Genomic DNA, 143,523 nt, shown 5'->3' with positions numbered 1-143,523 from the left:
ACGCGGGCTCCATTTTTTCTACTTCCCAGTCACCCATTCCCGGCTGGGGCACACCCCGTTTGGCCTCATATAACGAGGCCGCCTCACGGACTCGGAGGTCGAGGGGGAGTATCCCAGCAAGGATGAGGGCAGAGTTGAGGGAGACCGTGCGGTACGCTTTGCACAATTGTTGCGCTATTCCCCGTTGCACTGTTGCTAATTGCTTTTGAACTGTTATTTTTGTAGCCGCCGGGGCCCATACGCTTGCAGCGTATAAGATCACCGGTTCCACAGTTGCTAGGTATATTGTTCTGATGACTTCAGGATGCAGCCCCCAGCTCGTTTTTGCTGCTCTGGTCAGCTGTTTATGGATGCCTACCGCCTTTCTGCAAAAGTTAGAGACGTGTGTGTTAAATGTGAGCTTGTCGTCGACGGTAACACCGAGTATTTTTATTTCTTTTACCATTTCTATATTTGTTCCACCCATGCTCAGGCGTGGTGTGTCGTACTTTAATTTTCGGGTGATGACCATTGCGTTAGTCTTATGTGGTGCAAATTTCAATTTGTTCCTGACACCCCACTCCCGAGCATGTTCGAGGGCTAAATTGGCTCTGACTTCTATTTCCAGCGCGGTGTCCCCGTCGACCACAAGTACCACGTCGTCTGCGAACGCCTGACAGTAGTAACCCCTGCTCTGAAGGGACTTAAGGAGTGGATCCAGTAACAGATTCCACAGGGTGGGTCCAGCTATCGAGCCTTGGACGCAGCCCTTGTTGGTTGTTTTTTCATATTGCTCTCCTGCGTACCGCACGGTGACATTCCTGTCGCTCAAGTAGCTATCCATCATTTGTCTTAAGTCTATGGGACAGTTCTCTTCAGCCAGCCGGACCCTGATGGCAGGCCACCAAGCCCCGTCAAAGGCCCCCTCGATATCTAGCGAGATTAGTGTCACAGTTTTCTTTGCCTCTATCTTTTTGCGAATTTGCTTCATGAGGGTATATAGGGAGTCCTCTGTACTCCGCTGCGGCATAAATCCATATTGGCAGTTGCTAGTTCTTGGTATCAAGTGTGACTTGAGTCTGGAAACCAGCATTTTCTCTAGGATTTTGCCTAGTATTGGCAGCAGTCCGATTGGGCGGTAGGACTTGGGGTTTCTGTAACAGTCCTTTCCCGGTTTCCTAAGAACTACCACTGTTGCTTCTTTCCAACTCTTGGGAAAACAATGGTACTTTAAACATTGGTTCATGAGAGCCAGAACCAATTCTGGACTCCCACGAATGGCGTGACAGCATATGTCGGCCGTAAATCCTTCTGCGCCCGGAGCCTTCTTCGGGTTGAATGTATCACAGGACCACATAAGCTCGGCCATCGTAAAGGGTGGTTCACAAGGTTCATTTTGATCGCCATCGTTCACTTGGGTCGCTTTCATCCGGGTTCGCTGGTGATGTTCATTGTCGCTGTCCACCGAGTCCTCCGGGTAAAAGGTTTCCGCTAAAAGCTTCGCCGAATCCTTTGCACTTAAGATTTTACTATTTTTTTCCAGTGGTAGGTCTTCCGTTCTCTGTGTAACTCTTCCTATAACCCTATATATTCCATCCCAGAGCCCTTCTTTGTTCTGTTTCTTACAGAATTCTTTCCAGCTGTCTACTTGTGCTTTAGCAGCTTGTATTTCATAGATAGCTTTGGCCTCCAGGTATTCTTTCACGACTTTTTCCCGTCTTATTGGAGCTGCGCACCTAATTCTCCGCTTCTTGGTGGCGACTAGTTTCTTCTTTTCTTCGAGTTCGGGTGACCACCATGGAAGTATGAGACTCTCTTTAATCTTTTTTTTGGGCATTGTTGCGTTACAAGTTTCGGTTATTACCTGTGTTAATTTATTGACTACTTCCTCTATTTGGTATTTTGTGTTAACTGTTTCTATATATTCTTTTGTTAGCTCATTGTCTAGCAGTAATTGTCCAAGTTTTTCATAAAACTCGGCCCAATTTGCTTTTTTCGTGTTAAATATTCTAGTGGTTCTTTGTATTTTTATGCCCGAGGATTTTTTAATACGGATGTTAAAGAGAATCCCATTGTGGTCCGAGCTTGTTAGACCCTCTTCTATTTGCCAGTCGTCCACCAAGTCTAACATCTGCGTTGAACATGCTGTAATATCAACAAAGCTACTGTAGCGCTTTCCTCCTCTGATAGTGTCGAAAGTCGGAATTTTCCCTTTGTTTAGCACATTTAGATTGAGCTCATTGAGTGTCCCCATTAATTCTTCTCCCCTATGGTCTGTATGAGGGCTGCCCCACCATGAACTTTTTGCATTTGCATCCCCTCCTATAATCCACCTGTTTGAGTTTATTTCTTTTCTTATTTTATTCAGATGTTCTAGATAGGGTTCGATGGGTTTGTCCGGTTCGAAATAGATGGAGACGAGGGTGATCTTCCAGGCGACGGTACTGATGCTCACCACCGCGATGTTATTTGTGGTGAGATCTGGGTACTGTTCCACATTGAGGTCAAAGTCAAATACGGCTATTGCCGCCTTTATTACTCCCTCTTCGGCGCCGTCACCTCGGTGGCTTGCAAAGTCGGAGTTCTGGAAAATTCTTACTCCTTTATGTCCCCTCATCTCCCTAGCTGCCCCCACATAGGGTTCCTGGAGCAGGGCCACTGCGAGTCCGCGTTTTCCCGCTTCTATAAGCAGTTCATTGGTCGCCAGTTTACTTCGCTGTAAATTTGTCTGTGCTGCTTTGTATTTCCGTGTGTCCACTTGCGCGCCCTTAGCAGTACGCAACAGTCGACCTTGCTATCGCATCCCACTTCCTCCTTACTGGGCAGTTGTCACTAAATGCGCTGTGTTCAGTATTTTCCTGCTTCGCTCTTGTGCAGTTTTTACATGCGGGAGGCGCATTTGCGAGATAGTCCGGGCATTCGTCTCTAAGATGCGGGCCTCCGCAGTGGGCACACAGGTCCACTGCATCCGTGCAGAACCGTTTGCTGTGTCCGTAACCCAAGCAGCGGGTACATTGCACTAGTGGACTTTGATCTTCTGCTTTTATTCTCTGGAGGTCGATGTGGACCTTTCCGGTCTCCAGTATTCTTCGCCAGATGGTTGGCGAGACGCTGACTACCACGTTACTAGTGTGAGGATTTCTGGTTTTTCTTCGGAATTTGATTTCTAGGCGGTCGTCTCCAGTCTCGATGCCACGAAATACGTCCCGGTTCTGGTTCCTGAGAGCCTTAAGAATGTCCTCGTCGGTGTTTATTGAGAGGACGCTCCTAAGAACCAGAAGCGGGTCTTTGTTTTTCACTTCCTCAATTGTGAGGTCGGCTCCCTTCTTTTCCACCCTTTCTTTAAATTTATCCCTTTCCCCTATTGTCCCGAATCCCATAAGGACCTTCCTATCCTTCGCCTTCCTCACTTTTTCCACCATGATCCAGCCTTCCTTCGCGTCTACAGCTTTCCTGATCTTGTTGAGGACCTCGTCTCCCGTCTCGGTTTCATCCTTGGAGGTTACGACCACCGAGTGCAGGGTACCTCTTCTCAGGGTCGCTCCTGCACTCGGCGTCGGGCTTGGGGTCGCCGCCGCTACGCTCGCGTATGTCGCGGTTGTCGCCATCCTTCCAAGGGTCTCCCTTTGGGTCTCCATCGAGGTCCTCAGCTCGTCCATTTTCTTCCCGTTTTCCTCTATGAGGCGGGTTTGTTTTTCAATTTTCGCTAGAAACTCTTTCTGGAAGGTGTGGTCTGTCTCTGTGAAGGTTGTGTCTGTGGCTGTTGCTTCAGGCACGACCTTCCCAGAAGTCTCTTTCTGTGCTCCCGCCTCCATACGCTCATCTTCCGCACTTTTAACCAGCTGGTAGAGTCTTTCTAGGGCAGTGGTTACCTCCGCCTTGATCACGTTCGACGTGTTTCGCGAGTTCTTCAGGTGTTGTTTCGCTTTCGTGAGACATGCCCTCGCTTCACATGTCCTATCTTTGTAATACTTTTTTAGGGGGCTCACGGTAATTGGTGGCGGTTTGGTGGAGTCTTGCGATTTTTGCAGCTCGGCGGGACCTGCCTGCTTTATTGAAGTCGTTGTGACTGCTTTTGGTGCTGTTGCTGTTTTGTTTGACTGGCCGCCCGTTGTTTTAGCCGTGTTAGCTTCTGGGACCGGCGTCCGTGGGGCCGCCGGAGCAGCCGATGTTTTGTCACCTGCTCCGGAGGTCCCAGCCGACGGTGGGCTTGGTGACATGCGGAAGGTCTTACCGTGTTCCCACTCTCCGATGCTATTCCTCACTGAGGGTCGTGGGTTTATTTTCTCCGGCTTTTCGGGTGTCATTCTGGCAGTTACAGCTGCCGCGTCCTTTACGGGGGTTCTAAGCATGTGGATGGAGGTATATCTGTCCCTGTAAAGGGGGGATTAATTGGGATATTAACTATTTTTACAAGCAGAGGCACTTACACTTGAGAAGTTTCAGTTTATCTGTCTATCCCGTTTGTGAAAACATACATACATATAATCACGCCTGTATCCCATAAAGGGGTAGGCAAAGCACAAGCACTACTAAGTTTCAGTGCCACTCTTGGCAAAAAGGGGTTGAATGAAATCCAAATTGTGACATTGCAGTGACAGGTTGCCAGCCTCTCGCCTACGCCACAATTTAACCCATTATCCCACAACACTATCCCACAGCAGCATATAGTTTGTGAAAACATGTTGGTAAGTTTGTTGATGTAAAATCCTCCGTCTATTATATCAATTATATGTCTATGGCAGTGCTAGACTCACTAAATAGCCAACCTCTTTTGTGAGTCATGACCTGTTGTTAGGGTTCTGTAATCTATTAAGTAGACGGTAATTAAATACGTATCTTTTAGTATGTGGCTAACAGGAAATCGCGAAAAAAAAAATTTCCACATAGAAACTGCCAGATAGAATTTATGAAATTGCCAATTTTTTTGGGTTTGGGGTCCACGCCATTGTAAAAATTGTAGTACCCGTAAATCATTGTATGCGTGTCGTGTCGTGTGTATTTTTTTAGGATGAAGTAAAAATTTAGATTTACCCAACAGAATGAAATCATTAAAATCACATATTTATAAAATGTCACTTGGCCCTTTGCCTAGAATGCTGATAGCAGTTCCCCGTTATTATGTTTTAGGTTCATCAAAAAAACTTATTTTCCTTTTAGATAAGTGTATCGAGTAATTGTTCGACCTATGTGCATGACAAACTAACCGCTTATTTTCAGTCGACATGGTAATGCGTGTCAAGCCTCATTCGTCCATCATCCGTACTTGACGTACACTGCTCAATAGGGTTATTTATATGTAGTAAAAAGTGACTTGCATAGCTCACAGCCCTACTTTATTATATATGAAATGATACGTACTCTCAGTACTTAGTACGTTTTCGTAACCGGTCAGTGGCAACTGTTACCTTCTTTATTCTCGCATGTCTGTTCAGTTGGTGCTATGATAACTTGATGAGGGCTCGTTTGTAGTGACGCGCTTTTACGACATTGAACGACGGATATGTTAAATTCAATGCATGTAAGTGTTTTATTAAATTTTTTATTAGAAATTAAAGCAATACGAGTTATTTTATTTTATATATTTTATATTATTCACGATCAGACGGTGATCACATTTTAGATTTTTGTTGCGCTCCCGATATTTCGAAGCAGGGGGCCGATTTTTGATTTGAGTCTCACTGTCACTAAAATACCGGTTGAAAACGGTGAATTGCCTATTATTTTCAGTGACAATTTTCTGAATTCGAACGCCGTGAGACTCAAAAATCGGCCCCCAGGAGGGCGATTTTTGAATCTCGCATACGGGATTTTGTCACTAAAATACCGGTTGAAAACGGTGACTTGCCTATTATCTTCAGTGATAATTTTCTGAATTCGAACGCGTGAGACTCAAAAATCGGCCCGCATATCACGATTGGGGTTTCATTTTATTATTTTTAAGGGATGACAACAAACAACTATATATAAACATTTTATAAATAGACTCCTGACTTTAGAATTTCGTAGCAGGAATTTAGATTACCTAATTTTACAAATTTATTAGGGGGTGGTTTATATTCCCAAAAAAATTCACCATACAAAAATGTCAAAAGATTGACGGCTATGAGTATATTTTTAGTACTGATTCAATACAAACATTTGTATTTTAAATTATAACTTTCCCTGAATAATAAAGTGAGACGGTGATGACAACCACGGTATGATAATGACACTAATGACATTTTCAGTACAGATGGTGTTTTTTTTACGCACTACTGCGAGAAGTGGTTTATTATATGCCAGGTAGAAACTTCGGAGGCTCATCTGTACTGAAAAATGTCGTACGATACACGTGCGAAAAGGAAATTCGTAACTCGTGTCGATTTAGAACACTCCCTTCGGTCGTGTTTTAATTTATCGCCACTCGTTTCGAACTTCCTTTTTTACGCACTTGTATCGTAATGTACTATTAACTAATGAAGTATGTTGATGACACTGTACCCAACATAATGATATTCTCGATTACTTTAGAGAGCCGTGGCATGGGGCGGTTCAGTCTTGGTGTTAGCGACGCTGCTGCTATGGGTAATATGGCGCGTGCGCAACCGGCGGTTGCTGGCGCTGGCGGCGCGAGTGCCCGGCCCTCCGGCGCTGCCGTTACTAGGCAACGCTTTGATCTTCATGGCTAAACCTAATGGTAAGGTTCTTACTAACCTACTTTTTAATGATGGCATACAAGGGTCGCATACCCCTGTTTTGCGCCTGGCGTTTATTGCAAAAACTCGGATATTTTGACTTTAGTGACTAGAGGTAATACTTACACGTACAGTCAACCAATTGGAACCCTAGGCCACTCTACTACCATGTCAAAATGACAAGCAGTAAGAGATTTCTTACTATCTAATTTATAACGTCATTATGACATAGTTCTACAGTGGCCTAGAGCTCCTATTGGTTGACTGTACATCCGAAGTAGAGGCGATGCTGATGCTCGGCAAAGCCCTGCTCTGAATGGCATAGCCGAATGGTAGGATTTATGATTTGTTAGCTGTTCGTCCAATACGCAGTTCGTCCAAATGATTTTTCAATAACACTAACCCACTTTATAGTAGGTACTTAGTGGATATTCTCGGCGAACTGCTTTAAACTTAGCTCAAGGACCGGGATAAGGGGCATACGTGCATTACCTTGCATGGTTTTAGAACTTATATTGATGTATTGTCATTTAATAATGTTAATTTGTTTAACTCCATACGGCTCAAGCTTCATAGTATTCGTATATCGACGGTATCACCTTACTCTTCACGAAATGATACCTACCATCCTTACCTATATTAAATGTAATTATGCATATTTTTTCATAATTGCAGAACAATTAAAGTTGCTGGCAGACATGTTATCCAAATACGGCGAGTACGTAAGATTCTGGCTGGGGCCTGAGTTGAATATAGTTGTCTCAAATCCGGAAGATATAAAGGTAAAATGAGGTCGATTGGTCGCTGAAAGACAGGTCAACAACTCTTGACCCTCGGTCAACTGTACAGTCAACCAGACATGTTAACTATTTGAAATAAAAACATTTCAAATAGAAATAAAAAATACAAAATACCTATTTTGTATTTGGTATTTGAAATACTTTTTAGTACAAGTATTTTGCATTTTCTACCACTTCAAAATACAAAATGCTTTTTGTCACTTTTTGACGTAAGGTAGATGGTACCGAGCGCGTATTCTATTTTTTTTCTTTGTCTGCCTAAGTTCGGAAGCGCTTAATTTAATGTTTTATAAAAACGCACTTATTTTCAGTGCTGCCAACATAGTGTTTCATATAATAAATAAGGTTCAATAAATAGTAAGCCATTTGTTGCAAGATCACCCTGACCGTGAACATCGAAAAATCGGGAAAAATCCATATCGATTCGTATACCTAATGAGTGTAGGCATTTCTATTTAGTACAGCTGTAATGTATGAAATAAAACTATGGAAACGGATTAAATCGCGTATAATGAATTTAAAATACATCCCGACGTTTCGAACTCTTTACAGCGTTCGTGGTCAACGGGTGACTGAGGAAAAATTAAAATGTGCAAAAGCTACCCACTTACAAGAAATATTAACGAACCATGACCACAAATAATATAGATTTCTAAGGCAGGTTCACACACTATTAATAAAGCCAGTTATACAATATTCAAAAAATTTTTACCATTACTCTGTTAAAAAATAATTAACCAATTAATCTACACAAAACTGACAAAGAAACAAACTGCAAATGTCCAACACCATACAACACAAAAGCCTCACAGCCTTCGTCGTGCTTGTTCCATTATCAGATGTACTAATGGATCCCAAGCCGGTGGTAAAGTAAAGCCATCCTCTCTATTAAAGTTTGGATATTTCTTGATCTCAATGGCCTCTCGCAACATTCTGGGTATATATCGCTTCTCCTTGGCGAGAACCAGAGGCTTGTCAAACTTTATAGCATGATTGATTTCATTATACGCGATTTAATCCGTTTCCATAGTTTTATTTCATGAGTAACTATCGCGGTAACCGAAGACAATATTCTGTAATGTATGCTTAATTAATATTACTTGATATTACTATTATTTTAGGATTTTTTTTTTCATATTTCATACATATTGCAATATAACACTCATTCGATTTTTATAATATTAATGTAAAACATGACATGGAGACAGTCAATTTTTGGCTTCACTTTTTAACGTGTTAATTTTATAGAGCCAGGTTTCTGGGCTCTCTGGTGATTCTGTGTTTTAAACACATCTTTAAAATAAAAGTTTTACCTTATGTCAAAAAAGTATTTTATTTGAATAAAGGTATTTTGAAAATACCTATTTAGCATTTTGTATTTCAAATACCTCTTAGTAAAACTATTTTGTATTTTTATTTGAAATAGGTAAAAAACCAAAGTATTTGTAGTTTGTATTTAAATACGTTGCACTACCTATTTTTTAACATCTCTGGCTGCAATTGGAACCCTAGGCCTCTGTAGAATTATAAGTATGTCACAGTGACGTTATTAATCAGATTGTAAGAGATCTGAGATCTCTTACTGCTTGTCATTTTGACATGGTTGTAGAGTGGCCTAGGGTTCCAATTGGTTGACTATACCTAGCCAACGTTACAGTCGCTTATGTCCCATCATAAGCATGTCATACTACATATATTGCTGTCCTTATTGCTCTTCTGAGGTAACGCGACAGCAGACTGCGTTTCGTTAGCGTCAACGATTGTTACTTTTGCTAGGCCGGCAGATTCGGTATCGTACGGTCAACCGATTTGAATCCTTGGCTACTATATCAATTGGTGAAGTTTAAAAAAAAATGTATTTATTTTATATTGTAGACTCATATCAATTCGGTGTAATGTAGTTCATGAACATCATTCTTATATTACGCTTATTTTTTCAGTTAATTCTGACAAGTAACAAAGTAACCAAAAAAGGTCCTGTGTATAACTTCATGAAACCTATGATAGGCACTGGAATATTGACTGGAGGTAAGTAAAATACTCTCAAGCTTTACGTTAAAATAGCATGTTTTATCTTTTAATTAAGGCCCAGCGCCGAAGTGTACTTGGGAATGGCTGGCAAACCTTAGACGTTCTCAGGCATACCAAAGCACACCTAGGAAAACGGCGATCAAATATATGAAAGAGGCGCGTTCCTAAGCACAGTCTAAGCTCGTGTAGATGAACGTGTACCATGCTTGTATCCTAGTAGTAAATGTGCAAATGCCTGAAGTTACAGCGCATTCGCTTTGCTCAGAATCAAGGATACGATAGTACTCCTTATTATACTGTGACCAAAGTATCTTAGCTTATGGTATCAGCAGCAAAAGTGCATGGCAAATTTATAAATGAATTCATTCATAATTTCTCCATGCACTTTTGCAGCTTAGCGTTCTTAGCTACGAGAACGAAGACTTTGCCAAATTATACTTGCCGACAGTAAAGTTGGCCCGCGGCTATCGAAGTCCAGAGACTCTCTTGACTATCGCGCGTTCTACAGATAAGTGTTTATATCTTATACTTTAAAAGAGCAATTCTTGTATATTTATTTATTTATTTATTTATATATACCGACGATCTCGGAAAACGCGAAATTTCGAGTTTTCATTCGTTTTTCTTTCGCGTTATAGTAAACATAAAAATATGGTCGTTAATTTCACCGCGCGCGCATCGATTCCGCTTAGCTCAGTCGTACGAGGTCGGTCTAATGTACGCAGATAGATCGTAGGTGTCAGGGTTTCGAATCCCGGCCAGAAATTAAGTTTTTGTTTTTTGTCTTTTTTTGTTTTTGTATTTATAAGAGTTTTTTTTTATCTAAAGACGTGATATATTAAAATAGAACCGAACGAAGCTCGGTCGCCCAGATATTATAATAATTAACATAAACTGGTACTCCAGGTGAACATTGGCGTCACAGTCGAAAGACAGTCACGCCATCATACAACAAGAAAGCAGTGGCCGCCTTCGCGCGGGTTTTCAACGCAGAGGCGGCGGCACTAGCGCGGCGTTTATGCGCGCGTGATGCGAACACCTTCGATGTTTTCCATGATGTTGTTAACGCCACTACGCAGTGTGTTTGCCGTAAGTCTTCATAATTTCTGATATTTATTCAGTTCACCCTTGATGACTGTCTATCTGTGCGTTGATATGTCAGTCAGTCAGTCACTTTCGTCTTTTATATATTTGGATAAATTATCTTGTTTCTAATTGTGTATTTTATTCATTATGTGGTGCTTCTTTTATTACAGAAACACTAATGGGCCTCACAAAAAAAGAGTCATTGAATTTGGCGAATCTTGATTATGTGGTTTCAAACACTCGCAGGTAATTTTTACGCAAACTCACGGTTGTATACCCAATGAGCATGGATGGGCATATGAACAGACTGTCATTTTAAACTAGGCATACCAAATGAGGTCTTGAAAGAACACAAATCAGTGAGAATTTATTAGCCTGTTGCTGTTGCCTACATCACAATTGGATCCTTATCCTACAGTCGACTTTTACGACAACCGCGGGAGGAATGGGGGTGATGAAATTTTTAACCCGTCACCGTAGTGACATAGATTTTTGGGGTTCCGTAGTCAACTAGGAACCCTTATAATTTCGCTATATCTGTCTGTCCGTCCGTCCGTCCGCGGGTAATCGTAGTGTCGTTTTGCACTAGAAAGCTGGAATTTGGTGTCAATATGTATATCAATCAGGCTGACAAAGTGCAAAAATAAAAAGTGGAAAAATAGTTATTTGTTATACAAGGGGGCAAAGTTGTATTTTAACGCCGAGTGTGGAATTGAAAAACGAGCAAGTGAAAGGATTCTATAGTTGAACCACGAGCGAAGAGAGTGGTTCGAGAATAGAATCCTGAACTTGCGAGTTTTTTAACACACGAGAAGTAAAATACATTTGCACCCGAGTGTAACACAAAACTTTTCCCCTCACTATAGCGAGGAAACTACAACGCAAAAAATGCGTTTATCACTGCTTCCAGTAGTTCCACAGGTGGTAAATCATCTTTATTACTAGATTCACCTACTTTTATCAATTTTAAAGCATTTAATTTGACTTTATTCAAGGTCAAATTACTTTACCCACTAGTGGATAAAATTCGTTTTTACCCGCTGGTATTAAAGGACAAAACACGTGTTTCCGAGCTAGTGAGGGGAAGTTTTTTTTTTCATTTCAACCCTAACGTGTGACATATTGTTAGATAGGTTAAAGGTAAAAATGAATAGGGGTTTACTAAGATTACTTTTTGATATTTTGCTTTTTGTATTTTTACTGTTCTAAATTTTATGAACCTCCAGGTCTTTTTTAGAGTAAGTTTGCATGCGTATATTTATATGCACCCTTTTTAGGGTTCCATAGTCAACTAGGAACCCTTATAGTTTCGCCATGTCTGTCTGTACGTCCGTCCGTCCGTCCGTCCGTCCGTCCGTCCGTCCGTCCGTCCGTCCGTCCGTCCGCGGATAATCTCAGTAACCGTAAGCACTAGAAAGCTGAAATTTGGTACCAATATGTATATTAATCACGCCAACAAAGTGCAAAAATAAAAAGTGGAAAAATATGTTTCATTAGGGTACCCCCCCTACATGTAAAATGGGGGCTGATATTTTTTTTCATTCCAACCCCAACGTGTGACATATTGTTGGATAGGTATTTAAAAATGAATAAGGGTTTACTAAGATCATTTTTTGATAATATTAATATTGTCGGAAATAATCACTCCTAAAGGAAAAAAAGTGCGTCCCCCCCCTCTAACTTTTGAACCATATGTTTAAAAAATATGAAAAAAATCACAAAAGTAGAACTTTATAAAGACTTTCTAGGAAAATTGTTTTGAACTTGATAGGTTCAGTAGTTTTTGAGAAAAATACGAAAAACTACGGAACCCTACACTGAGCGTGGCCCGACACGCTCTTGGCCGGTTTTTTTTATATGTATAAATGACTGATGTGTTCTAAATAAAAAAAATTAAAAAAAATTGTAACGATAGGTTAAAATATATCAAGAAAATCACAAAAGTAGAACTTTACAAAGATTTTCTAGGAAAATTATTTTGAACAATTTGAACTTGATAGTTTGAACAGTTTTTGAAAAAATACGGGAAACTACGGAACCCTACACTGAGCGTGGCCCGACACGCTCTTGGCCGGTTTTAATTACCGTAATGTTTTTTTTTACAGACTGTACAGTTTATTTTTCTCTAAAATGACGAAATGGTGGCTACAGATCCCCCTTATTTATTGGATAATAGGAGCACAGAAGAGTGAAGATACATTCATTAAGGAATTTCACGTTTTGACCAAAGACATAGTGGATAAAAGAAAAAAGCTTTAGCGAGGATCGAGGGTATAAAGGAAGAGGTTCGAGGAATCGTTGACCGACTCATTTTAAGCGGAGACTTCACCGATCAAGAGATAAGGAACCAGACTTTCGCTCTGTTCACCACTGTAAGTATCACATATTTTATACCCGTGTTTTTATTGAATTCCGTTAACTTCGGCATAGAATTAGGTCCATTATACGAAACATAATGGCATGGTTCATCATCATCATCATCATATCAGCCGAAAGACGTCCACTGCTGGACATAGGCCTCCCCCAAAGATTGCCACAATGGCATGGTTAGTTTTCTTAAATTCATATTAATTTTTTTCTAAAAAAAAAACCATGCACCTGCGATAGATGCTAGTTTAATTAATGAATGAGAAACTGGTTTTACAATTAAGGGCCAGTAGCGCAACCACATTTGACAGATACTTCATCGTCTCGTCACTAAGCAGACTTCTATGGAACTTCTCATACAATAAAATTTAAGGAACGCTTTAACGGTGCCAGGTGGTTTGGTGCAGCTGGCACTTACTTACTAAGTAAGTGTCAAAACTATGACATGTCCATCGCATATCGAACACACAAATTCAGTTTCTTAACAGCAATTGATGTAAAATCTATCGCAGGTGTATGGTGTTTCTCAAAAAAAAGTAACGAATTAAAAAAACTAACTATGCTATGGTGTTTCCTATATTATAACTATATGCCGAAGTTAACGGAATTAAAAAAATACACGGTTTATATACCATAGATCAAGCAAACGCATCTACTTAGCATGTCGAATGAACTCAGTCGAAACGTACCTACGAGTATAACGTCAGTGAGGGCAAGACCGGCATACTTTTTTTGATATACAGTAAGAATGGATAAAACTTGACAATTAAAGTAGTATGGAATAATCCGCATGGTCCTATATGCTAACAAATATTATATTTTACAAATCTGTTACAATACTTTGGTGAATTAACGTAAACTTATGTGATAAAAATCACTTTTTTAAGGCTCGGCGCGTTGACCGCCCCTCCACGCTAAGGCAAGAAGACCGTCTAGAGCTCGTTGTCGCATAATTTCGTATGGGAATAAGTACAATTAAAATTAACCTACAACACTCGACTTATTTCCCATTAATCCTAAAAATGTGCCTTACTTTTATATTTCCGAGTAGGCACAATTTCGAAGTTAGGTACATTTATATTTCGGCCATCAATAGTTCACATAAGACAAACACTTACGTACTTCGTCACTACTTTAAAAAAAATTCCTATCTCACACTGTTCCTCAAAGTTAAAATGCAGTAAGTCTATATGCATTCCATACAAACTTACTACAATTTTCTTTTCATTGACAGACGAAGATACAAGTTTTTTTTTAAAGTAGTGACGATTTCTACTTAAGTACCTATCTGTACTACACAGATACATTAATTTGGCGGTGATTGAGAATGAAATAATAATTTACTTATTTTTTTTGTTACAGAGTCAAGAAGCCGGGGCAAAAATAGTGTCTGCTGTTCTTATGTACTTGGCACATCTACCAGAGTGGCAGGTAATCAAATACATAATAAAAAATATTTGATCCCGTACAAATCTTTATATACCTTTTAACCCCCTTAAGGGATGAATTTCCGAAAACACTGAATATTTTTTTATTTGTCTCAACTACCATTTTAGGAACTTTCAAGTTCCTTCATTTCAACTAACTTTAGTTTTCTTTTTAATCTATTTAGGGGATGAATTTCGAAATAAATATTCCGGCATTCTTCAAGCTATTCAAAAGTTAGTTGAAAGAAGTCCCCTAAACGGATAAATAAGTTCGCCTTTTTATCCTGTGTTATATATACATACATACATACATACATACAATCACGCCTGTTTCCCAGAGGGGTAGGCAGAGATCACGGATTTCCATTTACTACGATCCTGACAAATCACTTTCGCTTCACACACTTTCATAACGTTTCTCATACACGCTCGTCGGTTTCGAGTACTTCTGACCTGGCCTTTTTGCAATATTTCCCCGATTTGAACAAGAAAAGTTCGCCTAGGTCTTCCACTTCCAACTGACCCTTCCACTCTTTTTTCATATACTTTCTTCGTTACTCTCCTCTCATCCATCCTCATGCCCTCATCCTCTACATGCCCGAACCACCTTAACATACCCATCTCAATCTTTGTCACCACATCTACATCCACTCCACACTGTGTTATATATTTGTTTTATATTTATTTACAATAAAGAGCTTGTACACATACATAATATTCTTGTATTTACACAAAAAAAATATTTCACGAAGATAAAGTTTCTGGCTTAATATAGAACTTTCTAGAATGGTGCCGTGTCCGTGAACTCGTTGCTCATTTATACGTGTTTCGAAAATTCCTTAACAAGCAGTTAAGATCACGGTTAAATCAGCAACGTAAAAAGTGTCGTCTCCTCAAAATAGGAAATATGAGATAAATATTTATTAGGTTTTTGTCTGATGATAGTGATGATAGAAGCAGCTGTCGTTCTAATTAAGTAGGTATCCTGGGTGGCTAGCCGAATGGCACAATCGCTCACGAAACGCTCACGAAACGAAGCGCTAGTAGATATCTATCTCTATCGCGCTTGCGTATTGGCGCGACAGAGCCAGCGGCGTATCGCTTTCGTTTGGCGTCGGAGAAATGCCATTCGGCTACGGGGCCTGAATATTCAATGGCGTTATCCCGCAGAATAGGCTATAAAAAGCAAGTAGAAGTAAGATATTTGAGCCGAATCTAATGTGTGGCATATTTGTAAGAAGATATTAGGTAGGGTAAACTGACCAGTAACTGGCCACTTAAGCAATTTGGTAACTTTGAGTTTATTTTTTACCGAATTTTGACGAAAAGTCATTTTCTTTGTGACACTTACGTACAAATAGGATCATGGTCTTGTTTTCTCTGTAAGTTATTTTAAAATTAAACAAGGTTTTCATACATAAATTTAAGTTTAATAAAAAATTGACCTTTTTCTCCAGTAACTGGTCACAAAATTTAGTAACTGGCCGTTAGTATACCATTTATTGGCCATATACACTATGATTGGACAATTCGCTTGTAATTATTAAATTATTCATCTATAATCACAACATGCGTATGAACTGAACATTATATAAGTCACTCTTGGGTTATGATGATATAAATATAAAGAAAAACGTATTTAGCAATAGTAATAATGGCTCACTTGGACCACTTATACTACATTTACTTTAGCATCGTTACTTTGTCAAGGCCTAGCTAAAACCCATGTTCTTTGGCTTCTTTAATAAGCGATATAAACCGATCATTGTCATTAACGTCCGTCCGTCCGTTTCTGCTTCAATATCCCACAAAGAGCCTATGTCACTCCGTTTTTGAATGATCATAGCATTCTAATGCTCCACCGTCGCAAACTTCATCTGGCGTGTCTTCTTTTTGGTCGTGTTTTCTCTGTTTTTGGGCAAAGGTTAAAACCTGTTTCAACACTCTTCGAGTATCCTGAATCACTTGTACCTATTAGTTTTTCTTGTTTAAAATGTTGCCTAATTTCATTGAACCATTTCTCTAAAACACCGGCGCTATTATTCATCACTCCTTCGGAAGTTCGGGTTGATAAAATGGGATGACGTTATATAAAAGCCCTTAAACCATACTTCTCCCGGTTTACCATAACGAAATGGGTTTGATCTGGGATTCACTTTCAAAAAATCTTCGATACAAGTTTGTACGTCTCCCTTTTTTAGGGAAAACCCACGTCTGCGTGTCGCGTCGTATAATAAAATTACATATGTCTTAAATTAAATTTTAATGTAGGATTGCGAAGCCTAAACTGGATACTACTTCTTGGTACCCCAAATCGTTTAGCAGCTGCCAGACAAGAACCATCATTCTATTGCTTTATCATATTTTCTTCTTTTTGGCATAGCGTATATGATTATCGACATAATATAACCTCGAAACCTGTAAAACAAATAGTACCCGTTCAGTAACTGGCCACACAACTGGCCACCTATGCTAGTTACTGCATTTTATCACTGAATGATACCAGTATTTTTGTATTGAAAACTGCTCTTTATATTGAATATGAATATGGTCGATTTTTGAAAAAAGGAGAATATTACAAAAATTACTAGTTACTGGCATAGGTGGCCAATTTCTGATCTTATTACAAAACAAACATTTAGTAACTAACCACCCCCCAAAATTCAAATTGTAATTCATTTTAGGCAAAAAACTAATTATAGGCATGTTACTTACCTTTCAGACATCTGAAATAACACAATAGAAATAAGTACACTACCGACTTTTGTACAAAAACACAATTAAAAAAAAATCAAGTCCGTTAAGAAATCCTTAAGCTATGATGGTACTTTTCAAAATAAGTGCGCCGACTGTAAACAAAGATACAAAAATTTTAACGCTAGTGTCAATAGGATATTAAATGTGTACTAAAACGAAAGCTTATTGATGTAGTAATGTCTTTTAATATCGGTAGATGGCGTATAATGCATTGAAACCTTATTTCGAGAAAATGAAACCTATGGGTGCCAGTTACTAAAGGTGGCCAGTTACACCTTGGTTTACCCTATTATACCAAGTGTCAGAGCATAAGTTTTACTCGCAGCCTTAAGCCAATCATTTATCCATACCACTTTAATGGCGTAACGGTGAACAGAGTAGATGTAGTACGTGACCTGGGAGTAATCCTAGATTCCAAAATGACTATGAGAGATCATGTGGACTCCATTGTAAACAGGTCATATCGAAGCTTGGGATTTGTTATGAGAACCTGTAAACCTTTTCACAGCCTGTCATGTCTAAAAGTTGTATATTACGCATATGTGAGATCCATCCTTGAATATGCATCACCAATTTGGTCAGTTTGCTATGCTGTTCATAAAGAACGCATCGAAAGAATCCAAAAAAGATTTATAGCTCATTTAAATTATAAATTTAAGAAGACATCTGTTGGGTATAAAGGTAACTGCCGGGAATATGACCTTATTTCTCTTGAGGATAGGCGCAAAATGTCTGATATGAGCCTGCTTTTTGATATCATTAGAAATCGTTTAGACTGTCCTGAACTGTTATCTAGCCTTTCATTTCGAGTCCCAAGGCGGCGAACCCGACACACAAGTCTCTTTCATGTTCCCTTTCACACTACTAACTATGGTTCTAACTCCGTTCTATCTAGGATCCCTCACTTGTATAACACCGAATTTTCCTCTTCGGATCCTTTTATAGGGTCTAAACATAGATATAAAAAAGATATTTATGCAATTTTGCTCAGTGAAAACGAAAATTTTAATGAAACTGAAACTTAAATGAATAATAAAATCAAAAAATAAAATAAAATCATCGTAACTTTTACTGGGTACTAGGGGAATGCTATGCTGTTTATCGGCCATGGTCTGGTGGGTACTATTGTAAATTCTTGACGTAAGTTTTGTTGGTGTCTGACTTATGAGTAGTTATGGGTATTTATACTAGTATTCTAATGAATTAAGTAGGTGGATAGCTATTGAAGCCTTAAGTTACGAAATTATAAGAATACTTAATCAACAACCTGTATGTACTTTAGCCGTTGGAGCATTTGTGTGTATTGCACATTTTGATTGTTTATATAACATTTAGTTAATTTAATTCTTACAAAATGTAATTTAATGGATGACTGTTATTGGCCTTCTTATACGTAAGCAGTAGTATGTCTTAGTTATATTTACGGCTGTTGTTATCCTGAATACCAATAAAATAAAATAAAATTTGACTACTTTCAAAGGACATTTTTTTTTCATTTGATTTGTAACTAAATATTTGTTTTTTGTCATCATCATCCTCCTTCGTTATCCCGGTATTTGCCACGGCTCATGGGGGCCTTGGGTCCGCTTTGACAACTAATCCCAATATTTGGCGTGGGCACTAGTTTTTACGAGAGCGACTGCCATCTGACCTGACCTTCCAAACCGAAGGGTAAACTAGACCTTATTGGATGTTTTCCTTCACCGAAAAGCGACTGGCTTAATATAGAACTTTCTAGAATGGTGCCGTGTCCGTGAACTCGTTGCTCATTTATACGTGTTTCGAAAATTCCTTAACAAGCAGTTAAGATCACGGTTAAATCAGCAACGTGAAAAGTGTCGTCTCCTCAAAACAGGAAATATGAGATAAATATTTATTAGATTTTTGTCTGATGATAGAAGCAGCTGTCGTTCTAATTAAGTATTCTGAATATTCAATGGCGTTATCCCGCAAAATAGGCTATAAAAAGCAAGTAGAAGTAAGATATTTGTCACCAAGGGGAGTACACAACATGATTGAGCCGAATCTAATGTGTGGCATATTTGTAAGAAGATATTAGGTATTTCACTACTTTCATATGACATTTTTTTCATTTGATTTGTAACTAAATATTTGTTTTTTGTCATCATCATCCTCCTTCGTTATCCCGGTATTTGCCACGGCTCATGGGGGCCTTGGGTCCGCTTTGACAACTAATCCCAATATTTGGCGTGGGCACTAGTTTTTACGAGAGCGACTGCCATCTGACCTGACCTTCCAAACCGAAGGGTAAACTAGACCTTATTGGATGTTTTCCTTCACCGAAAAGCGACTGGCATACATCAATTAATAATATTTCGGATATAAATTCCGAAAAACTCATTGGTGCGAGCTGGGGTTCGAACCCGCGACCTCCGGAACGAAAGTCGCTTACCAGCGCGTCCCAGCGCTTTTCTACCTATTTGTTTTTTGTAATTCTTAATATATAATCCATTCCGTTCCGATTCCGTTTTTTTTCACCTACGGAACCTTATGAAAAAAAAACTAGTTTTTTTCTACAGGAATCGCCATAACGAATCGCCTTGCTCCATTCACATTACAAGTAAATGACGTCAGATTAATGATTTAATTGCCACCTACGTGGAACGAATTAAAACGATTAAATCCCCGCAAAGTAATGCAAGCCGTATGCTATTTTTTTTTAAATATTAGATGTAGGTACGAGAAAATGAATACATACGTGATAAATACTTGTATTTAGTACAAAAGTGAATTCATCTCATTAAGGGATCTCGTCTTGTTGATTTTAAGGCAGTCAGACAGTGTAGATATCCACACAGTACAAAATGGCGCAGAAAATGAAGAAAAAGTTATTTCTTTATGACTTAGGTCCAATTGCATCAACCACATTTGATAGACACATCATCGTCACGCAGCATATGTCTATGGAACTTCCCATACAATAAAAATTTAACGAACGCTTTAACGGTGAACGGTTGAATGCAACCGGCCCTTAGACTAAACACCCACCTAGTGTGTTGCTTGGAAAACTTGGAAATTATACGTGACATATTTTTATATATTTTTCAATAGTAATAATGTCTATCGCCATCTAGTATTTGAAGATTTCACACAAGAAAATATGGCATTAAGTTCGCCTATTGTACATTGTGTTTCTTTGGTCAATAAAGATTTATTTTTTTTTTTTATTTATTTAATCTTTATTGTACACAAAGGCGGACTTAATGCCAGACAGCATTCTCTACCAGTCAACCTTTAGGCAAAGCAGAGATATTGTGGGCGGTGATATTACTAAAACTTTACATAGTTACCTACATAAGAAGTTACATAATAAATATACATAAACCTAAATATATACATATTTCCAAAAATACATACATACATATATTATATAAAAACAACTAGGAATCCTTCATTCTACCAGCAAAGAAAGAACGTACAGATTTCTTAAAAGCGAACTTATTTGGAGCATTAAACAAATAAATAATAAATAGCTAGGAAGATTAAATAATTAAATAATAAAAGATTGGATAGTTTTCTCTCATCGTCGCAAAAACTTTGAAGACTCGATCGAGTCCGATTTAAATCCGAAATCTTATAAGACGCATATATAAGTCAGACTTTTTTCTTCATGGTTAAACATTATTTTTCAGGATAGAGTGTACAACGAGATCCTAGAGCGTCTAGGCCCAGACGATGAGTTCATAACAGATGAGCACATCAAGTCACTGCAGTACCTGGATATGGTGTACAAGGAGGTACTGCGATGTATGTCCATAGCGGCCATGATCCAGAGGACAGTGGAAGAGGAAATCACTATAAATTCTGGTATTCTTTAGAAATTGAAACAATTTATTCGAAAACACACACAGGAAAAGAAAACATGCAAACAAAATGACACAAAGGTGCCACGAAATGGTCTGATCTCAGCATATTGCTCTCGGCTTCCAGCGCTGACCTTCCTATTAGAGTGATTATTTGCTATTTATGTATTTACATCTTTTGTATCATGATTCATGAGCCTTATAAAAGTGCTCTCGACCGCGGAAAGAGCGTGCCAGTTTCGATCCGGAGATAGCTTGTTCAAGCCCAGTTTGTATCTAAGCAACTTTACACACATTATACATATTGTGCTGGCTACATTTTTCACTGTATCGCAACGCTCGTATGTTGTGCGAAGAAGTTGCCAGCTCTTAGGACACCAGTTGCGTTAACCAGACGCTTCGTGATTTCTGTCATAGAGGAAGAAGTGAGGGAAGAGTTGTAACTCCATACATCCATAAATGCGAGTTATTTGTATAGGCATAGTTACAGTGACATCTAGCGACAATCATGCGTCAATCACGCGTCAACTAGCGTAAATTATCAGTACTGCTACTTGTCAATAGATGTCGCGACGAACGAAGAATCTAATGCTCACCAATTTTTAGCTAATATTACAACAGTATTTTTATCTGTATTCTGTTTTCAAATCATTCTGCTTGTAATGTAAGTTGTAAACTGTTCTAATATTAAATTTTTGGCAGACGAGACAATATTGACAACTAGTATCGAGTAGTGGTACCTACTGATAATTCAGTTATTTGACGCGTGATTGACGCGTGATTGTGGATAGATGTCACTATAACTATGTCTATACAAATAACTCGCATTTACCATTATTCACTGATGTAAGAGTGGTACTGAAGCTTAAGTAGTTTCATGTGCTCTGCCTACCCCTTTATGGGATACAGGCATGATCGTATGTATGTATGTATGGAGTTACAACTCTTCCCTTGCTTATTCCTCTATGATTTCTGTAAAAACTGCCCATGCATAGAGTTCCAATGCCAACTGGCACAAAATGAAACTCTTTACCGAAGCCTCTTGTAATTACTACGCTTCAAAATTTCAGCAAGGCATTTTCCACTGCCTGTACCCGCTTTTACATTAGACCGCTGGTAATTAAATAATTATGTATTCTCTTGACAGGGAAAATCACATTACCAGTTGGGACCTCCCTAGCGATTCCCATTCACATGCTCCATCGAAACCCGAAATACTGGCCGGACCCGGACAAGGTGGACCCGGGAAGGTTCCTGCCGGAAAACGTGGCGATGCGGGACCCTAACGCCTTCGTGCCTTACAGCCTGGGCCCAATGGACTGTTTAGGTAATAAATAAATAAAATAGGACATTCTTTCACAAATTGACAGGGTGGGTAAGTAGTCGTGTGTTCCTGTTAATTGTAGGGATTTAAGACAAGACCTATGCCCATCGGCAGAGCCACTAGGCCTGACCGGTTAAGTATTATGAAATATAATTACTCGTATGCTTAAAACTACATGGCACACTATGGTTGCGATGGTTTTAGCAAACCCCGAACTGTACTGTCAGGCCGCGGAAATTCCAGAACTTGACGCCCTTCTACCAAAACTTGCTGAAATTAGGTAGACTTTGTTTCAACCATTGTAGCGACCTGTGACTGTACAAATATTTAGTTCCTAAATAATATGACCACAAAATTTACATTTTGGAAAACCCTCGACTTCCATGAAACATGGCTAAGAACACTCCCGATTAATTCAGCTTTCAAACAAAAAGAAACTAAAATGTAAATCGGGTCATCCGTTCGGGAGCTACGATGCCACAGACAGCCACCTACAGAGACAAACAGACAGACAGACGCGTCAAACTTATAACACCCGACGTTTGCGTCAGGGGTTAATAAAAAGAGAGGTATTATGTACATTGTACATACTTAGACAAAACCAAAATGATCATAAAAATCATGTGTTAACAGGTCGAGTATACGCCATCCAAATGGTGAAGACGATGGTAGTGTGCACACTACGGCACGTGCGGCTCGAAGCCGACGGCCGCCTCGAGGACCTGCCGCTAGATGTCGCCATCTCCGTGTCCTTCTCCGATGGGTACAACCTCAGGGTATCTCCGAGGAGGCAGAGGAATATGGATAGGAACCTTGCTTAAGTTTAGAGTAACTTTCTCACCCTCTCATTTTATTTTATTTTTTATTTTTATTATAAACGACACACCAACATAAACATTCACTAAGTTATCAAGCTGATAAAATCGTTTGTCCCTTTCCGACGTATTAATGTGATGGAAAGGAACAAACGACATTATCAAGGTGATAAGGCGTGTATACATATCTTTGCGCGCCCCGGCCGCTCAGATATATCTGATGGAGATTGTCTATTTTGTGATCCGGATTGCAACGGCATAAAGTCTAACAATGGTCACTTGAGGATAGCGCTGCTTATCCGCCAACTTTGCATTTGATGTGCAGTTCCCATACACGGTGTAACATGAAAAAAAAAAAACAGAAATATTTGAACTACGAGTAAACATTTCTGAGGGCAAAATAAAAATAAAATGTTAAGTATACGTCAAGCAAATTTAGCAAAAAATTTTTTTGTATTTTCTTTACACAAAAAGTAAATATTATTCGTAAAACTAGAAAAAATTTAGCTTTTTTTTCTAAAAAAATACTTATTTTCTATGAGTTACTAGTACTTACTAGTTACTTTTTAACGTCTATCAACGAGGATAGTATATTATGTCCGATAACGGCATCATCGCCATCAAAATAGCGTTTTCTTTTGAGAAATAATAAGTAATTGTCATTTTTTAATGCTTATAACTCTGAAAGTAGGCGAAATCCAGAAAAGTTTAAATATATGACATTTTACTCTTCTATTATTAAGAGGAATACGCTGTTAAAATTATTTGTTACACCGTGTATAAGTTACAGTTGGGTTTCGTTGCCGTCTATACCGGCTGTAAACAGGCAGGCTCAACAGCCTACAGTCCGATAAAAAATTAAAAAAATAATAGTTTAAAAGTGAGAACACTGTATTGAAACGGGACAGTACTGTGGCCACTTTTTAATTGCTTAGTCCATAAGCCCATGTAGTAGATAGATACTGTGGTGTATTGTATAGTAATTATGCATAGTATGTAAGATGAAATCAGGTACATTATGTTGCATTTTTATACTTTTGCATAATTTATTTGTAATATAAAAAATTTTGAGTTACAAAATAAATAGCAGTAGCTTGGCAGTAGGTAGGTATTACTTTTAAACAAAAATAGTACAGTACAGTACAGTACAGGTACAGATTATTGATTATTAAATAAGTTTTTCTATTAGTATTTCATTCTTAATAAGCGCTGGTAGCCTAGCGGTAAGTACGTGCGACTTTCGTTACGGAGCTGAGGTCGCGGGTTCGAACCCCGGCTCGCACCAATGAGTTTTTCGGAATTTATGTGCGAAATGTCATTTGATATTTGCCAGTCGCTTTTCGGTGAAGGAAAATATCGTGAGGAAACCGGACTAATTCCAATAAGGCCTAGTTTACACTTCGGGTTGGAAGGTCAAATGGCAGTCGCTTTCGTAAAAGCTAGTGCCTACGCCAAATCTTGGGATTAATTGTCAAAGCGGACCCCAGGCTCCAATGAGCCGTGGCAAATGCCGGGATAACGCAAGGAGTTTTTTTTATTCTGTTTCAGTCAATCTCGGTACACAAAGTACTGATTGAGGTTGATTGAAGTAGCATGACAAAATACCGTTTTTTCCGAGATAATACAATGACGTAACCATTAATCACTACACTTACATTTGTATTCAATCTACCAGCAGCGCTAGGACATGATGAGATGAGCGCAAGAGTATCTCGGCTGCCCTACGCAGAAATCAAGTATCTCAAAATTTTCCAAAAAATGTTTTTTTACATCTTTCGATTCAGTTTTTCAAAATACATCTTTTAGTATTTTTTTGAAATTTTTATAATGTATATTTTTCAAAATACAGAACTTTAAAAAATTCAAGTATCTTTTTTTAACGGGGTATTCTACGCTAAAGTCAAGTATCTACCCTATTTCTATCTTGAAATCGAGTATCTTGCGAAAGATACTTGCAATTCATATTAGATGGCTAAGTTACTTGACTTCAGTTGAAATATTGATATTGATTGCGAAGTTACTTGACTTCAGCGTAGAAATATTGATATTTATTGATAAGTTACTTGACTTCAGCGTAGAACTATTGATATTCATTGCGAAGTTACTTGACTTCGGCGTCTATCATTTTGTTATGATGTCAAAAGCTTGTAATTACTAATACATGTATTAATTTGGGTTTCGGGTAGAAATTGTCTTAGTATTAAAAAACAACCAGATGTAAACAGTAAAAGCACAAGGAACTTGTCTTATTTAATATGTAACTTCTTTTATACAAAATACGAAAATACATATAACGAACACACGTTTACATAATTATTGCATGTTGGTTAGTTGATAAATAGGCTACTAGCCTCGTAGTCAAATCAGCTTCTTTTTAAGAACTGTCAAAACGAATTTGAAAGACTTGCTAATATGGAATTTATATGACATTGAATTGAGTGACGTCACGGTCAACTCAGTAACTTTATACATATATTTCTACCCTGGCTTATTAAATAGAAATTGGATTTAAAAATAGCTGATGTCCATGTTTATCTCATAATTCTGATGCTTTATTTCGTGCATGGTATAAAATATTTTATTTTAACTACAATCAAGTTCCCTATTATTATAATTAAGGAAGACTTTCATTATTTTTTTTGTCTTCGAGTATTTAGGCACCTACCTACTGTACTTAATTAATATTGTGCGTTCCACGGGAAATCGCTTTCGAGGTTTTTTTATTATTTAAATAGTCTCCCACAACGTAAGTACTTGATTAAGTTTCAGGAGTATTTTTGAACTCTTCGTGACAGATAAACCTCTTAAACCTATAATCTTAAGACAACTTGCATTACTCCAATATTGCATTTATATTAAAACCTAATTTACACAAGCATGACATACACTACATTAAAGGCATCTATCTAAAATGTATACATTGTATACATATACCTATCTACTAGCGGCCCGCCCCGGCTGCGCACGGGGCTGTCATAAAAATGGTTATAGTTATTTATCCTTAAAAGATAGACATTATGCTATTACTGACTTTTTTGTATGTCTATGAAAGATACACAATTTCGCGATACATTGTTTTGATACAGCTCAAACAGTTTGGGCAGCGTTTTCGATTAAAGCTCTCAGCCAGCAGAATTTTGTCCGACTTGATTAGCGAAAATTGAGATATTTCAACCAATTCAAACAAGATCTCAACAAATTATATACCAAAATCTTTCCGCAGAATCATTTTATTTATTGGTGAAAACCGCATGAAAATCCGTTCTGTAGTTTTTGTTTTAGATACAGTTAAAAATAAGAAGCCTACCAAAGCTAAATGAAAACAGTTCAAGATACTTGCTTTCTTGTAGAAAAGCTTTAAAATTTTCTCATCGCATTCTACGCAGAAAGCTGTTTTTGTATTTTAAAATGATTGTGCTAATCATTTTGAAGAAAAAATTATAGTACACTATTAATGATATCTAGTATAATAAAGTTCGTCTGTTTAAAAGGCTATCAATTAATTAATAAGCATATAATCAGGAAAAATAAAACAAAATCGTTTTTTCGCTCTACTGTAAAATTTGGCAAAAAGCAGATACTTGATTTCTGCATAGGGCAGCCGATCTCTCCGCGACATATTGCATGTCTTTCCTAATATTCTATTTTTGTTAACCCCCGACGCAAAAACGAAGGGGTGTTATAAGTTTGACGTGTCTGTCTGTCTGTCTGTCTGTCTGTCCGTCTGTCTGTCTGTCTGTTTGTCTGTCTGTGTGTGTGTCTGTCTGTGGCATCGTAGCTCCCGAACGGGTGAACCGATTTAGATTTAGTTTTTTTTGTCTGAAAGCTGAGTTAGTCGGGAGTGTTCTTAGCCATGTTTCATGAAAATCGGTCCACTAGGTCGCGGTCGGGGGTTTTTTCAAAATTTTAATTTTGTGGTTAGGTTATTATGCCATAAATTAAGAACAGGTATGTTGCAGCGTGATCTAGTGTCCAATGTGCATGTGGACGTTTATTATTTACCTGATGTATTTTACTTCTACTGAATAAGGTGTGAAGATTAACAATAAATTAAAATGAAAAATTTACAAATGCTACTTCTTATTTAAAAATACCTAAACAAGCGATAGACTAGCTACAAACTGTAGCTTAAAAAAAACTCCTTTAGATCATGTAATTTACAGCGTAGCGCAGATTTGTGAATTGTAAGTAATCCTTAACAATGAAGAACATTTATTTCAAGTTTACATTTCCAATTTACCATGGGTCACCGCTCTAGGCTGGACTTATTGTCACGCGGAACCAATTACAATTTAATTCTGAGCTAGTTACAATTCACGTTCATAATTATGAGAGAAATAAAAGTACTTAAAATTAGAGAATTTCTACGAGATCTTGTCTCAGCAAATTTCTGTGAATACAAAAGATTCCAGATCAATATTTTTGCTTCCTCCTGAGTGCAGTCCTTAATGTTACATGATTTATTAATTGTACAGAGTGTAGACGCCTTGCCGGCCTATACTAGCCGAAATGTTAATCTGTGACGCTAGATGGCGAGCGAAACGCAATCCGGCTCTGTCGTGCCAATATGGAAGAGCGATAGAGGTAACTAGCTACGATAACGGTATTATCGTAAGCGTTTGTGCATTCGGCTATATACCATGGTGCGGTCCCCATAGCGTTTGCCATAAGCTGAATGACATCATGAATCAGAACACTAGTCTTTGTGAATGAAATGGCTTCTGTAGAGACCCCTTTCGCATAGGTATAGGTAACATCAGCCGAGTCGAAGTGAACCCGTAAGGGACCCTGCAGAAGATGAGATAACATCTGCCATGTTACTCTATCACACGTGATCTTGATTGTGTGGAGGGTTTAAATAAAATTGTAACTGCGCAGTTGCCCATGATCGGCGATAGTCCAACGTACTTTTCTGTAGGCGCTTTGGATATCAAGACGCTACAGGAGCGAAAATGCTATAATGGAAAAGAACTAGAAACTAAAATTGGGAATTTTAGTTAAATATACTAGTGTTATTAAGTAGATTTATCGAAAAAAAAATGTCCATTCAGAACAACTCAGTCAAAAGATATTGCGAAAAATCTTTAAAATCGAGGTGCCGCTCTCGACTGTTTCTTCCTTCGAAACTTAATCAATCGTAACGAAATTTGAGAATCTGAATAACACTAAAATTATCTGTGTCGGACCGTTTAGTTTTTTTGGCTAAATCTTACCAATTTTGAATACCACACCTTTTTTGAGTCATAATCAATGAGGCCGTTTTTGGAAATTTTGGATGGGCGACTTTAAAAATAAGAATATCAGAAAAAAAAAATTCCGACACAGATCAAAATAATAATAATCTGTGTTGAAAACATCAGTGCTCTATCTTCAAAAACCAGGAGGGAATAGTCGAGAGCGTCTGTATGGAGAATTGACCCCTGATGACTGAACTATTTCTATTTTATTCATACTACTACATTCACCGCACACATGAGAGTAACCACTCCTTCCTGACAATAGTCATAATATATTTCTGGTCAGGCTTTAGTTTTTTTTTTTTTTTTTTTTTTTTTGGGAATGGCAGCCTCGAGGGCCTTTGCCAAAGTCAGTTGAGGCGTTTTTAGTTATTCGGGTATTAACAGGAATGCCAACAGCAAGTTATAAATAAGAAATACGGAATTATGAAGAACTCTTATCTCCTGTTTTGTTATTAGGATATATATATATATATATATATGTATAATTATAATTTAATGTTATTATGACTGATAAAATGACATAAAATGGAAATGAACGGTGTAAAGACTAATCGAAGTAAAGATGTGATATTCGTCGGGCGAGGTATAAATGGAGGAGCAAATCGTACAAAGAAGAGGTTAATTTGTTACATTCAAAAAATATGTGATCTAGATTACCCTCATCCAATCCACATTCACACACCGACGTATCCTTAATACGACGTTTACATAATAATACCGGGTAACACGCATGACCCAAACGTAACCTGCAAATAGTAGAAGTAACTTTCTTATTAGCATTACGATATCGAAAAAACCAGGGTTTTACGGGGATTCTTTCTTGAATTTCGGGGTAATGTGATTTTATGGATTGGCTAGATCGAGACCACTCAACAAGCCATGCATCATTAAGACTATCTTTAGCTATCGAGAGTAAATCATGTGTATAAGACCTAAATGATGAAAGACATCCATTGATTATTGCATCCTTAGCGCTCCGATCGACCATTTCATTTCCTGGAATTCCAGCGTGACTAGGTATCCAAACTAATACAACCATGATACCTTTATGAAAAAGCGACAACAAGAGGCGTTTTATCTCTAAAATAACCGGGAATTTCATTTTAGATCTAAACTGATTGGCTAAAATAGCCTGCAAAGTGCTTTTAGAGTCAGTGAATATGACACATTTATTTAAATTATGAGATTCTATATATTTAAGAGATTCCAAGATAGCTACTGCTTCACCTGTGAAGATAGACGAGTAAGTAGGTAATTTAAAATTCAGGATAACATTAAACCTAGGAATCCACACAGCAGATCCTACATAACCATGAACCGACAATCGGGAAGCATCTGTGTAAATGGTGACCCAGTTGGGCCAATACTCAGCGATAGCTTTATTTAACTGTGAGAGTGGAGCCGTCGTATTTTTATCAATTCCAATGTCAAGTAATATAATGGGTTTAAATATGATTGCATTATAAGGGGTTTCAAAGATTGGATTACGAATACACTGAAAAACGGGACAAGGGAGGTGAGTAAATTTGAGATAACTTTTTATTAAACAAGGAGGATCTTTGTGAGACCAGAACTTAGATGATTTAATTAACTCAGAAAGAACATGCAGTTTTGAAAGGAGAGGATGAGCAGACGATTGCATTATTTTAAAGAGGAATCTATCTGAGAGGTACTGTCTTCTTAAATGAAGAGGTGGATCAACACATTCAACTTGAAGGGCTATAATAGGAGAAGATTGCATTGCACCAATAACAATACGAAGGCTTTTGGATTGAATTTTGTCCAAAGAGTTTAATGCAACTTTATTACAAGGTTCAAGGAGAAAAGACCCGTAATCAAGATTACTACGCACTAGCGCATTATAAACTAATTTTTGACAGTAAGGATGTGAACCCCACCAGACACCAGAAAGGGAGCGTATAATGTTAATACTCTTCTCACACTTTTTAACTGTATAATTAATATGATGGATTCCAGTAAGCTTTGTATCAAAAATTAAACCTAGAAATTTAACTTTATCTGACTGAGGAATTGGAATTCCGTTACAAGCGATTGTAAAATCTGGAATACGTAACTTACGGGTAAAAGGAACAACTGTACTCTTAGTAATAGAGAGGGATAACCCATGATCTTCTAGCCAAATATGTAGATAACTTAAAGCTGAATTAAGTAAAGGAACCACATCTAGGATATTGGGAGCTGAAGCATACAAACATATATCATCAGCATACTGTAACACATTACAAAACGAATTAACTGAGAGTTCTAAATCATAAGTATAAATACTGTACAACAGTGGACTTAAGACCGAACCCTGGGGAAGTCCCTTCCATACTAACCTAGGAGAAAGACATATATTTTTTGAACTAACAAGAATGGATCTACATAAAAGATAATTTATTGTAAAATTTACAAGCCTTTCTGGAAAGTGTAAATCATGTAGCTTTTGCCTAAGACGAGGGAGAAGTACATTATCATAGGCAGATGCTACATCCAAAAAGACCCCCACCACGGAATGGCATTCGGAAAATGCAATTCGAATGTCAGTTGAAAATATGGCAAGACTATCCAACGTGCCGAGACCTTTGCGGAAACCAAACTGACTTTTAGGCAACAATCCTCTGCTCTCCGCCAACCATTCCAATCGGTTTTTTATAAGATGCTCAAGAATTTTAGCCAACGTTGATGAAAGAGCAATAGGACGATACCCAGATGGATCGTTGCTTAACTTTCCTGGCTTAAGTATAGGAACTATAATCTGAGTCTTCCAATCATCTGGAGGAATGCCTGATAAGAATATTTTATTAAGAATTTCCAAAAAGAACTGTTTTGAATCTGGACTGGCATGCAAGATGAAGGAATAAGGAATTCCATCCACACCAGGAGAGGAGTCCTTAAGATGACTAATGGCCGTCAAAAATTCTTCATAAGAAAAAGGTTCATCAAATTGATTATTTGAAGTGGACTGTAGAGAAGGGAGAACAGGTGAAACTTCTTCCAGAATAGGAACCGAGGGAGGAGCAAGCTTATCTGCAAATGGTTCGACCCACTCCGAAGGATCGTTTGATTGCACTTTTGATTCGGATGCAAAAGCACCGCGAAATCGGTTCAACTTTCTCCATACTGAGGAAGACGAAGTAGACGGAGAAAGACTTTCACAGAACGATTGCCATCCTTTTTGTTTTTTAACTAAGAGAAATTTAGAACAATCATCAGCAATCTTTAAGTAATTATCGTAGTTCTCCCTAGAAAAATTTAATGTTAGTAATTGCTCTGCACTTTTCCGTTTTCCTACAGCTTCAGAACATTCCGAGTCCCACCACGGAGGATAAGGAGTTTTCCTAGGACACTGTCTCTTTTGTGGAATAGAGCCATTAGCTGCTAAGATAATCGCATTCTTAAATTTGTTGTATCTAGCAGCAGCGTCCTCGTTACCATGATCATAAATTCGAGCAATTTCATTATCCAACAATAAACTGTACATAGGCCAGTCAGCCTTTGCTGTTTGGTATTTAAATCTAGGAGAGAAAGAAATAGAAGGCACAGGATCAGGGAAAGATAACAGGACAGGAAAATGGTCACTTCCAAAAGAATATGGAAGAACACGCCACGAGAGTCTAGATGAAAGTGAAGAAGAAGAAACAGAAATATCCACAGCGCTACTAGGATTCTGTGAAAAAGACACACGTCTTGTAGGGGAGCCATCATTAAGAACACATAAATTCAGAGAGTCAAATAGATGTAGAAAATGATGAGAAACAGAGTCACAATGATGAGAACCCCAAGACGTATGGTGAACATTAAAGTCACCAAGTATTACTAAAGGGGAAGGAACTGATGATAAGATATGCAAAAGTTCAGGAATCATAGCAGGGTGTGGATCAGGAATATAAACTGAGAGAAATGAAATGTTATTCACCCTCACAGCCACCACATTCAAGTAGTTACTATGAGAGGGAATAAGAAGTTGAGAAAATTTTACAGACCGTGCAACTAAGATAGCTGCACCACCATGCCCATCATTCCTGTCATCACGAAGACATGCGAAGCCCGGAACTCTAAAAATAGAACCAGGCTTCAACCATGTCTCCTGAACAGCAAAAAGAAATGGGTTAAATTTATTAACAAGATAAGCTATATCAGATTTTTTATTACGGATGCTGCGACAGTTCCATTGAACTATCGTGGTTAGAGCCATTATCTGAGAAAAATAGAGATATGAGATTAAATAACTTTTGACGCATGATGTTCGGTTCAACAGAGTTCGAATTGTTAACGACAATATCAACGAGAGAAAATACGAATTTAATTAAATTATCGTTTTTATTAACATGTTCATTGTTTAATGCACATCCATTAGGTTGCGAAGATACAGGTTCCCTAACAATGTAGTCATGGGCCCTCCTGTCGAAACCAGGGCTGGGCACAGATGGAGGTTTACGCGGCAAAAAAACAGTTTTGCGGTAAGATTGAGATATATTTTGATTGGAAGACGCACCAGGAACAGAAGTCGAATGTTGAGATACAGAAATACCATCAGACTGAACAACAGGGGAAGGAGAAAGAGAAACATCAGCAAATGATTTTCGTACATTTGGGTAACGGGCAGCAGCTTCCAGATAGGGCAAATTTTCCTGAGACATGGCTAATTTTATGTTACGTTGTCTATGATGCTCTGGGCAAATTTGATTTGTAGCACAGTGGTCCCCTGAACAAAATAGGCAAGTAAAGGTAGATTTATTACACGTTGCTCCTTCATGGTCTCCTGCGCATTTAAAACAACGAGATTTTGAACGGCACTGGACCTGAACATGTCCAAAACGACAGCAATTATTGCATTGGATTGTAGGATACAAATAGCACTCAACTGGAAGGCTATTATAAAAACAGTATACATGTGGCGGCAATGAACGGCCAGAAAATGTTACCACCGCAGACTGAGTAGGAATCCACTGAGGGACATTATTTTCACCAATGACCTTCCTACTCAATCGGCGAGCCTTAATTACTCGCCCAAAACCAGTAGGCACTTGAATGTTATTCACTACCTCCTCCATTGTCCAATCTGTTGCCAAATTCCGAATAATACCCATCCTCGTAAGATAGAATGACGGTATAATAGCCGAATAATTTGCTCTCGCTAACGCCGGATGCAACAAGCAATCGTTTGCATGCTGAGCAGAATCGAATTCAACCGAGAATCGATTACGGCCAATTCGCTTGACTCCATCCTTCACTACCCCGGAAATATTATTTTTAAATAAAAAATGTCCGAAGTTAATCGCTTTTAAAACAACGCCTGAGGCAGGGTCATTAACATTTTTTGGATATGCAAAACAAATGGAGCAATATCAGTATCCGAGAATTTACTTCTTACAGTTTCAAAATCTGGGTGCGTGTATGTGGACTGGATAGAATCAGACGGTTGATTCATAGGGGCCTTTTTGATATTAGAATTTTCGACATTTAAAGTTATGTCAGCCCCACGTTTCAAAGAACGCGTTACACCACCATTATAAACGCCTGCATTATTTACTCCACCGCTTAAAGATACCGGCGAAGTATCCATGGCATCAACATCAAAAATGCCCCCGCCAGGGTCCGGCGGGTCGTTACTCATTTTTGAAAACTATAAAAACTTACCCTATATACAGGATCTAATAAATATATTATGATAACTAGATAGAATTAATGAAAAACTAAATAAATTATACAACAAAACAGGTCTGAAACAAAATAAAACAATTAATTAATTTAAATTTCCCGGACTTGCTACCAACAAAACCAAGATGGCGAACCCGAATCCCCAGGCTTTAGTTAAGATGGATGAACAAAAGATGTCGCTGTCAAGAGGAGCTGCGGAAACGAAATAAATGTCTATTTGACGCGTGATTGTCGCTAGATTCCTCTATGGTACAAGTGCATTTTTAGAACCGATGTCCCATACATCCAGATGTCGATTACAGGCGCCGTCTTGGATTTTTTCCATTGAAACCTTTCCGACATCCGATGTCGGATCAGATAATGTGAAAACGGACTAAGCAGTAAAGTCGTGTATACATATTTTTAGTACTTTGTTTGCATCTCTATTTAATACTTTGACTCTGTGCTCTATTATAGGACTGAAGTCGATTTAGATGCATCATAGTATCATTGCACCGACCAGAGGATAGCTGTGCACATAAAGTATAAATCTCATAGTGCTCAATAATAAAAGGTAAAATTTTATTATTTTCAACTTTATTCCACTTAAAAAGGTGTATGGGATTCTCAGCCATAGGGCAAATAGAAATAGGCAAATAGGTGGGTGATTGCTCGCAGAACGATATATTTTTAAGGCTCGTATTCATTTATTTCAGATATATTATTCATTATTTTATTTCACGTTATTCTCATTTTAATATTAGTTTTATATTTGAATAGTTTTTTTTTGCGATTTGCTCTATAATGGCCATTAATAATTTAATAAATTCATTTGACGAGTAAGTAGTGCAATTACCACGGTTACCATTGTATCCCTATGAAAGTGAATTTCATGTGGGGCAGTAATTTTTTTTTTCACATTATTCTCAGTTTAACATTAGTTTTATATTGGAATAGATTTTTTTTGTGATTTGCTCTATAATGGCCATAATTTAATAAATTCATTTAACGAGTAAGTAGTGCAATTACCACGGTTACCATTGTATCCCTATGAAAGTGAATTTCATGTGGGGCAGTAATTTTTTTTTCACATTATTCTCAGTTTAACATTAGTTTTATATTGGAATAGATTTTTTTTGTGATTTGCTCTATAAAGGCCATAATTTAATAAATTCATTTGACGAGTAAGTAGTACAATTACCACGGTTACCATTGTATCCCTATGAAAGTGAATTTCATGTGGGGCAGTATTTTTTTTTCACATTATTCTCAGTTTAACATTAGTTTTATATTGGAATAGTTTTTTTTTGTGATTTGCTCTATAATGGCCATAATTTAATAAATTCATTTAACGAGTAAGTAGTGCAATTACCACGGTTACCATTGTATTCCTATGAAAGTGAATTTCATGTGGGGCAGTAATTTTTTTTTCACATTATTCTCAGTTTAACATTAGTTTTATATTGGAATAGTTTTTTTTTGTGATTTGCTCTATAAAGGCCATAATTTAATAAATTCATTTGACGAGTAAGTTGTACAATTACCATGGTTACCACTGTATCCCTAATGAAAGTGAATTTGATGTGGGACAGTAATTTTTTTTTACATTATTCTCATTTTAATATTAGTTTTATATTGGAACAGATTTTTTTGTGATTTGCTCTATAATGGCCGTAATTTAATAATTTCAGTTGAGGAATAATTATTACAATTACCACGGTTACCATTGTATCCCAATGAAAGTGAATTTGATGTGGGGCAGTAATTTTTTTTTTTTTCACATTATTCTCATTTTAATATTAGTTTTATATTGGAACAGATTTTTTGTGATTTGCTCTATAATGGTCATAATTTAATAAATTCAGTTGAGGAATAAGTAGCACAATTACCACGGTTACCATTGTATCCCAATGAAAGTGAATTCAATGTGGGGCAGTAATTTTTTTTTCACGTTATTCTCATTTTAATATTAGTTTTATATTGGAACAGATTTTTTTGTGATTTGCTCTATAACGGCCATAATTTAAACTGTTTTTAAACATAACGTCGTTTTTTCAAAAACTTAAATATAGAAAATCTGAAATTTAATTTGTTGTACCTAAATAAGACTAATTAAAAATAATGTTACCCTACTCATAGTGTACTGTTGACCCTACTCATAGTGTTGTGTTCCTGCCGGTGAGTAAGGCTGCCAGAGCTCAACGAGTGTGCGGTGTGCTGATGACGGGAGGACTTACGGAACTAACTTGTTCCGTTTATTGTCCTTTGAACGTTAGAACGTGTGCATTACACAGCAAAAGGGAATGTACAAGTTTCTAATAGTTGTGACACTGTTTGAGTTGCAGGCATCCATAGGTTACGGTGACCGCTTTACATCAGGCGGGCCGTATGCTAAAATGCATCAGGCGGGACGTAGTATAAAAAAAATGTTAGGTAGGTACTTTCGGTTGTGTCTTTTTAATTTCATTTGAGCTAAGATTAGTTACAATAATTATTTTGCAAAATATTTTATAAATGATCCGGCCTAGGCCAATGGAGAGGCTAACAGCATTCGCGTTCTCACTTAGATCTACATTGTATCATACACGCAAATGTAAAATATTTATATAATTATAGTGTTTTCTCAAACATGCAATGAAATATTGTCTTTACGTTCCTTAAAATGGGCTGGGAAGTATCGCTTTTTGGAAGCAACAACTCGAGAGGACTGTAAAGGGATTTCATATTTTTTTTTTTTAGGCCTAGGCCTGCAAAGTAACTTTTTTTATAAAATATTGTCCTGTAGAGCATTTTTTTTTATTTCGTTGTATGTTTGAGAAAAGCACTATACATGCCTTGGCGTGAAAACGGATTCCCGGCCTCGTATTCCTATCCGGCCTCGCTCGCACGCTCGCTCGGCCGTATATACCCACTTGGCCGGAAATCCTCATTTTCCCGGCCTCTGATGTAATGTACTATTTATTTGAATAGCCTCCTAAGGACCAAGATCCTACCTGTAGTACTATTCAGTTCGATGAAATTTAAATAATATTCAATTGGAACAGAGTCGCATTTGTTTTGTTTCGTTAAATTTACAAACAAAACCAAAATTAACTCTATTCCCTGGACTAAAGGTTCATATTTCAGTGGCAAATTCTGGATTTTTCATTTGTATGGCTGGGCCTTAGGAGAATAGCAATCTGTCAATGAAACAGTTGGCAAAAAAAAAATTACTTTGTTTTACACGAATGTTTTTTTTTTCGGGATTAATTCCTACTATGAGATATAACTTCAAAAATCGTTGAGTATGGAACAAACCCTGATATCGCAAAAAAGATTATTGGCTGTACCAAACATTTCGATTGTCACGATGCCGGTCATTTCTATGGAACAGCCAATAGTTATTTGTTTTACAAGGGGGCAAAGTTGTTGTTTAACCGTACGTGCCAATATTGATACCCGAGCAAGCGAAAGAGTCCAACATGGTACGTAGGTTAAACAGACTTTGCCACCGAGTAAAACACAAAATTTTTCACCACACTAACACGAACAAATTGACTATTAAACATCAAACTAACTCAAATCTAGCAATCTATTAAATATTTACGATTCAAAATAATTATTTGCAAGTAAATTCTACCAGTCAGCTCAAGGCATCAAGTTAAACTTTGTATGAAATTACTTTGCGCTCTTGTGGTTAAAATGCAATTTTGCTATCCGTTTTCAAATAGCAAAATTGATATTTATTTACCAGTTGGTGTGGTGAAAAATTTTTTCTCGTTTTCAGCATTGGTCCCATAATAAAAGTTGTTCATTATGACCTCAAACGTCACTATGCTGTTTGAACGGTCCTTTTCATTTCACCCTGTAAATTAGATATGTAGAAAATGCGGAAATTTAAAGGGTGGGTTACATTTTCACATAATTCCGTCACATCTTCATGACGAAGCAGTCTGTTTACACAATTTATTCGTGACCTTAAATAACAATAATTTACCTACTTACTGATGTGATGTATCGCATGTCTACACAGTCCGAACGTTGATGTATTGTGTCCATCAAATAGGAAAAGTGTCCTACGCCTAGCACGCGTTAGTATGAACAATTGAACATGGTTGGTTTAGCGACGACGATGCGTATGTAAGTCAGTATAAAAGAGGAAAGTGTGCCTATCAAAATCGTTGTCAAATTATCTTTTTTTATACTACTTCGGTGACAAACAAGCATACGGTCCGCCTGATGGAAAGCGGTCACCGTCAACTATGGATGTCTTCAACTCAATGAGTGTCACGTGCGCGTTGCCAACCCATTAGAAATTTGTACACTCCTTTTTGCTGTGTACTGAACACAGCAAAAAGGAGTGTACAAATTTCTAAGGAAGGTTTGGGTTGCCGACGACTCAAAGGACAATAGACGGAAAAAATAGTTTCGTACGTCTTTCCGCACCGCACCCTCGTTGAGCTCTGGTAGCCTTACTCATCGGCAGGAACACAACACTATGAGTAGGGTCTAGTGCTATTTGGCTGTGGTCTTCTGTAATGCAGAGGTTCTTCCCCAGTTGGGCTCTGCTATGCAATCAGGATTTAGGAAGGGACGAAGCACGATGACCGCATTGCTTGATGTCACTGACAATATTTTAGACGCCCAAGATAAAGGAATGTGCACTCTCTTAGTGCTTCTTGATTTCTCGAGGGCTTTTGATTCACTAAATATAAATCTGCTGTTGTCAAAATTGTCTTACTACGGGTTTGATCACAAAACTATTATGTGGTTTGCGAGTTATCTGTGTAATCGCTCGCAAATTGTAAAGGTACGTCTCAATGATGGCTCCTCAAGTCTATCAGAAAAAGCTGAGTTAACTCGAGGAGTACCTCAAGGCTCTGTTATTGGACCACTCTTATTTATATTATATTCAGCAGATGTTACATCTCGCATCATGCACTGCAAATACCACATTTATGCAGATGACATACAAGTATACATTTCATGTAAGCCATCAGATATCAATAGTGCCATACAGAAATTAAATCAGGACCTTACCAGAATATCAACATGGGCCACAGAAAACTGCTTGGTACTTAACCCCAGCAAAACTAAGTACATTGTGTTTGGGAGTAAGCATCAACTGTCTAATGTTGATATTTCGGAGAATGTCATGCTGATGAATGTACCAGTTGATAGAGTGTATGAAGCGCGCAACCTAGGTCTCCTTATGGACTGTGGATTACGATACGAGAAACACATTGCAGAGACTATTAGAAATTGCTTCTACAGACTTAAGGTATTGTACAAAATTCGTCCATACTTATGTGAAAGCCTGCGCATTCAATTGGTTGAGTCGCTTATACTGTCAAAATTCAATTACGTGGATGTCGTGTTTGGGCCAAGGCTTCTTGCTAAAACTAAAAGACTCATTCAACGTGTTCAAAATGCATGTGCTCGCTTCTGCTTCAACATTCCTTTGAGAGCTCATGTAACCCCGTATCTGAATAGTCATAACATTCTTAAAATGCAACACCGGCGTAAACTTCATTTGGCGTGTTTGCTCTTTGGTGTGCTGAACTTCAAAACCCCTGGATATCTTTTCGATAAACTATCTTGCGTAAAACTCCGTGAACGCCGTGAGTGCACAAGCCATTTGTTGACGCCACGTCATGCGACTGCCGCTTTCCGAGGTAGCTTCCGGTTTTCTGCCTCTCGTTGCTGGAATATAATCCCACCCCTTTGAGGAACCTGCAAAGTATTCACAGTTTCAAATTAAAGCTTAAACAGTATTTGTTCGATCACCAACTTAACCAAGAAACCTGCGCACTTGACACGAGTTGCCTGTAGTTAATACTCTCTATACTCACCACAATGTTTATGTTCCATCGGCCTGGGAATGGAATCGACAACTTGCAAACCTTATTAAGATAGTTGTTCAATTGGTTTATATTTGGTACAGTTTTGTAATCCATCCTCATTATCACGTCACGTTGTTAAATCTGTTGTCTTGTGTCAATTGTCATCTTTAGTTCATGTAACGTCCGTTGGCGCTAGTACACGAGCGTTTAATGTCACGCCACGCTATATCCGACCGGACTGATTCAGGTTCGGTCGCTATCAAAACATAAAGTCCGTCTAGCCATGTTTTTATTCTTGTCATGTTTTTTATTTTTAAATTATGCTTTTTTTGTTCCTTTTGTTTCTTCTTTTGTATGTTATGTTACCTTCCGTGATTTTTCTCACTTAATGGTCTCACCGGAAGACCAGCGCTGGAAGTCGCCAGCAATATGCTGAGGTGAAGCCATTTCGTGGCACTTTATTACTATTTTATGTCAGTGTAAAATTGTTTATTATCTGTGTGCTTTCGAATAAAAATATTCTATTCTATTCTATTCTATTCTATAGATTCGAGCGAGATGATATCCGCTGTGCTGTGCCCTACCACACAAAGCGGGATATCATTCGCTATGCCTTACCTCCTACAAGATCCTATATCTTTGCTTGACATAGAGGAAGCTAGCTCTATGAAGAGGAACGTGGGCAAACTGCATATCTCAGCAGTCCTCGAAAAGTCTGTCTGCTCGTTTGCCTCCTATCCTATAAAAAAAAAGTTAAATTTGTTTTTTTTTAATTCCTTTTTTTTGTTACCAAGATTTATTTCATGAATTGAGATTTTAGTAAGTTGTATTTGGTCATTTACTTAGGTTCTCTAGTATCTATATTTTCTTAATTATATCAATTATCCTGTATATCTTACGAAAGTCGACTTATATCACTAAATGTTGGTAACAAAATAGGATCAATTAAAATTTGTGGCTATGTACAAACTTTTTGAGAGCTGCTGATCTCATAAAAATATAATAATTTTCCCGTCAAGAATTATTCTACGGTTGTTTGTTTTTTTAAGATTGGAATATACTTAAAACGTTTAATAAACGGTTATTCATTCATACTGATTGCCCTATCGTAAATCAAATCGTCTAACAAACAATAATAAAAGCTTCAGGGCTGCATGAATATTAATAATAATTTATATAATTGTGGCTTGCGTATGAACTATTATTAGATTACGATACAAGTGTGGAAAAAAAAATCATATGGCAATAGATTAAAACACGACCGTAGGGAGTGTAAAGTCGACACGGGTTATCGTACGACGTTTTTCGATGGTCAGTATGGAGAAGACCGTCTACCCGGAAAGACCATCAGCTACTGAATGTAACTTTTGTATTTATATATCTACCGCTTCTTACACCTCCGAAGGTATACCAGTTTTTCATCCTTAATCCCTATCCATTGGTCTTCAATAGATACGCCTAGGACGAACACTAGTTAACAATATACTTGATTCGTGTTTCAAACTCGAACATCGAGTTCAACATGATTACGTAAAAACATACATACTTACATACAATCACGCCTGTATCCCATAAAGGGGTAGGCACAACACATGAAACTACTAAAGCTTCAGTGCCACTCTTGGCAAATAAGGGGTTGAAAGAAAACGAAACTGTGACATTGCAGTGACAGGTTGCCAGCCTCTCGCCTACGCCACAATTTAACCCATATCCCATAGTCGCCTTCTACGACACCCACGAGAAGAAAGGGGGTGGTGAAATTCTTAACCCGTCACCACACAGGCCCGTACGTAAAAAATTAAATTAAAATAGAAGCAGTCGAATATTAGTGCATTATGTATGTAACGTAGTAATTTAATAATCGTTCTTCATGTCTAGTACTGTCAATGCTCTTAAAATACGTTAAATTTATTGTTTTATGTTCTGAAATATTTAACTTCGAAATTGTGCCTATCGGAAAGAAGAAAGAAATATTAGAGGTAAGGCACCTTTTTTAGGCTTTTTGGGAAATAAGTCGAGTTAACTGGTGTTGTTGGTTAATTTTAATTGTAAGTTCCGGCTTTAATTTGTCTGGACCTGAAAAAGAAGGTTATGAAGCTCATTTACGGGACATATTTACGGGGCCGGTCTTGCCTTAAAAATTGAAAAATGATGATATGTTGAAAATTTCAACGTTATCGTGTGCGTCTGTCTGTGGCATCGTAGCTCCCGAACGGATGAACCGATTTAGATTTTTTTTTGTATCAAAACCTGTATTAGTCGGGCGTGTTCTTAGCCATGTTTCATGAAAATCGGTGTACTATGTCGCGGTCAGGCGTTTTTTCAAAGTTTTAATTTTGTGGTTAGGTTATTATTATTAGTTTCGGGTGTCACCAGGTGGTAGTGATCGCTTACCAGCATCAGGCGACCTGTCTGCTAGTTTGCCTCTTATCTCATAAAAATGCTTTTTTCCCTTATTTTTTTTTTTCAGAATGCTGCTGTCATTAGCATTGGCATGTGTGCTGGCGTGGTGGGCACGATGGTTCTTGCGGCGCCGGCGGTTGATCGCGATGGCCGACCAGCTGCCCGGCCCGCCAGCATTGCCTGTGCTCGGCAACGCCCTAATGTTAATATGGAACCAGGAAGGTAGATATATCTTGTAGGAACTGGGTACGTAGCCGAATGGCACAAACGCTCACGAAACGAAACACTCGTAGATATCTATCTCTATCGCTCTTGCGTATTGGGACGACAGAGCCAGACTACCTTTCGCGGCGTTTCGTTTTCGTTTCGCGTCGCAGAAATGACATTCGACTACCGCACCATATATTTATTTCACGAAATGTTCACACTTCCCGGGGATGAAAACTTAGAGTTTTACGATATTTTGTTCTTATTTTATGCGGCGGTATTTGCCACGGCTCATAAGAGCCTGGAGTCCGCTTTGACAACGACATGCAGACAGAATAAGAATTGTACTTAATAAGTTTTTGAGCTGCTGAACAACAGGGAAAATCCATACTAATATTATAAATGTGAAAGTGTGTGTGTCTGTTTGTTTGTCCGTCTTTCACGGCAAAATGGAGTGACTTATTGACGTGATTTTTTAAGTGGAGATAGTTGAAGGGATGGAGAGTAACATAGGCTACTTTTTGTGTCTTTCTAACCTCCCCCCCCCTAAAATGGGGGGTGGGAAATTTTATAAAGCATTACACAATTTTCGAATATAAATATAAGTTTCTGCTTTGTACTTACTTAAGTTTTCTTTTGCCAGATATATTCATCACTTTGGGCAAGCTTAAGAAGGAGTACGGCCGAGCGTTCAGATTCTGGTTAGGACCCGATCTCAATTATTGTATCTCAGAGCCGGACTACGTTAAAGTAAGTTTTGAAAGTTTCAGGCCAAGCTAAGTCCGTTTTCACATTATCCGATCCAATATCGGATGTCGGAAGGATTTCAATGGAAAAATTCCAAGGTGGCACCTGTAATGTATGGGATATCGGTCCGACTTCCGATATCGGATCGGATAATGTGAAAACGCACTAAGTTCAAGTTGAGTCCATACATACACTGCACAAGGGTTATTTAACCGTCAAACTATGCAATTATTGACGTTTTAAGTCGCCCCATCAAAATCGCTACCAACTTTAATCTTGGTCTAGAGACTATACTTAACACGTTCACTGCGTTACGGGGGTTTTTGAACCCCGTACACTGTCATCACTCAGTGCGGGTGAGAAAAATCGTGTTCACTCCGCTGGTGCGGAAGCTGTATTTTGGTCATTTTTACAACTACGAAAATGACAAATATACATTTGGATTTCTGTTCAAAAGTATTATTTATTGATATATTAATTATATACGGGGTCTCAGGGACCCCGTACCGACCAGGGGACAAAAATGACCTTCTAGTGCGATACGGGTCTCCGTGAACCCCGTAAAAGGATTTGCTGGCCCGTACGGGGTTGTGGGCACAGTTTCGCTAGTTCAGTGCTTACTGAAATACTTGTTATCGGCAAATTAAAAATGAAGCGCTCGAACCACACGTTAGAACTACTATATTCCAAAAAAAAAGGTTATCCCACAAAATAAACATCAGAATCACCACAAATTGACATCTAATTACAAGTAGGTAATTAAATATATGTTTTTAATATGTAAAAACGGTGGTGGTTTATCTTATTTTATGTATCTTTGTTACTTACTTATATTAACTACTTTCACAAAAATACAAGAGTGCGAAGTATCATTTTTGATGTGTAATTTTTTTATTAATACAGCATATACATCGATATTTTTATTTCCCATCACTATTAATTTATCGACCTTAATACATTACATGCGTTACGGGGTGTACTAAGCCCCGTATTTTTTCAATTTTAGTGCGATACGGGGATAATATAACCCCGTATTTTCTTTTCTATATAATTTTGTGAGTTTTTATTGTATCCACGTGCGGGCATAATGAGACGTAGGAAATTTCATACTCTTACAGTTAGTCGAAAAAAATATTGGAAAATCTAATATTTCAGGAACTTACAGCACTTTTAACAGACTTAGGCGTACGGGGCACTTTTATACCCGTAACGCACTACGGTGTAAACTATTACGGGGCGGATTGGGCCTCGTAACGCACTAGATTTTGGGTTAAGGTTTTGGCTTGCCGCAGCGAACGTGTTAAATTGTTTTATCTACTCGGACTACCGACTTCAATCTGTCAATTGGGACACCACAGACTAAACTAAATATAAGTGCTGAATTTTCAGTGTTGGAGCGTCTTTCACACTTCTTAGTCAACTATATGTAGGTAATATTTCATTACAGTTCACTTTAATAGTTTACTGTTGTATACTAATTTGCGATACCTGGCATTTTTTTTAAATATCGCGTTATCGACCAATCACAGACAATTATTACAAACAATTGCTTGCCATGAAATTCGATGTTGATACAACAGTGAACGACGCTATTAACATTAATTTTAACTTGAATGATGATATTGTTCGTGCATTGATGATGAAGATGATGACTCATAGAAATAGTTATTTGTTATACAAGGGGGCAAAGTTGTATTTTAACGCCGAGTGTGGAATTGAAAAACGAGCAAGTGAAAGGATTCTATAGTTGAACCACGAGCGAAGCGAGTGGTTCGAGAATAGAATCCTGAACTTGCGAGTTTTTTAACACACGAGAAGTGAAATACATTTGCACCCGAGTGTAACACAAAACTTTTCCCCTCACTATAGCGAGGAAACTACAACGCAAAAAATGCGTTTATCACTGCTTCCAGTAGTTCCACAGGTGGGAAATCATCTTTATTACTAGATTCACCTACTTTTATCAATTTTAAAGCAGTTAATTTGACTTTTTCAAGGTCAAATTACTTTACCCACTAGTGGATGAAATGCGTTTTTACCCGCTGGTATTAAAGGACAAAACACGTGTTTCTGAGCTAGTGAGGGGAAAAAAGTATTGTATACAATAGTGATAATTTAGCTTTTCACTCTTGCGCCATACTATTAGGCCACTGAGCAAGCTTCGTAGCCTAAACAGTAAACATGGTACGCGACTGAAAAGGCCTGTATTATATTACGATTGTATAAAATACTATTATGTCGTGAGAGCGGTTTATTGGTAGAATTTCTTCTCAGTGTCTTCATTTTTCGGCCGCGTTAAAGCTGTTTTGACATGGCTCGATTCTCAACATATTATTTATGTTATGCTATTTCAGATTTTGCTTCAAAGCAGAAAATTAAATGAAAGAGGCCCACAATACAAATATATGGTAGACTTCTTAGGCTATGGTATTCTAAGTGGATCAGGTAAACAAACTTTGATCGAACTTTTTAAATATATTTTTACAAATATTGGCACATGCGAAAATTACCAACGATATGGTTCATTTATTCCAGGCCCCGTAGCCGAATGGCATTTCTCCGACGTGAAACGAAAACGAAACGCCGCGAAAGGTAGTCTGGCTCTGTCACGCCAATACGCAAGAGCGATAGAGATAGATATCTACTAGCGATTCGTTTCGTGAGCGTTTCGTGAGCATTTGTGCCGTTCGGCTACGCACCCTGTTTTGTTCTATATATCTTGGTTTGATTTTGTTTTGTTACAACGATTTAATTACCTATTGTTATTTTGTGTGAAGGTCCAGTGTGGCGTAAACGCAGAAAACTAATCAGTCCAAATTATAGCCACAGAGCTACAGAAAGCTACAGTCATATATTCAATGATGAAACCGGCTTTTACTAGAAAGACTCAGGGAAAGACCTTCGGGGAAATCATTTAATATCTACGAAGAAGTCGTCAAGACTACAACCTACACGGTCTGCCGTAAGCAATATGTAATTATTATTATTTGGTGGCAGAATAACATAGATAAAAATTGCTGCAATTTGGCTGCAATTTATTATTAAAGTCGTATTAAAGTTGACAAAGTATGGTCAATTTGTCTTTGTTTCCATTGTTTAAGCTAAATTACTTAAAATCACATAGAACAGAGCAATTATTTTTATTTATCTTTATACCTGCATCAGTTCTTTTGTTTTTGTCTTCATACCATTTCACGGTAGAATGATTCCGCTATTACATACGACTCTTACTTAATATTTTCAATATTTTAGAAACTTTATTTGGCTTGAGCAGAGAGCAGTCCTTGAGCCTTCCCTATCTTCAGGAAATTGTTGATAATACACACCAGTGAGTATCCGTCTCACTTTTATACTTAAGTAATCTCAATCCCTCATAGTCAGCTGATTAATTTGAATAGAGCTAATGTATTTCGTATAAATTGATTTACGCTTACTAGTAGTATTTTTTAATTGACTACGTAAATCATAGATATTTACACTCCATTATACCTAAATTTAAAAGCCAACGATGTTTTTGTTTACACAGATTTCAATAATTACTTCGGTCCTGGGTTCGAATCCCGGTAAGGGATGAGCACAAATATTTGTTCCTGAGTCATGAATGTTTTCTATGTATATAAGTATGTATTTATCTATTTAAGTAAGTATATCGTCGCTTAGCACCCATAGTACAAGCTTTGCTTAGTTTGGGGCTAAGTTGATCTGTGTAAGGTGTTCCCAATATTTATTTATTTAAGTATTTATATTTTATTTAAAAGTCAATTGTTTTCGTCGTTTAACTTCGTTTGCATCTATTCATTAACCATTCAAATGCTTTGTTTCAGGATGTACGCAGTAGCGTTTAAGAGAATGACAAAATGGTACCTACAAATAGAACCTTACTACTGGCTTTCACAGTACTATCCAAGACATAAAAAGTTCATACAAAACACAAAACATATGGCGGATGCTGTAGTCAAACATAGACTAAAACATATAGACATAAAACTAAATGATACAAACTTAATTAAAACAGACGAAAGCGAAGTTTCACTTAAACATGAAGTTTTAACTACTGTAGATAAGTTAATTTTGGAAAAATCAATAGAATATGATGAGATGTTAAAACAAATATTTACAATATTTACAACAGTAAGTGTGGCGCTTTAGTTTTTTTTATCAATACAAAGTACCTATAGGTACTTTCTATTGCATTGTTGCAAAAATAATCAATTTTATTGTTTTTCAGAGTCAAGAAACATCAGCTAATATTGTTTCTTTCCTATTACTAATGATGGCCTACCACCCCGATTGCCAGGTAACAGTTTATTCTGTATTTGATTACCTTCCACTAATTTACCTGGAGGGCAATATCGTCAAAAAATATGTTTTATTTTCTGTGTATTTTCTGTGTATATTATATACATTTTTCTCTTGGATCTATGCATCAGCCAACATAACTGTATGACCTACAAAATATTGGTTAAACTGAGAGAGAGCACGCAAATAACAATATAATGAAAATGTGACGAACTGCAATTCAATTGCTTTTCTAATGATCATTCCTATGACAAGCTTGACGTTTTCGCTACGTAGCCACCAGGTGTAGGAACAACATCCCTCCTTACATCAGTAGCCTGAAAACCATTCATAGTTTTAAATCAATTAATAAAAGAAATCGCAGTAATTCTTTCATCGCTTTCATTTTGCCGTTTGCGTTTATCAAACACTTATTAGATTCACTTACTAGATTTTTCCCGCGGCTTCGCCCGCGTACTATTCTAATCTGGTTTTCCCATACAAACTTTGGACCGCCATTTCTACCCCTTAGAAGGTGAATTTTGAAAAATCCTTTCTTAGTTCTCCTACACCTACGTGCTAAATTTGGAATCGGCTCTGTGTGTTGATATGTCAGTCAGTCAGGCAGTTTCTTCTTTTTATTTATTTAAATTTGACATAATATTATAACTTTACAGGAAAAACTCTACGCAGAAATAAAGGAAGTGTTCGGGGAAGATCGGCATGTGAGCGACGAGGATATAAAGCGGATGCCATACTTGGACATGGTATTCAAGGAGGTCGTTCGGCTGTTTCCGATAGCGGCGATGGTGCAACGCACGGTTATGGAGGATATCGATATTAGTATGTGCCTTTATACATAATAAAGTAAAGAAATATTTGGCGACCGGTCTGGCTCAGTTGGTAGTGACCCTGTCTGCTAAGCCGCGGTCCTGGGTTCGAATCCCGGTAAGGGCATTTATTTGTGTGATAAGCACAGATATTTGTTCCTGAGTCATGGATGTTTTCTATGTATGTAAGTATGTATTTATCTATTTAAGTCGCTTAGCACCCATATAGCTTTGCTTAGTTTGGGGCTAAGTTGATCTGTGTAAGGTATCCCCAATATTTATTTATTATTTATTTATTTAAATATAGGTATAAGGATACGCATTGATTAAAATTGCAAAGAAAGACTAAATATTTTGAAAACTAAAAAAATAAAAACAGTTGCTTTCTGCAGCAATTCAAAAGATGTGGCAGGTTATTTTGTAGATGATGTAGTGTTGTTTCTTTTAAATTATTTTCTGCAAAAAAATTAGCTCCTTGTGACCTTCGGAAGCAAGTTTATCCAGCCCAGTATATATTTATAAATTAGTATTTGTGTACGTATAGCATAATTCATACAAAGCGATTAAAACTATTGAGTAAACAGGTAATAAGCGAAAACTTGTCAAAAAAATCTGTTCATCTCAGCATCAGACTTCGGTTGTCTATAGCCAAAGCTCATTTTTTCAATTTCATTTCCAGGTCAATTTCAATTTAATTTCGTGGGTTAAATTGTGGCGCAGGCGAGAGGCTGGCAACCTGTCATTGCAATGTCACAATTTCGTTTCTTTCAACCCCTTTTTTAACCGCCTTCCAAATCTCAAAGGAAGGGGTTATCAAGTCGTCTGTATGGTTTTTTTTTTTTATGTTTGTTCCTCGATATCTCCGTCGTTACTAGACCGATTTAAAAAATTTTTTTTTTGATTGAATGTATATGCATACAGATTGGTCCCATTTTTCTCAGAACTCAGTTCTGATGATGGGATCCTGGAGAAATCGAGGGAACTCCTCAAATCTGAAAGGCATACATATGGTGATTTTTGTGTTTTTAAAGGAACAGCATGCATTTACGTACGGAACAGTGACATTTGGTGCATTGGAACTCCTGATGATGGTCAGAATGGAACTCCTCAAATCTGAACGGCACACTTATAGTGACTTTGGTATTTTTATAAGAACAGCATGCACTTACGTCCAGAACAGTGATATTTGGTGCAGTGGAATTGCTGATGATGGTCAGAACGGAACTCCTCAAATCTGAACGGTACACTTATAGTGACTTTGGTATTTTTATAAGAACAGCATGCACTTACGTCCAGAACAGTGACATTTGGTGCAGTGGAACTGCTGATGAAGAGTGAGCCGCCCCTGGTTAGAGTTCCGTTCTGATAATCATTCTCATCTGTAAGTACTTCAGAATCATCCAGATTTCAAAATTGGTTCAGAAATGACGGAGATATCGAATAACAAACATTAAAAAATATACAGACGAATTGATAACATAATCCAACATTTGAAAGTATTTATCACCAGAATCCCAAAGGAAGGCGGTTTTTTTTTTCTTAAAAATTATTTTTCCAAAAGAGTAGCACTGAAACTTGAGTATAGTTCATGTGCTGTGCCTATTACCCCTTTATGAGATACAGACGTGATTGTATGTATGTATTTCCAGGTCAAGGCGTGACGCTCCCAGCCGGCAGTTCCGTGGCCGTGCTGATCTTCCACATGCACCGTGATGAAGAGTTCTGGGAAGACCCGGACGCCTTTGACCCTGAGCGGTTCAACCCTGAACGATCCGCGACGCGTCATCCGTATTGCTACGTACCCTTCAGCTTAGGTTCCATGAACTGTTTAGGTAAGTTATTATCCAGATCCATTCACCATTCACCTTGGACAGTATAGTTACTGTTTTCAGTATAGGTACGTTTTTAAGAAATGCGGTATAATTCACTCCTCTTTCTCATAAGCATTCTTAAGTGCGCAATCACAGAAATTAAAAGCGTCTAGTTGTCAGGCGCAGCAGAGTATCAAACCAAATTAAGTAAAGACCACAGAAATAGGATATATATGACATTATATGAATCTAATGACGCTGTCGCTTCCCGCTGTCTGTCCGTCTGTCTATCCTATTTATGCTTAGATCTTTAAGACTACGCAACGGGTTACAGTCTGACCAAAAAGAGTAGAAATTCAAAAGTGGCAACATTGTAGTGTCATCCCTCTCACACAATGACATATTGATTTGAAAGGGACGACACTACAATGCTACTACTATGCTATGATACTACTACTATTACTATAGTTTTTAATTACTCTTTTTGGTCAGACTGTATGATGCCATTTTTTGAATAGCCCCTCTAGATTACTAAACAACCCTGACCAGCCCTTCAACATGTATCACATTTAGCACTAAAGATAATTCAAATAGCCTAAGAAAACATTATTATATTTTTCTCAATACTTTACGCCGGTGCCTAAATGCTTACAATTTGTGTAGGAAGACACTTCGGCAGCAAACTGGTGAAGACCATCTATATCAGAATACTGCGAGAGTTCAGGCTTACCTCTCCGGAGACATATGCGGATCTCAAGCTGCTGTGCGCCGTGTCTGTCGAGTCTGTCCACGGATACCCAGTGTTCTTGAACCCGAGACTCAACTAATTTAAAAATAATTAATGGAAAGCGGCTAAGCTGAAATAAGACTCCTGGTCATGTCTGCCGTATGCCGAATGAGATGTGAGCTAAGATTACCACAGATTGCAGCCCAGGCCCCGTAACCGAATGGCATTTCGGCGCGAAACGAAAACGAAACGCCGTGAAAGGTAGTCTGGCTCTGTCGCGCTAATATGCAAGAGCGATAGAGATAGATAGCTACGAGCGTTTCGTTTCGAGGGCGTTGGTGCCATTCGGCTATGTACCCAGGCCTAAACGGGGACGCAGCAGATACATCTATGCGATGGTGAAACGAGCTACATAACTCCATTTCGGAAGCGAGAACTGCTCAAAAACTGAAGGAACGGAAAAAGCGGAGAGACCTTTGCTCATCAGTGACACATTACAAGCTCTCATTTAAATAAATAATAAAAAGTTATATCACAGTTTATGCACCCTTATTGTTTCTACGAATGCCATTTTCATCAATATTTTGTCAAAACAGACAGGTAATACGATTAAGCCACACATAGAATGAAATAATATAGGTTTATACAAAGAAGTATACACAATCAAGCTATTAAACTTGATTAAAGAATCTATAATTGTAATGATTGTACAATTCAAGTTTTATAGTCCAAGTGCAAATACTTTAGAATAAATAAATAAAATCAAGTAAGTATGGATATTAATATCGCTGGTAATTATTGTTCAAACATTTATAATAATTATAATTTTATTCCTGATGGCCAACTCAATCACCACACAGAACAACTTAAGAATGTATTTGTAATGAATTTAGCTGGAACTTTATGTTTGCTATGAAGAATAAATATTTATTGAAAAACAAACAACATTGAACTTTGTATGGTATAAAATATTTTTAAAGACTTTTTGACACTTTTTGGCTCTCTCATACAAAAAGAACTTTCAGTGCTTGGAGTAGAAAGTATTCCTGCCGGTCGCTACCTATAAATGTCGAAATGAGTTACTTACAATAACTATTTTTTTAATACAGTTGCTCAAAAAGTGCCCGTTTTTTGGCTGTTTAGCGTGCGAGAAGTTGTATTTTACGAACTAGTGCGTAAAAAGAAGTATACGTTCCATTTTACGACTACTTACCGAGCTGTTTTCATATTAGTCTAGTTTACTAAGACAGAATAAAACTATAAACATACTATTAAGTTCCTAATATTTAAAACGTTAATTTTCATATGTAATTGTTTACTTTTAGTCATGCTAAACATAATTTATAAAATGGTTTATACTTTGAAAATTCGGTCATAATGAGTCGTGTAAACATAACATGATTGGAACGAAACGCGTCTTCTACTGTCAAAGTAGAGGCGTCTACCATGTTTTAACTGAATGCACGTACAAAAACCTCAATAATATGTTACTCGATTTGTCATAATTATTTTACGTTATTTGCAATACGTCGGGGCATAAATGGATCGATTAAATTAAAATGTAGTTGTACATTAAAGAATCGTCCCAAATCGTAAATGTTTATGTTTTTATGTCACTCCATGAAATAAATTATGTTAGATGAATAGCAAACTCGAAAATATGCACGCAAGTTTAAAAGCTTCAAAAATACGCCTTTGAATTGTCAAATAATCCGTCAATGTCCATGGGAAAATTGATAGTTCGGATTGTTTTATTTCGTTATAGTAGTGTTTTTTCGCAACTGTATTAAAAAACGTCGTTCGTCACACGTGCGAGAATGTCATTCTTCTCGCACTTATAACGAAATGTACTATTTTAATACAGTTGCTCAAAAAGTGCCCGTTTTTTGGCTGTTTAGCGTGCGAGAAGTTGTATTTTACGAACTAGTGCGTAAAAAGAAGTATACGTTCCATTTTACGACTACTTACCGAGCTGTTTTCATATTAGTCTAGTTTACTAACACAAAATAAAACTATAAACATACTATTAAGTTCCTAATATTTAAAACGTTAATTTTCATATGTAATTGTTTACTTTTAATCATGCTAAAGATAATTTATAAAATGGTTTATACTTTGAAAAATAGGTCATAATGAGTCGTGTAAACAGAACATGATTGGAACGAAACGCGTCTTCTACTGTCAAAGTAGAGACGTCTACCATGTTTTAACTTAATGCACGTTCAAAAACTTCAATATGTTACGCGATTTGTCATTATTATTTTACGTTATTTTCAATATGTCGGGGCATAAATGGATCGATTAATTAAAATGTAGTTGTACATTAAAGAATCGTCCCAAATCGTAAATGTTTATGTTTTTATGGCACCCAATGAAATAAATTATGTTAGATGAATAGCAAACTCGAAAATATGCACGCAAGTTTAAAAGCTTCAAAAATACGCCTTTGAATTGTCAAATAATCTGTCATCGTCAATGTCCATGGGAAAATTGATGGTGCGGATTGTTTTATTTCGTAGTAGTGTTTTTTCGCAACTGTATTAAAAAACGTCGTTCGTCACACGTGCGAGAATGTCATTCTTCACTCGTCCCGAGATTTGCCACTCGCGTGCCGCTCGTGGCAAAATGTCTCGGGACTCGTGAAGTAATGACATACTTCTCGCACTTATAACGAAATGTACTATTTTGGTTTGATGACATTCTAATAAGTGTAAAACGGCTTTTAAAAATATAACTACAATTTTGAAAAGTGGGATAGGAAGCCTGTGAAGATTGTCAACAAACGCTGCACAAAAAATAAAATATACTATGGACTATATTCGGCGAAAACTCACACATAATCATGCAATACAACGAATAGCTACTATTATTACATAGTTTATGATATACTGGTTAATAAAATTACAAACATTACTTCAAAATGTGGATTAGGAAAAAAAAATCCATGTCATGCATGGCCGGATTTTATCGTGTACATTGAACAACTTTAAAATAAACTTAGAAATAAAAATAAATGAAATTAAATTAACTGATTATGCTATAATTGCTATAATAAACAATTTAATATTTTTCATAGTCATAGATTATTTTTTTTTGAGTGTTGGATGACTTCTATGTATTATAAAACAACACAAGCCTTCTTGAGCATACCGTGGGACTCAGAAAATGTTAAAATGTCTTAAAATATTTATAATATTTATGCATGCATTGTCATAGGAACTGTCGACTGCACTTTACTGTGTCTTCACAATAAAATTCGCTCTTCTGTATTGGCGCGACAGAGCCAGGGGATCGATTTTTGAGTCTCACGCGTTCGAATTCAGAAAATTGTTACTGAAAATAATAAGCAAGTTACTGTTTTCAACCGGTATTTTAGTGACAAAATCCCGTATGCGAGATTCAAAAATCGCCCTCCAGACTGCGTTTCCATCAAGCGTCAACGATTGTCACTTGAGGTGGGCCGTTGCGTTGCGCCCGATGCGATAGAAAAATGTCAGCTCTATATGCGATATGGATTGGATAAGTCGCATAAATGACACTGACCTTTTCGATCAATGCCGTATATTGCTCTTGACGTAAGTATAAATATTGTATGGAGTGTTAGAGGGTTCCGACTTATCACAACCTACCCCATAGAAAAGAAAATTATTAATCGATTTTTTTATTTCAGTTTTTCCTGACCAAAACTCAATGTTAGGGCATTAAACCGATCCTACCTATTAGGTATTTACATAATTGTAATTTAATAATCGAATGGCAATAAACACGGCCATAAATTCATTTACTGTAACTAAGCCATAATTATAACAATTTTCCTATTCCTATAACCCACGACATCTTCGATTTATGACAATGATTACATTTACGTTTAATGCGATAAGTATACGCCTATTGACAATAATTTATAAGCCTACTTAAGTTCAGTCATTGAATATGATAGCTGGGCCGATGGTTAATGACATGCAAAGATTTATTTTTACTAGACTGTACACTGCTATGAGGCTATTTTTAAACGCGCTAAAGACTATGAGCGCAAATTTTTGAAACATTCGCGGCGCAACATGTGTATGGTTCCAGGGGGCCGATTTTTGAGTCTCACGGCGTTCGAATTCAGAAAATTGTCACTGAAAATAATAGGCAATTCACCGTTTTCAACCGGTATTTTAGTGACAGTGAGACTCAAAAATCGGCCCCCAGACTCGCACAATTTCACGGCGATTTCGCTTTTCGATTCCCGCCAAGATGGTTACGTACAAGGTACAAGGCAGAAATAGTTTTCGTACGCAACTGGTTAGGAAGCTTGGTACCTACGTGGCCGAAGAGAGAAACTGTAAATTTTATTAATTAACTGTAAATTATGTACCTATGCCATCATACTGGATCTAGCTTAAAACAAACTACTGCAACAATCGAAATTCGTTGATTATGCAGCAAGTCCAGCGTATACGCAGAATAATAAAATTTAAGCCCCTGGTAGGCCCCGAGTGTGTAAAATAGAGTAAGTAAACAAACAAATTGGCAGGTGTGTATACTGTAATATATGTAGGTAAACTGAAACATAATTTACTAATGTGAAGTTAAGTAAAAGCTTATAACAAAATACAAAATGGTTTGAATGAAACCTGCATGCTGCTTAGACATTTGGAGTGGGTGCTATTAGGGCCACTTGCACCAACGAAAATGGAGGGTTAACCCACCATTAAATATGGAATTTGACAGATGACAGCCCACTAACCCTGAGTTAAGTATTGGGTGCAAGTGAGTCTTAGTCTAGCAACCTGTCACTATAATGCTACAATTTCGTTTTCTTTCAACCCCTAATTGCTAAAAGCGGCACAGAAACTTGAGCAGTTTCATGTGCTCTGCCTAGCCCTTATGGGAATACAGGCGAGAGTTTATACTTACATATCTACAAATGGTCTGAGACTGAGTAAGCAGCACAAAGAAATCCGAAACCTTTTATAACTTAGGTAGGTACCCATTTACATTCTTAAACATTCTCATAAGTTGCCTTGAGACTGGCCCAAAAACTAATTTTAGGCGTCCTTGGGAATGAAATAGGTACTCGTAGTCACATTTAAGAAGTCTATTCTTTGAGAACAGCTTAAATGTTTGATGAGTGTAATTTTCTTCGGTAACAAAGCTATCATTCCGCGAGAACCGTCCACTACCCGGTCGTTACTTTGTGAATTATTAACCAAGAGGCCGATGTCACACTGGCTTTTGTAAAACACTTCATATTTGTTTATCTATTGACCCCATAGATGTGATCATTGATGTGTTATTGAGCGAAAACCTACGCAAGCAAGCATTACTTGCTAATCTTTATAACTAAGCAGTCTTCATGGTTTGTGTATTATTTTCGTCTCATATTTTGTAATAGATGCGCTGTCTGTGCTTGTATTTCTTCGAGACCCAGGGTATACATTACTGTGCTAATCTATGAGCAATGCTTCATTACTGTTACTGGCCTGTATTACCCTATGCTTTTAAAAAAGGCATTTAATAAACGCCTAGAGGGTTTGTACTAGCAATTTAGTTTGTAACGCAATTCAAGCAAATGTTATTTTAACTATGAAATACTTGTTCATTCAGTTCATTGTTTGTAGGTACTTTGTAGTATCGTTTTAAGTTAGTAATTCTATTTTAAGAAACAAAAGGGACACCATTATGTACACGCCCTTAGAGCCATTTTAGTTTAAAGGTCGAAAGAATTATTCTGAGTAGTCTCCTTAGATACAAAATAATCGGTATACGGACCGGACGTAATCTTATTGTCATTTTTTACTGAGTTTTGGAGTTTTATTTCAAATAACTTTAGATTCAACAGATTTTAGGTAAGTTTTAAGAATAATACTACTACTACTAGTAGTAGGTATATCAAATGTACGTATCGGTAATTTTTTTGTATCTTCTTACGTTATTTATCTACTTAACACCTTGTCAACCATTTATACAATTATATTTAATAGTAAAAATCATGAAAAATATGTCGATTACTTAAAATTGTCCCCTAGTGAAAATTGACCCCCAGTGCAGTGTTATGGTTTTTGAAAGCAAATTATGATTACAAAACCGTATTAACAATGATGTAGCTTGTAGGTACATATATGCATATGTATAGAAAAGAAAAATAACAGCAAAATGTTAATGTGACATGGGGACATGGGAGGCTGTATATTACTTTTACTACAGAATGTATCCACGAAGAAGGGTCAACGACGCAGTCCACTGGTTCATGAACGACCTCACTTTCCGGATCGTGGCTGAATCTGGAAACCCGACTGACCGTCAGCATCTCGGGAAAATCTTGTTGCGGAGCTTTAAGGATGCTCCCGACTTCGTTATGCAGGTAAATGTTCAACTGCATATACCAATAAAAAAATATTACATAAGATAAGAGAAAATAATAATGGAATGAACTTAGTGTCCTTAAAGAGTCTTCACATTAGACAGGGAGACATTAGAGAGGGTCTGTTATCATATACAAGACAAGTGGTAAGGGCCTAATCTGACAGAAGTCCTCGACCCTCACTTTATACCAAAGCGCCTTACAAGTCATTCACACCCTAGAATGTACAGTCACCGGCATAAATAAGTGATGATTTCTGTACCTTGTCGCTTTAAATCGTTTGATAATTTCGTATGACAGTTCAAACAAGACGTTAATGTGACAAGGTATGAAAATCATCACATGTTTATGCCGTTGACGTTACACCAATAGATAGCTCGGGACAAAATCAAGAGGTGCGATAATTCTAAAGGGCTCATCACTGATGCATATACTTCCTCTCTTTCTATCCAGAAGGATAAAACTCCTCCTTCAAAAAGGCCTTCGGTTTTCGGGTGAAATCTGAAGTTGTCTTAAAACGGAGGTTGACATTCTGAAAGCTCATGCACTGTATGTCACATGTCACAATTCAATTTTCTACATAGATTGATGGAGGGACAGGCGAGTCAGAAACTAGTGGCTCAGCCCTCGAGAGAACCGTGCGCTGCGCCATCGCTCTCAAAAACCTCGGTCTTCAACATCGTGACGTCATGGTCCTAATGGCTCCAAGCCACATCGACCTGGCCATACCTTTCTACGCGGCTATGTACCTGGGAGTCATAGCGTCTGCTATTGACAGAACTTTGGGTGTTCGTGAGTATAACGCTTTAAAATTTTGATCCTGGTTTTGGGGATTCTGACTTGTCCGACCAAATATAACGGGTATATTGTGCGTTAATTTTAGGTATTTATTCCTGTATGTATTAATAGAAATCTTAAACTCAACTAGTACTTCATAAAGAAGTCCATTAATAGGTTTTCATTCTTAAGACTTTACGAAGATTGCATTTAACTAAGCTACTATGTTAATTTAGTTTTACACGTACCTAACCTTTATGTGCGCGAGCACACTTTCTTCCTAAGGATACTAATAATGATATTGTCGAGGCACACAAAGACCTTTAGATCAAACTCCCTAAACAATAAATCCTCTGCCGTGTCGCAGGCGCGTTGGTCAAACCAAACGCGGTGCGCTTAAAATGATAAGTACCGCGATTGGGAACGAAAAATGTAGTTTTGTCACGGTCCTTGGCAAAACTTATTTAACTTTCTGCCTTTTGCCTATTTTTAGTTTGATAATGCATAAACTTATCGGTTTTCAGACGAACTCCAAGGAACCTTTGACGTGTCAAGACCAAAAGTGATCTTCTGCCAAAGCGAACGAGCACCAGACGTGCAGCTGGCCCTGAATGGAATAGAATCGGATGCCTTTATAGTCACCTTCGACAAAGGAGACTATCTCTGTAGCTTTCCTGAGTTCTTGGAGACATATGGAGATAATAGCCCTGTTGAGGAATTTAAGTGAGTTCTGCTACTTCAAACAATTTTGATAACATTTATTATATTAAAACCATGTGATTTGAATGGTTTAAACTTTTCTTAACTTACATATGTAGTGTGCTGTACCTATTTAAAGTTATAAAATGATATCTGGATTTAACTTTCATTGCATAACTATTTTAAATCATTATTAAACAGTTTCGGTTTCTTTTAACCCCTTATTTGCCAAGAGTGGCACTGAAGCTTTAGTAGTTTCATGTGCTCTGCCTACCCCTTTATGGGATACAGGCGTGATTGTATGTATGTATGTATGTATGTATTAAAATAAAGTAAATTGAGAACAAAGTTCTGGGTAGGTGCCTGTAACATTTTAAAAATATGAATGTATGGCATTAATTTATTTACCGAGTTTTCTTTCTGATCTAAGTAGTACCCAAAGTTCGTTATAATATGGGGGTACTACTTCTAGATAAGACTAAGTCTTACCGAGAGAGGTACAATGGTACATACATCTATGTTGAAGTTGACGATGTATTTTTAATTCCTTGCAGGGCTACAGATTTCGACCCGGACGAGACAATCGCGCTGTTAATCGCCACTAGTGGAACCACCGGATTACCCAAAGGCGCGGCTGCCACTCACAAGAACTTGTCGATCTCTTTACCTTATCTTTGGTAAGAAGTGTAGCAATAAACAAAAGAATAACTTTATTTTCCTTTTTTGAAAAGAAAAAGGGTGGCAGATTGATAAATTGGTAAGATACAAAATTGTATCTTACATTCCGGCATTGTATTGTTTGAGCCATATTCACATAACTAAGAAATTTGCTTTTAAGAATAGGTACTTGTTGTTGTAATGAGTTTTACTTGGAGTACCTATTAGGAGGGGAGAAGGCTATGACGAAGCCTGGTTTAATGCTTTAGATACCAAAAGGTTGTGACAATGTGTTGAGGACCCTCTCGCTCGCTCGCGTGTGCTAACCGGCTCCCGCGCGAAAACGGAGCACTCGACTCCCGCGCCGGTTGACTATATTGCCGATACGTATTATTACCAACATTAAACTGATTCCTTTGATAAAAGGTATGCGAATTTTGTGAATGTAACTTATCTCGTAAAAGGGCGCCCTCGACTTCGCTACTTATTTGCGCTAAATGTACCATATTTTTTATATCCATAGGATTACATTTAATGTAATAATAAATTCTAGGAGAAATCCTACTTAATATGGTTTGCATTAAATTTTGCAAAAAATTTCCTCCGACCAGTCCAGATTTAGCGCCTTCGCCGCCGCTACTACTGAGTGCGCAAACTCTAATAACGTTTCGGACTCATATTGATAACGCAAACACATTTCATTTTTTAAGGTTTCTATATGTATCGGAGAAAGAACCTCGTTTAAAATCAAAATTTTAACATCTTGCCAGCTTGGTAAGGCGACTGCTCGACGGAACCACCAATCTGCCAAAAAACCAGTTGTCCTGGTCATTATCCAGGTCACATACTCGGACTGGGGAACTAACTCTAGTTGAGTAATTTTATCGATACTGACAATAAATTTAATCAGCTGTTTGGCCACTTTGCCATCACAAACGGGTAACTCCGCGAGCATATTTTGCAAAACTTTTAACTTATTTTTATCTACCCTATTTTGTCCACCTACCGCGGCCGGAGCGGACGCGGGCGCGGGCACGGGCGCGGCCGCGCATGACTCGACCTTTGTACCGCCCTGGCTCGACGATGAAGTATGCGATCTTCCTGTCTCAATCGTATTAATTCATTCCTTTAACTCTAAAATTTGACTATTTTGAGAATCAATCTTTTCCTGTAATTGATTCAGAGCCGGGTTCAAATTTTCCAAATTCAACGATTTAAAATATTTAAACATGTCCGACACCCGAGTAACGGTTTTTTCATATTTTTCCTCCGTATCGGACATCTTATTACTAATTAACCCTAAATAATGCCAAACAGAAAAATATTAGACCTAATTCGGGGTTTCGCACCTCCACCAATTGTGACAATGTGTTGAGGATGAGAGATAGGAATTGGGGTGGTACTCACAGCAAGTCCTTGTAATTGTCCATATAACAGTGCACTGTTCACTTCTTCACTCGTGTTTCGGGGCTTGGTCTCGGAAGCCACTCGCGACTTGGTGGGTGTAAAACGGCACCCTTCCAAGGTTTCGGTTTTGAGCAGTTCAGGACGCACACGCGCGATGTGTCGTGCTCGGAGGCAGATCGCATTCTGCCGAGCCTTCCCGAATGACGGCCGTGAGTTATGATTTCGGAACGGGGTGGGTAGTTGGAAGTTGCACATTGTCACAAGGTGTTGCAGAAAGCAAATAGAGACTGGAATCTCAGGTGGCATGAGTATTCTATGCCGAAAATGTCGCTCCTCTACAGTCACCAAACCCGTTGTCTAAACAGCAATGTGTAAATCGTCTGCAAAAAACGCAAACGATGACTCGGTGTATCTACAAAGATTTTTTAAATGTTTTATTTTCTCCATTTCATGCTCATGTTCATATTCATTTATTTATTGCGTCCACATGGCTGAGTCCCAAAAATCAGCTACTTCATATTGCCTTATTTTTAATCCCCGGCGCAAAAACGACGAGGTGTTATAAGTTTGACGTTTGATGTGGTCGTTTGAGTTTGATCTGAGCAAAGTATCTGATCTAGAATAAAGAATATTATCGTACAGTAAGGCCACTCCCGCTTCCCGCTGAAAGCCGCCGCCCACCCAGTGCCCGAGGTGTGGTCTGAGTGTGTGTCTATCTGCGGCATTGTAGCTCCCGAACGTATGAACTGATTTAGATTTTTGTTTTGAAAGGTGAATTAGTCGCATGTGTTCCGAGTATTATTAGCCATGTCTAATGGAAATCGTTCAACAATGTCGTGAGCTTTTTGTTTTCAAAATTTAAATATTGTATTGTGGGGTAAATTGTGGTGTCAGGCGAGAGGCTGGCAACCTATCACTGAAATGTCACAGTTTAGTTTTCTTTCAACCCCGTATTTGCCAAGAGTGGCACTGTAACTTTAACAGTTTCATGTGCTCTGCCTACCCCTTTATGGGAAACAGGCGTGATTGTATGTTGTTGTATTGTGGTTATTTTAAACCTAAACTTTAATTTGCTCTCAAGGACTCGCCACACACAATTCCCACACCCCACGAAGATGATAATGATCGGTTCACCGCTGCAGTGGCTGACGGCTCTCATCAACTTCCTGATGTCTCCCGTTCTTCAATACACGAGGCTGCAGACGTCACAGTCTTTGACGCAGCAGCACGCGTATGATCTTATTAACACTTACAAGGTTTGTATGATTGAAGTTATGCAAGAGATAATCTGGATTTAGTTCCTATGTATATACATCATATAATCACGCCTGTATCCCATAAAGGGGTAGGCAGAGCACATGAACTACTAAGTATCAGTGCCACTCTTGGCAAAAAAGGGGTTGAAAGAAATCCAAACTGTGACATTGCAGTGACAGGTTGCCAGCCTCTCGCCTACGCCACAATTTAACCCATATCCCACTGTCGACTTCTACGACATCCACGGGAAGAAAGGGGGTCGTGAAATTCCTAACCCGTCACCACACGGGCTATAGTTCCTATAATTTCTACAAATCATCATTGAGCTCCATTATGTTTCACAGAGTGCATTCATTACCTTAAAATTTACTCAACTTGTATTAACAGTTGCAACCTTTCAACTTAGGCATACATATGTAGGTAATTTTGCTCCCTATTAGATAAGTGGATAAAAGTTTAATATTTCGGATTTTGATTTAAAAAAATGTGCATCTTGCAAACTTCAAAAATGAGCTCTGATATCCGATATGGATGTACTCGTATAAAATTTAATTTTGACACAGGTATTAAGACACGGCTAATTTCTGACGCATATTAAGCTCGAATTGAACCTTTGAAATAAACCCGTTATAATAGTCATAGTTTTTATATGAGCTAAAGAAATCTTAGAATTTCACGCATAAACTGATCGGTTCGATATCTGCCTATACAGGTTGTCCCAGAAGTACCACGCCACAGTGACACCGAAGGTTGATAAGCTTCTAGGACACCCTGTATGTATAAATAGTTATTACTTTTCAGCCAACCTTCACGGTACTAAGTCCGACGTTCATGAACACGCTCATAACCCCTGGAGAACATGAGCAATGTGACTTCAGCTGCCTGGAAACCCTGATGCTGGGAGGAAGCGCTGTTCCGCCGGATCTAGTAACGGACATAAAGGTAAACTATCACCGAACCTAATTACCCACCCAGTTGTAATACCAAAACTACCCACACTCAAGTAAAAAAATTGACAATCACTCGACATGTTTCGTTCCGTGACGAGGAGCATTTTCACTGAGCACGCGCGATGGTATCCCGACGTAGACTTTCGACAATTTTTAGGTGAGTGACCCGATTTCAGATGTTTAATATAACCCACTCAGTTCCATTTGGTAATTCTAGTTACCAGCTGTCACCTTTATTTTACTTAATAATACAACCCATTGGAAAATTCGTAGCAATTGGGTAAACAGCTAGATATAACTAAGTAGTATTTATAAGGCGCCTTTACCATGAAATACTAAAGCCGTTCAGTTTAAGGGTGCCTTTCTACCAGAGGATGCGCTACGTGGCCGTGTTTGATGTCCACCAATCAGCTTAGTCGAAACCGTTCCCACCAGCGCTATGCTTTGTAGAACAATGAACATGATTATTGGACATCAAAGACATCAACTTAGCGCATCTCTGTTGGAAAGGCGCCCTTAGTTGAGAGAGAGCGACGGATCTATAGTTGTGTCCCTTTCTCTCCCCCTGATATTTTTTATCGTTTTAGAAAATAATACCCAACACCGAGGTGCTAAACGTGTACGGAATGAGCGAGATTACAACTATAGCGTTCATGGACTCAGGGTCCAACCTTCCTGGTTCTGCCCCCGCTGGGAAACCCATCGGGTGCTTACAATACAGGGTGAGTTTTCATTTTCCGTTGCAAGTAAGTTTTGGTTCGAATCGTGTCACAAATTTAAAATGTTCATTTTATTATACAACTAGGGACAAATCAAATTGTTTTATTGAATATTTTTGATTTGTTCTTTTTCCAAGTAGTCACACTACTATATATAAATTATAAATTGAAATATATATCATACACGAATGACCTAGCCTTATCAGAGATAACATACACTAGAGAAATTTCGTCGGGTACCACGGCGGGCGTGTGGTCTAGTGGTAAAGACGGTAACCGCGTAAGCTGAAGACCCGGGTTCGACTCCCGGCTCGGCCACCAGTGGGCCTTTGCGTTTTTTCTTTCGTGTATGATATCTAAGTATTTCAATTTATCATTTTATTATATTTCAACCAGGTCGCGTCGATGGTAAATGCTCATAGAAACAAAAATTGCTAGTTTCAATTCATCCTAGCAAACTTATCACCATCATTATCATCCTCCTTGCGTTATTCTGGCATTTTCCACAGTTCATAGCCCTTATTGGGATTAGTCCGGTTTCCTCACGATGTTTTCCTTCAACGCCATAAATTCTTAACGCTATCTGAATTGGGTATTTGTAGCCAAAACATAGCCCATAACTTTATGCTTACTCGTACATGAAAACTAGTTTACAAAAGTCGTTCACACTAAGCATACCACGTTTGAATAGGGGCCAGTTGCATCAAACACAATTAACAGACACATCAACATCACAACTCACGGGGCAGAGGTCTATGGAACTTCCCATACAACAAAATTTAACGCTTAAAAACGACGTGGTGTTATAAGTTTGACGTCTGTCTGTCTGTTTGTCTGTCTGTCTGTGTGTGTGTCTGTCTGTGGCATCGTAGCTTCCGAACGGATGAACCGATTTAGATTGAGTTTGTTTTGTCTGAAAGCTGAGTTAGTCGGGAGTGTTCTTAGCCATGTTTCATGAAAATCGGTCTACTATGTCCCGGTCGGGGGATTTTTCAAAATTTTAATTTTGTGGTTATGTTATTTTATAAGTATATGTTTCTCTCTATCGATTCAAATTCGTTGCTACTAGTAGAATCCTTCTACTAAGTCAGCATTATTGATAATCGAATTGCATTTTATTTAAAGCTCAATAACGCTTAATAATAATTTAACGCTTTGACGATGACAGACGATTTGGTGCAACGGACCCTAAGTATTGAGATTTTTTTTCGAAAAAAACATACATACATTCATACAATCACGCCTGTATCCCATAAAGGCCACCAAAGCTTCAGTGCCACTCTTGGAAAATAAGGGGTTGAAAGAAAATGAAACTGTGGAATTTGCAGTGACAGGTTGCCAGCCTTTCGCCTACGCCACAATTTAACCCATTTTCGAAAAGTGTCTTCTTAAATTCCAGTTGATAGACATCGACACTCAAGAAGACATATACGAGCCTCACAGAAACGGGGAGTTATGGCTAAAAGGTCCAGGAATGATCAAGTTCTACTACAACAACCCTGAGGCGACAGAAGAGACTTTTGCCGAAGGCGAATGGTTCAAAACCGGCGATGTGTTCTATAGGGATGAGGACTACAACTTTTTCTTCGTGGAAAGGATTAAATTGCTGCTCAAGTATATGAGTCATCAAGTGAGTACAGAACAAATAGGACCGAGTATTATAGAGAGTTACTGTCAAAATAAAATGTGTAATCACAGTGCATAGACAGCCATCTCTCGACACAGGCTTAAAACTTTTGAACCTCAGTTTTGACAATTTCACCCATATTCTAATAGATCAAGAGCTCAGGACCGCCAGACGTTCCTCAAATTCTCAAGGATGAAAATTTGGGACAATATACAACGTGTTTCCGGTAACACTCAAAACCTCAGACACCCCAACTGATTTTTATTTTTTTAAACTCATCTAGAGTATTCATCTTTTAATCTGATCGTTACTTTTTTTTTGAATTTTTAATTTTCTGTACAGCTCTACTTGACTTTTAGCTCTACACTCAATAAAATAATTGCTAACTTCCACCATAAACCATAAAACTATTTATTTGTGTACGTTACTGCAACGACATAAGCTTAGATGTCACTGTAAAACACTTTAAATCTTTGTCACAGTAAACTTCAAATTGGACAGGTAATCGCAGTAAGCAAATTCAAACCCAATATTCAAAATAACAAGGTTGTAATTAGGTACGAGTTCAATTTGTTATGACTTATGATAAACATTAAGATTAAACTGACAAACAACGTCAGACTCGTAGCGGAAAAAATAATCGTCCAAGTAACCAGCCAGTATTAATACCCCTAAATACTGAAAAAGGTAAACAACCTCTAGCAATGCGATATACACAATGTTGTCTTACGGGTACAATAGAATAGGAACGTAAAAAATAACTAATAATACAAATTTAAATAAAAATATTACCCCCATCAAGATATAGCTGAATCGATTCTACTCTCGATTCTGAACAAACTGTTTTCAGGTTTTTAGTGTTAAGTGAAACACGGTGTAGAGTTCGAATCGACGTTTAATGTCTGCATATTTTCTAGTTCGACCCGAGGGCCATTTTTTTGCTATCAAGTTCTGAAGGTGAATAAAAAAGTTCTAACTTTCCTTAAATTCTCAAGGCTGATTTTTATGTATGTGTTAGAGCACATTGTTAGAAATGGTAATCATCAATGCCAGACCAAATTTTATTTTGAGTTAGGAACTTGAAACTTGGTAAGAAGATAATAAATATAAATGGAAGAAAAGTAGATTCAGCGTTTTTCGATTTTCGTCTCCTTACGGGTCAAAAAGGGAAAGGTTTGTATGAGGATCAAATTTTGTTTGCGTTAGGAACTTGAAACTCGGTGCAGAGATAATAAATAAAAATAAAATTAAAGTGATTTTATATTAAAATAAAATTAAAGTGATAATACTAAAAAGAGGAAAAAAAGTCATAGAAAGAAAACCCCGTCCAGCGACTCCTAATGCGGCATCGACCCCAGGATGCTGACTCATTACTTCTCTGAATTGCCAGCGATATAAAAAAAAATATATATAGGTACAAAAAAATCATCCTTGGTGAGAAAAGAATGTATAAAAAAAAGCTTTACAGATAAGATCGTGTCACTTATATTTCCGGCCTTCATTGTGTAACATATTAGGGCAGGTAACTGTATCTGAAGATCAGCGCTGGAAGTCACCAGCAACACGCTGAAATGAGGCCATTTCGTGGCACTTCATTACTTTCTGTCTGTTGTTATTATGTGTATTTTGTCTTGCCTGTGTTCACAAATAAACGTTTATTCTATTCTAGTCTATCCACTCATTGATTCTTAATACACTAAAATGAAATATAATTTAGGTGGTTTGAAATATAGTATTTAGGTATTAATGGGGTTTCCCGATCATGTGCTAGATTCATTTTGTAGCAAAATGCAAACGCAGAATGCAAGTCGTGGCCCCGGGCCGGCCCCTGTCCACTCATGGAAGCGGTCCGTCGAAAATGAGCTACGGGCGGCTAGGTTGAGCTGGAGCTAGGCCAAGGGGCCGATTTTTGAGTCTCATTGTCACTAAAATACCGGTTGAAAACGGTGAATTGCCTAATATTTTCAGTGACAATTTTCTGAATTCGAACGCCGTGAGAATCTGAAGATAGGAAGGCGTGGCGCGAGCTCGTGAAGGCCCTTTGCACCTCTGGGGTGCCTTAGGACTACAACAACAACAGATTCATTTTGTGTTTTCCAGATCTCCCCAGTGGAACTAGAGATTACAATTCGTCAACTTCCAGGAGTACTGGATGTGGCCGTGACTGGTATACAAGATCCGAAATGTGGAGAGTTACCAGTCGCTTGCGTCGTTAGGTGTCCAGGTTCCGACATCACTGCGGAAGACGTCAAACAGATAGTGAGAGGTGAGTTTCTTCATGTGTTTAGTAATTATGGTTGAAAGACCAGAAAGATTTTAGTGGTGCAACCACAAACTGATGGAACTTGCCAGTGGAGCTGATGATTACAATTTGTCAACTTCCAGCCGGCGTATTATGCTTCCAATTTTTAACACACGACGCGAAAACGACGGGGTGTTATAAGTTTGACGTGTTTGTCTGTGTGTGTCTGTCTGTCTGTCTGTCTGTCTGTCTGTGTGTGTGTCTGTCTGTGGCATCGTAGCTCCCGAACGGATGAACCGATTTAGATTTTGTTTTCTGAAAGCTGAGTTAGTCTGTTCTGTCTGAAAATCGGTCTACTATGTCGCGGTCGGGGTTTTTTCAAAATATTAATTTTGTGGTTACGTTATCTTCTATCTTATCTACGTGGATAAAGTATCTGTCACGCTTTGGCAAAAGTATTTCAGTGTGAGAGTAACCGATGTCTTATCCACGTGGATAAGCCCCTTAAGAGGATACGGTAGCGAAAATGATAAAATGGAAAGGAGCCCCCCTTTCAACTTGGGAATTTTAGTTAAATATACAAGTGTTATTAACTAGATTTATCGAAAAAAAATTGTTCATTAAGAACAACTCAGTCAAAAGATATTTCAAAAAAATCTTTAAAATCGAGGTTCCGCTCTCGACTTTTTCAAAACTTAATCAATCGGAACGAAATTTGAAAATCTGAATAACAATGAAATAATCTATGTCGGACCGTTTAGCTTTTTTGGTTAATTGTTACCAATCTTGAGTATCACACCTTTTTTTGCGCCACAATGAAAATCGTTTTTGTTTTTGATTGGCTCTAGAATCTTTGCAGAATATCAAAAAAATCAAAACGGTCGGGGATAAAAATAATAACAATCTGTGTTGAAAAAATCATTATTCTATCTTCAAAAACCAGGGAGGAAATAGTCGAGAGCGTTTGTATGGAGAATTGACCCCTACCGTATCGTCTTAACGGGATCAGTTCGCCGTTGTACTCCACATCTCAATGTCATCGATTTTTACATCGATGCTCAATGTATATTATTTTTAATGTGTTTTTGTTCAATAAATGTGTGTGTTTTGCGTGTTATAGCCACACTTATAATCGTTAACGCTCCTCTTACCCTTTTTGCCAGGCAGTACGCTTAGCTAGAAAGCCTACGAGTATGTAAACCTATGTTTTTATTCCACAGAGAATCTCGCAGACTCAAAACAGCTGAGAGGAGGGGTCATATTCTTAGACACGATTCCACAAACGGCGTCCACTAAGGTTCATCGAAGAAAACTCAAAGAGATAGCTATGCAAATGGAAACTGAATGAAATAAAATAATTTACGATGCGCGATGAAATATCTGTTATGATATGTAGGTATTGAGTGTAGTTAGCTATACTATACTTTTGAAAATAGACTTAAATGTAAATTAATCTCTGATCAAATATAATAGACCTTTTTTTTAATATCAGTATTATTATTGAAATTCCATAACATGATATTATTTAGATATAGATTTACTACATAAGACACAAGTAAGATATAAAATGATTAATAAATGTATACTTTTTTTGTTTTAATTATAAATCCTTATCACATATATGAATAAAAAAAGAACCATTTACATATAGATTTTAATGTCACATGTACACAACGATAGTGATTTTAAGATATTTTGGACAGAGACAGGATAATAATATTGCAAATGCTCAGACTACGGAACAAATATTGATATTATGTCTCCGAACTAAATCTGGTTTAGCTTCCCGTCCCATTTTAGGTAATTTAAGATTAAATTCACGCTGGCGCTGACACTTTAACCTGGCTATATTTGTTTTCGAGCTATTCTATTTTGGTATTATATGCGACGTTGTTAAAAATACTTACTTATTGTTAATGTTTATATTTACTTTACTAAAAGCTCAAAATGTGACTTACCATAGCATAAAGAACGTTTTGCTTCAACGGTAAAAAGGTCCTTTCTATGGTCAAAAACCGGCCAAGAGCGTGTCGGGCCACGCTCAGTGTAGGGTTCCGTAGTTTTCCGTATTTTTCTCAAAAAGTACTGAACCTATCAAGTTCAAAACAATTTTCCTAGAAAGTTTTATAAAGTTCTACTTTTGGGATTTTTTTTCATATTTTTTAAACATATGGTTCAAAAGTTAGAGGGGGGACGGGGGACGCACTTTTTTTTCTTTTAGGAGCGATTATTTCCAAAAATATTAATATTATCAAAAAACGATCTTAGTTATCCCTTATTCATTTTTTAATACCTATCCAACAATATATCACACGTTGAGGTTGAAATGAAAAAAAATATCAGCCCCCACTTTACATGTAGGGGGGGTACCATATACATATTGGTACTAAGTTTCAGCTTTCTAGTGCTAACGGTTACTGAGATTATCCGCGGACGGACGGACGGACGGACAGACAGACATGGCGAAACTATAAGGGTTCCTAGTTGACTACGGAACCCTAAAAAAATGGTCCTTATTGCATGTCCTTATATGGATCCTTTCGGCTTGGAACGTCACAAATGTACTTGTATTTGCTTTAGTCATTAACTGGTGTGAGAAAATTTGAAATACGTTATTTTGCCCGTGACTCCACCTACCTAGAATTTATAACAAAAAACAATAAATTATAAATTTAAATAGATATCATACACGAAGGAAAAAACGACAAGGCCCACTGGTGGCCGAGCCGGGAATCGAACCCGGGTCTTCAGCTTACGCGGCTAACGTCTTCACCACTAGACCACCCGCCCGCCGTGGTACCCGACGAAATTTCTCTAGTGTATGTTATCTCTGATAAGGCTAGGCGCCTTTTGACCAACTCTAAGGGCGAGCAATTAGTGCTTGCACCTCCTATACGAATCCTTTGCAGGATTACGATATAGCGAGAGAGATGGTGCTGCCATCTATACAACTTGGGAACAAATCAAATTATTTTATTTAATATTTTTTTGATTTGTTCTTTTTTTTTTTTAAATAACATACACTAGAGAAATTTCGTCGGGTACCACGGCGGGCGGGTGGTCTAGTGGTGAAGACGTTAGCCGCGTAAGCTGAAGACCCGGGTTCGATTCCCGGCTCGGCCACCAGTGGGCCTTGTCGTTTTTTCTTTCGTGTATGATATCTATTTAAATTTATAATTTATATATAGTAGTGTGACTACTTCAAAAAAAAAAAAAAAATTGATTTGTTCCCAAGTTGTAAAAAACAATAATTCAAAACTTTTAATATTAAAGGTACATCAAATATTATAGGTCTAAATACGAGTAGGATATATCACTGTTAAAAGTGACGATTTGAACTAAGGTTAGGTGGGCGAAGATTGAATGGTTTTTCTGCAGAGGTATGAAATTATTTCGTATAACCAAAGACCTATATAACTTCGTATAGACAGATAAAGTCTAAGAAAAAAACGTACCCCAAAAGCATACAGAGAAAGGTACGGTGAGCTAGATGGCGATACACCTTAATATTTGTCATTTTAAAACATATCAAGCTAAGAATATGGGCCAAATTGTCAAAACTGAGGTTCAAAAGTTTTAAGCCTGTGTCGAGAGATGGCAGTCTATGCCCTGTGATTACACATTTTACTTCGACAGTAACTCTCTTTAATACTCTATCCTCTTTGGTATAACGAAGGACTACGCAAGAAAAACTACTCTACTGCTACTCTTGAACTTTGAAGAGAATGTGATGAATGGATATATTATGTTATTGTCAAAATTTAATAATTTTGTCATAAAGTAAGGCGGGGAAAGATTGAAGAGTTTTTCTTGCGGGGTAGCGCGTAGATAGAAAAGAGCCCAGAGCCATTTTTACCAGATGGGCCATTTTTTTTCAAAGTTGTCCACACCACTTTTTTTTACATGGGTGTTTTTTACGCGATTAATAACTCAGAATCGCGAGCTCTTTCGATCCTGATAGGAGGAAAAAAATGTCCCAAGATTTCCATACATTTTTTCGAACCTTCCATTCCGTTACCGCCATACAAAATGTATGAAAAAATGGTAACGGAATGGGAAAAAACCTTGGGACACTTTTTTCTCCTATTAGAATTCAAAGAGCTCGCGATTCTGAGTGGAAACCACATAAAAATTTCCAAATCCAAAAAAAAAGTGGGGTGGACAATTTTGAAAAAAATGGCCCAGATGCTCGAAAGTATCTTTAACTTACTCTAATTTCTCAAGCTACGGCCCGGGTCGAAATGGTCAGGAAATTATGATTATTACTCTACATTATCCCATAGTTTCATTCTTTTTAAAATTAGGAAGGTATACCGGGACTGACAAAGCCCACACAAAAAAGTGTACCCCTGAAATGTATGGGCCCGTTAGGGATGAAACTAGATGGTGCTGTTTTGCAGCCTGGAAGTGGCCAAAATCATATTTTCCCAAATAATTTCGCATGGTTTATAAAAACAAATGACATATTTCTTTATTTTACACATTAGGATACAGGAGGGGTTAATTTTTCATACAAACGCTCTCGACTATTTCCTTACTGGTTTTTGAACATAGAGGAATGATTTTTTCAACGCAGATTATTATTATTTTTATCTGTGTCGAACCGTTTTGATTTTTGATATTCTTATTTTTAAAGACGCTAGAGCCCATCAAAAATTTCCAAAATCGGCCTTATTGATTAAGGCGCAAAAAAGGTGTGGTATTCAAAATTGGTAACAATTAGCCAAATAATTTTTAAGAAAAAAAAAACCGTCGCCTTTCGGGTTCTGGTGAAAGCTACTTGCGAATGTTGGATTATGTAGAAATGTGTAAGTATTTTTTAAAACTGCTTTTAATGCTTTAATTATTAGATGGAAACACAAATGAATATACGTATAACGTTAAGGTTTGAGGAGTTTCCTCAATTCCTCATGAATCCGATTATATTATAAGAAATCGAAGCTTGACAAACTTTGACTTCAAAACATATGCTTAACAAACATAACTAAATAAATGTCACTGTTCTGAACTTAAATGCATGCTTTTCTTACAAAAATACCAAAGTCACTATGAGTGTGCCGTTCAGGTTTGAGGAGTTTGGTTCTGGCCATCATCAGCAGTTCCACTGCACCAAATGTCACTGTTCTGGACGAAAGTGCATGCTGTTCTTATAAAAATACCAAAGTCACTATAAGTATGCCGTTCAGATTTGAGGAGTTCGGTTCTGACCATCATCAGAAATTCCACTGCACTAAATGTCACTGTTCTGGATGAAAGTGCATGCTGTTCTTATAAAAATGGCAAAGTCACTATAAGCGTGCCGTTCAGATTTGAGGAGTTTGGTTCTGGCCATCATCAGCAGTTCCACTGCACCAAATGTCACTGTTCTGAACGAAAGTGCATGATGTTCTTATAAAAATACCAAAGTCACTATAAGCGTGCCGTTCAGATTTGAGGAGTTCGGTTCTGACCATCATCAGAAATTCCACTGCACCAAATGTCACTGTTCTGTACGAAATGCATGCTGTTCGTATAAAAATACCCAAGTCACTATAAGCGTGCCGTTCAGATTTGAAGAGTTCCGTTCTGGCCATCATCAGCAGTTCCACTGCACCAAATGTCACTGTTCCGTACCTAAATGCATGCTGTTCCTTTATTAACACAAAAATCACCATATGTATGCCTTTCAGATTTGAGGAGTTCCCTCGATTTCTCCAGGATCCCATCATCAGAACTGGGTTCTGAGAAAAATGGGACCAATCTGTATGTATATACATTCAATCAAAAAAAAATTTTCAAAATCGGTCCAGGGACGACGGAGATATCGAGGAACAAACATAAAAAATAAAAAAAATAAAAAACATACAGACGACTTGATAACCGTCCTTCTTGAGATATGAGGCGACGGTTAAAAAACAAAACGGTCCGACACAGATTATTTCATTGTCATTCAGATTCTCAAATTTCGTTACGATTAAGTTTTGAAGGAGGAAAGAGTCGAGAACGAAACCTCGATTTTAAAAATTGTTTCGCATTATCTTTTAACTGAGTTGTTCTGAATAGAATACGCGATTTAATCCGTTTCCATAGTTTTATTTCATGAGTAACTATCGCGGTAACCGAAGACAATATTCTGAATGGACCAATTTTTTGCGATAAATCTAGTTAAAAACACTAGTTTTTAATTTTTATATTTAACTAAAATTCCGAAATTGAAAAGAGGGCTCCTTTCCATTTTAGCAGTTTCGCTCCTGTAGCGTCTTAAAAAAAATTGTAGGCATCATCAGTGTAGTTTATAGGCGGCGCTAAAAAAATTTTGTACGATTCTTAGTATGAAGATTGTCAATCTTATATAAATCACCCTTAGTCTAGGACGTCATCGACAGTGTAAAAACACGTGGTGAGGGCTTTGCTTGTGTTTCAACTTTGTATCTGTAGGGGGTAAAGGGACAGCATCACAGCAGTGAGTCGCTTCGTGTTTCCTTAGCCATATAGGTACTTGAAGTGCGTTCGGAAAGGTTACAGTGCGCGGACGGTGTCACTTGAGGTAAGTTGTAAACAAAACATTTTTATTCGCGATTAAGTGACAAAAACTGAGTTATGAAATTAAGTTATTGTCTGTTTCTAAAATAATCAAATTAATTTAGTAGGTACATAATTTAATAACCAATTATTATTTTACTTGTAGGGTTGTGTTTGTTGAAAAAAAGGAGTGTGATGATCTGTTGATGAAAGCAGTTTTACAAGTTTAGTTAGAGTGACATTTTTAAATAAATGAACAAACGGGAGCAAAAATCATGGGTACTTAAAATCCTTGTAATGATTATATACTTTTGTGTAATATTTTAAGAATCATTAAGCCCAATAATAAGCCAAATTAATAATAATTCTTCAGTTACACTAAAACAAAATATAATTTGAAACAAATTACATAAGGACATAAACTAACATGAGGAAAGTAGGTACTAGTAACTGATAATCATTCACATCCATCAATTTATGGCGTTATTCATAAACGCTTTATCCCATGAGCCGTGGCAATAATTATGCCGGGATAACGCAAGGAGGATGATTCATAAACGCTTCATAAACTTGAATTAGCTAATAATCTTTTGTCATTATTTGTGCTGTTGACTTCTGTATTTGTGAGAAAAGGACAAAACACTTTATAACTTGTCAGTTCAGTGACTTTTTTAAGAATAAGGGGGTTATTATTGAAACTCATCATTTTAAGGTCAATTCTACGTCACCATAGAACATCAAGTTAAAAGTATGAAATTACTTTGCACTCTTGTGAATAAAACGCAACTCTCTCATCATCCGTTTTTGAAGAATCAAGAGAACCTTCACCAGTTCTTGCGGTGAAATCAAATAAACTTACAACTTACAAAAAATCATGAGAAATAAACGAAATCATTTAGTTACTTATAAACATCGTAATTATTCCTTTTTCCGATTATACCTTTACAAGACCATAATGATAATAATTGACGATACAACAACTGTCGAAAGACATGGCGAAGTCTTTATTACTAATTGAAATATTCAAAAAATAATAATATATCATCATTGAGAAACAACGAGGAAATGCCGTCAGCATCCTTGGTCCCAAGGGCCTATTTCAAGTAACTTTTTTATTTAACTTTTTAGTTAGTAGGATTTAAGTTGATGTTGTCTTAGTGCACTTTCATATTATCCGATCCGATATCGGATATCGGAAGGATTTCAAAGACGAAAATCAAAGATGGCCGCTTAAATGTATGGGATATTGGTCCTACATCCGATATCGGATCGGATAATATGAAAACGCAAAGTTTTTTCATTACCTAATTTTTAATAAACTTTTAATGTTAAGGATACATCAAATATTGACTCTAGATACGATATGAATCGGATATGTCACTGTCAAAAATGACGTTTTTAGGGTTCCGTAGTCAACTAGGAACCCTTATAGTTTCGCCATGTCTGTCTGTCCGTCCGTCCGTCCGTCCGTCCGTCCGTCCGTCCGTCCGTCCGTCCGCGGATAATCTCAGTAACCGTTAGCACTAGAAAGCTGAAATTTGGTACCAATATGTATATCAATCACGCCAACAAAGTGCAAAAATAAAAAATGGAAAAAAATGTTTTATTAGGGTACCCCCCCTACATGTAAAGTGGGGGCTGATATTTTTTTTCATTCCAACCCCAACGTGTGATATATTGTTGGATAGGTATTTAAAAATGAATAAGGGTTTACTAAGATCGTTTTTTGATAAACTTAATATTTTCGGAAATAATCGCTCCTAAAGGAAAAAAAAGTGCGTCCCCCCCCCCTCTAACTTTTGAACCATATGTTTAAAAAATATGAAAAAAATCACAAAAGTAGAACTTTATAAGGACTTTCTAGGAAAATTGTTTTGAACTTGATAGGTTCAGTAGTTTTTGAGAAAAATACGGAAAACTACGGAACCCTACACTGAGCGTGGCCCGACACGCTCTTGGCCGGTTTTTAATTAAGGTATGGTGAGGGAAGATTGAAGGGTTTGTCTTGAGGGGTATGATGAAATATGCCTATTATCATTTAAAAAAATAGGAATCATCGGTTTCGGAGATTTTTCTAATGGTCCAGATCCAACTTATCGTTATTAGGTATATTATTTACTTACTAATCATTATTTCTTACCAATATCAAAATAAAAAATATACATAGTAGGTATAGAAATATCGAATCGGTGTGGAGATATGCAATGTATGGAAATAATCTTGATAAACATTAATAAAAAATTCGGAGACAAGACAAAACAACATATTTTCTATCAGCAAGACATTGACAACATCAACTTAAAACCATAAACAATCAAATAGAGGAGACATAAAAAAAATATTGGGAGACACCTTACACAGATCAACCTAGCCACAGCTACTATGGGTGCTAGGCGAAGATGTACTTACATATAGATAAATACGTACTCATATACATAGGAAATATCCATGACTCAGGAAGAAATATCTGTGCTTATCACACAAATAGATGCCCTTACCGGGATTCGAACCCGGGACCGCGCCGCGGATTAGCAGGCAGGGTAACTACGCGCTAGGCCAGAGCGGTCGTCGAATGAGATATCAAGATACCTTTCTTTACTATTTAATGGTCTTTTCGTGACCTTCCAAGAGTCTTTTCATTAAAAGTATTGTCCGTCTACTGTCCTTTGAGTCGTCGGCAACCCGAACCCTCCTTAGAACTTGTACACTCCTTTTTGCTGTGTACTTAACACAGCAAAAGGGAATGTACAAGTTTCTAATGGGGTGGCAACGCGCATGTGACACTGTTTGAGTTGCAGGCGTCCATAGGTTACGGTGACCGCTTTACATCAGGCGGGCCGTATGCTTGTTTGCCACCGACGTAGTATAAAAAAAAAAGTATTAAAACACCCAGATTTTATAACAAAGTATTTAATCGAGAATGCAGCAAGGTGCATTACTGTAATTCCGAAAGTCGTCTAATTTCGAAAGTCGCACAAAAATCACCATTATTTCCATCATATCAAGATTCCCCTTTCGGAATGACCAGAGCATTTCTGTCATTCGGAATTACCCTAATGCACCATATGCACCTTTCACATGCACTTTTTACAACTGTGTCAGTTTCGCAAAAGTCGCGACCGGTTTTTTTACGAAATAAACATTGTAGATTGTAGTGACCAATTGACCATGCGTAAAGACCATAGAGGTACAATAATATAGAGATGACTAAGGGGACGGGGCTATGACAGAACAAGATGTACTTATAGAACTTTAACCTTAACTCCTTATCACAATCTTACATACATACAATCACACCTGTATCCCATAAAGGGGTAGGCAGAGCACATGCAACTACACAAGTTTCACTCACGGGGTTGAGAGAAAACGGGTGCGTCTGCGTATCGATCGATATAACTTTTTTTGATATATTTTTAGTCGTTATAACGATCATTTGATATAATTATTGAATCATATCACAACAAATAATATACTAACAAATTGTATAATTCTTATTTAATATAATGATCATTTTTTCGAATAACATTTATTATAACATACTTTGTGTATAATGCTTATTTCCGATAATAAATAAATTGTATGACACAAATTCTTTCTAAAGCACAGTTAAAATAAAAAACAATTGTACAATAAATTAGATCCATCATTTACTCTGGTAAGTAGATTACGTTAGAACTGTGACCTCTACACACAACGCGCTGCTACCAGAAAAATAGAGAAAACTACAGTGCAGTGACAGGTTGCCAGCTTTTCGCTTACGCGACAATTTCACCGATATCCCGACAGTCGACTTCTACGACACCCACGGGAAGAAAGGGGGTGGTGAAATTCTTAACACACACACACACACCACACACACAGTCTTACTTTTTTATTCCGCACCAAAATGAAATCTAGATTTTGGCAACAAATAAGTAATCCGACGTAAATACATTTGGTATGCCGTGAGAGAACGCAGATTGGAGGGATATCACAACAAATAATATACTAACAAATTGTATAATTCTTATTTAATATAATGATCATTTTTTCGAATAACATTTATTATAACATACTTTGTGTATAATGCTTATTTCCGATAATAAATAAATTGTATGACACAAATTCTTTCTAAAGCACAGTTAAAATAAAAAACAATTGTACAATAAATTAGATCCATCATTTACTCTGGTAAGTAGATTACGTTAGAACTGTGACCTCTACACACAACGCGCTGCTACCAGAAAAATAGAGAAAACTACAGTGCAGTGACAGGTTGCCAGCTTTTCGCTTACGCGACAATTTCACCGATATCCCGACAGTCGACTTCTACGACACCCACGGGAAGAAAGGGGGTGGTGAAATTCTTAACACACACACACACACCACACACACAGTCTTACTTTTTTATTCCGCACCAAAATGAAATCTAGATTTTGGCAACAAATAAGTAATCCGACGTAAATACATTTGGTATGCCGTGAGAGAACGCAGATTGGAGGCAATACTTAAGCAAACCGGTCGCCTGGTGGTAAACGTTCACCGTTCACCGCTCTAATGGACACTCAAACACTCTAAGAGATGTAGGTGCGATGCTAGCCTTCGAGTCTACACTTGTCTTGAAGAAGTCTACCGACTTTGTCCTATAAAGGAGAATGAGCATTTTCTCCCATGAATGTATACAGATGGGACATGGCTCGTTTGAAATGGCTTATTTATAGGATTATTTAGTTGTATGACACTAACTTTGGATCACTTGCAGGGACTGAGTTATTTAAAAAAAACCGGCCAAGAGCGTGTCGGGCCACGCTCAGTGTAGGGTTCCGTAGTTTTCCGTATTTTTTCTCAAAAACTACTGAACCTATCAAGTTCAAAACAATTTTCCTAGAAAGTCTTTATAAAGTTCTACATTTGTGATTTTTTTCATATTTTTTAAACATATGGTTCAAAAGTTAGAGGGGGGGGGGACGCACTTTTTTTTACTTTAGGAGCGATTATTTCCGAAAATATTAATATTATCAAAAAATGATCTGAGTAAACCCTTATTCATTTTTAAATACCTATCCAACAATATATCACTCGTTGGGGTTGGAATTAAAAAAAATATCAGCCCCCACTTTACATGTAGGGGGGGTACCCTAATAAAACATTTTTTTCCATTTTTTATTTTTGCACTTTGTTGGCGTGATTGATATACATATTGGTACCAAATTTCAGCTTTCTAGTGCTTACGGTTACTGAGATTATCCGCGGACGGACGGACGGACGGACGGACGGACGGACGGACGGACGGACGGACGGACGGACGGACGGACGGACGGACGGACGGACGGACAGACAGACATGGCGAAACTATAAGGGTTCCTAGTTGACTACGGAACCCTAAAAAAGTATGGCGCAAAAAATATGTTGTTTTACAAAATGCTTGTTACGTAGCTGGTTCTGATATTATTTATAGTGGATAATAAGAGAAATGCTACACTTCTGTATACCACTACTTACGTTTAAGCGGGGGCACTTCTCTGTATGTACATTAGTTAGTAGGTCTATGCAACGAACATGAACTCACGATAATGAGAGCATTTTGTATGCGACCAGGCAACAACGCATTGACACGCTGCCTAAATGTTTCAAGTTAGACATTAAGGATACGTGACGGAAATAGAACAAACTTGTGTGTTATTGTTGCCTTAACCTTCTATCATTGTGCGCAAGCGCAGGTATTCTAAATTACACAATTAAATAGTAGTATCTCATAATTTTTAATGATGATAATGCGAAAATGTTGAATGTTGAGGTCATTATACTCTTTATTTATCACACCAATCAAAACCGCAATGTTATGAAACTTACACGCTCTCTCATTACCTAATTAAGTAAATGGAGGTATTGCTCGAGTTGACCGTGCGTTATCCCACAGCATTTGTCACAGCTTATGGGAGCCTGGGGTCCGCTTTGACAACAACTAACCCATTTATTATACATATAAGTAAAGTAAGGACATTTCAAAAATAAATTACTCGCGAAGGAAAGTCATACAGAAAAAAAAAAGTTTCTATGAGCCATGTACAACAATTAGGCCAATAGTCTTATAAAGAGAGGCAAACGAGTAAAATAAATAATAAATACAAGACCCTTGGCAATGAGGACCATTTTGGCATTGAAGCTCTAGGTCCATGGGGTCAATTGGGGCCCTAGCGCGAACAAGTTTTTCACTGAAATCGCGAAGCGTCTGGTCGAGGTAACTGGCTCCGTAGCTGAATGGCATTTCTGCGACGCGAAACGCCACCGAAACGCCGCAGAAATGTAGTCTGGCTCTGTCGCGCCAATACGCAAGAGCGATAGAGATAGATAGCTACGAAAGAGATAACTATTATCGTGAGCGTTTCGTGAGCGTTTGTGCATTCGGCTACGCACACTGGTGACCGAAGAGCTGGCGACTTTCCTCGCACAACGCATTGCGATACAGCGAGGAAATGTCGCCAGCCAACTAGCTTACAATGTCTCATGGGTCAAGGGCCTATTTTAGATATTAGGTAATTTTTAAGTTTAGTCTTAAGTTTCTTATACAATAATTATTTAAATATGTAGTAACTAAATTACTATTTTGCAAAAATAAAAATGTGTTCCAGGATGTTCATCTGGCTAGCATTGGCAGCGGTGGCGTTGGCTTGGTGGGCGCGATGGCACGCGGGGCGCCGGCGCATGGTAGCTTTGGCTAGTCAGCTGCCTGGCCCGCCAGTTGTGCCGTTGCTTGGCAACGCCTTGCGATTCATGGTGCCTTCTGAAGGTAAGTCAGGCTATATAGTTAACTCATGAGTGGAGCGTTCGGCGGGGCGGACGAGCGTGCGTCCACTCTATGCAGCGTCGACTTAGGACACTTGTATGAGCTTCAATTGTTTGACATGCACGCTGCACTCCTATTCCCGCCCAGCGAGACACAGCAATGGGACTTTTCATTCGCACATATGGCTGCCGCCACAGAACTTAATTTAGATAGAAGAAACAAATTCATATATTTGTATAGGGGCCGAGCGTGTCAAATTTTGTACTGAAGTTGATTCTTGCCTGTAATTTTAAATATGTCTCAGGCTCTTGATTGTTCATAATTTTTGTGTTGTTGCAATTGAATATCACGTAACGAGGCATTTTTTATGTTTTGGTTGACTTCAACTTACAAAAATTGACGCCCGAAAGCTGCAAGCTGCGAGTAAAGACGGACAACTCAGTGGATTTCACTGAGTTCATTTGACACGCTAAGTAGATACGTTTGCTTGATCTATGGTGCTGCCGCTCACCGCTGTCGCGCTTAGACCAATGTCGTGGCTGGGCCGTAAGCGCGACAGCGGTGAGCGGCGGCCATATATTAGAGCGAGACACAACGATGGGAGTTTTCATTCGCACATATGGCTGCCGCTCACCGCTGTCGCGCTTAGACCAATGTCGTGGCTGGGCCGTTACACTAACTAATTGTTCCGCGCGATCAAAATGCATATAAATAAATCTGTTTTGGACTTCAGTGGCGTCCGCTTGCCAAGCGTTTATAATACGCACTCCATAGCGTAAATGTCATGAAAAATTACTCTCATTCTATGGAGAAGGTGAACAGACCTCAAACGATGACTTACTACAACCAAAAATTGCAACACAGTAATTTTCCGTAACACGGTAATGAGTAACGTAAAAAAAGTCATGCTACGAGTAGCTAAACAGCGGAAGCTAAAAATAGTATGAAAAATCCTTGCTACTGTGAAATCTATGTAGTTCAGTGGCGCGATCTAAGCTTAATCATACACATTGATAATCACTGCATCGCCTTATCATCCGACCAGGAAAACTCGTTTAAATACCCGTAATTATAAATTCCTGATAGTCAAGTAAACTACAACAAATTACTGCAGAAACAAAAGTAATTGAGCTTGCTCACCATGCTCGGTTGAAGCTAATGACCACATGAACCAAGTTCCGTACAAGAACAACCAGTTTTTAAAGTTATTATTCTGATCATAATTGACAGTGAAGAAAGGAATCTCTCGTCCTGTTCCTCATCAATAAAAACTGGTCAAGTGTGAGCTCTTTTAATTAGCATACCGAGAGATCCGAACAATGATTCAATTATGAAACTATAAACACGAATGATTCCTGTCTAATAATATTAAGTATTTATAAATGGACTATCGTATTAAGGGCCATTTTTTTCAAAGTTGTCCACCCCTTTTTTTTTACATGGGTGTTTTTTACGCGATCAATAACTTAGAATCGCGAGCTCTTTCGATCCTGATAGGAGGAAAAAAATGTCCCAAGATTTCCATAAATTTTTTCGAACCTACCATTCCGTTACCGCCATACAAAATGTATGAAAAAATGGTAACGGAATGGGAAAAAAACCTTGGGACACTTTTTTCTCCTATTAGAATTCAAAGAGCTCGCGATTCTGAGTGGAAACCACATAAAAATTTCCAAATCCAAAAAAAGGGGTGGACAACTTTGAAAAAATGTCCCATAAAAGAGAGAAGATAATGTTCAAATTTTATTTCGCCATTACTATACTGCCGACTCCAATACATATTTAAATCCTGACCAGAAATATATGATTATTGTCAGGAGGGCGCTGTAATATTATGATGTATGGGGGGACAGTTCAGTATAGTATGAAGAAAATATGTTCTAATGAAATTCCGCAAGATGGCGCGTAGTCATATATTTCTGGTCAGGCTTTACTACAATTAACTTTTTGATATTGTCAATACCTACATATCATCTCTACATAATCATGCCTTATTTTCTATATCATTAAAATTTTATTCGAGTAAGGTCATTTGATACATATCTTTATCGACCGTTTAGACCATTATCATTATTAAGGGCTGGCCAGTATTTTGCTCAGAGAATAAGCATCGCCATTCAGCGGGGCAATGCGGCCAGCCTTTTGGGCACGCTGCCTGTTGGTGGCGACTTGCAGGGTGTTTTTGAGTTGTAGGTGTGTGTGTGTGTGTGTGTGTGTTTTTTTTTTTTTTTTTTTTTAGTATGTACTTTTAGGTTTAGTTTATTGACGATGCATGTTGCGGATTTTCCATTGTCTTACTTTTTGACGAAGCTTGTAGCTAATAACGGACTTTGTATTCAGTTGACGAAGCCTGCGTTGCGGATTTGAGAATATGGTCTCTGAATAAATTATGTTATCATTATATGCGGAAGAAATTATAACATGCATGCGTGAGTTTTCTGGTCACTTTGCTTAGTGTAATCGTTGTTGACCTCATTATGTCTGCACAGATGACCAATCAGCTCTTTAAGATTTTATTTTTATTTTTGTTTGATAGCCAGTTCGTGTGAAAATATCGTTTTGACAGTTATTTTCAAAATGTGTGTCGAATGGTATCCCTTATAAAGTTGTTGCTGCCCTGATTTTTGATATTTTTGACTTTTGACACACATCGGATTTCGACCTTAGTTTTGACGTTCACAACAAACAGCAGTACATGAGTACAGTCTGACCAAAACGATTAAAAATTAAAAAGTGGCAACAATGTAGTGTCATCCCTGTCAAATCAATAGGGTAATTCCATGTAACAGAGTAATGTAAGTGACCAATTATTTGCATGTTTTTTTTATTCATGGTGCTAATTTAAATATCAATATATCTAAGGATTAAAAGTAGGCTTATCTAGAGATAAATTAAGACTTCAATTTGCATCATAAATAAAAAAACATGCAATGAAGTGGTCACTTACATTACAGTTACGTGGAATTGCCCAATTTAGGCGTGAGAAAACGGGACGACACTACGATGTTTTCACTTTTTAATTCTACTCTTTCTGCAGGGTTGTTGCCGCGAGAGTATGTCGCCGCGAGATAGACTACCCGTCCTTATGTCATTAATACAGTTAGAAGAAGACGCGTCATCTATCTCGCGGCGACATACTCTCGCGGCCGTCATGTGCTAGGCCTACTGATCAGACTGTAATATACTGCTTTTATTGATCAAATTCTAAGCGCCTGATAATATTTTTCATCTCGTTTCAGAACTGAGCAACGTGGTGTACCAGCTAATGCAGGAGTATGGCGACCTGTGGCGATTCTGGCTCGGGCCCGATCTGAACGTAGTCGTCAGTGCCCCTGACGACGTCAAGGTATCTATCTTATCTTATCTTTTTTTGTATACTACCTCGGTGGCAAGCAAGCATATGGTTCGCCTGATGGAAAGCGGTCACCATCACCTATGGACGCCTGCAACTCAAGGAGTGTCACGTGCGCGTTGCCAACCCATTAGAAGCTTGTTCACTCCTTTTTGCTGTGTTCTAGTAACTAGATTCCCGATTTCAAAATAATGTTCCTTACTTAAAAAAATAACTGTTTTCATCGGGAATAGATTACAACGAATCAGTTTAGAACCGAGTTTTTACTGACTCCTATCTAAAATCTCATTCGATTCATTTAAGACCCCATAATAATAATTAATTCTTTATTACAATATAACACAACTACTTAACAGTTATTTAAGCAATTTCCGAAAAGTTTGTACATTTGGATTACGTCTCCGATTTTGAAAAACTTGGTTACCAGATTTCTATACATTTTCGGTAACAAAAAATGAAAGTTTCATACAAACTACCTGGAACATTTTGGGAAAGCTAGTGGATCTTACTCAGCATCATGGACTCTATCAGCCTACCAATTTTTATCAAAATCAGAGACGTGATCCAAATGTACAAACTTATCGGGAATTGCAGATTTAGGACCCCGTAGAATTACTTCTCCGTCTACTTAATCAAAGTAATTTTATTTTCCAGAGTCTTCTTACAAACTCAAAAACTAGTACTAAAGGCCCACAATATAAGTACATGGCTGACTTCTTAGGTGAAGGCATTCTGAGCGGTTCAGGTATGTTATTACTAATAACTAATTTCACTCCGTCCATATTTATGATTTTGAAATTTATTTAATAAAAGATTTCTGACAATTGTTAGGCACGTGACAATTTCAATTTAGATTTCTTTCAACCCCTTTTTGCCAAGAGTGGCACTGAAACTTGAGTAATTCATGTGCTCTGCCTACTTCCTTAATAAAACCTAAGGTACATCGGGGCAAATCCCGACTGGGGGACAATAGGCTACTTGCCTCCTAGTCAAATCAGCTTCTTTTTAAGAACTGTCAAAATAAATTTGAACGACTTGCTAATATGGAATTGATATGAAATCGAATTGAGTGACGTCACGGTCAACTTAGTTACTTTAGAGGTACCTATATAATTATTTCTTAAATAGAAATTAGATTTAAAAATAACTTCTGTCCATGTTTTTCTTATAACTATCTGATGCTTTATTTCGTGCGTGGTATAATAGTATTTTATACAATCGTGATATAATACAAAGCTTTTCAGTCGAGTACCAAGTTTAGGCCACGAAGCTTGCTGAGTGGCCTAATAGTACGGTACGAGAGTGAAAAGCTTAATTATATCACTATTGTATACAATACTTTATCTACGAGTCATCATCTTCATCATCAATGGACGGAAATATCATCATTCATGCAAGTTAAAATTAATAATGTTAATAGAGTCGTTCACCGTTGTATCAACATCGAATTACCTAGCAACCAATTGTTTGTAATAACCGTCTCTGATTGGCCGATAACGCGACAGATAAAAAAAAATATGTTTCAGATGCAGGAAAATTTGCCAGGTATCGCAAATTAGTGTAGAAATTGTATGAAGTTCTATTTTTGAAATTATTACAGTTAACTAAAGTCAACTATAATGAGCTTATTATAATTGAGTCGGAACTGCCATAGAGTATCCAACACTGAAAAGTTAGCACTTATAGTTTAGTCTGTGGTGTCCTAATTGACAGATTACAGTCGACAAGTAGAAAAAATATTTTTCTCAAACATGGTATGAAATATTGATGTTATGTGCCTTATAATTGGCAGCGAAGTATGACGTTGCAGGTGCGGCTAGGACGATTGATAGATAATGGAATTTCATACAAACCTTGCAGGCCAAGGCCGGCAAAGTCCTCTTTTTTAATTTCCAAACACAGATAATTGTGACATAACATCCAGGTATTTAGCCAATTAAAAAAAAACTATAAGGGGCTTTGTTGGTCACCACAATTTTTGTAGCTTCCACATAAAAAACTCAACTTTTAACTTTCACTGCATCATTTATTTCATAATAAAAGTAAAAAATACATTCAATCCGCCTACATATTTTTCCCCATTTTCTTTTCTTGTCCTCTATTGTTTTTAAACCATAAACAAGTTATAGACTTTTTACTTTAACCTTTCACATACAAAAAGTTTTAATACAAATTAAACTTGTGTTCTGTTCTGAACATATTGGGGGCCAGGCCAAGCAATAACAAATATGTACAACGACAAATAACGAACTAAACTTGAAAGCTAATTCTGTCAATTAACCTAAATTAAACAAAACACTTATCTACTTAACTATAGTCAATCGGTAAGGGACATATTTTAGTGACACTCATTTTTACAATAAAACCCTTTGTATTTTTTACATGCAAGGCTCAGACCTTACCATCCTTACCGGGTTGAACATCCACAATCCGACCTACTGGCCAACACAACGGAGAGATATTATCTTCCTTCAACAAAACTAAAGTTCCTATTTCTAAGTTAGGAGTCCATTTGAAATAGACGAGTCATATTAACACGATCAAGAGGCAGAGAACCCATTAATTGAGAAGCATGTTTCGCCTTAATTCTAAAGCCTTATACATTTATATAGAACATATTTGAGTTCCCTATTTGCATTCATAATCCAATATTTTTCATTAAGGGTACTCAACAATAAAGTGGTACTAGCATGTTTCAATCTTAAGTGCTCATTACGAATAATAATTTTAGTTACATGAGAACCTTTCGGCAATACAATCGGATGTTTTTGGTCATAGGATAATCCTGTATTTTCTAATCTACCGCCTACACGTAATAACCCTTCAGAATCAAGAAAGGGATGCAAACTATTCAAGCTAGATCTCAATGGCAAGTTGTTATTTAAGTTATCAATATCATTACTGAAGAACTTTCTTTGTTCACATTTAATATTATATGCAAAGCACAATCTAGTTCTCGAGGAGATAAAAATCCCTGACGTTTGTTAGTATTTACCTTTTTACAATTAAATACAAATCTAAGAAGATATGCTACAATCCTTGTTAATTTGTTAATACTTGAATGTTTCTGTATCAGATCATGAATAGAATTCGAGCTTACATCAACACACGTACTACAACATTTAGTTGTAGGCCTTAACTCTGGCATGTCAGAAGATTTGAAAACATCATCTTCTACAGTCTTGTGATGGAAAGTAGGGTCAGACAAAAACTTAGGCCCATGCCACCATAAGCTACATTTTTCCAATATTTGGGGCTCTACACCACGAGATAACATATCCGCGGCATTGTCCTGAGTATTTACATAATGCCATTCAAAGCCGGAGGATAACTTTTGAATCTTGTCAACTCTGTTACCTACATACACGTTAAGCCTTACTGGAAGTGTTTTTAACCATGCCAACAAAATCATAGAATCACTGTAAAGATGCACATTTACCGAGTATTTTAAAGACAGAGCGGAATACACCTTCCGAGCTAGAATCGCAAGTAAGAGCGCGCCATTCAGTTCCAATTTTGGGACAGTTAATTGTAATTTATCCTTAGGATTGATTCGGGACTTTGAACATAAAAGGTTCACCGAAACCCTTTCATCAGTATCAATTACACGTAAGTACAAACAACATCCATGAGCAGCATTGGAAGCATCCGAAAATCCCACTAACTCCAACGATTTCGCTCCGTGAACATTGATATTCCTGCCAATAGAAATATCAGACATCTGAACTAAACTATAGGCAAAGTCAACCCATTTTTTATTTAGATCCTGAGGTAGAAAATCATCCCATTTTAACGATTCGAACCAAACCTGCTGCATCAAAATCTTTGCCTGCACTAACACAGGGCCACACAATCCTAACGGATCAAAAAATTTGCTTATGAAACTAAGCATTTGACGTTTCGTATACTTTCTTGAACCTCCTTAACAGGGCACTGCATGTGAAGAGTATCAGTAATAACATCATATGTCAGTCCAAGAGTTTTGACATATTCATTATTTTTGTCAAAGCTCCTACTGTCGAGTTGCTGCAGCTCGACTGGAATGTCGCTCAATATTTCCCTATTATTAGAGCACCATTTGTGGAGAGACAAACTACCCAACCTCATGATATCAATCAACTCCTTTTTCATCTGACAAAGCTCATCAAAATCATTTGAACCACACTGAATGTCATCCACATAGCAAGTATGCTTCAACACAAACGAAGCCAAAGGATATTGGCCCTCGTATCTTTGAGCTAGCTCTAACAAACACCTACATGCCAAAAAGGCAGAATTTTTTAACCCATAGGTTACTGTCTGCAACTGCACACATTTGACTGACTCGTCAGGAGAGAATCACGCCACAGAATATTTTGCAAACAACGATATTTATCCTCAATCAAGATTTGCCGATACATAGCCTTTATATCACACAATAATACATATTTGAAAGTTCTGAATAAAATCAGAATTTCAAAGAGATCCTTTTGAACCACGGGACCATTTATTAAAATATCATTCAAACATATACCATTCTTTGTGACAGCACCAGCATCAAAGACAGCCCGAACAGGTGTTGTTTTACTGGCACTAATTACAGGGTGGTGGGGCAAAAACATGACATTTCCCGCATTAAGGTCATAATTAGACATGTCAAAATATTTGGCATGACCTTGATGTATATAGTCATGTATAATTTTTTTATACTTTTGACTCAAATCAACATCTCGCGCAAACCGCTTTTCTAAATTGTAAAGTCGTTGCAAAGCGCTACTAAAAGAATCGCCTAACTCCAATTTATCCATATCAACCTTCACCGGCAAGGCTACAGTAAACTTGTCATTTTCCAACTTAACAGACTCCTGAAAAATCTGTTCAGCCTGCTCGGCCTCAGTACCAGTCTCTTTGATGATATTAGGTACCTTCTCACAATCCCAAAATTTCGACATTATATCTGCAATATCTTCGGAAGCCTCACAATTCCTTGACAGGGAGGAAACTTCAGTTTGTTTAAAACAAGGAAAGGGAGCTTGTAAATCATCTTCTACAACATTATTACAAGTAAATGCCTTACCTTTGGAAGCAACACAAAAGTTACTTATAGACTTCTTGCCAGCAGGGAAGGGCAGCCTCCCGCCTACAATATGACCGAATCTCGTCTTCACCAAGTAAGGACCCACAGGTGTCAGCTGCCTGCAGACATACTGGAACGCCTGGAAAAAGACATCGGCCCCTAATAATAACGAATTCTCACTCGATTCATTAAACTTCTCATCAGCCAATTCGGCATAAGATGGCATATTAAATTGAGAAGTATCAAATGACTGCTGTGGAAGGGCACGAGTAACCCTTTTTGTTACACAGCATGACACTTCAACCTTAAAATCACCTACAGTCGAATAAACAACTAAATCCGCCATCTTTGCAATTTCATTATCCTTATCACACACACCAGTTACTACCTCATCAGATCTGTATGCCGAAACACCTACCTCATTTATCAGTTCCTCACTAACAAAATGCACCTGTGAGCATGAGTCTAGCAAGGCCCTAGCATGAACAAAAGTGCCATCCTTTTTCTTTAGTTTAACAATTATGGATGGAAGCAATATACTGGCCTTCTGCGGCCTAGCAGAAAAGCTCACAGTTTTAGATGAGTGGGTAGGCAAGCAATGATCATCAGTATTGGAATTGTCACTCACCTTCTGAGAGGCTTCATCAGCTAAGGAGACATTAGTTACTTTTCCTGTATTTGGAGAATGTAATAATGTATTGTGCAATTCATGACATGTGGCACATTTCAACTTCAGTAGACATCTACCCTGATGACTATTGAGACATAACTTACATAATTCATTGGCCTCAACAATCTCGCATCGCTCCTGGTAAGGAAGCAACTTGAACTTGGGACATTCATATATTTTATGAGAATTCTGGCAATACTTACAAGAAACCCCCATAGTGGCCGCGGCACTCACAGTAGACTTTACTGTCTTCTTGGGCTCCTCCGTACTGGTAGCTTCCAAGGCAATCGCTCTCTTTTCTAGGAAGGTAAGGAATTCACACAATTTAGGAACCTCTTTCACATCACGTTCAAGATGAAATCCACGGTATGTATAGGAATCAATCTTCTTAGCTAAAATATTAACCAATATAGTATCCCAGAACTCAACTTTCTCATTTAAGTTTTTCAAAGCTGCAAGATGCATATTTACAGTTGACACTACAGACCGCAGGGCAGAAGCTGTACACTTTGTCAAAACTGGCATGTCAAGAATGCTATTTACATGAAAATTTACAATTTTAGGTATGTTATTGTACCTATCATCAAGGAGCTTTAGAGCTACTTCATAATTTTCATCATTTAACATCAAGTTTTTTATCAAGTCCAAGGGTTCCCCTGCTAGAAAGGACTGTAAATAATACAATTTTTCGCAGGTGCTTAACTTCGCATCCTTATGAATGACAGCTCTGAACATATTTACAAATGGATGGTAATCCATAATGAATACACCATCGAAGGTTTTTATATTAATACAGGGAAGTTTTTTAAACTTACTTGTTTCCAGCTCGGAGGATGGAGTCGCCTGTGCAGCCGGCGATACTTGTTTTAAACGAGTCTCGATTAGTGCAAGACACAAATCCCGCTTGGTCTCGTAGGATTCATATGATTCGTCATCCTCCGGCTCTAACGCCAGGATGGCCCTATTGCACAACTCATAATCATTAAAAGATTTTATCAACCTCTCTTTTTTCTGCAAAATCAATTCGATAGAAGCAGTTTTAAAATCCTCTGACATACAGAAAGTTCCGATGCGCGTTATCGCGCCTTTATGGTAGCCCCGATTGGCCTTCAACTGACTCAATTCAGACGACATATTGTACAATTTACACTAAATGTTTACATAAGTCACTAACATAACTACACAATTGTATTACGATAAATTAATACAAACTACGCCCGCCTTTGAACGTCGCGAAAACTTTTGAAACACACCGACGGAGCGTTGACACTGACAGTTCTGCCGGCCGAAGAGTTGAACGTGAGCGGGTACGTTCGGATACTCGTAACCCGTTGCTGCAGCGTTGACTGGAACCGCGTACTCCAAATCACTGCACGGACGGCGACTTCTTCGGACAGGATGTTCGATCGCGCCCTTCTAGTGCTGGCACAATTTTCAAATAACGTTTTGTCCAGCTAACATCATCGATGGTTTTAGTAATTTCGACAAAATTTTTGAAAGCGACTTATGAGGAAAATCTTGAAAATCAATTTAATTTGTAAATCGTAATCTTCTTTTAACTTTTATGTTCAGCAAACAGCTTATATTTTTCACAACTCACTATTATCTTCTACAACTGACTTCTTCACTTAATTCATCTCCATATCTCGAAGGACCATTTTATGTTGGTCACCACAATTTCTGTAGCTTCCACATAAAGAACTCAACTTTAACTTTCACTGCATCATTTATTTTATAATAAAAGTAAAAAATACATTCAATCCGCCTACATATTTTTCCCCATTTTCTTTTCTTCTGTCCTCTATTGTTTTTAAACCATAAACAAGTTATAGACTTTTTACTTTAACCTTTCACATACAAAAAGTTTTAATACAAATTAAACTTGTGTTCTGTTCTGAACAGGCTTTATAGACGTGCCGACTGCAACTGGTACGGGTCCTAGACAATATTTGATTTTGGGTGCGTTTTCATACAAAAAAAATTTTTTTCGTTTTTTTTTTTTAATTTTTTTTTAACTTTTTGTTTTTTTATAAGCGTATACGGGGTAGCAAAGGGGAACGAAAATTCGATTATTTTTGCGCTACGACGCACCGTTTAGGAGATACAGCCATCCAAAGTTACTATTTTCAGTAGACTTTATTTATTTCATACCATGTTTGAGAAAAGCACTATACATACCTCGGCGGGAAATGGGGTTGCCCCCTTTGTCCCGGCCTCTGTAGTAATGTACTATTATTTTAACTACAGTCAAGTTCCCTATTGTAACTGATCCATTTTTATCCATTATTGCACTATTGAGTTCCGAATGTATCCACTAAAGACGCGTGTCACACATGAAAAAAATGGATCAGTTGCAATTGTCCCCCAGTTGAAATTGCCCTGCTGTACCTTACATAATATTCTGTCTTTAAAAATTCCAGGACCAACATGGCGAATACGCAGGAAGATAGCGTTGCCGAACTACGGCCGACGAGCAGTGGAGAGCTATGAAGAGGTGTTCAACAGGGAAGCAGACCAGATGCTGGCCAGACTGCGAGGGCGAACTGGCGAGGCCTTCGACATTTACGATGACGTCGTCACAGGAACAACTTACACTGTTTGCCGTAAGACTTCTTTTTTTACACTACGTCGGTAGCAAACAAAGTATACGATCCGCCTGATGGAAAGCGGTCCGTAACCTATGGACGCCTGCAACTCAAGGAGTGTCACATGCGCGTTGCCAACCCATTAGAAACTTGTACACTCCCTTTTTCTGTGTTAAGTACACAGCAAACAGGAGTGTACAATTTCCAAGGAGGGTTCGAGTTGCCGACGACTCGAAGGACAATAGACGGAACAAATTAGTTCCGTAGGTTCTTCCATCATCAGCACCGCACCCTCGTTGAACTCTGGCAGCCTTACACACCGGCAAGAACACAACACTATGAGTAGGGTCTAGTGCTATTTGGCTGCGGTCTTCTGTAAGGCGGAGGTACTTCCCCAGTTGGGTTCTGCTCTAGATTCGAGCGAGATGATTATCCGCTGTGCTGTGCCCTACCACACAAAGCGGAATATCATTCGCTATGCCCTACGTCCTACAAAATCCGATTACTTCTGATTTATTACGAGTATACATACCATTATACGGTCGAAGGGCACTAGTAATATAAAGTCATGAAGAGGTATTCAACAGGGGATGCTGGTGAGGCTAGAATAGAAGGCCGCGTCGGCGAGACCTTAGACATTTATGATGACGTCGTCAGAGGCACCACTGTTTGCCGTAAGACTTCTATTTTTAACCGCCGCCCATATATCAAGGAAGGGGGTTCTCAATTCGTCTGTTTTTTTTTTTATTGCATCAATTGCTGCCTGAGGGTCTACAATCCGTGACCATCGTCTAAGTCATACCTTTTCTAGAGCCAGTTTCACGAGGTGTATCATTGAACAACAGTCTTTTAAGCCTTTCTTAATTGACCGTTGGTCGATGTTAATATCTATATTCTTACTTGTAGAAAATCTGTAGGTAATAAAAATAGGTAAACGCAACTTGTGTAATGGATTCGTTAGGATATTCCTGATTGCCTAATTAATGAAGTAGAAATATCAATCCCAAATGCAGTATGTATCTGAAAGAAAAGCAAACACTTAAACCCGTTAACGTTTAGCTTATACTCAGAGATACAACCCCGAAATCCCAAAAAAAAATCTGTTTCTTACGTTTTAGTAGTGTAAAGCTGATTTTTTCTATGGGAGCTTCAATATTTTTTTCGCAATCTCAGTCTTGGTCCCATAGCACTGCACTGTATTGCACCACTTTTTTTTTAAAGTTCTAAACCTCTATTATGATCTTATTTTAGAGGCTTTGATGGGATTGACGAGACAACAAACACTGGATCTACCTAACTTGGATTTGATCATTCGTGAATCACATGAGTAAGTAAATCCGTTTTCTATACTTTATAAACAAAAAAATACTGGAACATTTCACCTACCGAGATAATATTTTTCTTCTATTACCGTTCAGACTAGTTCACTAACTTGGGTTACTCATTAGCCCAACACAGTCTGAAAAAAATCAGAACTACTGGATTTGACGCATACTGCCGCATACTTTCAGACGACAAAGTTACTGACGTTACTGTACTATAGTTAGTGACAGGGTTCCAGTAACCAGGGTTCACTTTCCGACTCAATCCTTTTAATCTCCTCCTGTTGGCTGTTGTTGAACTGACCCAGTAAAATAAACTAAAATATAAAATATACGTTAGTCATGGTCAAAAACAGCCTACACATGGAAGCAATCCCAATTTGTAAACAAAAGAACCAATTTTTTGTACAACTTAAAACTAATTATAACTTAGAATATATTTACAAATAAAAATGCTCCCCAGGTCTTCGTCCGCGGTAATGGTGCCCAGTAGGCTGGCAGCGTTGCCTTTTTGAATGGCCAAGCTTAATCGCTGGCCAATATAAAATTTTCTATTAATTTACCAAAATTATTTTGCAGTTTGTATCTACTCGTCTTCATGAGAATGACGAAGTGGTATCTTCAAATAGAGCCCTTATACAGAATCACAAAATATTATCAGCAGCAAATAAGATTCATAAAGAAGATACAAGAAATGGTAGACGTCATTGTGCAGCACAGACTGAAGGTCCTGGAAGCTATGGAAGATGAAAGGAAAATGGAGCTCCTGAAGTTAGAAGGGGATAATGAACACAACACGGAATTGACTGTCGTGGACAGACTTGTGTTGTCTAACCAAATATCAAGCTATGATGAAATGTTGAGAGAGATATTTACACTCTTTACCTCGGTACGTTTTTATTAGTTAGTTAAGTTAACGTAATTTTATTAATTAATTGCATAAGTAGGTATTACCGAAATTGATTTTTAATATGTTACAAACGAACTGCCCGATAGTTATGTGATCCGTTCACACTTCACACTGATGCACAGTCTTCTTAGCTTGCAAAAGTATATCCAACATTGCAATCACGACTGTTTAATTAATTTCTTATTAATTGCAGAGTCAAGAAGCGACGGCAAAGATGGCGTCTTTCTTACTACTGATGATGGCGTATCATCCTCATTACCAGGTAAAATTTAAAAGATAAACATTCCTATTTATTTAGAAAATGGCCGTCAATAGCAATTCCTAACAATGTAATGTGGTTATAGTTAAGAATCATGATGTATGTTGTAATAATTGATAAAAAAAAACATTGATGTAATAAGTATTTAATGAGAAATAATAGGGTATAATGAAATTAATGGAGTACAATAAATAATGAATGGCAATTTATCTCCCATGCGTGTTACTTTGTACAGGAAAAAGTCTACCAAGAAATTAAAAGCGTCTTCGGCGACAGCGATAAAGACGTCAGTGATGTGGATATCAAGCAGATGACGTACTTAGACATGTGCTTTAAGGAGGTGCTGCGGCTCTTCCCTATAGGAGTCATGCTGCAGAGGACTATATCTGACGATATTAAAATAAGTACGTATCTTAAACTAAGATAAAAGTAACAGAAATAAAAATTGTGTTTGTGTGAGAAAAGCAAAGACGTCACTAATATCAAAACTTAAGAGATTACGTAGCTCGCTCGACACACTGACGCAAATGATTATCGCCATCCATTTCGTTGACTATATTATTAAGCCTTTGGTGACATAACCCACGAAAAGATTGAAGAGTACAGGGCTCAAATTAGAACCTTGTCGCATCCCAACAACAAGCTCCCCGGTTGTGATGCATCTGATACTACTCTAATATTTTTATTTTTATTCTTAACTTTGATACGAACTAGAACTTAACCACAGTATAATATGAGTACTATCGTATGACTAAGGGCCGGTTGCATCAAACCGTCTGTCACCGTTAAAGCGTTCGTTAAATTTTATTGTATGGGAAGTTCCATAGTCGTCTGCTGCGTGACGATGATGTGTCTGTCAAATGTGGTTGATGCAACTGGCCCTTAACCTTGTTTTAGGTAACGCAACGTTGCCAGCCGGTTGCTCGCTCGTCGTCCCAATCTTCCACATGCACCGGGACAAGCGGTACTGGGCCAATCCAAACAGCTTTGACCCGGAGAGGTTTAGCCCTGAACAAACTAAGCTGCGCCACGGCAGCTGCTATATTCCCTTCAGTTTGGGACCGATGGATTGCATGGGTAACTTTTATATTACATTTTTTAACGATACCTATTTAATAGAGGCAACCATGAGTATTTCGTAATCGTTACTGGATAGCGAGAAGATGTTTGGTTCTCTGGTACCTATTTAAGTAACCATTTGAGAGGCCTGTTCTATCTCTTGTTATATTTCGGTAGTTCTTGAGTGAGTTAGATCGTTTCAAAACAATATTTAGACTTTAAATCCATCAAGTTTTTCGCCACGATAACGTGCTTTAAACAACAACAACCAATAAACTATACAGTTCTGTAATAATATTTTGTTTCTCAATTCGGCCAAGTCTCGGTAAAAATGTTATTATACATTTCCCTTAATCCACCGAAAAGTATGTCCTTAAACAGATCCCCAATATTTTTCTCACACCTTTTATTGTCATTCAACCATTTAGTTTTTTTGTTGTAAATTGTAAATAAAACCTTTTTTTTTTTTCAGGGAGATACTTCGGCACCAAATTAGTGAAGACCATGTGCGTGAAGATATTGCGAGAGTTCCGGCTGACGTCTCCCGAGTCCTACAATGACATGCGCCTTGTGCTAGCCATCTCGGTCGCCTCCGTCAACGGCTATCCCGTTCAGCTACATCGACGATAACAATGGGTTTCGAAAAACATTAACCCGTAAACTACTGGGTCTAATAAATGAGACATACCTATAGTATCCAGCTCATTTTGGCGAAGTCTGATAAGATAAAACTTCATGAACTTGCTGCCGGCGCGGCGGCACTCGAAGGTTATTTACACAGGTTCATCTAAGAACGAGATTTTTTGATAGAAGCAGTTGCAGTACTGCAGTGTATAACTGAACTACCTTTACTCTATCATTTTTATTATTCTTTTCATGAAGTTTGATCTCTAAGAATCTATGCAGATTATGCAGAGAATCTGCAACCATCCATGTGAGGAAACTGTGCATTCAGCCTGAGGTTCCCATATGAAATTGCAGTCAGTTGCAGCTTTTTCACATTATTCGATCCGATATCGTATGTAAGTACGATACCCTACACATATACCAGCAGTTCTCGAAAAGTTTGTAAATTTGTTTTTTGTTACCAAGATTTATTTCATGAATTGAGATTTTAGTAAGTTTTATTTGGCTATTAAGATTCTCTAGTATCTGTATTTTCTTAATTATAACAATTATCTTGTACTTATATATCTTACGAAAGTCAACTTATATCACTAAATGTTGGTAACAAAATAGGATCAATTAAATTTTGCTGAAGTGGCTATGTACAAACTTTTTGAGAACTGCTGATACAATACGTATTAAAGGCGCCATCTTTTACATCTCAACCCGTATCGGTTCGGGCAATGTGAAAACGCTCTTAGGGAACAAAATTTGTTTTATGGTATATTTAATATGGTCCCTACAAACAACAATAGGATAATTAGGTATTAAGAATGTAAGTATATAAGATATGAATAGCGGTGAGCTTTTTTAAACTAGACCTGGTAATAAAGCTAAAAGCTAAACTAGGTACACGTAGGATTGAAGCCAAACAGGTAATGCTAAGGTGTATTTTATGTGACCCAAAAATCCCATAAGGGCACCTAACAACTGTCCGTAATTTTGGGTTCCAATTTCTGAAAATGCTCATGAAAGACTACAAAAAGTGGTATTAAAACATTGTAAATAGTTGTGATTATTATTAAACTAAACGATATGACACAGAACTAAATGAAATTTTATTTTTTAAAGTTTTCTGCAACGCCTTTCGATGTGTCGATGACATAAAATAAAATAATAATTAAAATAACATCTTGAGCTTTAAAACGAGATACAATGTATAGTAGAGTTAGATAGTAGGTACCTATGTAAAATTCCAAGCGGTAACGTGGAAGAATACAGGGCCCAAAGTTGAACCTTGTTGCACCCCAACAACGCTAGCTCCCTTGGTTGTGATACTTCTGATACTCGAATATTTTTAAGTCTATACTTAATTCTGGCACTAAATAGAACTGAATCTTGTTTCCACCGTCACGAGATCATCGACGACTGTAAAATATGACTTCATAATGACGTCTATAATGCCCCAGCTCAATCAATCCAAAGCATAGCACGTTCGTAGTTACCAATTAACTTACTCGTAGAATCGAGAGTTAGAAGATTCAAGTTTTAGGGAAATAACCTGATGGTAACATATAGGTATGCCTAACGTATAAATATCAAGACCATGCTACTTCTACAGTTATTATAAAATATGAAGTTACTAGTGGTGTTACTTGTGGTGTGTGCATTGACAATATGTCTTTGCGAAAGTGCTGTTCTCTACTCAGGTTTGTAAATAAAATTTATTAATTCAGTCTCTATTAATGGTGATATTTTTTAATACTTTGTCTTGTCGGATTTGATACAATGAAGTTTTAATTTTCAACATGTACAATGACGACTTGCTTAAAGCTTGAATCTTAGGTGCCAGACCCTTTGGTCATCGTTATTTTCGTGTATTTATTATTCTTATTGTTCAATATGAATTACACAAAACATTTATACTTACATGTACTTGTATTTCCAATTAAATATGTAAATGTACCAATGTATTCAAACGCAATTGACATTTTTTTATGAATAAATATCTAAGATCTATATATCTATCTATCTATACATTTAATTACGATGAATGTACCAGCTAGACTTCTTGTCGAAGACACTTTTTTGTTTTTCAAAGCACTATTGAACACCTCTGATTTCGATTTTTTGAATACATGCATTATTATAAACAACTTTCTACATTGCAATGAACTTGGTAGGTATTCATAATAAAATAAATTTCTGCATTCTTAAACTACAATTTTTTTTCAGATCCGAAAATTAGAGACAAACGTGGTATTAAACTTAAAAACAAAAAGACGCCCATCCAAAGCTACGGTGGACAAGGTGGTCGCGGGAACGGCGGCTGCGGTTGTCATGGAAACAACGGTGGTCACATCAATGGTGGTGGTTACGGCAGCGGCGGTGGTTACGGCGGAGGCGGTGGTTACGGCGGAGGCGGTGGTTCCGGAGGAGGTGGCGGTTACGGAGGAGGCAGTGGATATGGATATGGAAGCGGGGGTGGATATGGAAAGAAATAATGAACAAGACGGCGTTGAAGTTCGTTCCTTCATGAAAATTATTGAACATAGGTTATTGAATATTAGCTGATTTCTGAAAATATCATAAATAATATAAAATGTACAACATGTGTTTCTTTTGCAAGCAAGCAAGACAAACTACCTCGTAGAACACAATACATTTCAATAACAGATTCTAAGGTCAGATGGCAGTTTGTACGAACCGTGACAATAATCGACTATTCAGTCATAATAAATCAAACGAAGCGACCGTATTTATTCGTAAAATTTTGTATATGGGCAAAGACGCTTTCGTGTAATCTCTATTTACAGATCGCGATATCAATGGTTTTTAAGGCTACGTCCAAAACTTAGATGACAGAGGCTTCGCTCAACGTATAAATATTGCAATTCAGCGAGGAAATGCTGCGAGCATCTTGTGCACTATGCCCTCTTTAGACTTAGATTTTTAGTTTTCTTTATAATTGCCTAGTTTATGATATTTATTGCATGGAATTCTTATTTAAGTGTTATTAATAAGTAATCAATTAGGTTTTTAGGGATTTTTTGGTTTCAATAACTTTTTTTTTGGTTAATCATTTTTAATACGTCATGTGACTCATGTGTTAAATAAATCACTACATATCTAATTATTTGATATTAAACTTAATGACATTTTATCGTTGTTAGTATAATGAGGGGTAAGATTGGTGAAGTTTGATTGACTTTGTTTACGAAAATAATGGACACCTGCTTTGACGTCAAAACATTTTTGACGTCAATTACACTAACAATTACCTACTATTGACTAAGATTTGTAAGTTCCTCTTTTTGCACCAGGGGCCCGTTTCTCGAAAGGTACAAGCCTTGTATTACAAGTGCGCGAACTATCAAATCGTATGGGTTTCCATGGAAACACACTTGTAATACAGGGCTTGTACCTTTCGAGAAACGGGCCCCTGATAGCCCCCGTAGAATGTAAACGCGCACAACCTTCTGAAATTATAAATAAAATCCCGTAATAATAATTATTAAGCCTTAATTATTAAGTTCTTCGAGTGTTAAGCACTCGCAATATTTCGCTTACTTTAAATACAATCTATCACAAGTTATATTTATGTAGATCTTCGTTAGCCAGTATTTTACGATATTTATTTAACACGCTAACGTTACGTACATATTATGTCTTTTATACTTTAAAGCTAGTGCTGTGGCATACTGTCATTTTGTTACAAATAAAAAATAGATTTTTAATAGAATTATATTTAAAATGAATAGTTTTAAAGATGAGTGTAAAACTGCATCTAATAAATTAATTCGGAATTACCCTAATACACCTTATTCCTTACTCCTTATTCCCTAATACACCTTATTAGGGTAATTCCGAATGACAGAAATGATCGGATAATTCCGAAAGGGGAATCTTGATATGACGGAAATAATGGTGATTTTTATGCGACTTTCGTAATTAGACGACTTTCGGAATTACCCTAATGCACCTTACCTTATAAGAAATCTTTGACCCACAAAGATCACGTACCTAGTTACGTGGGCGAAGATAATCTAAAGGTTTTTTTGCAGAAAATAAGCAAGAAAATGAATATAATAAAGATTACCTTTATACCTAACTATAATTACCGATCGTGATAATAACATATTTAAATGTAGATTCTTATCATAGGAAATTTACAGTAGGTATGTAACTAATTAGGCACTGGTCCCACCGCGAGCTAGTAAAGCTATGAGCTATCGGCTATAAAAACGTACAAAAGATAAGCACCCCCGTGTAAATAAAAGATAAACGACGACGTTGCACGGGATTGCTTATGTTTTGTTCGTTTTTATAGCCGATATAGCTCATAGCTTACTATCTCGCGGTGGGACCAGTCCCTTAAGCAATAATATTTATTGGTAAAATATATTATAACTTGAAGGATTTGTCCCTTAAGCAATAATTATTGACAAGCGTGATCAGATAGGTCAGATAGACATGTGAAGTAGGCTTGTGTCGTTCACGAACTATGAACTGTTAGGAATAAAATCCCATCAATGACCGAAATGAACTGAATCTTTCCGTGGTCTGAGAATCGGTCTTTGCTCATTTAGTTCAGTATAGGATCGGCGAGCGCGAGCGGTTTGGATCGAGAACGAATGTGTGACTGCGCCGACCGAGAGCGAGAGCTACTTAGCAGAGCAACAAAAAAAGTCAAGTTTTCATATTAAACTTCGGTTACTTACAACCTTTCGGCCCGGAATGTTACTATCTGTGGACTATTCGTATAATTTTGACACTATTCGGTCCCATTCGTTCTGATCTTTCCGACCGCAGTGATCGCTGGTCTGGCTGAACTAAATGAGCAAAAGACCTAAAAGAGCGAACTAGTTCATGGGAGCGATTGAACGAGATCGGAGCGCTCCGATCAACGAACGAAACGGCACAAGCCTAATGTGAAGATAAAATTGCTATTTAGGTATATCGAAAACCCCGCGGTTGAAACAATCCATCGGTGATTTCGCTAATGAAAAGCGTTAATGAAAAGCGCCATTAGTAATTGATAAGATATTATTATCTATTAACACTAGAATAAGTATTTTTAATATAATTTAAGGTACTTATGAAAATGAGTGCTTCATTTCGCCGTTAAACGTAGGTTTGGCGAAAAAACTAGAAACTGTATAACTGTAATCTTTGTTTTCAATAAATTAAAAAAAAAGTAATAATAAGATAGGAGTTATTAATAAAAGTAAATAAAAATATGCTATGGTCTCAACTATTTATAATACATACATACATACATAGTACAGACGCATACATAGTCAACTCACCCCTTCCCAAAAGGGGCAGTGCTTATGAAAGTGACCTAGTTTCAGTGCGACTCTTAGCAATTATGGTTTTAAAAGAAACACAGTTTGATATTGCAGTGACAGATTCCTAGACTATCTCCTACAACACAATTGAACCTTCTCCCCACCTGTTCTACGATACCCACGGGAGGAAAGGGGTTGATGAAATTCTTAACCCATCGATTTATTTAGGTTTAAACCCTTTATAGGGCACTGGTCTCAAAAAAGACCAACCTGTATGACTATCTTTTTGTATTTTTTTCTTGTACAGAATTTTTAGTACTACAGGATGGCGATGAGGTTTGAACTCACGATTTTTTTGAGTCTTGCCCGTTAAAGGGTTAAAGGTTATTTTCGTATAATTATAGGGAATATTGTATAGGAAACAGAAGAGTCGTGGAATGTATTGGAGACCCCATACATTTCACGACTCTTCTCTTCCTAACAGGTTTTATTGAGTAATATGCTATACAGGGTGTTAAAATACTCTTCTTCAAGCAATTACAAGCTCAGGCGGGCTAAACTGTATGAATCGATAAAAAAAACGCAATCTTTCATTATGTGTATTTCACCATTTGATATCCAGTAAGTTCATATGTCATTGAATATAATATATAATTTCTTAAAGGCTAAAAAATAATATCTACAATATAATATCGATACCTCTGGGTTCAATTGGCGTAAAGGACATTTTGGCGAAAATGAGTTATATATACAGTTTTGTTCAGAATTTCAAGCGCTATCGATCTGTGTAGTTAAAATTTCGATATCTCTTAAAAAGTTGCCTTTACGACCAAGATTTTCTACTATGGACTTGCAAAAATAGCTTTTCTGAAGGGGCGTAAATATCAAGTCATTAATTATAAATTATTATTTGTGTCGTAAAGGAAATCTACAAATAAAAATATAGTCGTAAGTCACCTTGATATATATTGTTGCCCTTTAAGCCCTTACTTTTTAAGGATCACTTTCTATAGTAGTGTGGTAAAGTTGGGCGTAAAAGACAAGTTTTTTTGTTCTTCGTCCTTTATGACCAGCACTAAAAATATTTTATCCGCAACTGTAATCGATATCTTTGGGTTCAATTGTCGTAAAGGACATATAATGCAGGTTTCCAAGAGAAAGATAAACCCACTTGCTTTGTTTTTTTGACCTATATTTGTGACGTGTATAAGAAAAATATGCAGATTACGAGTATCTTTAACCTAGTGTAGCAACCGTAGTGATAAACTAAACGATTTAGAAGATAGATGGTTGTAAAGGACACGTCAAAATGCTATAACGTCCTTTACACCCATGATTTGATAGGGTCGTAAATGACAGTCTTAGATGATTTTTATACAAAGTCGGGGCGTAATTGTAACCGAAATGGTACAAATGTTGTGCTAAGTTTACAATTAAAAACTGGAAAAATGTATCAAAACGTACTTAATACCTATGGCATAGAATAGCTACATTAGTTTAATGCAGTGTATTATTTATCTAAGCTATCTTAGCAACAAAAAAGAACAAGACTAATATTTTATATCCAGTTTTGTAATAAAGAAACAATATTTGCTTAAAAACTATCTAATACTTTGGCAACAAATTCAAAGTTATTTTTTTAGTATTCGCCGCTGTCTGAATAGTCAGTAGGTTACGATTTCAGCCTTTAATTCTAGCAGGGAAACGCTTTCGTAGTATTATTATACTGCGGCGAGATGTAGGTAATAAAAAAAACACTATGGTAATCAGGGTACGTACCCAAATGCACAAACGCTCACGATAATATCTATTTCGTAGCTATATATCTTTATCGCTCTTGCGTATTGCACCAGACTGCATTTTTGTCGGCGTCTGGCGTCGACGATTGCCATTCAGCTACGCCGCCAGTAAACTTTAACAGTAGACTATACTAACATTTAGTGCGACAATAACAGGTGCGTTTCGCTAGCGAATGAGCATTAGCGTTTGGTGACTTGGCTATGTACCCAGGTACTTAAAGTATTGACTATAATATTTCTAGGATTGAACTCATAATTAAGATTATTCTTATTTAACAGGTTTAGACTAAATAACAATCTTCTGTTTTAAAATTATCAAAAATATGAATCAACATAGTAGGTAGTCTTGACTACAGTTACTATTATTTATTAGTTGGTCACAGTTTGTATACGCGTCCTAACTTGCGTTTATAAATAGGTACTTAACTCTTTAGTTATTCTTAGAACTTCTTTCTACTTTAGACTTAAAATTACTGTCGTATTAATATAGTCTACTGTTCACAGTTGCTGATTAAAGTTTACGTGATTACCATTAGTGTTTTTATATTTACTTAAACTACGAAAGCGTTTCCCTGCTAGAATTAAATACTGAATGCGTAACTTATTGAGACAGCCGAGCGGCGAGTACTAAAATAATAACTTTCCAAAATATTAGATAGTTTTTAAGCAAATGTTGTTTCTTTATTGCAAAACTGGATATAAAATAGTCTTGTTCTTTGTCTTTGCTAAATATTTAGATAAATATACACTGTAACACTATTGTGGCTATTCTATGCCATATTAACTACGTTTTGATACATTTTTCAAGTTTCTCAATTGTAAACTAAGCTAAAAACAGTTGCCATTTGTACCATTCCGGTTACATTTACGCCCCGAATTTGTATAAAAATCATCTAAGACCGTCATTTACGACCCTATCAACTCTAATTGTTCAAAAAAATCGTGGGTGTAAAGGACGTTCATAGCATTTTGACGTGTCCTTTACAACCATCTAACTTCTAAACCGTTTAGATTATCACTACGGTTGCTACACTAGGTTAAGGATACTAAAAATCTACATATTTTTCTATATACGTCACAAATATAGGTCAAAAAACAAAAAAGATATAAACATTTTTCTAAAAAAAAAGTTGTTTTTTGCTTCTCCTGAAAACCTGCATTTTGTCCTTTACGCCAATTGAACCCAAAGGTATCGATATCATTTTTCATTAAGAAATACTATTAAAACTAGTCAGATATTTACAACTTACATAATACCAGAAATAACACTCAAATTAAAGCTTAACTTAAAAACCTTCAATCTTACCCCATGTTACTTACACATTACATTTTAAGGCAAGTATTTTTTTAATTCTTACATATTTAGTTCACAATACGATTCACATAAAATTACATCAACAACGTTAAGAGTCAGTTACACCAAACCAGAAGGGTTTAAGCGTTCGGAATTTTTTATCGTGTGGAAGTTCCATATAGGCTACTTGACCCTTTTTTAAAGTCCAATTAACCGAAATAAAATATTACCCTATTTTATTATGACTTAAAAACAGCAAACATTATTTTTAAAGTATACTTTTACGTAATCAGGTGAAAACTACACAGTCATGTTAATCTATAGATTATAAATAAATAAATAAATAAATATTGGGGGACACCTTACACAGATCAACTTAGCCCCAAACTAAGCAAAGCTTGTACTATGGGGTGCTAAGCGACGATATACAATACATACTTAAATAGATAAATACATACTTATATACATAGAAAACATCCATGACTCAGGAACAAATATCTGTGCTCATCACACAAATAAATGCCCTTACCGGGATTCGAACCCAGGACCGCGGCTCAGCAGGCAGGGTCACTACCGACTGAGCCAGACCGGTCGTCATCTTTATTATCTGTGAATCAGGTCATTCTATTCGAAAACAACATCTTCTGACTTTTTAAGTATGAAGGCATAAAGTTCAATATATCAGTGATTGTTTTCACATGCAGTATGGTTCGAATTCAACGACGTCACTACATCGCTGACAGCGTTTTCGGTGGCCAAAATAAATAAAAAATTGCACACATTTTTAATCGAAAATACGTAGTCATCATGAACTTTTAATACGCCAAAATCTATAAATGTTGTGTTTTTATGTCAAATACTACACAGTCATCATTTATTGTGCCAAATTCGATATGAGTCTAGTAGCCTTTTGATTTGCCTGTTAACAGTGGTTGATGCAACTGGCCCCAATACTTACATTACTTACTACTTATAAAACCGGCCAAGAGCGTGTCGGGCCACGCTCAGTGTAGGGTTCCGTAGTTTTTCGTATTTTTCTCATTAACTACTGAACCTATCAAGTTCAAAATAATTTTCCTAGAAAGTCTTTATAAAGTTCTACTTTTGTGATTTTTTTCATATATTTTAAACATATGGTTCAAAAGTTAGAGGGGGGGGACGCACTTTTTTTTCCTTTAGGAGCGATTATTTCCGAAAATATTGATATTATCAAAAAACTATTTTAGTAAGCCCTTATTCATTTTTAAATACCTATCCAACAATATATCACACGTTGGGGTTGGAATGAAAAAAAATATCAGCCTCCACTTTACATGTAGGGGAGCTACCCTATTAAAACATTTTTTTCCATTTTTTATTTTTGCACTTTGTTGGCGTGATTGATATACATATTGGTACCAAATTTCAGCTTTCTAGTGCTAACGGTTACTGAGATTATCCGCGGACGGACGGACGGACGGACGGACAGACAGACATGGCGAAACTATAAGGGTTCCTAGTTGACTACGGAACCCTAAAAAAAAGATCTCGATCACCAAGGAGCGTGAAATGATTATCACGTCAACCTGGCCCACAGGTGACAAGGCAATCAACGGCTTCCCGTTGAAATCATTCTAGGGTTGTGCATACCAAGATGCTGGAAGGAGCTGATCAGTTTCCTCGTAATTGGGATCATCCACATATTACGTCACACCAAATTTCAGGTTTTTGGACCCCTCCCCCCTCCTATGTCACGCTTTTTTGTATCCCTTTAACAGGGATTGTCACATTTAGTATGACCCCTCCCTACCCCTTACACTGTGACGTAATATATGGATGACGCCTATTACCAGAGCTGGGATACTCTGAAACTGCTTTGCGGTATTGAAGGACGTAATCCTGCACTTTCCCTCTGGCGATTTTGCCGGAGACTGTTCTGGGGAAGTCTACTATGAAGATGACGCCACCGTGGATGTGTTTCGGGACGGATAATTTACCTGTGGAATGTAATGGTTAATAGATATTTGTTTTACAAGGGGGCAAAATTGTTGTTTAACCGCACGTGCCAATATTGATACCCGAGCAAGCGAAAGATTCCAATATTGAACCGCATTAAACAAACTTTGCCGCCGAGTGAAACACAAAATTTTTCACCACACCAACACGAACAAAATACTGACTATAAAACATCAAACTAAATTAAAACTATCAATTTACTCAATATGTATGATTCAAAATCATCATTTAATAGGTAAATTCTACCAGCCAGCTGAAGATGTCAAGTTAAAATTTGTATGAAATAACTTTGCACTCTTGTGGATAAAATGCAATTTTGCTATTCGTTTTCGAATAGCAAAGTAAGCCTTTACCAGTTGGTGTGGTGAAAATTAACTCTTCTGTTTGATTAAATACCAAGTAGTTCATGTTTACCTACACTGATTTCATGATAGATTATTATAACATACAAATTGTTTACTCATCTGCTCTTACAGAGGCCTTGAAAATAATGATCTACTGCGAAATGATCGGAGGCTATGCGCCATACTCCAACTCTATAATTATGTTCTTAGGGTGCATCATCCAAAACGAATTCCGGGATATGCGCGATAATATCATGAAATTACAATTTTCAACGTTATATTCATGCATTACTAAGTATATTCCTTTTCTACGCTTTCGACTCTAAACTGATCGACTACAGTCAGGGTTTTTTTTTAAATCTTTATTTATTTAGGAGCTTTTGTCTTTTTGACATGGCAGCTCCATCGTTTCAAAAACAGTTGTTAATCAGCAGATTTTTTGTTTTTTTTTTGTTTCGTGTATTGAGGTGTGCAATAAAGAGTATTTGTATTGTATTGTATTGTATTGTATTGTATTGTATTGTATTGTATTGTATTGTATTGTATTGTATTGTATTGTATTGTATTGTATTGTATTGTATTGTATTGTATTGTATTGTATTGTATTGTATTTTAGATATACACATATTTATAATTTAATATTTAGAAGCCCCTATACTTTTGTATCTACTGACGGCACTCCACTAAACTACACAAGTAGAAGGTTGCGATAGTCCGGGTTGTTTTCCATCTTACACTTTCAGTACCTACGCATCATTAGGAGTGACATGAATTAGTTACCTATTTAAACTACACATCGAGGGGTAGGGATCGCAAACCGAATCCAGCCGAAAATTGGCCATAATCAGCCATAATTGAGACGGTTTCGTATAGGAATATAACAATTAAGGACTAATAGACTCATATGATTATTGAACGCTACTCACAAGCAACAATATCTTTAACATCCTGCTCCGTAAGTGTTGACCCAGGACGTCTCTGCACACAGGCCACGGCCTGCTTGCCGTCTTCTGGATGCGGTATGCCTACCACGCACACGTCCAGTACATCTGGGTGCACCTGGATTAGCTGCTCCAGCTCTAAAGGCGTGACCTGGAGACATACTTGGTATCAAAATATTGAAAAAGTTTTAATCACGTTTATTTATTGTTATTGGCGACTATGTTTCGTATTCATGAGTTGGTGGTTTTTTGTCAGATATGACGACATGAGTGCTTGCGATCGCTACACTCCGTCAGTAAACTGCACTAATTTAAAACATGTTGCAATAAAATAAATATTAGTAAAGCCGTATTTTTTTAATATTCAAATATGTCCCACGATATCCTTGGTTTATGGATTAATCAACTCGTAATTTTTGAGTCAGGTCACAGGCTAAGATAAATTGGCACCGATTTTGATAAGTCCGCCTCTGCAAGAGGTTAAGTAAACGCTAGCGAGTGCTCAAACAATGTTGTTGGAAGCGAAAGCCTATTGACAAGTTTTAACACTTTCGAAACCGGGCTCTACGCGGCGCTACGACATTTTCGCTACATACGGGGAAACCCATGTAATCGGCTACGCTTCTACGAGCGGTGTACCCGACAGTCGGGTTCTTGGTAGCGAAAGTGTTAATATTAGGTACATAAAGTTTCCATGACACCAATATTAGCAAGTTACGTTGTTCGTGGAAGAATTTATCTACATATTTATGCATTTATCATAATCAAGAACTGAGCAAAATAAACAATTATACTTACAAAATAGTTCCGATATCTGAAGGAGCTGGTCATCCTTTCCACGTAGAAGAAGAATCCATTTTCGTCCCTGTACAGCAAGTCTCCGGTTTTGTACCAGCCGTCGGGTGAGAACACGGCTGCTGTTGCTTCTGGGTTGTTGTAGTATTCCTGTGAAATTTATTCATTTCTTTATATACAGTACAATCTCGATAATCCGGCACTTCGGTGGTTCGAAACGTCCTGTAATGCGGCACTAAAATAGAGATGCAAGTAAAATAGGTTTGGTTGTGGTTTGTATTATTTATTTATTTTTACTATATTGTATTAATGACCCACTTGACATTTGTATACTATGACGAAGCCTGCGCTGTGGATTTATTTTGTAAGTAACTTCATATGTGATTAATTACTTAAATAAGTTTGAATTAAATAATTGTAAGTTTACCATATATGCTTAAATGATCAGTCTGACTTCACTTTCAAAATGAATTGTCGAATGTTATTGAACTCATTATTTTAGCACAGTTTTTTATACGACATACATTAAAAATATATGAAAAGATATGGATAATGGTTCTAATTTCCAGTAATCCGAATTTTCCATTAATCCGGCACCTCAGTGTCAGCAAAAGTGCCGGATTATCGAGATAGTACAGGTAGGTTGTTACACACATTTGACAATGTGGCACATAAGGTACAGCGGGGCAAATGACTGGGGGGCAATTGTATCTGGTCCATTTTTTCCATTATTACACTATTATGTTGAGTTCTACAGTATCAACTGAACACGCCTACTATAATATATAACCGGTGGACACTCTATTAAATAATGCAAACATTGTAAAACATGGAAAAAATTGACCAGTTACATTTGCCCCCCGTCGAGATTTACCCCGCTGTACCTTACTCCTTTTCACGCCACTTATGAGGAAATTATCTTCACTGTGTCACCTGTGTTTTGCTTTTTGTCAGTGTTTCCGACGATTTGATGCAAGAATTAAAAACTTTTTTGGTTAAGAAAAAACTTACCGTAAATCTTGGGCCCTTGGTCCACAGTTCTCCCGGCCTGTTCGGCTCAGTGATAACTTCACCAGTGTTCGTATCAACCAACTGCAAGGAAAGTAAAGTCAAAATGAGCCTCGGCCATGAGTGTTTGACGTTATGCGTTGTTCATTTTCTCCATACAATGAATGTCAATAATTAAAAAAACTCGCGATATAGTTTACTGATTTCCTTCAAACATGGCTAAGAACACTCCTGATTAATTCAGCTTTCAAACATAAAAAAACTAAATCTAAATCGGTTCATCCGTTCAGAAATTACGACGCCACAGACAGACACACACACAGACAGACAGACAGATCCGTCGTTTTTGCGTCGGGGGTTAAAAATGATTCAATTCATAATAGGAAAACAAATTAAAAAACTTACTAGAGAAGAAAATGATAAATCAACATACTTGTACTGGTACCGCCTTCAGCTCATAGCCGCAGTTGCCTTGAGGACCCTCAGGCGCCGGCATCAGAATACACCCCACGCATTCGGTCTGCCCCATAAGGTTCCAAACGCAGCCGTTTGGGCCCACCCTTGCCTTAAATTAAAATACAGGATGTAATGTTTATACGGGCAATGTTTTATGAACATTATGGGCTATGTTAAAAAATATTACCACATCAATTATTTTTTTGTAGTGGCGGCGTAGATGATGTATAGGTGCTATGAGCTAGGACCTCGCAAATGATACAAGTGAGCCTTGCTCATGTACTTATCGGCCGTCATCAGTTTTCCCTTAGTCACCTTATACGACACCCACGGGACGAGATAGGGAGTTGCTATATTTTTCTGATGCAACACGGATTTTATTTGTATAAAAATGAAGTACCTCTTCCGATGTAGGGCAAAATGTAAGAATTCTGATAATTTTGATTGATTAGCTGATAATATTTTATAATCTTTACTTATTGTTTGTGATTATAATTAACGAGTAGGTGGTGTGATACGATAATGATAGTGATCTAAATAAGAATTACGAAATGATAATATATGATTTAAACTTTCACGATTATTACACATAATTATTTTTTAAATCGGGACTTAATCGCGTATAACTACATATTAAACTGACCTCCAACGTTTCAGCGCTGTCCCCGTGGTCTCGGAGAAAAAAAGAAGAAAAAAAAAGGAAAAGGAGAAGGTTTTAGGATCTCATCCACATGGAATCCTGTCATTAATAAGTGTAAGCGGAAAATAATATCGACAGTCGTTAAATCGAATATCGTCAATGTTGTATGTCGACAGAGTAACATCCATAGTGCTCAAACAGTTCAAGTTGATAATCAAAACCAAGTGCGGGTAGTTCGAAAAACTCGCGCGGCTGTCAGAAGGTGTTGATGTCATTTCAAGCCAGTCTTCTCCGAGACCACGGGGACAACGCCGTCCTTGAAACGTTGGAGGTCAGTTTAATATGTAGTTATACGCGATTAAGTCCCGATTTTAAAAATAATTATATGATATATGATGCCGATAGTCACCAACGCGACATATAAGAGTAAATAATATTTACATAAATAACGTATAACAGTAGAATTTAAGTCACAGGGGAGATTGGATATGGTTGTCACATTTTTGGTTATGGTTGTTACTTTCTTAGGACTTATCAAAGCTGTCAAACAAAACTGTCCCAAATAACCTCCTTTCTCCGTATGATACATATTACATTTGACGACTGGTCTGGCTCAATAGGTAGTGACCCTGCCTGCTAAGCCGCGGTCCTGGGTTCGAATCCCGGTAAAGGCATTTATTTGTGTGATGAGCACAGATATTTGTTCCTGAGTCATGGATGTTTTCTATGTATATAAGTATGTAAATCTATTTAAGTATGTATATCGTCGCCTAGCACCCATAGTACAAGCTTTGCTTAGTTTGGGGCTAAGTTGATCTGTGTAAGGTGTCCCCAATATTTATTTATTTATTTTATTTACATATCCCCGAATCGCCTTATTACTTACTATTGAAAAAAATCCACGCTAGCTTGACTCGAACCCTTGGAATTTCCATATCTATATTAACATTGCCGTCTACTTTCGTAGCTTAAAGTGAATAAGAGGAATCGCCGGGCAGTGAGTAATGAATGAGATTACCCTAGAAACTTTCACTCACCTGCAACTCCTTAAAAATATCAGGGTTCATATTGAATCCGGTGATAACAATTTTCTTGAAGCACGTGAGATCGCAGTACTTCTGGTGTCGGACAATGTCGACGAATAGCAGTGGGCTTGAACTGACCATTGTGGGCTAAAAGAAAGGAATTCGATTAAAATGAGATTATTAAAATTTCATTTAATGATAAAATAAGAAAACATAACAGCATTAAAACATATGGATAAAATTCAACTTTTTCAACTAGATAGACAACCTGTAGATGTGGTAAAAAAGGTCCTCTAAGTGCATTTTCACATTATCCGATCCGATGTCGGATGTAGAACGGATATTCTCTATACAGTGTGAAAAACTAATACGGGCGAATATCTTAACGGACATAAGAAAAAAGCTCGCTGACAGTTACTTTTAAAAGCTTATAATTATCGCGCATGTAATGTCATTAACTGTCATCGCAACCATGTTTAAAATTTTCGAAAATAATTATATGTTGAAAATTCAGTAACTTAAAAACATCTCTTAATGAATGATACCACTTACGAATTTTGTATCTGGTATATTGTATTGCCCGTATAAGGCTTACACACTGTATTAAAGGTGATTTTTGACATTTATCTATGACATATATTCGGTTAATGTGAAAACGCTCTAAAGCTCTTTGTTTCCTTGAAAACCCGAGCTGAGCAGCTCTCAAAACTGCTATTTCAAACAAAAAAGCACTAATTACCTTATATTTATTAATAACGTCAATCATATGTTCGACGGTTTGCGGAGACGATGTTTGCACGATGTATTGGTTGCTAGAGATGTTACACAATGTGGCTAAGTAAGACGACACCCAGTGGATACTTGACTGGTTCAACAAGGGGACCCTTTCTCTAAAAATGTAAAAAAAAAAACTTGTACCCTTTATCACTTAAGACGATACAGGAGGGGTCAATTCTCCATACAAACGCTCTCGACTATTCCTTCCTAGATTTTGAAGAAAGAGCACTGATTTTTTTCAACACAGATTATTATTATTTTTATCTGTGTCGGACCGTTTTGATTTTTTTGATATTTTTATTTTTAAAGACGCTAAGAATCCATCAAAAATTTCCAAAAACGGCCTTATTGATTATGGCGCAAAAAAGGTGTGGTATTCAAAATTGGTAACAACTAGCCAAAAAAACTAAACGGTTTGACACAGATTATTTCATTGTTATTCAGATTTTCAAATTTCGTTACGATTGATTAAGTTTTAAAGGAGGAAACAGTCGAGAGCGGGACCTCGATTTTAAAGATTTTTTCGCAATTTCTTTTAACTGAGCTATTTTTTTTGATAACTTAATGGACAATTTTTTGTCGATAAATCTAGTTAATAACACTAGTATATTTAACTAAAATTCCCAAATTGAAAAAATCCCTTTCCATTTTAGCATTTTCACTCCTGTGGCGTCTTAACCCTTTTGCTGACAGTGCTCCGCCTGTCGACGTACTGTCACTGAAAATACATAAATATGTAAGTATGTCCTTTCGGCGGCAGTAGTTCGGCTGTCGACGTAGTGTCAGCGAACGGGTTAACAGACCAGAATAACATTCAAATTAAACATCATCATCAGTTAGAACAGAGTTTTCACCATGAACAGGATTTAGAGTACGTTTCTCGATAGCGTAACGGAAAATTCATGTCATTTTTGGTTCTAGAAAATAACCGTTGGCGCTGTTTGCACTGTATCGTTAATAATTATGATGGTTCAAATTGTTCACTGACCGTCCACGCGGTGTACCACCACGTCAGTCAAATAAAAAAAATTGTAATTTTCAAACATTAATACCATTAGTAATGTTTGAAAATGTGTGAAAATTAATAGTAACTCAATAACACCTTTTAATTAATGATATTACTAAATAAGTTCTATGTCTGGTTTAATTTATTGCCCGTATAAGACTTACAAACTGTATAATGTAATGTATATCAATTATATACATATGGGTGTATTTTAACCCCCGACGCAAAAACGATGGGGTGTCATAAGTTTGACGTGTCTGTCTGTCTGTTAGTGTGTGTGTCTGTCTGTCTGTGGCATCGTAGCTCCCGAACGGATGAACTGATTTAGATTTAGTTTTTTTTTTTGTTTGAAAGCTGAATTCGTCGGGAGTGTTCTTAGCCATGTTTCAAGAAAATCGGTCCACTATGTCAAAACAAAACATAAATCTTATCTACGACGTTTATCTTATGTACGTAAGTACTGTTTATTTATATTGGGTTGACACAAAAGTAATGAGACACTTGGTTTACGTTTTATATTTTTTATTATTATTACAATACAAAAAGCTTAGTCGATGATGTAATCACCATTAGCATCTATGACTTCTTGCCAACGATCCGGCAAAGTTTGGATGCCTTTCGCCCAGGACTCTGATAGCTGTGCCTCGAAAAAGTTGTTCAACTCCACCTGTACATCATGGAAATCATTGAATTGTTTACCCCGCAAATGTCGTTTCAGGGCTCTAAACAAATGAAAGTCTGATGGTGCGAGGTCTGGAGAATAAGGTGGGTGGGGTATCGTCTCCCAGCCCAAGTTTTGCAGCTGTTGGCGAACGGTAGATGCGACATGAGGTCGAGCGTTATCATGTAGTAAAATTACAGTGGCTCATCTTCGTCGTTTTTTCTTGATAGCAGAAGATACTTCGGTGAGCTGTGTTGAATATTTGTTAGCGTTTACAGTTTCATTGTGTAATAGTTCATGAAACAGCATGCCTTGCGAGTCCCAGAAACAACAAAGCAAAACTTTTAAGCGGTTCTTTTGACTCAGCTTCAGTTGAGTTGGTGACGTTTCTTCTCGAGGCAGCCAAAAAGCACGACGTGTATCGTTCTCATAATAAAGCCACGATTCATCTCCCGTAACCAGATCAGTCAAAAACTATTTACGTAGGGGTCGCAGCAAAAGTGATTGACAGATGGCGACACGGACTGCACGACTGGCGTCGGTAAGGATGTGCGGTACCCATCGAGCCAAAACTTTTCGATACCCAAGCTCATGCAGATGGTATTCCACAGCGTGGTGACTGCAGTTAAGTGCTTCCGCTAATTCACGAGTAGTAGCATCAGGATTCGACTGTAGTTCGCGGCGTAAATCGTCATCATTGAATGCAGGTGGTCGCCCTGAGCGTGACTGACTTTCAAGGCTCCTGTCTCCTGATTTAAAACGGTCAAACCATCTGGACACCGTGGCATGGCTTGTACTTCCAGCGCCCAATGCAGTGTTGATATTGTCAGCCGCAGCCCGCGCACTGTGGCCTAACAAGTACTCGTATAAGTAAAGTGTTCGAACTTGTCGCTCGACCATTTTCTTTCAATCTAACTAAACCAATCACGAGGGCGGCTTTATATACCCTCACATTAGAAGTACCTAGAATGTTCTACAACATACTAGAATATTATCGAAAACAATTAACTTAAGAAAGGAAATGTATAGAGTTTTGTAGAGTGTGTCATTACTTTTGTGCCAACCCAATATATACCAAAGAGGATCGAGTATTATAGAGAGTTACTGTCAAAATAAAATGTGTAATCACAGTGCATAAAGTGCCATCTCTCGACACAAGCTTAAAACTTTCGAACCTCAGTTTTGACAATTTGGACCATATTCTTAGCTTGATATGTGTTAAAATGTCAAATATTAATATTAGCGCCATCTAGCCGAGCGTCCCCCAAAGAGTGTATCGTCATCTAGGCCACCGTACCTTTTTCTGTATGGTTTTGAGGTACGTTTTTTATTAGACTTTATCTGTCTATACTGAGTTACATATGTATTTGTATATACTTACTTTCCTCTTATAATTGCGCTCATTTTCACGACCTTGAGAATTTCACAGTGTTTGATGGCGGCGACCTTGGGCAGACCAGTGGTGCCGCTTGTGCTGATGAGCCATGCGTACACCTCATCCGTGTTGAAGTGCGCCACTCTGAAACAACAGATGCCAAATATACGGTAGGGGTAAGATTGTTTTTTCTTGCAAGTCAAAATCTTAATAAGTCGAGAGGACACTGTCCAAAAGCGGTTCACCCTGTTGTGGCATATTTTTTTATGAATAATTATATTGTGCATAATCGATTTAGTCATAATTGGCTTTGTGCATAAACTGCTATGGCATAGTCAAGTTTAGCATAATCTGTTTAGGCAGATTGTGATTTATTTACAAATTTATTTTGTAATTATAAATTTATTAAATTTATTAATTTTTTAAATTTGGTGCTCCGAATCATTTTTATGCATACATTTTATGTGCATAAGCTTAGTGTTCCGATTTAATGTTTTGCCGAATTTATTTTGGTGGGTGGGTATTACCTAGCAGTGCGTTTTTGTTGTGGTCGTAACCTAACGTTTCAGTTGTAACCTAACCTAACCCACTTTTTCCTAGCGGTAATTTTCTTTTGTGGTCGCAGTTCTAACCTAACCTAACCCACTTTTCCCTAGTGGTGATTTTCTGTTGTGGTCGCAGATTCTAACCTAACCCATTTTTCCCTAGCGGTGCTTTTCTGTTGAGGTCGCAGTTCTAACCTAACCTAACCCATTTTTTCCCTAGCGGTGCGTGTTTGTTGTGGTCGCAGTTCTAACCTAACCTAACCCACTTTTCTCTAGCGGTGCTTTTCTGTAATAGTCGCAGCTCTAACTTAACCTAACCCACTTTTCTGGAGCAGTGAGTATCTGTAGATTTCGCAATTCTAACCTAGTGTAACCATTTTTCCCTAAAAACGCATTTCTGCTTAACGAAAAATATGCCAAAAATATTTATGCTCATCCAATTTCTTCCTAATGACACTCGGCCTCAATAATAGTCGGCCAATATATTTTCGGACAAAATAATATTCGAAATATCGTGAATTATACCAAACAATGTTTATGCTACATTAACATTCGGTAAAAATCGATTATGCCAAATCTGTTATGACAAAAGCGTTTCGGACAAATAAAGTTATGCCACATAGAGGGAACCCTCCAAAAGCACCCTAGTACTTCAAGAGTCTAGCGTGGCCCGAAGGACGTGGGGCAATACACGCTGTCCAAAATCGGGCGACGGAAGACGCTCTCATACTTAAAGAGTCGGTCGTGACCCGAAGTAGGTGGTGCAATAAAACATTAATTTATTTTTCATGCTAATGAATTGTGATCGAAAAGGTCTTTTTATTTGTGACTTTTTCAATCGGATTTTTTCGTCCCGTACAAGCAATTGATCGTGGATAAGATGAGATTGATTAGCATCAAAAACAAGTCATATTTTTGACAATCCTTTTTCGTGACTTGTATATATTGCTTCCAAAAACTGTAAAAGTCAATTTTCATTAATTTGAAATTAAGGGAAGGTCTTCTAAGACAGCACCCCATAGCAGCACGGATTTGCTAACATATCCTCTGCTCTCATTGACCCTCTATCAAACTCTGTACATACCTCTAAGACTCCGTCAATGTCTGTCTGTAGGCATTACCAAGGATTATTTATATAGGATTTACATACTTCATACTAAGAATCGTACCTCGAGTTTTTAGCGCCACCTATTAAATACTATCATAACTATACACTGATGATGGCTACAAATCAAAGACATACGAGTATGTAACTCCGTATAGACAGATAAAGTCTAAGAAAAAAACGTACCTCAAAGCCATACAGAAAAAGGTACGGTGACCTAGATGGCGATACACCTTTGGGGACGCTCGGCTAGATGGCGCTAATATTAATATTAGACATTTTAAGACATATCAAGCTAAGAAATCTAAGAATATAGGCCAAATTGTCAAAACTGAGGTTCAAAAGTTTTAAGCTTGTGTCGAGAGATGGCAGTCTATGCACTGTGATTAGGGAATGCAATCTCGTTCTCGCGAGATCTCTTTTGTACGAGATCTCGGTCATTTTTAGCGAGATTGATCTCGGCCGAAAAATCGACGAGATCTCGCGAGATCAACGAGATTGAACTCAAGCATAAAACGTCTTATTCGAAGCTCGCGAAATGACTAGACATGTTTCGTTCGCAAGTTGTAAGTGATTTATATGATTACAATTTAACTGAACTCGCCAACTCGTTAATTCAGTAGAGATCTAGAGATTCAACTCACTCTCACTTCTCACTCACTCACGAAGGGTGTCAGCCAGGGCTTGATTCGCCATTATGGTATTAATTTAAACTTACAGCTCTGTGTATATGTCGCAGTAAGATAGATAAAGCCGTTATATAGTTATAACCCTAGGAATATAATTATACGTCGTAACATAGTTAAACGAAAGCGATTAATTGCTATCTTACTAGGAATATAACTATAATACGTTACTAGTTTAGTCATATAGTTATATGACTAGATTCAGTTTAGTGAAATGATTGTAGGCAGGAGTGCGGCGGTGCGGCGGAGGTATAGTTATAACCCTAGGGATATAATTATATGCCGTAACTAGCTAAACAAAAGCGATTACCATCTTACTAGGAATATAATTATAATACGGTATTTAAAATTGCAAACGGGACTTAATCGCGTATTACTATGTATTAAGTCTCGGTTGCAATGTCACTGACGTTAGAACAAAGTTTATTTTGTATCGAACATAGTACACAAGGTTTGGTTACTAAACAAACGAATCCAAGCTATATTAGTTAAAACGTAACAGTTAGGGCATGCTCCCGCTATTTCCCGATTCTTGATTTCCCGGGAAATCCCGGTAATTTTATGGTGGCGAAAGAACCGAGACAAAAATTTAGGAACCGGTGCTCCCGGTTCTTTTCATAATATCGGATTTATTCATTTTTTAAATTGTATCTGCATTTGGATTTGTGCGATGGCAGTTTTAATTTAATCTAAGATAAACATGATATTTACTATCGCAAATAGTGCAATTTGCAGCACTACACTGCTACAATTATACTACTGAACTTAATCCTGTAATATAACTATATTACTTAACTAGAGACGTATTATAATTATATCCCTAGACTAAGTTTAATCCAGTGATATAATTATATAACTGAACTAGTAACGTATTATAATTATATTCCTAGTAAGATGGTAAGGAATCGCTTTCGTTTAGCTATGTTACGGCATATAATTATATCCCTAGGGTTATAACTATACCTCCGCCGCACCGCCGCACTCCTGCCTACAATCATTTCACTAAACTGAATCTAGTCATATAACTATATGACTAAACTAGTTTAGTATTATAGTTATATTCCTAGTAAGATAGCAATTAATCGCTTTCGTTTAACTATGTTACGACATATAATTATATCCCTAGGGTTATAACTATATAACGGCTTTATCTATCTTACTGCGACATATATAACCATTTATTTTACGAATTTTCGTGCATAGAGTTTTGTTGGATGTCGAGAGAGCAGAAGCCTACAACAACTTTACTACGGCTGTCGTTTGTTAGGCAACCAATAAAAATTTCTATTTTACACTGAAAAAATCAAATTATTGTATTATAATTATGTTTTTTTATTTCTTTTTTAAATATTCACACTACTACATATTACATTTTTGAATATGTTATTATTATATTTTTGACGACCAGTCTTGCCTAGCTCAGCGGGTAGTGACCCTGACTGCTACGCCGCAGTCTCGGATTCGAATCCCGGTAAAGGCATTTATTTGTGTGATGAACACAGATATTTGTTCCTGAGTCATGAATGTTCTCTATGTATCTAAGTACTTGTATATTATGTATGCCGTTGTCTGAGTACCCACAACACAAGCTTTCTTGAGCTTACCGTGGGACTCAGTCAATCTGTGTAAGAATGTCCTGTAATATTTATTTAATAATATTTATATATATGTTTCTGTTTTTCTTTATATTTTAGTTTCTTATTTAACTGCTGAGTTTAAGAAGCGTATTGTATTGGTATTGGTAGTCTAATATTTGTATGTAATTTATTAGTAGTCAACTAGTCATAATTAATTGAGTACAGCTAATGTTTCTTTTGTGGGTCTATTTAATGATGGTAGGGATAACCTTGACTTTTATATGTTAAATTTTTATCCTTTCATCAATTTAAGAGGGCTTTCATGTGAAAAATAGTGAAATCGCAACCGAGCGCTTAATCATACCGTGTGTGGTATCAAATTAAAGGGCTTTTTGAGTAGTTTACAAATATATAACATATAATAGGACTTTTTCTACTTGGTCTAACATTATATGAGAAAATGTCCAGAAGTGGTAATAATTGTGACGGTGAAGGCTTGTTTTCAAAAAATTGCCAAAAATGTATAATAGAAATTTATAGTCACTAAGGCATAAGAGCAATTTTAGTAAAGGTTGCAGATTAATATTTAGTACGAAAATAACTTAATTTAATTCGTCTTAGCCTCGTTTACTCTTTTTCAAAACCTTATAATAAAAATGTAGTCTGAGAAGTTTGTTGTACAGGATATACGTATTATAAATTTACCAGTTTCAGTATTCAAAATTGTCCAAATTTTACAAATAAGATCGACAAATTCAGCGCTATACGCGGGTTTTCCTAAACGTGCATCAGATAAAAATTCATAATTAATTTAGTGAGTTAGTGTTCAAAAATCCAGTCTTATAAGAATCAACATTAAGATTCTCTAATTGAAACTTGAATTAAATATATCTGTTAGATAACGGAAAGTGTAGTATTTCACCGACTAAGATTAGATTAGATTAGATTTCTTTATTTCATGATAAAAATTACACTATAAATTTGCTACATGTCAAAATTATGTTTATCTTTTCATCATGATCGTCAAAAATTACATAATAAATTCCAAATAAAAATAATTGTGTCTCCCAAATGAGGATCGTCATTTACAAAGAAAGAAAATACACATGCCAAGCTAAATAAAATTAATAAATTAAGTTACAATATCATGAAATTATCACGAAGCAAGAAAATATTATATAACAGAGAAATATAGGTATAATTATATCATCGGTCATTAAAAATTCAAATCCATGTACTCATTTACAGAGTACATGGGGTTATCTAACAAAAGGTTTCTCAATTTGCGCTTAAATGCTTCGTCACATGGCTCATTTCTCAGATCGGCAGGTAAGTGCTCATAGTAAGTAGGGCCGATGACTCGAGGGTTCTTTCTTGAAAGTGCCATGCGACGGGGAACTGTTCTCAGACGGCCTGTAGATCGAAGCTGTTTGCCCGGAAAGTCTATGCGTGTAAATTGGGATATATTATGTCTAACATACAGCAGTACGTCGAACAGATATTGTGAGTAGTGCGTCATTATACGTTGAGAACCGAAGAGCTCTCTACAAGGGTACCTGTCTTTTACACCGGCAAGTGTACGTATTGCGCGTTTCTGCATTATAAGGACTCTTTTTGCATCAGTAGAATTGCCCCAGAGCAGTGAGCCGTATGCCATGATAGAATGGAAATGCGCAAAGTACACCTGCTTTAAGGCTTCTGCCGAAATAAGAGGCCTCAGTTTTCTCAACGCAAACGACGCACCACCCAACCGATCACAAAGATTGTCTACATGGCACTTCCAATTTAGAGTATTGTCGATCAGGAACCCTAGAAACTTACTCTCTTCGCACATGGTCATTGGAAAGTTAGCCATGCAAGGTGGTGGTTGAACCTTTCGACCAGAGAATAACATAACATTCGATTTGGAATAGTTAAGTAACAGTCCATTTGCTGAGAACCATGACTGCAATTGGTGGCAAGCGTCATTAATGTTTATTGCCAGCTGGTCATAAGAACTTGCACTAACCAATACAGTCGTGTCATCCGCAAACAATACAGGCAAGCCAGCTTCAATGTTCGACGGTAGGTCATTTACAAATAACAAAAACAAGGTATTTCCAAGGGACGAACCCTGTGGAATACCTATATTTATGCTACCTATGTCAGACTGAATTGACTTGCCGTCAGTGAGTATTTTCACGACTTGTTTGCGGTCTGACAAAAAAGAGGTAAACAGCTCATGAGCTGTACTATCCATTCCGTACATCTTCAATTTCTTCAGCAGTAATTCATGACTAATGACGTCGAATGCTTTTGACAAGTCACACAGTATTGCGGCAATCTTATCCTTATCGTCTAACCCTGTCATGATAGAATCGAATATCCTATACGTCGCGGTGGTTGTCGACATTTTTTGTCGGTATGCGAACTGGTTTTCCGTAAGTAGGTTATTCGATTCTAAATGAGACATAAGGTGAGACGACAGGATTGATTCTACCATTTTAGAAATGGTGGGTACTATTGTAATAGGCCTATAGTTGTTGACGTCACACCTGTCGCCCTTACCCTTGAAGACTGGACAGACTCTCGTGTTTTTCAGCACATCTGGATACGTACCAGTTTCAAAGATAATGTTTATGAGGACGACAAGTATGTCTAAAACTCTAACCAACCAAACCACCAACCACCAAAAAAAAAAAAACCACCACCACCACCAAAAAAAAGAAAAAGTGACCAGAGGACTTGGTCACTTTTTCTTTCATATGTGTAATTTATTTTCGGTTTTAATTTATGTCTAAAACTATCAATTTTACATTATTTTACGTTTTTCTTGAAAGCAGCCTTAAGTAGTCTCTACTGTGTGTGTTGGCATGGCAACGAATACGAATTTGGCACGCTTTTACTCCTTCGTGAATAATTTTATTTTATTTTCTTACATAATACTATACTTCATAGTTTAAAAAAATATATTGCGAGTGGTGAGGTACGTAATTTATGTTAAACAATGTAAAATACATAAAAAATATATGAAAAAATAGTCAAGATAAATATTTGTTTCATAATAGCAATCATTGTTATCATTATTCATTGCTATATTGTGATTATTTACAAGAATAAACCCACAAACCGGCCAATCTCGCGAGAGCTCGAAATTGGCGAGATCTCGCGAGATTGGTTTCATGAATTCCCGAGATCTCGCCTGGGCCCCAATCTCGTCGAGATTGCATTCCCTAACTGTGATTACACATTTTACTTTGACAGTAACTCTCTATAATACTCGATCCTCTTTGCTACAAATGTACTTTTTTCAAAATGTGTATTGACGTGATATCAAGATTTCAAAATAAAGAAATATGTCATTTGTTCTTATAAAAAATAAAAGCACGAAAAAATATTTGGGGAAAATATGATTTTGGCCACTTTCAGGCTGCGAAACAGCGCCATCTAGTTTTAAGCCTAAAAGGCCCATACATTTCAGGGGTAGGTATGCTTTTTTGTATGGGCTTTGTCGGTCCAGTATTAAATCGTTCTTGTAATTCCTAATAATCCTAATCAATAAATAAATCAATAAAGTGCATTTTTAGCTTTGATTTATTAGGGTTATCGCATATTAATTGGCCTATACAGGCTGAATCGATTTAATTTGATTGCACCATATCAGCAAGAATACGGGCGCAAATAAGTAATAGATAATTGTATGCGTCTAAAGTAATATGTATATATAATAATATTGATTTTATAAAGACTGTACACGATAAAATCCGGCCATGCATGATATGGAATATTTTTTTCCCGCATCCACATTTTGAAGGAATGTTTGTACTTTTATTAACCAGTATATCTTAAACTGTGTAAAAATAGTAGCTATTCGTTGTAATGCATGAGTATGTGTGAGTTTTCGCCGAATACAGTCATTTTTCGTCCAGCGTTTTTTGACACTCTTCACAGGCTTCCTATCCCACTTTTCACAATAGTAGTTATATTTTTAAAAGCCGTTTTACACGCATTAGAATGTCATCATACCAAAAAAAATAGTTATTGTAACTCATTTCGACATTTGGGAGTCAGGAAGGCTTTTTACTCCAAGCACTGAAAGTTGTTTTTGTATGGGAAAGCCAAAAAGTGTCAAAAAGTCGAACTCAGCAAAGTTAGAAAACCTCAGAACTTTCTTAATCTTATTACAATCAGAAAAATGTTTACTATTGTGGAATCAGTATATCATCAGGTATATTTTGGCTAATATAATTAAACATTAAAAAATATTTTTAACAGGAAAGTTTTGTAAAGACTGCCAGAAGACAGTGGACAAAAAGCCTAGCCTTCAGAGATAACAAACACTAGAGAAATTTCGACGGGTACCTCGGCGGTCGGGGTGGTGTAGTGGTTTGAGCACGTCAGCCGCGATAGCTGGAGACCCGGGTTCGATTCCCGGCTTCGCCACCAGTGGGCTTGATTCCTTTTTCTTTAGTGTATGGTATCTACTTCAGTTTATAATAAATTTATTAGGTAAAGCTCATTTTGTTACAACAATATTTACATTATAAAACTAACAAATTCTACATTTATTAAAAAACACCCGACTTCATTATCCATCTTCACAAAACTCGCAAAACCACATTCGGCTTAATTATGTTTAAGACCACCTCTGGACTGCGTGCGTCGGGCTTGGCCCGACTCTTTAGAACCGTAGGCGCTCGGGATTAGAATGAAAAACTTACTTGAATTCATTATCCGGAGTCTGGTCATCATACATCTTCACAAAATCCGTGTAAGAATTGCGACTATCCCCAAAGGTCACTACCCTCGTGTCGAGCCCGAGGTCCCGAGATGCCCTCTCATAGTCCTCCAAACTGGGCGATTCGCAGAAAACCAGTTTCGGCTTTATTATGTTTAAAAACACCTTTATTTCTTCTGTAAAACAAATACAAAATACGATTATTAAGGTAATGGCGCCTATTAACGTGGTACTTAAGGCAGATTTCAAAAGATACCAAAAAATTAAGGGTATCAAAGCTCATTAACGACCACAAATATTTTTTTTTATGGAAGAGTATTTATTGAACTATTAGTTTTGAAGAGTTTTAGGATCATTTTAGTTTATTATATGTCATAAAATGATTATTGAAGCCAACATACCTAAATTTTCTATTACCGTGGTAATGAACAGGTTGCAGTTCTATTAACGCGAATTGAGATTTCATTACCGAGGGTATGAATGACAGTGTTTTTCTGCCATCGGTAAATAGAAACCCATCTCAAAATTCGGAGCTTAATACCGACGGTTGAATATACAAATTATGACAAATACATATACCTATACTATCCTCCTTTATGAATACCCACAGAAGACTCAGTTTTACCTAAGAAATCTGTACTTACGGTACACTAAATGTCATATTTTGATACAAGACTAATATGTCGCTCGGTAATAGATACTTCTATAGGAACCCATTACCGACCCAAACAAATATTGCATGGATCGGTAATAGATTCTTATATATTCTATTACCGAGGGTTATCTGATCGTACCATCGGTAATAGGCATAAATTGGAGTATTATAAAATCTAATTCCGACCCATAAAAACAAAGTCATACAGATGTATTTTCATTACAAATCAAAATAAAATATTGCAACCTTATATTAAAACCAAGTTTACATAACTGGTAAGTAAGCATGAGACTTTATGTCAATGTTTAAAAAAATTGACAAATTAACGGTTTTCATAGAAACTACGAAATCAGTCATGAAGTTTTTGCTAAAAATTAAGGTTTTGTTGAATAATTTTCATACCGCGTAAATAGTTCTTTGATAGCGTGAATAGATCAAGATTGAAACAACTGTAAGACATTATATAACTGATCACATATACTTAAAATAAAGCAAAAAGAACTAATATCACTACTTTAACTATTACCGTGGTATACCACAGTAATAGAATCTACTCACGAAATGGCGCCTTTCACCGCTGTCTTTTAATTTCCACTTTAAACACATTTACAGGCTAAACAATACGTAAAAAGTACTCAGAAGTCATGTAGAAAACTATAAACAATAATTTGAAATGCATAACTTTCACCTGTTTGCCATAATTATTACATAAACTACTAAATGAGATTGGAGTTCACTTAGGTTTAGCGTCACACGTCAGTATGACACAAACTCTTCTCGCGGCCCCGTGGCAAAAACTGTCAAATAGCGAGCGTCTTCTTTCATTCACACTCTCCATCGCCTATATGTGCGTTAGTCAACTAAACAGGCTTCCTTTGTGTGAGTAACTTTTTTTAAGAAATTGGTCGGTTTGCCTATAAAATGCGTATTTGCAAATGCGGCGGTAATGGACGTCGATTTCGATACCCGCGTTGATAGCCGCCGTTACCTTAGGTACATTACGATACAAGTGCACCAGAGAGGTCGAAATGAAAACACAACCACACGGAGTGTTTTGTGCCCACCCCACACGAGTTGAAAATTACCTCTTTGGCACGGGTATTGCAAAACGTTTTACAGTAATGATCGTTTGAAATTTCCAACATTGCGCACATTTAGTGCGGAATACTAACACCATATGTAATGTAATATACATCTCATACTATGCAATTCTTATGGATTAAATCTTATACTTTTAAACGAGCAATTCTTGTATATTTATTTAATACTTTTAAACGAGCAATTCTTGTATATTTATTTATTTATTTATTTATTTATTTATTTATTTATTTATTTATTTATTTATTTATTTATTTATTTATTTATTTATTTATTTATATATTTATTTACACTGACGATCTCGGAAACCGCTCTAACGATTTCGCAGAAATTTGTTATGTGGGGGTTTTTGGGGTGAAAAATCGGTCTAACTTATCCTTAGGTCCCGGAAAACGCGAATTTTCGAGTTTTCATGCGTTTTTCTTCGCGCGCCATCTCGTGTGCAGTAGTTGTACTGTTAAGACAGAATTCTTTCGGTTGATGTAAGTACTATTTATTGCAAACACTAGATGGCGACACAGGTCAAGGCTAAAACGAATAGAAAAATACACTATTTGAGTTTTTGTGGCGAAATGCGCGCCATCTCGTGTGGAGTAGTTGTGTTGTTAAGGCTGAGAATTCTTTCGCTCGATGTAGGTACTATTCATTTTTGAACTAGATGGCGACCCATGTCAGGGATACGAAACAGAACCGAGCGAAGCTCGGTTGCCCAGATTTAGAATAAATATAAGACTCGCTAATGGCCAACCAGCCGTTCTGTCATGTGAACTATCCATACTAATATTATAAATGGGAAAGTGTGTGTGTCTGTTTGTTTGTCCGTCTTTCACGGCAAAACGGAGCGACGAATTGACGTGATTTTTTAAGTGGAGATAGTTGAAGGGATGGAGAGTGACATAGGCTACTTTTTGTCTCTTTCCAACGCAAGAAAAGCCGTGGGCAAATGCTAGTTTTAATCATAAAATAACCAAAAACTAGAATAAAATCGTAATTACCATATATATTGACGGGATCAATTCCAGATACTGGCATTCCATTCAAATATCCAGCATAAAAAGGTATGTGTGCGTTAAGGTGGTTGACCGCAGACACAATAAGTACATCTCCAGGCTTCAGACCAGCGTTTCTTAGACATCTGGCCAACTGGATTGAACGACACTTGATCGAAGATTTCATCTCCACTTCGCCTGTTCCCGCGTCAACCTAAAACCAAATTACTTTATTCATTTGCTTGTTAAGAATTTTACCACCCACTTTAATTCTGTGGGTGTCGTAGAAGTTGACTGTGGGATGTTTATTGTGATGTGAGAAAATGAAAACGTGACATTGCAGTGACAGGTTGCTAGCCCATCCTGCAATTGCAATGTCACGATTTCATTTTCTTTCAACCCATTAATTGCTTATAGGTACTGGCACTGAGATCTCAACTGTTTCATTTGCTTTGCCTACCCTTAAACACAACGTAAGTAATCGTTTTAAATAGAAAATTTAATTTTGAAAATTTTTAACTAAGAATTAGTCTTTTTTGCTACCACAAAATGTGTCAGAGTATTGCTTGAGATGAAAAGTTATTTGTTTTACAAGTGACAAGAGATACAAGTTGTTGTTTAACCACTCGTGTTAATATTGATACCCGAGCAAGCGAAAGATTCTAATACTGAACCAAGTCAACCAGGACCGTAGGGTATCTAGATTTTCCTAGACTGCTAAGGCTAGACTGCTTTCGATAAAAAAAAAATTGTGACACCTACAAGAGGTAAGCGGGAGTTGAAAATTGAAATTCTTAACCCGTCACCACTCCGGCCTAAAATTGTAACACATTGTAACGTAATTAAAAATATGCCTTTAAAAGCTTAAATAAGTTAACAACCTGCCAAACATGATCTTCATTTGTGTTGAAGTATTCCAAAATCAAGTTTCCAAGATGGTAGCCAGTTCCATCATCCTTTGAAGTATTTTCTTGTGTTAAATGCATGCTTGAGTTTTTTTTCGCCGCCTAACTAATTAGGTATACGCGAAGTCAATCAGAGCAATCGCTTTTATGGGTTTCCTAAATCTGTGTGGTGTGGTGTAATTTATAAGGAGAAGCGGTTGGCGACATTTTTTTTGCTTAATTTTTGAATGATGATATCTGTTGCTTTTCGTGTGGGATAAAACTTAGTTAAGAATAAAAATTAAATCTGCCAACGCTCTCGAGCACTCGGCTTTTTTATTTACCTGTTGCCCGCGGCATCGCTCGCGTTAAATTCGAAAATTGCGGAATGCTCCATACAAACTTCCACCCTCCATTTTAGGGAAGTGGGGGGTCAGGAAGAGACAAAAAGTAGCCTATGTCACTCTCCATCCCTTCAGCTATCTCCACTTAACAACGTCAATTTGTCGCTCCGTTTTTCCGGAAAAGACGGACAAACAAACAGACACACACTTTCCCATTTATAATATTAGTATGGATTTAAAAACATTATGTAGTAGTGTACTGATGACGATCAGCCTGGCCTAGGCGGATTAGTAGTTGTGACTTGTCTCTACCTGCGAAGCGTGAGTATATAAACTTAAAACTCTTCCATGTAAAATAATTACCTACGTAGTTATAATCATGTGTACACGTGTACACACATAGTATAAGTGCTATCGCGGTCTTGTATTATTCCTACTTAAATTGGAACTAAGTTGCACTGTAGAAAGTGTATTTATCCATTTATTATTTTACTTATTCGACATACTCTCATGAATTGAGCCATCACTAACACCTAAGACAGACAATCTGATGAAATTATTAAAAACATTCAATCAATGATAAATGATAACATACACTTAATGCGCATAGATTTATCCTGACACGTGTTTGTGACGTGAAATAAAAATACGTAATTGTCGTTTAAAAAACAAACTAATTACGATGCCTTCAATATAATGATCTAATCTTACGTGACATATTACGATTTTAAACAGGTGTAATTACCCCCTATAGTACCATCACGCAAATAAGGAACAATGGTTGGGAAAAAAGCCGAATTTTTGTAACATGGGTATTTTTTACGCGATTAATACTCAGAATCGCGAGGTCTTTCGATCCTGATAGGAGAAAAAAATGTCCCAAGATTTCCATTCCATTCCGTTACCGCCATACAAAATGTATGAAAAAATGGTAACGGAATTGGAAAAAAACCTTGGGACACTTTTTTTCTCCTATTAGAATTGAAAGAGCTCGCGATTCTGAGTGGAAACCACATAAAAATTTCAAAATCCAGAAAAAAAGTGGGGTGGACAACTTTGAAAAAAATTGACAAAGAAAACTAAACTGCCCTTACGCTTACGCTTGTCAAATGAGTCTAAGAATTATAAATGGGCTTACTCTTGGCCACAGACTAGCTAAAGGCAAAGAAGTGACCTACGATGGAGTGAGCTGGCCCAGAAGATGCCTGTTTACTCTTGATTTGGAGGTTGTAGTCAAAAACTTGGAATTTTACCTTTGCAAAACTTCTACGAAAGACGATATATAGCAGTATAAAAAAGTATTCTTCACGTGGATTTGCTTTTACTAACTTTGATTCGGTGAATTCTAAGCTTTACCATGGCGACTGTTGTAGTGATAGGGCAGCAAATTCGAGCCCTATTTACGACCACATTCGCTTCCCTAGCCTCCACCGCCCAAAGTGCCACAACAGTCCCGTCACCGCCAGCATCTCTCCTGACAGTCCTGACACAGCTCTTGGCAGTAGCTCAGGCGATCACTGCCTTCCACGTGCAGCCTAGAGTTCAATAGGCTAGCTGTACTTCGGCCTTTTACAGAAATATAATACGTTATAGTGGATACTGATGCAACTAAATATTTAAAGAAAAGTTCATTTTTTTTCACGTGTTAACGGATTAACGATTAACTTTAACTTACGTTAAATTTGTCGAAATGTATCGCTTTAACGATTAACGAAGTTAACTTTTTTAGTAACGGATTAGCGATTAACGAAGTTAACTATCTGATTAACGGTGCCCAGCTATGTATTTAACTTTAAGTTTTAAGTTAAAATAGTTCCAACTACTTAAAACATAATAAGATGTGTTGATTTCATTGACCGAAGCGATAGCGAGGGCTACGTTTTAATTGATGGACCGGATGTTTTCCTCTACAGGTCCCAATTCTCAACCGAATCCCGTGAAATAATGACCAGGTTCTATGACTCAATAATTTTTATTGTGGATGCAGATTATGAAAATTGTTCAAAAATGACAAAGCCATGCGCCCTCGCGCCTTAGCCGTATTGATGTCAGTAACGTTTTGTCTTTCCGACACATGAAAATGTAGAAAGTGCTTGGACAAAAATTCAGACTTTTTGGAACACGTATTTAGACGGTAAATAAATATGTATATCGTCACTACTTTTAAAAAATCTCGTATCTTACGCTGTTCCTCAAAGTTAAAACGCAGTAAGTGTATATGAATTCCATACATACTTACTACCGTTTTCTTTTCATTGACAGACGAAGATACAAGTTTTTTTAAAAGTAGTGACGATATGCACTAATCTTAAAACTTTACGCCACTGCTTAACTCTTAGACCCACTTGCACCAACCACTTAACTCAGGGTTAGTGGGCTGTCAACTATCAAATTCCATATAAAACGGTTGTTTAACCCTCGGGCTAACCCTCCATTTTCGTTGGTGCAAGTGGCCCTTAGTATATCCTCAAATCATTACATCCATGGGTGAAAACCGGATGAAAATCTGTTCTGCACTTTGGCTCTGCAGGTTTTGAGTTAAATATGTCACATCAAACATAACATCGATCTATGGTACGTTCACAAACATGAAATTCTTCGGTTATCTACCTATATACCTAAAGTTTAGAATTATGTATTAATTAGCTATCAATATTACAGTTGTTTTGATCACGCAAGAACGTAATATGCTACAGGTGTGTACCTAATATTAGAGAAGGTATCTGCCCGATTAGAACTATATTAAACGTCATAAATAAGCTCTAGATACGATCTAACTCAGATCATATCAGAGCCTGCCATAACGTAAACAATATAGATAATTTTTAAGAAAAAAAAACCGCCGCTTTTGGGGTTCTGGTGAAAGGTACTTCCGAATGTTGGATTATGTAGAAATGTGTAGGTATTTTTTTAAACTGCTTTTTTTTATGAAATAGGCAGCAAACGAGCAGACGAGCCGCCTGATGGAAAGTAGTCATCGCCGCCCATGGACATAAGCAACATCAGGGGAGTCACCTATGCGTTGCCGACCTTTAAGAACCCTAAATACCTGAATACTTGAAGAACCCCATGTCATAGCGCAAGGGGAACACCTCAGAAGGTAGCTCATTCCACAACTTGCATGTTCTGGGCAAAAACGAGCGAGAGGCCTGTTTGTTCTTGGTTTCCCACGTATCTAGAAAGTAAGGATGAACTTTGATTCTTTGGCGGGAGGTGCGGTGATAAAAGCGCGACGGTGGCACCTTTCAATGTAATCCTTGATTATTTTATGGAAACACAAATGAATACACCGTGTTTCACTTAACACTAAAAACCTGAAAACAGTTTGTTCAGAATCGAGAGTAGAATCGATTGAACTAAGTATATCTTGATGGGGGTAATATTTTTTTTTAAATTTGTGTTATTAGTTATTTTTTACGTGCCTATTCTATTGTACTCGTAAGACAACATTGTGTATATCGCATTGCTAGAGGTTTTTATATGAGCTCGGACCTTTTTTGGCAGTATTTAGGGAAGCAAAGCGCTATTAATACTGGCTGGTTACGTGGACAATTATTTTTTCCGCTACGAGTTTGACGTTGTTTGTCAGTTTAATCTTAATGTTTATCATAAGTCATAACAAATTGAACTCGTACCTAATAACAAGCTTGTCATTTTGAATATTGGGTTTAAATTTGCTTACTGCGATTACCTGTCCAATTTGAAGTTTACTGTGACAAAGATTTAAAGTGTTTTACAGTGACATCTTAGCTGTCTATTGGTAAACCTTATGTCGTTGCAGTAACGTACACAAATAAATAGTTTTATGGTTCATGGTGGAAGTTAGCAATTATTTTATTGAGTGTAGAGCTAAAAGTCAAGTAGAGCTGTACAGAAAATTAAAAATTCAATTTAAAAAAAGTAACCATCAGATTAAAAGATGAATACCTACTCTAGGTGAGTTTAAAAAAATAAAAATCAGTTGGGGTGTCTGAGGTTTGAGTGTTACCGGAAACACGTTGTATACGTATAACGTTACCGTTTGAAGAGTTTCCTCAATTCCTCATGAATCCGATATCCGATTATAAGAAATCGAGCTTGACAAAATTTGAATACTCATTATATGTATAAGCATAACAAAGAGAACAAATCTCCCAACAAATAAATGTGACTGTTCTGAACTTAAATGCATGCTGTTTCTATAAAAATACGTAAGTCACTATAAGTGTGCCGTTCAGATTTGAGGTGTTCCGTTCTGATCATCATCAGAAGTTCCACTGCACCAAATGTCACTGTTCTGAACGTAAACGCAAGCTGTTCTTATAAAAATTCCAAAGTCACTATAAGTGTGCCGTTCAGATTTGAGGAGTTCCGTTCTGACCATCATCAGCAGTTCCACTGCACCAAATGTCACTGTTCCGTACGTAAATGCATGCTGATCTTATAAAAACACAAAAATCACCATACTGCCGTCCTATCACTAAAACCCATCTAACCCACAAATGATAGTTTTGAGATATGGGCAAAAAACATAAAAACCCATATCTCTAGGAGATGTGTCGATTTAGTCCAGATTTCTTTTATTCTTAAATTAAAACTAAATTCACGCTAACATTATTTAAAATCAATTTAATTAAATATTGTTTAATTTATTAGAAATTCGCCATTTTGTGTTTAAGTTATGCAAATAATTCCTAAAATATGTATGATGTTACTGTTAAAACACGGTTAAGTATACTTTAGCCGTTTTTTAGAATTGAATAATACATAAAACATGGCTTAATAACGGCAAAGTAAATTTACGTGTTTATAGTAATCGTAACTGAGCATTGCATAATAATCTAAAAACATAGCTTAATAACCGCAAAGACACTAAACAATGTTATACTATCGTATATGCTCTAAAAAAATGCTGTAACCGTTTTTAAGCTATGCAATGACTACTTACATCGAAATAATTTGTATGCATTCCTAATCTAAAAGCCCGCTATATGACAAACCAGCGACGATTACTAGGTTTTAGCATTGTCATTCTTTTTAAAAGGAGTTTATCATTTTAGCAATGTCCCGTTTACCTGCAGTACCTGCACTAAGTTTCAAGAGCAATTCAATTTGTTAAATGAATAAAAGACAACTGTATGATATTGTAACCATTTATTTGCATGCATAAAAAAATCGTTATAAGTTATGTTACAAATTAACATATGTATTTAAACTTAACATAATATTCTAACATTAGTGAAAACTAACATAACATTAATATGAAACAATAAAATTCGCTTTTTACATCACAACAAATCAATTTGCTATACCGACACGGCGAAAGGTGTCGCTCTTGGATATCCAAAGTTATTCGTATTAGTACTATAATACACTATTAAAATAATGTTTTTATTACCGAGTTATATAAGGTTAAAAAAAAACGGTTGACATTGGCAGTTCTTACAAAAAGAAACACGGATTTCATTTATAATTCGCCAAGCAAGTGAAAATAGCAATCTATATTTATTTTATACTTCAAAAATTCAAAATGCATTTAGGATTGTTTGACATAATAATTTTCTCTCTTTCCGTTTGATTCCGTTCTTCTTAAAATGTATTTTTCTTTTTTTGTGCGTTTGGTTTTCGACAGTTGTATTATTAATATTAATATTACGAGTGTAGTGCTCTATATCGACGGTGGTTCTACATCATCGATAAATGGTTATATGTACTTATGTGTAGGTCTGTCCTCCTTTTCTGTATGTAAAACTTCTGGATTTGAAGGGTCTGAATGAATTGGTACAGCAGAATACTTATATATCATACATCTTTTTTTTTCTTTAAACTAGAATCAATATAGTTAACAATTTCTGGTAAAATCAGGTGCATCATTGCTTAAAATTGTATTAACTAGGTTAAATTTAAGTCTGTTTCTCTGTTGTTTGTATGAATTGGAGCGGATAAATCAAGATAAAGCTTCATTTTGGATGATACATAATTATGTTGTCATTTTACAATTTTTACGTGCTAGGTATAGAGTTCTTCTTCTTTCGAGTCATCACTTGTAGTTTCAATGCGTCTGCGACGGAATGGTCAAAAATCTTCTTTCCTTATATCAAGATGAGAAGCATTTTACGAATGATTAAAGAAGTAAACGTTGATCGATTTTGTTACAATGAAGGATAAACCCAAATTCGATGATCGTCAGCAACGGTTTTAGCTTGGACCAGTAAAAGGGAGTTTTAAAATCGATGTATTTTTGTCAGCATTGAAAATTAAAGCAGAAACGTTCGACGTGGCTATGTTAGGCAAAGAATTCTGAGGTATCAATCTCAAAATTTCTTGAAACAATACACAACGATAGAATGTTCCTTGGTAAAGATCGAGTTTAGCAATCCCCTTCTGTTCTACATTTATTAAACTTACTGCTGGTGTGATGATTTGTGGTCGGTTTTTCGGTATTCATTTTATTCGCGGATCTCTGTTATCGTTTGTATCCTGAAGTTCGTAACAAGCCTAAAAGAAATAACATTAATTAATTTGATTTTTGACTGCATTATTAAATCAGCTTGACGGTAATATAATGTTGCGCAAGTAATCCATACCTACATAGGTACTAAAACAAAATGTATGTGGCTATGGCAATGCCTACATAGCAATAGGATGGTACAAGTAATGTAATTTATTGACTTTTTTGTTTACGCTTTATTTGTACACAATAGTTTTAACTGGGCTTTTGATCGAATATTTTAATAGAATAACATACGAGTTAGGTATTTACTTGTCGCGGCAAACGTGTGATAATACGTTAGCAAAACGCAAGTTGTGCTTGAAATAAACCTTAAAAAAAAGATATTCAACACTTACCTGGTCTTCGGTTTCTTAACATTTTAAGGAGAAAATGTTCATTCATCGGTCACTACAGCCTTCGCACAACCTTCTGCGCGCGAGCCGCTTGGCCGACTGTCGGACTGGCGCAATAACTTTGGAGGGTATACTTTTACAACTAGCGGGGTTTTAGCGTAGCTTTGCTGGTTTGTCCTGTTTCAGTGTCGCATTATGAATATTTTTTAGTAATAAATTCACCGTAAAGCGCAGTAACTAGGTTTTAGTGATGTATTTGTAACCGAAATTACAATGAAAGTCTTTAAATACACGGTGTAACGTAGCAGATTTTTTGATAGTCGTAATTAAATATTTTGGATAGATTTAATTTTTGAATGAAACACTTCCTTCTCGTTCATTGCATTATCTGTTGCACTTCAAATGCACATATTTATGTTTATCTGTTGTAGGGTTGCCATACAACAAGTAAGGAAAACTTTGTATAGTTTTGATATACTTTAAGTATTGATTTTTGGAAAATATAATATTTTAGAGACATGATAACAAATGTTATCATAGGTTTTTTAAGGCTGTTCTGGAATGATATTTGTTAGGTTTTGTTTACTTCAAGGTCTGATACAGAAACTGGAGTAATTTTCATTTAATGAATTAGAGTATTTTATTGTTTATTCGTTTGCCACCCGGCTTTTGTTTTGGGTCCTTTAAATTCGAGATCATTCAGTGCGCCGTTCTTTCTGTGACGAGATCCTCTTGTATAGTGATCGGACGGCCGTATAAGGGCCTGGAGCCCGGCATGCCACGTGCTGCCGTGGCGTTCCATATTTTGTGTGGTGCGTTCTGTCAGTCTGAGTAAGTAGATTTCTTTGTGAGCTTTTGATATTTCCATGGCGTGAAACGTGGAGAGATTCTTAACCATAAATTGGTTTATTTCCAGCTGGCAGAAACATGCTAAGGGTGGGAGTGCTCCTTGGAGATCCTCGGTCTGCAGTCTGCAGGTCTCCGGTGAGCTCGCTTACATTTTTTTGTTTAGTCTATCACAGTGTGTGAGGGCACTCGACTAATGTGACCAATTTATTTGTTTCATAGGAGTCGGGAAGAAGTAAAGAATTAGAGAATTGCAGAAGTAGATAATTAAACAAGAACCTTTACAATTTCGATGTGCAAGGAAACTTCTTTGGCTTACTGGCGCAAGGTGTCTTTGGACCTTGTTTTCGTATGGAAGGGTCAGCCCTGTCCACGTGGCGAGGGGGCGTCAGCACCGGAGTCCGGGGAGCAGCCGGCTCATCCCTGACAAGGTGTGTCTCCTGCCCGTTTCCTGCCGGTAATGCTGTGTAATTCAGGTTTTTAATTTCTGTGTAAAGTAATTTCTGATTTCATTTATTTTGAGAATTCTGGTGCATAACTTTAGGTAAATTCATATTTAGTTTTTGTAGAATAAATGGTTGTAAGAAACCTTTTCCTGGACCCTCTTAAAGCGGCCCAGCTTTACCACTGAGCGTAGTTCATATTTTATATGGTGTCGAATTTAGTATTTCGGGAAACATTAAATGAAACCTTTCTGTAGGCAAGAGTTTATTTATAATTAATAAAGTTATAAAATGTGATATTGTTTAATTTGTTTCTCCTCTAGCTTTCCTCCAGCAAGTATAGAGACACCATTTAGCTTTTGTTTTATTATAAATTTTGTGCTAACGTGGGTGTATTTACTTTGAATTAGCCGGAGCTTTCCATTCTATTTTATTTACCCCCCATCAAATACACCTCCGTTACACTGGCGCCCCGGGAATTTTGATTTTTTAGTAATGACTTGCTGAAGGATAAGCCTAGATTTTGTTATGCACCAGAAATTACTTTAATTTTTTTTTGTCTCACCTTTTGTGAAACTTTTAGTAACTATTTTGAAGTTAAATGTTTGTTGCATTGTATTTTTTGGTATTAGCATACATTTTGTGTTTTTATTTTATGTTCATTTGACATATAATTTTTAGAAAAAGAGTTACATTTTGTGTGATACATTTTGAGGTTAACAAATTTTGCTGACTTAACTAATATCAAAGCACATGTTTGTTTTGAATAATTTTGGATACTATTTTGGACTTATTTAGTCTGGTTTTTCGTATGCTTTAGCATTTTAGTATTTCTTTTTGGAAAAATAGTGTGTAGTCAACATTTCAATTAGAAAATAGTTTATGAAATTGATATTTGTTTGAATTTTGTTCGGTAACTTTTTAGTTTTATAATTTTGACCAACTGCTTATTGGAACTGCAATTTTAGTAATGATTTTTTTTTAGTATTTGTTACTTTTGACTATTTTACACTGCAATGAAATTGTTTTGATGGATTAAGCTAGTAAACATGATAGTTTATTACGGATTAAGTTTTATTAAGGAAAACAACTGTATTTGTTAGTATACTTTTAAATTTTTCACTTTCAAACACCAGAATTTTCAACACAGTATATTTTATTAGAGAACACAGCACTTAATTTCACAGCTTATTAGTTAATAAAGTTTATAGTAAATCACTGTTCTTCATAGGTTGTGATGTGGTGAAAGCGACACCACTATTTTGTTTTTCAGAATTCTTCGGGATAGCTGGCAGCAGTGTCCGGCAAGCTTCTTTTATGATGTCATTTAAATTTGGAAATGAAGATATTCTTCTCCAGCGTGTTTGCGCTGTTAGTTCCGATGACAGTTTACAGGATAAATTTTCAATTTTACACACTTCCTGTGATCCGGTGTCCAGTAGTGGGCATGGCTGGATCCTTTTGTTGGTTTTGTTTCGTGGTTTATGTATCCAAATTCAGCATTTAGTAGAAATCTGTAACAATTTCATTTTAATTTAGAAGTATGCAATACAGGTTAGTTTGGTTATTTTGTTACAACTTGCAACAACATTTAGCGTTTATTTTGTTATGAGAGAGGAGCCATAGCGTAAAGTATGCCTCCTTTGCTCATTTTTTTTAGTACTTACCTGAATTTTTTTAGTTTTGTTTCACTTTGTTTCGTGTTGTTGATCAACATAGAAATTGTTGCCTTTTTATTTAGATTTTCGTTGAATTTCATTTCGGTTGCAACAATAAATGTTTCCTTGCATATTTTAAAGTATTTTAGTCTATTTTCGGAACGAAGTGCTACGATATTTAATTTTTTTTGCTCATTTAGCACCGTAGCACGGTAGTTTTTAGGGTTCCGTAGCCAAAATGGCAAAAACGGAACCCTTATAGTTTCGTCATGTCCGTCTGTCCGTCTGTCCGTCTGTCCGTCTGTCACAGCCGATTTACTCGGAAACTATAAGTACTACAGTGATGAAATTTGATGGGAATATGTGTTGTATGAACCGCTACAAAATTATGACACTAAATAGTAAAAAAAAGAATTGGGGGTGGGGCCCCCCATACATGTAACTGAGGGATGAAAATTTTTTTTTCGATGTACATACCCGTGTGGGGTATCAATGGAAAGGTCTTTTAAAATGATATAAAGTTTTCTAAAAAACATTTTTCTTAAAGTGAACGGTTTTTGAGATATCAGCTCTCAAAGTCGTAAAAAGTATGTCCCCCCCCTCTATTTTTATAACTACGGGGTATAAAATTCTAAAAAAAATAGAGGTGATGCATGCTAATTAACTCTTTCAACGATTTTTGGTTTGATCAAAGTATCTCTTATAGTTTTTGAGATAGGTTGATTTAACTGTAATTTTGGCAGGTGTATAAATTGACATAATAAGTTTATTATATTTGCTGCTACGGAACCCTTTGTGCGCGAGCCCGACTCGCACTTGGCCGGTTTTTTCAAACTTATTTTGGTTGACGTTGACACTTGACAGACAAGTTTTTTTAGGGTGCGTTCGGAAACGCGCATATATTTTGGTTGCGACTCAGATTGTGCAACAAATTGTAACAATTTTATTGGTAATTGTACAATTCTTTTCGGTTTTTTTAGTATTGTAATTACTTAAATTCAATACAGTAATAAGGTTTTTTTTGGCACTCAACCCTGGGTATTTCAAAACATTTTTTGAATTATTTTTGTAACTTAAACTCGTTTAAGAAAAATATTCGTTCGGTTTTAGTTTTGGTTGGCAATTTTAAATTGTTTCTTTTTTGGTTATTTCGGTTTTTGTTATGGCATGTTTTGGTTGTGAACATAAGTTTTTGGTAGGTTTTTTTTAATGAGGTTAAGCCCTCCCCTACTCAATTACGTTTCGTTTCGCGGTTGTTCGTGAAGAGTGTTGGATATTAATGGTAAAATATCCAATCACGACTCATGTTCGGAAAGTGGTGGACAGAATGTGACTGCTTCCACTACGATTTTTTTTGGTATGAGAGAGGCATGGAAGGTATGAATGCGTGAGGTATGGTAAACACGGAAGATATGATGTATGGATACTTTATATGCGTGATGTATGTTAGGGGCGACACAACCTGGCTCACTTTTAGGTTTGAGCGGTCCTTAACATGGCCAAATTGGGTGTTCTGTAGTAGGTGGGTATCGGGTGCTTACCACATCCGAGCACGGTTTTGTGCATTTTTGCGTTTTGTGGCTACGCAGTTTGGTCGGTTTGGTGTGGAGAGCCAGCAGTTACCCATTTTCAGTTGCTGTTTTTTTGTTTCGGGCTCTCATTTTTTTGGGCCATATCGACCGCGGTACACCGATTTGGTGGTACCTTTTTGTGATTATCGTGCTGGCGGGTCCAACGGCCATTTTTCGGCGTTGGAACGACACACGGAGTTTGTTGCCACGTCTTTACCCGACTTCGTAGGAAGAAGGGTAATGTTTTGTTTAGTCTACTACAGACATGCAATTGTTTTGTGTTTTTTTTTTGAGTTTAGCTACAGCCAATTGGTTGTATTGGTTTTGATTTATTTTTTTGCCAGGGTTAGGTGAGAACCACACCTGCGAGGGGTTGAGTGCAACTTTGATTTTTTTATAGATTTTGGGGTCTCGTCGTCAACGTATTAGATTTTGGGGTCTCGTCGTCAACGTATTTAGTTTTTTTGGTATTTTGAGGGAGAGTTGGCATAGATTGGTGTGTCCAATTCAACCATACATAGTTTTTTTGGTTTGGTTTTTTTTTTAGTTTGTTCACCTGAAGGGTTGAGACAAGTAGGTGTCGTCAACCTGTAGGGCTGTAACAATGATTTTGGTTTGGTTTTGGAAGTTATAGTCGGAAGCCTATAACTTTGGTTTCGCCCGGTCTAGCTGAGTTTTTTCTTGGAATGCTGAACATCGGTCCTGGCGGTTGGTTTTTTGGCTTTCTCAGCACAACAAGCTTTATTGCAAGTTGCACTGAGAAGGCCAACGGTTGGTTTACTGTTTTGGAAATTAGCGGAGGTTTTTTTCTATATGCAGCGCAGTTGGCCGCATAGTTTTTTCACCCTCCGAGGGTTGACGCGGGTTCGAGATTTTTTTTTTAATATTTTTTTTTGTGGTCAAACAGTAGTTTGCTTGTTTTTAAATACCTTTTGGTATAATTTTGTAGATATTGGGGGATTTTTTTTTTGAGATTTTACAGTCTCGAACTTGCGTCAGGTTTTTTTGATTCTGATATTTTTTTGGTAGGTTTAGTTTCCTTGCCTTCAGATTTTGTTTTTTTTTATGAAAGTCGCTGAGGACAGCGAGCGGTTCACCTACGTTGAACCTTAAATCGGGAAGGGGGGTATTGTAACGTAGCAGATTTTTTGATAGTCGTAATTAAATATTTTGGATAGATTTAATTTTTGAATGAAACACTTCCTTCTCGTTCATTGCATTATCTGTTGCACTTCAAATGCACATATTTATGTTTATCTGTTGTAGGGTTGCCATACAACAAGTATTATTCGAAATTGTAGGTATTTTGGCTGTCATTCCAGGAAAACTTTGTATAGTTTTGATATACTTTAAGTATTGATTTTTGGAAAATATAATATTTTAGAGACATGATAACAAATGTTATCATAGGTTTTTTAAGGCTGTTCTGGAATGATATTTGTTAGGTTTTGTTTACTTCAAGGTCTGATACAGAAACTGGAGTAATTTTCATTTAATGAATTAGAGTATTTTATTGTTTATTCGTTTGCCACCCGGCTTTTGTTTTGGGTCCTTTAAATTCGAGATCATTCAGTGCGCCGTTCTTTCTGTGACGAGATCCTCTTGTATAGTGATCGGACGGCCGTATAAGGGCCTGGAGCCCGGCATGCCACGTGCTGCCGTGGCGTTCCATATTTTGTGTGGTGCGTTCTGTCAGTCTGAGTAAGTAGATTTCTTTGTAAGCTTTTGATATTTCCATGGCGTGAAACGTGGAGAGATTCTTAACCATAAATTGGTTTATTTCCAGCTGGCAGAAACATGCTAAGGGTGGGAGTGCTCCTTGGAGATCCTCGGTCTGCAGTCTGCAGGTCTCCGGTGAGCTCGCTTACATTTTTTGTTTAGTCTATCACAGTGTGTGAGGGCACTCGACTAATGTGACCAATTTATTTGTTTCATAGGAGTCGGGAAGAAGTAAAGAATTAGAGAATTGCAGAAGTAGATAATTAAACAAGAACCTTTACAATTTCGATGTGCAAGGAAACTTCTTTGGCTTACTGGCGCAAGGTGTCTTTGGACCTTGTTTTCGTATGGAAGGGTCAGCCCTGTCCACGTGGCGAGGGGGCGTCAGCACCGGAGTCCGGGGAGCAGCCGGCTCATCCCTGACAAGGTGTGTCTCCTGCCCGTTTCCTGCCGGTAATGCTGTGTAATTCAGGTTTTTAATTTCTGTGTAAAGTAATTTCTGATTTCATTTATTTTGAGAATTCTGGTGCATAACTTTAGGTAAATTCATATTTAGTTTTTGTAGAATAAATGGTTGTAAACTGTTGTAAGAAACCTTTTCCTGGACCCTCTTAAAGCGGCCCAGCTTTACCACTGAGCGTAGTTCATATTTTATATGGTGTCGAATTTAGTATTTCGGGAAACATTAAATGAAACCTTTCTGTAGGCAAGAGTTTATTTATAATTAATAAAGTTATAAAATGTGATATTGTTTAATTTGTTTCTCCTCTAGCTTTCCTCCAGCAAGTATAGAGACACCATTTAGCTTTTGTTTTATTATAAATTTTGTGCTAACGTGGGTGTATTTACTTTGAATTAGCCGGAGCTTTCCATTCTATTTTATTTACCCCCCATCAAATACACCTCCGTTACAACGGTTAAAGGACTTTAGCTGTATTTAAGCGTAGTATTTTATTTAAAAAAGTGAATGTTATAAAATGTAATAACGGAATTAAACGGCTTTAATGGGAATTTATGAAGCTTATGTCAAGTAACGTTGTTATAGTTAATGTATCGTGTGATAAAACTATGAAGATAAACAACCGCTAAGCGCTTTAATATAAGTTATAGAAGACAAATGTGGGTTTGCGGTTTTTAGGGTTCCGTACCAAAAAGGTACAACAGGAACCCTTATGGTGCGACTCTGTCCGTCTGTCTGTCCGTCTGTCACATTCCTAAATATCTCGAGAACTACTAATGCTATCAATTTGAAATTTGGAATAGTTGTGAACATTGTGAACCTCTACAAATAGAAGGTATAATTTTTTTTAATTTATTAATTTTACTTGTAGAAAATGGCCAAAATGAAAGGGGGGCAAACTGTAAATTTCAAGTTACTAGGTCAAGTGGGGTATCGTTAGAAAGAGCTCAAATTGAACGTAAATAAACTATTTTTTATAATTTTTTTGTTGTGGAAAAAAAAAGAATTTTGAAGGAAAATGTAAAAAAAAATACCGTTTCCCCCCCCCTTATCTCCGAAGTTTACCAACGAAAAAATATGAAAATTTTAGGAAACATTGGTTTTATGCTAAATATTACAGGAAAAATATAATCGTGTTTGTATCTTGAAAACTTTTTTTTTATTCACAAAAAACTTTTGCAGATTTTTACTTTTAATTTACCCTCCTTTGCGGATGTATGTAGTACTTCAAAGTAATACGAGATGGTACGTAAATCATCTTCTTTCCAATAAAGTAAAAATTGTTTAAATCGGTTAACATTATCCATCCATACTAATATTATAAATGCGAAAGTAACTCTGTCTGTCTGTCTGTTACGCTTTCCCGCTTAAACCACGCAACCGATTTTGATGAAATTTGGAACAGACAATCTTTAGACCCTGAGAC

The 143,523-nt window shown here is 37.1% G+C and overlaps 6 protein-coding genes, 3 long non-coding RNA genes and 1 other non-coding gene across 11 annotated transcripts; 8 read left to right on the top strand and 2 right to left on the bottom strand.

Moving 5' to 3' along the window:
• The first annotated feature begins 5,252 nt into the window (after positions 1-5,252).
• On the top strand, positions 5,253-24,414 carry LOC125236390 (cytochrome P450 4g15-like). The gene is given in 12 exon segments (XM_048143173.1): positions 5,253-5,500; positions 6,493-6,658; positions 7,332-7,438; positions 9,397-9,484; positions 10,394-10,576; positions 10,744-10,819; positions 12,679-12,820; positions 12,823-12,945; positions 14,303-14,371; positions 20,778-20,952; positions 22,096-22,275; positions 22,906-24,414. Coding segments are annotated over 12 exon segments (1,515 nt in total). The 5' UTR covers positions 5,253-5,482; the 3' UTR covers positions 23,094-24,414.
• An 18,635-nt stretch (positions 24,415-43,049) lies between these two features.
• LOC125236391 (cytochrome P450 4C1-like) lies at positions 43,050-51,404 on the top strand. Its single transcript, XM_048143175.1, is given in 10 exon segments — positions 43,050-43,152; positions 45,504-45,594; positions 45,927-46,016; positions 46,019-46,111; positions 46,402-46,477; positions 46,974-47,280; positions 47,378-47,446; positions 48,105-48,270; positions 49,907-50,089; positions 50,732-51,404. Coding segments are annotated over 9 exon segments (1,188 nt in total). The 5' UTR covers positions 43,050-43,152; positions 45,504-45,554; the 3' UTR covers positions 50,896-51,404.
• A 5,587-nt stretch (positions 51,405-56,991) lies between these two features.
• Positions 56,992-68,843, top strand: LOC125236671 (luciferin 4-monooxygenase-like). Its single transcript, XM_048143566.1, has 10 exons — positions 56,992-57,147; positions 57,732-57,939; positions 58,449-58,647; positions 59,178-59,300; positions 61,769-61,943; positions 62,746-62,886; positions 63,482-63,616; positions 65,013-65,243; positions 67,341-67,506; positions 68,703-68,843. The coding sequence occupies exons 1-10, from the start codon at positions 56,992-56,994 to the stop codon at positions 68,828-68,830; spliced, it is 1,662 nt and encodes a 553-aa protein (XP_047999523.1). The 3' UTR covers positions 68,831-68,843.
• A 5,076-nt stretch (positions 68,844-73,919) lies between these two features.
• On the top strand, positions 73,920-97,096 carry LOC125236806 (cytochrome P450 4C1-like). The gene is made up of 11 exons (XM_048143736.1): positions 73,920-74,008; positions 80,595-80,752; positions 83,989-84,095; positions 84,756-84,846; positions 92,248-92,430; positions 93,664-93,739; positions 94,314-94,623; positions 94,838-94,906; positions 95,139-95,307; positions 95,801-95,980; positions 96,435-97,096. The coding sequence occupies exons 2-11, from the start codon at positions 80,596-80,598 to the stop codon at positions 96,590-96,592; spliced, it is 1,500 nt and encodes a 499-aa protein (XP_047999693.1). The 5' UTR covers positions 73,920-74,008; position 80,595; the 3' UTR covers positions 96,593-97,096.
• A 1,059-nt stretch (positions 97,097-98,155) lies between these two features.
• Positions 98,156-99,537, top strand: LOC125236826 (glycine-rich cell wall structural protein-like). The gene is made up of 2 exons (XM_048143758.1): positions 98,156-98,277; positions 98,804-99,537. The coding sequence occupies exons 1-2, from the start codon at positions 98,202-98,204 to the stop codon at positions 99,070-99,072; spliced, it is 345 nt and encodes a 114-aa protein (XP_047999715.1). The 5' UTR covers positions 98,156-98,201; the 3' UTR covers positions 99,073-99,537.
• Positions 99,538-106,354: 6,817 nt separating this feature from the next.
• Positions 106,355-128,340, bottom strand: LOC125236451 (luciferin 4-monooxygenase-like). Its single transcript, XM_048143262.1, has 11 exons — positions 128,229-128,340; positions 127,354-127,561; positions 124,589-124,781; positions 115,982-116,119; positions 112,896-113,046; positions 112,169-112,303; positions 110,469-110,600; positions 110,039-110,119; positions 109,031-109,177; positions 108,218-108,383; positions 106,355-106,928 (listed from the first exon to the last, which is right to left on the bottom strand). Exons 1-11 carry the CDS (start codon positions 128,331-128,333, stop codon positions 106,738-106,740), a joined length of 1,647 nt encoding a protein of 548 aa, XP_047999219.1. The 5' UTR covers positions 128,334-128,340; the 3' UTR covers positions 106,355-106,737.
• On the top strand, positions 124,236-124,310 carry Trnas-cga. The gene has a single exon. It is a non-coding gene; the product is annotated as a tRNA-Ser (tRNA).
• A 7,516-nt stretch (positions 128,341-135,856) lies between the features above and the next one.
• On the top strand, positions 135,857-136,986 carry LOC125236234. Of its 2 annotated transcripts, XR_007178187.1 has the most exons (3): positions 135,857-136,231; positions 136,317-136,384; positions 136,469-136,986. It is a non-coding gene; the product is annotated as an uncharacterized LOC125236234 (long non-coding RNA). The 2 variants fall into 2 exon arrangements; XR_007178186.1 differs by having other exon boundaries at positions 136,317-136,986.
• LOC125236238 lies at positions 136,730-138,563 on the bottom strand. Its single transcript, XR_007178190.1, has 2 exons — positions 138,357-138,563; positions 136,730-138,203 (listed from the first exon to the last, which is right to left on the bottom strand). It is a non-coding gene; the product is annotated as an uncharacterized LOC125236238 (long non-coding RNA).
• Positions 138,564-140,432: 1,869 nt separating this feature from the next.
• On the top strand, positions 140,433-142,216 carry LOC125236233. Its single transcript, XR_007178185.1, has 3 exons — positions 140,433-141,619; positions 141,705-141,772; positions 141,856-142,216. It is a non-coding gene; the product is annotated as an uncharacterized LOC125236233 (long non-coding RNA).
• Positions 142,217-143,523: the final 1,307 nt, after the last annotated feature.

Source organism: Leguminivora glycinivorella, chromosome 19 (assembly GCF_023078275.1).
Source record: "Leguminivora glycinivorella isolate SPB_JAAS2020 chromosome 19, LegGlyc_1.1, whole genome shotgun sequence".
NCBI classification, from domain to species: domain Eukaryota; kingdom Metazoa; phylum Arthropoda; class Insecta; order Lepidoptera; family Tortricidae; genus Leguminivora; species Leguminivora glycinivorella.
This window is presented reverse-complemented; position numbering and strand designations above follow the sequence as displayed.

Coding starts and splice junctions, on each gene's coding strand:
- LOC125236671 (XM_048143566.1), top strand. CDS start 56,992: ATGTATCCACGAAGAAGGGTCAACGACGCAGTCCACTGGTTCATGAAC. Junction 61,944..62,745: donor ATCTTATTAACACTTACAAG/GTTTGTATGATT, acceptor ATTACTTTTCAG/CCAACCTTCACGGTACTAAG. Junction 67,507..68,702: donor CGTCAAACAGATAGTGAGAG/GTGAGTTTCTTC, acceptor TTTATTCCACAG/AGAATCTCGCAGACTCAAAA.
- LOC125236826 (XM_048143758.1), top strand. CDS start 98,202: ATGAAGTTACTAGTGGTGTTACTTGTGGTGTGTGCATTGACAATATGT. Junction 98,278..98,803: donor AAGTGCTGTTCTCTACTCAG/GTTTGTAAATAA, acceptor ATTTTTTTTCAG/ATCCGAAAATTAGAGACAAA.
- LOC125236451 (XM_048143262.1), bottom strand. CDS start 128,333: ATGCATTTAACACAAGAAAATACTTCAAAGGATGATGGAACTGGCTAC. Junction 124,782..127,353: donor TGATCCCGTCAATATATATG/GTAATTACGATT, acceptor TTTGTTTTACAG/AAGAAATAAAGGTGTTTTTA. Junction 112,304..112,895: donor ACGTTATTAATAAATATAAG/GTAATTAGTGCT, acceptor CCTTTCTTTTAG/CCCACAATGGTCAGTTCAAG.
- LOC125236806 (XM_048143736.1), top strand. CDS start 80,596: ATGTTCATCTGGCTAGCATTGGCAGCGGTGGCGTTGGCTTGGTGGGCG. Junction 84,847..92,247: donor AGGCATTCTGAGCGGTTCAG/GTATGTTATTAC, acceptor TAAAAATTCCAG/GACCAACATGGCGAATACGC. Junction 94,907..95,138: donor CGTATCATCCTCATTACCAG/GTAAAATTTAAA, acceptor TACTTTGTACAG/GAAAAAGTCTACCAAGAAAT.